Source organism: Rhea pennata, chromosome 3 (genome assembly GCF_028389875.1).
Source record: "Rhea pennata isolate bPtePen1 chromosome 3, bPtePen1.pri, whole genome shotgun sequence".
Lineage (NCBI taxonomy): Eukaryota > Metazoa > Chordata > Aves > Rheiformes > Rheidae > Rhea > Rhea pennata.
The window spans coordinates 119,115,010-119,247,132 of NC_084665.1; the positions used below are offsets into that span (position 1 = coordinate 119,115,010).

A 132,123-nucleotide genomic window follows, 5' to 3' on the forward strand; every position below is an offset into this window, starting at 1 on the left:
TTGTTAGAACCTCAGCCTGGCTTATCTTCAGGATGATATAAGCAATAGTCAATGTAGAAAAGGAGTGGTTTGAAATTTGATTTAGGAATTTTTGAGGGTGATGTTTGCAGAGAAGTATAATTCAGGATTTTTAACAATAGACAGATAGGGGAAGACCTAGTTCACGTTTTGCCCTAACATCACAGCTGCTGACTTGTCTAGTCTGGTCTCTTAAAAGAGGTGGTTTTCCAAATGCCTCCATCTGGAAATGTGGCTTAGCTGGTCTTTTCTCATCTCATAGCAATGTGGCTCAAAAGACTGAGATCTTGATCTAAGAGGTTATGTTAGGGGAGAAAAACAGAAGAAGAGGGGAAGGATTTCTAACTAGTCTTTATAGGCATAGAATATTGGCTGAAAGAGACCTCCTTGTGGCTCAAGAACTTTTCATATAATATTATCCCTGAACATAAAACTTAGTTTTAAACCAATTTTGATCTTTTGCCCCTGCTATTAATGGAAGGGTTCTCAAGATTTTTAATTGCTTCAGAATTTATACTTGCCACTTTCTGATTTTTTTCTTGTTCTCATGTTATGCTATAGCCCAAATTGCTCATCTCCATCCTTTGTGTCATCCCATACCATGACAAACGACATAGATGGCAACTATAGCACTTGTCAATCTTTGTTTTTCCAAGCCAGCCAAATCAAATAGTTAGTTTACAGTAGAAAAAGACTATGAGCTCCCCCATCATTTTATTGGCTTTTCTCTGCCCCTTCCCAGCATTAATTAATTCTAGAGCGTGTACAGAATGTAAGCAAAGATCTCAACAGATTCTTTGTACAATGATCTCCATAAGGCTGAAAATTTCCTCTATCTACTGGAAATGCTTTGGCTAATGCATCCTGCTGTCACTTTTACCTTTATTTTTACAGCTCCATCAGAGAGATAATTATTCTAAAACTGACTAATTCTCCTAGACCTTTCCTCCCATCTTTTATTTCTAAGAGAGCTCTCAGGTCAGAGCAGAAATTCCTGTTGCTAGCCCTCCAAAATGCCTGACCTTGTCCTGTTGAAGTTAATGTTTGTTACTTGTCAAAACATTCAAATATTTCGCTCTAATATTCCATATTGGTGAGGCCTCCCAGACTCCCAACAGCAAATGTAATTTCATGAACTCCCTTCTATGCCAGCTTAAAGAAAATATTTAAAGAGAAGTCCCAAAGAAGGGGTTGTGTCATCAGCTTTCTTCCTTGCTAACTCCCCTTCCTGCACAGCCCGCTGCAGGCTCCTCCTTCGCCTGTTCCCTGCCACCTTACCTAACGCCCAGCTTCCTCCTTTGCGTTATTCATTTTCTGTGCGCCACGGAGGAGTTGCTTTATTGAAGTCCGATTAGATTAGATTGCCTTTGAGTGAAAACCTGTTATCAAAAAAGCAAGAGCTCAGATTAGTCTGACATGATCTACTTTTGGTAAATCTATGTTACATTTTATCCCATGTCTCACCAACCACTGCTATTTTTATTTTTTTTTCCTCTTTCCGCCAGACTCTGAGGTTTGACAGCAATATTGCTGCGGCCAGACCTCTTCTCTGCTCTTTCCTTTCTGTGGGTACTACAATTGGTATTCTGCAGTAAAACTGCTGTCCTCTAACCTGACAAGATTTTTAAAAAATATTAAAAATTCTTTTGGTCAGGTGTCCCATTTAATGTGCTAAATACTGCTGCAAAAATGCCAAACTGACCCTGCATCTCTCATCTCTGGCATATTTTAAATTTTTTGAGTTTTATTTCTACCTCAGATATAAAGGAAATTTCACTCTGCACCTTCATTGTATTAGGTGTTTTCATGAATGTATTTTACATCCTACTCCTCATTAAAACTCAGATAAGACATTTATGTAGTTTGTGGGCTACGCCTAAAATAGTTTTTCTTCCCAGTATGCCCACATACTAGGAAGAAAAATTGTTTCTTTTTCCGTATTTTGATTACAGGTCTACGCAGCCTTTTAGATTTGCTTCAGTTTCCTTTATAGGGCCTAATACAACCTGACAAAGTCGGAATTGTGAAAAGTCCTCCTTTTCTCATCGTGTGCCTTCCTTGACATTCAGTGTGTTTACACCCTCCAGCTCGTTTTCCAGCACAACAAAGAGGTCAGAGTTTCTGCCAGCCACGTTCTTTGAATCTCACTCATGAACAAGAACAAATGTGGTAATTGCTCCAGTATGGGTGAAGAAGAGAGCCAGGAAGTGCAGTGAACGCGACTCGGAAAACCCGGGATACCCAACGTCAGAATACAGAGGTAGGGTATTTTTTTGTACAGATTATTCTCTCTCAACACAGTGAAGTTTCTCTCAAGTGCACCCTGATGCTTAAACACGGGGTTTCATTTGTGAGTTCTGGCATAAAAATTTCCTCTTTTCCTCAACGATTCATTTTTTGCCCCTTCCTGCCACGCTAACTTCCCATATTATCGCTAACTAGGAAAGTGGAAACAGAGGTCTTAGAAATCCCCAAGGAAGGGAATGCATCCTAGCACAGCACTCCTACACAGTATGGTCAACCGACCTTCCACAGATCAGTCTTTTACCCCGTTCAAGGAACTGGTGAAGTTGCCATGCAGTTAGAAAGCACTTCCCAGCTTTGTTCTGCTACAGAAGCAGTCTTTTAAACTCAGTATATACCTGAAAACACAGCACGCTGATCACACTAGTAAATTCATCTTTAATATTCAGTGTGGCGAGGGGCTTGAATCCAAGTAGTTTCAGTGCAATCAAGAAGAGATTAGAAACCAAGAAAACTGTGGCAGTTAATAAATAATTAAAAAAAAAAAAAAAAAATCGAGCCTTGTAAATGAAAATAATTACGTGGGCTGCAATAAAAGCTGCCTGATAGGCAGGAGCCTTTGCCTTCCCTATTTTGTGAGGGACATTCCTCTAAACTTTGTTTCCTCTCGTCGCACACAGGCTGTGGCCCTCAGGAGTAACTGGTGTTTAGCAGCAGACTGTTTAGGACAAGCCTTGCTATTCTCCCTCCACTGGGGTACGATCTCCTAAGAGCGTTGCTTTAGGAAGCACATTTTCATAGAACAAGCTGATGCTGCCCATCCTGCAGCCCTTCCTGCTCCCAAATCTCTCGAGGCAGAAGCCAGGTTGGCTAGTACGAGGGTGCCCTGCGGAAGGTGTACAGCCTTTTCCGTCCTTTTGAGGATAGGGCAAGAGTGAAGCAGGCCATACTCATACCTTTCAACCTCCTTAGGTTTAGCAGCAAACTCCAGATTTCATACTTGCAATCTGAAATCCTTAAAAACTTGAGCAGTCTTAATAACCACTTCTACACTTTGGGAAGTATTATACAGGGCCAGTGTTCACAAATCAGACACGTTCTCGCCAAAATGCCATTTATTGCAGTACCTTTACAGGGCATACAGATAACCAAATGTTGCAAATTCTGTTAGACTCGTATTTCATTTGTAGCACTTAAATAACACAGAATGTCATGTTTGTTTCACAAACTGTCAGTTTAGACCACCAAAATATACAGTTTTTTTTTCTTTCCCCCTACCAAGGTTGTGAGGTACAACTGAAGTTTACCACTTTATCTTTCTGTGCTTTACAAGATTTTTTTCATAGATAGTCCTATCAAACAACATTTCTACATTCCTATACAAAGCAAAGAATTACAGCTGAAATTAACACCATCTGGTTGTTGCATTAACCTACAAAAATTCATTCAGTTAAAAAAAAGAAAGAAATAATGGACTTCATAGTTTTACTTACAAATAGCCAGCTACATATATGCACAAGTTTTCCTTGAGCATAAAAAATTTTTTGAATCAAAAAAGTGTTTTTTTCTTGGGTTTGTAGAGAAGGCACCAATTTTAGCTGCGTAGCAGCACAAGAACATTTTTATACTTCATTTAAATTACTCAAATATTTAAATTCCACTGTTAATGTGCAACATTTGTATCAACTGTTGCAATATTCTCCAATCATTCCCTCTGGCTCAAGAATACAAATATTTCTATCAGTTGTAAAAACTCCTCCAGCCCCCCAAGCCTTCTGCTCCAGGTGATAAGGAACTGAACTTGCAAGAAGTTAACTGAAGGCAGAGCAGACGTAAGGCCTGTGCAGAACACACTTTTCTTCTAACCAATTTTGAGACACTCTGGAGAACTGCAGACCCTCAGTGAGGCCTCAGTGCCTTGCATCTGAGAATACATTGACCATGAACAGCTTCAGGCAGCCAGACTTTCCTCTGGAGGTGCTTCTCAACCTCTTCTAGTCTGACATCCCTAGAGCTGCTTGTCTCCTAAGTGCAGGAACAACTGAAGAGGGCATTCTAGAGACACGGAAGTCAAGCGTGCCAACTGCTGTATGTATTTAAGGCCATCTACGCTCAGCCTTCATCAAACTTGTCTCAGATGCTACGTCTCCCTACTCCTTAGCTGCGAAGTCATGATATGCTGTTTTCTACCTTTTACCCCTGTACGCCAAGGTATCGTGTAGTACAGATGACAGACCACGTTCTGAGGCAACCACTGTAAACAGTGCACAGAGAGGTAGGTGCTAGAACAAGTCATTAGTTAGCTGGTGACTGCACAGTAGCACGGCATAATAGAATATATAACACAACAGCCAAGCCTAGATTTGGCATCTAAGAAGAGGGAAGGTTTGGGATGGGACTGTTTAGAAAAAAATATCCCTTTCTTATTTAAGCTCAGAAGGAGCAACAGGGGACAAGGATAGTCCAATGCTATTGGTAAAATGCATTCTCCACTTAGTTTTGGAATCTTGCAAATACTAATACAAAACAAAAAAAATGAATCAGCTGTTTAGGAGCTAGTTCTGAGTACGGAACAATATAATGTGATCTTCCAAAATATAAGTTATTTTAAACCACGTGACAGTCATTTGCTTACCCTGCCCCTCGATACTTCCTTTCACTGGAAGTCCTGTTTGTCTTGACGTTTATAACCATTAAGTGCTCCAAATATGGCAGCTAGAAAGAGCTAGAGAATTGCAATGTACCAAACTTCTGCCTAGAGCAGAGATTTGTTACACTTACGAACACATCTATGAGTTAAATAAGAAGGATCCCTGCTATATGGAATTTGAGCACTGTTAATGATTTATTCTTGGCAGCCCTTTCCCTAAGTATCAAGAAATTTATACATACAGTGCTCCCTTATCTTCTTCCCACCGCCTGCCCCACCAGTCTTTAGATAAACCAATGCAAGTTGAGGAGCTTGCAGTCCCACTTCTGTTTAAAAAAAAAATCAAATGAAAACAAAAAGTTGTGCAAGAAAGCAGGGAATGTTCAGTGTATCCAGATCTACTTTGTAGTTAAAAAATTTCCAATGGCAAGGTGGTTAAGGGTAATACCCAATGATCATATGGCTTAAGTTTAATGCAAAGCGCACAGAGAGGTCCACGTGCAGGGAGAGAAGAGTCCAAGAAAGATGGAGTTAGAAGTGTCCTAAAGATCTGTGTTTATGCATAGAATTCTTCTTGTTTATGTGGTTTTTGGTATCCTCCATTTGACTGTTTTGGTTCATCCAGTGAATAGCTTCCTTCGTCTTTCTTCTTCATTCTGTACAGCATAAATACAACTAGAAAGACTGCGAACACCAGACCTACTACTCCTCCAGCAATAACACCTAAAAAGAGGGAAAGGCCACAAATTACTCTAGATATCATGCCAGATAATACTAGTATGATTCTATGCTTCCATGTTATTCCTGACAGCATGGTCCACGGCTTTAAGACTTTCAAAAATGAATTTATCCTTCTGTGCCACAAACCTGTCATTCCTCCATTACCACGAGCTTTCTTATCTATACAAGGCAAACTTATACAAATAGATCTGTCACTATGCCATGCCAAAGCATGATGGATGGAACAAGGCTATGCTGTCCGGCATTATTTTTCTTTGACTCAGGCAGCATCAGAATAGTTTTACAGTAATTTGAATTGAGTGAAAGAATAGGTTTAAACGAAAAATTCCAGATAGCCTAGAGGTGGCCACTTTGCTATTAGCACATTAGTATTTGCTTCTACAACACAGAATTATGAATCATCACCCTCATTTCAGAGGTCTGATGTAAAAGTCTTGCCTTCATGCTCAGGGACCTACTTGCAGAATCAAAGCTTCTGCTTCCTGGAAAGACTCCTACAAGAGCCTGCCTTTACTACCAAAAATCTAGAATATCAAGTACCTCCAAGAACTTCTTTTTTGTCCATTATTCCTGAAGCTCCTGCTGCTTTGGCATTCCTCTCAGAGTCAGCTGGCACTTCAGAGTTCTGGGTGGGGACCAAATCCTCATCTTTAATCAAGATGAAATCTCCCTGTTGGGACATACACAGCAGGTTATTCGTGTTTCTCATGTCTGTTACTGGAGACTTTCCACAGCTTTGCATTTTTTCAGCTAAAACCCTCCACAAAGGTAACATATTAAGGTGATCATTAGTTCTGACATATTACCATCCCTTCCTGCAGGCCCAATTTACTATCCGTTACTACAGCTATCTCCCTGAAAAGGGTGTCAAAGTTCTTAATCCTCACCGGATCTCCAGAGCCATCTTCAGAAACCTCCCCATGTACAAGAACTGCATCGTCAGGAGCCATCGTTGTGGGGGCTGCAGTAAAGTCTCCCTCATGATGGATGGGGGAGTGGGGTTCAAGCACATCTTTAGTGTCCAGCACATCAGAGAGAGGGGTATTAGGTTCCACGCCATGGACTGTGCTTGAGGCTTCTGAAGGAGTTACATGAACTACCAAAGGAAAATGAGTAGTGAGACTTCTCATTGTTGTTATAACAGTGTCATTTATTGGTTTCTCAGCAGGTGAGTCCAGGTTGGATACTTCATCCTTCACAGCTACAACTGGCTCCTCTGTCACTACACTACTGGTTGCAGATGGAGATACTACTTCCTTTTCAGTTCGGCTCTCAGTCCCAGGAAAGAGCTGTTCATTGAAATCCATTGGTATTGCCAGTAACGAGGAATTAGTTGGTTCTGATGGGATATTCCAAGTGGGTGACCGGTCTGTCAGGGGACCTGGAAAACCAAAATATTATGTTTGACCAGTGTAGAGACCTAGCAATAGTGTATTCAGGACATCTGTCTAAGTGAGGAAGCCTAACTGGTGAAGCCAATTTTAGGAATAATAGTTCATTTTGTAATTCCTTATCCTTTTCAGTGGCGTAAGGAAGGGACAGACCAATGTACTATTTAGTAATACTTCATTAGTCATCTGTTTTCCTCCAAGGCATAAGCACTAGTCTGTCTGTAGACAGGCCTACAAGGACATCTGTTATTCAGTATGCTGGCTGGTCAGGATGGTTATCTGAGTCTCACCCCACAGATCTTTTTACGTGATTTAGAGTGGTCACCCATATTCTCAACACCTTTAGCCATTGATGCATTTGGCATTGATTTCATGGTCTTACTCCTGGAGAATTTCAGCTACAGTACAAACACACGGCTGAAGGCAAGCAGAAGGATACCACGTTTAGTTTTCAATAGCTTGCTATATCCCCAGTAATGTCTCCTAAACTGCAGGGTTTTACATTCAACATTGCATGCCAAAGGTGTCTCTCATGCAGTTTAGTAATCATTCTGACAGACTTTTTCTCCACCCTAAAAAATTTTTATTCTGCTTTTAAAAAATTATGGCCCTTGGGAACTTGCACATCTGATGACAGATAAAACTCGCACTGGATGTACGTTGGCAGCTAGTGGTTTTACACACCCTCAAATGGTATCTCCTAATAACTCATAAGTGAGGCAAAAGGCCCTCATGTTTTCTCAGTCCCATGAGTGCAGAACCACTGTAATTTCATAACATTCTGCAAGTGATTTCTCATATTAGTAGCAACATGCAGTAGAAAATGTTTCTGTTCCCTTTCAAATCTCCTACAACTCATGTTATCATTTTCTGCTCATAGCTGAAGCAGCACAAGAAGAATAGATTAGGCTCCTTCTCTGTTCTCAGTTTTCATATTCGTTAAAGGGGGGTATTTTTCTTTTGGTCAGGATGTACATCAAAATCCAGGGTGCCACATTCTAGAAAAATATCAAGCACGATCAAGTACAAGTGCTAACAACTCACCTGCACCTGAGCCTGAAAAAGCATCATCGTCATCACCAGATGAATCAAGATCTTCAGGAGGAAGGTTCAGATTTGTAGTTTGCTTTAAAGAGGGGAGGAAAAAGCCATGTTATTGATGAGATTACTTAAAGTAATCGTGTCGCTGATGCAGAGAGTCCTCTAAGGGCTCCTGAACGTTACATCAACTTTCTTTGCTCAGATTGCATTTTCTTATCTTTCTTCACTCCATCCTCCCCTTCCCCAAAACAGTAGTTCTGATTAGTCTAATTTGTATTGGGAAGGTCAGTCTTACTGTCCACCTAAAGTGCTTCCAGGATACACTTGCTTTGGGAAAGAAGAAAGCAGAGAGATGCATCTTGGTAACAGCCAATGGTTGCATTGTGAGAGGACTGAGCACTCTGGCTCAAGTTCTGACTGCTCACACCTTCAGTATCTGTCAATGTCTTCATCTGTGAATTACCTCATTATTTCTAAGGAAAAGACAAGAAGGGGAGACAAAGTGTTTGTTTTTGGCTTCTCTGCTTTTTTGTGCCCCTAAAACAGTGTTCCCATCTCTGAAACCACAGCATCTAACTGGAAGTAGAATCAGATTCCCTTTTTTAAATGTTGACTTTCAGATTAAGTCCTAAGATAGAAGTCTGCCCTTCCTGTGGAAGTATATTGCCCTGAGCTTTTTCCATTTAAGCTTCAAGCAGAACACTAACAAGTACAGAAGCTGAACTGCTGAAATAAGAGGCTGAACTCGTGTTCTACAGCATCACTTTTTCATAACACACTGCTCAGAGCTGTTCAGGATATCCAAAGAAGAGAAAACTAAATAAAGCAGAGGTGTTGGCTACTTTATATAGTTACCTTTCACATCAGTATAATACTCTTGGTTCATGACTAATGCCAGATTTATTTCTGCAGGATTATCATTATCTAACCAGTAGTTCCCCATTCTCAGATTTTAAAGCGTAACCCTGCAGTTGTTTCTTCGGAATTTCACCTTTCCTCAACCAACAGCATTGCCAATTTTCCAGAATTTTGACTTCCACACCATCCTCAAAATGCTACAACCACTGGTTTCCAGCACTGTCCAATTTGCAAGTTTAGTAGATACTGTATTGTCATCCAGCCTGGGTCAGGTTCTGATCCTGGATTTATCAGAATTATGAAGTCTCACTTTACCAAATAAAAAGAGCATACACTCTAACCAGTTTGCACTCAATGAGCTCTCTCATTGTCAACTTAATTGCTTAAATAGCTGTATTTATTAACCTTATATCCTTTGCATTTTTTTAAGGTATCGGGTTTGTTCAGTTTTATCTTCTCTTCTTAATAGCTTATCCATCCCCCACATTTCTGGAGAACAACTAGTTTCTGAGGTAATTGACATGTCCATCACACCTTGACAAGGCTTGATCTTTTTGAAGACATATGCTAGTTTCTGCCTGCTTGTTCATATCCAGAATCTTACCTGTTCTATGAAATGTGCCTTATCAGCCTGGGGAAGAGAAGACTGAGGGGGGATCTGATCAATGTGGATAAGTACCTGAAGGGAGGGTGTCAAGGGGACGGGGACAAACTCTTTTCTGTTGCCCCATGTGACAGGACAAGAGGCAATGGGCAGAAATTGAAGCACAGGAAGTTCCGCCTGACCGTGAGGGGGAATTTCTTCCCTGGGAGAGTGACGGAGCACTGGAACAGGTTGCCCAGAGAGGTTGTGGAGTCTCCTTCTCTGGAGATCTTCAACGTCCACCTGGATGCAACCCTGTCTCCCATGCTGTAGGTGACCCTGCTTGAGCAGGGAGGTTGGACTAGATGATCTCCAGAGGTCCCTTCCAACCTTACTGATTCTATGGTTCTATGAAATCATTGCAGTTAGATGATTAAAAAATAGTTAAACATTGCAGGACTCTGGTTGCTGCTTTCCTTATTCACTGTGATTGTGGCAGGGGGAGAGGGGAGCAGGGGAACATACTTCCCCAGGTTTCTGCAAGCATTTTTCCAGAGTAATTTCTTCTTGCCCTTGAACCTTTTGTTTAGTGGTCTGTCATGAGGTAATCTGGATTTTTAGATTTGTCCCTGCTTGTCTGCACTGTGCTTTTGCACTCACCCATGGAAACTAGGTCAGACAAGTACTTCCTGTATGGTTTCCTTTCGGTGTCTAAGGTCAGTGAAGAGCTTCTGACTCATACAGGCTGATCTCACTACACTTTCCATATTCTTTCTTCACCGAGAGTTTGTACTCCTAACTTCAGCTATAAAAGACTGCCAGGCTTCCCAAACTCTTCTCCCTTAAGCTTCCGTCCCAATAAGTTCATAACTGAAGCCAGACCTCAAAAACAGCACCATTTTCTCCCCCCCCCTTTTTTTGCCATTTTCTCCCTTTCTTTCATAAGCAGTTTGAATGTGAAGAGGGATGCATTTTCCTCTCAATGGGAAGATACCATCTTGAAGCAGACAGAAAGCAATTTCTCCACTTCTTATTAAAGAAAGACACTGCCAGTAGAGTCTAAAAACTAACACCACACTCCCTTAGTTAGGATCTCTTGGTACTGGGAGAGGAGATTAATTTACATCCAAATCTGAATCCTTGGGGGTAGCTCATACAGGAGCTCATAGGCTTGAAAGGACTGCAAATTGTCAGGAGATTAAATATCAACTCTTGATCTTGACGAGCAAGCCAGCACCTGTCCTCCTTTCAATATTAACGAATGAGGCTTGTTCAGTCATGCCACACTTCCTTCCTCATTATCCAGTGAGTTCAGCAAGCTTACTTACCTCCTTGCATTCCCTCTCACTCCTCAGTTTTGAACCTCCTCCCAGGCTGCTGCATGTTATGCTTCTCTATGGCCTTTGTCAACTACCCGTCTGAATTGTAGTTTAAAACCTATACTTTATCAAAAATAGCTTCAACACATGGAGGTGCTCCTCACATGGAGGTACTCCTCAGAGAGGCAAGCTAAGTGTAGTACAATCTAAATAAGCAGAGATCTGTTCCGTTCCAGAATAGAGTTGCCTGCTGTTTCTGTCCCTTTAGGATGGCTACTGTAGTCCAAGAGGGCAACTGAAACATGTTTCACAATTAATAAAGTATGCTTTCCATAGCACTGTATAAGAACTTAGTAAAAGTTTCATTAAAGGTGTACATTTACTAGTTTTCCCAAAGAGTTTGTGCCCAGGCGCTCCTTTGGGAGTTGCCTGATCTCCCTTTGGCCAGGCACTTTGAGGTCTGCGATCCGACAGAAAGGGACTTGCTTAGCCTCAAACACTTGTCAGACAGTATAGAACTAGCCACATGTGTTTTAACAGCCAGAAGATCCACAGTGATCTAACTTTAAGACATCACTTAATTTCATGATAGAGAAGCGCTATGGAATACTTGCCTAATTTATTCAATGATACAGTTCACAGAATCATAGAATGGTTGAGGTTGAAAGGGACCTCTGGGAATCATCTATTCCAACCCCCCGGTCAGGCAGGGTCACCTAGAGCACACTACACAGCATTGTGTCCAGATGGCTTTTGAATATCTCCTAGAAAGGAGGCTCCAAAACCTCTATGGGCAACCTGATCCAGTGCTTTGTCACCCTCACAGTAAAGAAATTTTTCCTCATGTTCAGTTGGAACTTCCTGTATTTCAGTTTGTGCCCATTGTCCCTTGTCCTGTCGCTAGACAACACTAAAAAGAGTCTGAGTATGTCCTCTCTACATTCTTCCTTCAGGTACTTATAGACATCGATAAGATCTCCTGTTAGTTTTCTCTTCTCTAGGCTGAACAGGCCCAGCTCTTGCAGCCCTTCCTCATGTAAAAAAATGCTCCAGTCCTTTAATCATCCTAATAGCCCTCTGTTGGACTTGCTCCAGTAGTTCCATGTCTCTCTTGTACTGAAGAGCCCAGAACGGGACACAGGACTCCCGATGAAGCCTCACCAGGATTGAATAGAGAGGGACAATCACCTCCCTTAACCTGCTGGCAATAGTCTTCCCAATGCACCCCAGGATACCATTGGCCTTCCTGGCCACAAGGGCACATTGTTGGCTTATGGTGAACTTGTCCACAAGAACTCCGAGGTCCTTCTCTGCAGAGCTGCTTTCCAGCTGGTCAGCCCCCAGCTTGTACTGGTGCATGGGGCTATTCCTCCCCAGGTGAAGGACCCTGCACTTCCCTTTGTTGAACTTCATGAGGTTCCTCTCTGCCTATCTCTCCAGCCTGTTGAGGTCCCTCTGAATGGCAGCATAGCTTTCTGGTGTACCAGCCACTCCTCTCAGTTTTGTATCATCACCAAACTTGCTGAGGAGGCTCTCTGTCCCACCATTCAAATCACTGATGAGTAAGCTGAACACGACTGAACCCACTACTGAGCTCTGGGGACACTGCTAGCTACAGGCCTCCAGCTGGACTCTGCACTGCTGATCACAACTCTCTGAGCTCTGCCTTTCAGCCAGTTCTCAATCCATCTCACTGTCCACTGATCTAGCCTGCACTTCCTGAGCTTGCCTATGAAGATGTTATCGGAGACAATGTCAAATGCCTTACTGAAGCCAAGGTAGACACTGCTAGTCATCCCATTGTAGAAGGCTATTGGTTAAGTAGGATTTTCCCCTTGATGAATCCATGCTGACTGCTCCTCATGACCTTCTTATTCTTCACATGCTTAGAGATGACATCCAGGATGAACAGCTCCATCACCTTTCCAGGGATGGAGGTAAGACTGACTGGTCTGTAATTTCCTCAGTCCTCCTTCTTGCCTTTTTTGAATACTGGAGTGACATTAGACTTCTAGTCTTCAGGCACCTCTCCTGTTCTCCACATCCTTTCAAAGATGATTGAGAGTGGCCTAGTAGTGACATCTGCTAGCTCCCTCAGCACTCGTGCTGCATCCCATCAAGGACCATGGACTTGTGGATGTCAGGTTTTCCTAACTGATCTCTAACCAGATCCTCCTCAACCAAAGGAAAGTCATCCTTTCTCCAGACTTTCTCTCTTGTCTGTAGCATCTAGGATTCTGGAGGGCTGGCCTTAGCAGTAAAGACTGAAGCAAAGGCAACATTCAGCATCTCTGTCTTCTCTATCATTCATCACCAGGGCCCCTGCTCCATTCAGTAGTGGGCACACATTTTCCCTATTGATGTTACTGATGTATTTGAAAAAGCCCTTCTTGCTTGATATCCCTGACATCGCTTGCCTCATTCAATTCCAAATGGGTCTTGGTCTTCCTAGTCATATCCGTATACACTCTGACAACATTCCTATCATGCTCCCACGTGGCCTGTCCCTGCTTGAATCTTCTGTGCATTTTCTTATTCTGTTTGAGTTTTGCCAGGAGCTCCTTGTTCATTCATGCAGTTACATAAAGACTACACTTCTTGCACCATAGACCACAACTTCTGTATAAGGATGTAGGGATGAAAGGCAGTAAGCTTTCCTTTTGACACCACAAAATATGAGCAGTGAGGAAAGTTCATATTTCTATAATGATCTGCTGCTGAAGGATTTCAGATAGCAAGGTTAACACAAGATAATGACTCAGGAGAGCATCAGAAGGGTTTGAACCAAGAGGGACCATACTGTTCAGATAACAAACACCTACCTTATGGTCAGAGCTTTTCCATGACCTTTTATTGCAGCTAAATTTCACCAGTGAGATTAGTCAAGAGGATTAGGGGTGACAGAACACAGACTGAATCACCAGTACTTCTATCATACATGAGAGCTAAAAATAAACTCTAGCTTAAACTAAGGTTGTTCTACAGACAACTCTGAAATATTTTAGCTCAAAATATTATTCTCAGGCTGTTAGATGTAATCAGCTACTGTGGACATGCCCTTAGAAGTCAACTCCATCATCATCCAGTTTATTTTTCAGTGTACTAGGACTATTTATGAATGAGTTGCACTATAATTTATGCCAGAAAGGTTGAATGAACACTTAGAAGTTCAGGATGTGGGTCCTTTGAAGGATTATCTTTGTCAGAAGCCTGATGGCATCTTATGTATTCCAGTCAAAAAGCTTTCGATTTTGATGTTGAATCCTCACTATGTTGCTTTTTTACAATTTAACAAGATCATAGTCTTTTAGCTATTTGTTAAAGGCACAGCTCAAATAACTGATTAAAAGTACTTGCTTTACCCAGGGAAACCCTGTCGCTTTGCACAGTAACATTTTAAACAATATGTTTCGTATACATTGACCAGTTCCCACTAACTGGTGGAGACCCTCTTCCCCAAGTATCAAAGCAGCCTGTTGAGGGGAAACCTTCTGTAGATTGCTAGCCTCTGCTCTGTTACAGAACGATAGCTATTCATTTCTGCTGGGATAACTAGAAAACTGTTTAGTAGGATCTTCAATTTAATCAAGAGTTGGCCAAGTCTTCAAAACTCATTAGTGATATTATTGGCTCCAGAAGTCTGACACACTCTGGATTTTTTTTTTTAAGGCATCTTTTCTAACCATTCTTTATTCTTCCTCTTGGTCCTAATCCTGATACATGAGTTATTCTGTTCTTATTCCAGTGAGCTGCCAAGGAGTTCCCTTCCACTAGAGCACATAGCTGAAGTACTGTCTCATGATGAAGGGGAGATTTATTAGACGATCTCACCCCACCCAAACTGGGAACTACATTTCTTTAATTTAAAGTCATGATACATGTAAAAGGAAGCAGCTTGTTTCAAACTGTTCTTTGAGGTAAGCAAAAAACATTGGCTTTGCCACAAGCTGGTACAAGCCCTAAACTAGATTAAGGATGATTTGTATCCCACTCTTACTAATCCCTATTAGTGATCAGTCTATTACAGGTATCAAAAATACTTGAAATCCTCCTTTATCTGAATAATGCTGTTAAATTTGCACATTTATTTCTACAAGTAGCAAATTCTTCTCATTCAGCTGAAGAAGAATGAGTTGCAACGAGCTCTCCTGTCCCTGACACCTCCCTGGGTACCCTGCAAGATTCTTCCAATATTATGGGAAGCAAGAGTAGTGATTTCCTGTCTTGTTTAACAAGACAGATAAGAGACAAGCATTCACTCTTTAGTTTGCCTGTTGAATATTACACTGGTGTGTCTGGAAAAGATTTGCACGGGGATTTGTAGAGTTCCAAAACAAACCTAAATAAATGTTTGTCATTCACCGTTTTCTATATACTGAAGAACAGAGCTAGTCACTAACAGAATTGCTATCTGAAGCAGAGCAGCATGAGGAATCTCTAATATCAAAATATTAGTGTTACTTGTGGGAAGACAAAGCTGCCTGCTCAGAGAAATTTTAGCTTAGTTAAACCTTGATATTCTCCAGTTAATATCTCAGACATGATTAACTTCAGTGTCAGCTGTCCATGGTCTCTAGGCAACTTAGTTGGTTAAAGAAGGAGGGAGGGAGGGAGAGTCAGACAGAGAGAGGCAGAGAGAGAGAGAGAAAGAGAGATTAATGAAGTAGTTATCTACCTAACCTACCTGCAGTTATCTGCTAAAGAAGCAGACTAACAGCACAGGCCAAGGAACAGAAACACAGCTAAAGAACTGCTAAGAACTGCCCACAGGCTGGGACTAGGCTCAGGTAGTACTTTTATCCCCTCAACCCTTCTGATAAAGGCTGTTCAAAGCATTACAACAACTATACACCTTCTCTATTTCAGATGTTGCCCTCCTGCTGCCCCCAAAGGAGCTACTGCTCTGCACCAACAGGCTTCAGCATCCCCATCCATTCAAGTATCAGCTTATGTCAACTGGGATAAGACTGGTCAGTGGCTCTCAGGGTGTTCTTCTCAAAGGGAAGGGATCAAACAGGGCTCTCAAGTGGAAAGTAAAGGATGCTCTTTTGCTCAGTAAGGCGAACATTATTAAAGCAGGACAAGGTAAGTATGATAGTTAATCTGGATGCTGCTTCACCATGCCATCCTTAAGATAAGGAAATCTAGAAAACCTTGGTTGAATTGAGTTCTTATGGGTTTCCTATTTTTGGCTAGTGCCCCAAGAAGGGGACCATGTTTGAGGGAGAGATCCTAGCTGCAACAGCAGTTGTTCTGGTTTGAAGCATGAACCACCATCACACAGTAGCTACTTCTGAGCACTCAGCTTTCCAGGCAGCAAAATATGTACTCAACACCTACCCAAAACAGGACTAGAGCTTTTATGATTTATTCCACTATGGGTAGAACAGACCAAACCATAAACTATGCCCACTACCTGTTAGGCTTTGATCTCCCCTTTTTGTGAAGTTTCGTAGCCACATCTGTAAAAACATTTGCTGATCCTTTAAACAAAATGCAATGGCCAAGGAAGAACATCAAGTGGGTTTGCCCTTTCTCTGGCAATGGATGCTACAACTTGGGACTAAGGCACTATCTAGATGCTATTCTGTACCCCCAGCAGCTACAGCGCTAATAGTTTGAGCCTCACTCGACATGTACGACAGTCTTGCCCAATCAACATTATATTTTCTCCTTACTGTGACAGGGCAACTTTTTAATTAAGCAAAGCTGAAACACAGTAATCAACATGCCAAGACTGAAAGTGAACCAGCTTGTCACCATCATGTTGGGTTTCACATTCTGCAATGGGGCCCTTTAAACTGTTGTTCACCCTGCCTCCTTCCACAAGGACATGTACCTTCATGCCTTCTGTACCATCCCCTGCGTAGCTGTTTGTGCAGTCTCATGGTGAACCAGACCAAGGAACAGGTCTAATTGAAAAAAAAAAAAAGAAAAAAAAAAAAAAAAAAGAAAGAAAAACAGAACCAGAAAAAGAACCCAACATGCAAAGAATTTTCCAGCAGGACCAGTTCTCCAGTACTGTTTGGCGCATGAATGCACAAGTGTTTGTCTTGGCACAGGGCAGAGCACAGCAGCCGGGGCTGCTTAGGCACTTTATACAGAATCATAGCCTAGGTTCTTTGGATGCTGACACACAGTCACCTACCCCACAGCACAGGGGCAGTAATATTTCCCCTGCCACAGCCATGCATTATGGAAATGGGCACCATCACCCTCAGGCTGCAGGCAACATGCAAATTGGAGGCTGACTCAAAGGGCTGTGCAGGTTTACACAAAAGGAGCAAGGAGAGAGGTTTCAGGGAGAGTTCTCTTCTGCAAAGAATTTGTTCATGATGGATGAGGTTTGTTTCTAAGTCAGACAACGGTGCTTTAAGTTGTCCCTGGCTTCCTAGACACAGTTGCTTAGTCACAGCAGCAGAGGCTAGATGGAAGCCTTATGCAGAAAGACAATAGTACTTCTCGTGTCTTGGGCCACCTAAACTTTCCCAGAGGTCTGACATCATTGCAGTTTTAGATTGGACAAGGAACATGCTGCAAGCATTGTACTTCCTTCAGCAGAAAGGGCTGAGCACTGCTGGGACAGTAGGGCTATTGACACCACAGCCGGGGAAACTTGTGGCCACTCAGCACACACAGCATCCACAGCAATGCATCACTTGAAGGATGAGTCCTTCACCTCAACTCTGACGCAGAACAGCTGAGCTACTTCCCTATTCTCTGTCGGCAAACTCCAGCAATGTCTCATCAGTCCTTCAGCAATATAAAGAAGCTGAGTGAGAATCTGTGCTCCTGCTGTTTCATCAGGAGGCTGTGTCAGACAGGTATGTTACTACACGCTGCTTCACTCATGCCAGCCTGTTATTTCTAGTCAAGCCATACAGCCCATGCTAGTGACTGAACCTCAGTGACAGGTCAACACATCCACAAATATGGTGCACACAAGCTTAATTTAACTCTGTATCAATGGCAGGTGGGGGTTGTTGAAATACGGTCAAGAGTGGGATATCTTTTGTCTCCCAGGTTCAAAAAGCCTATGTTTTGAAGATGTACTCTAATGAGAAGCTCTTTTCCCTGCAGCTAGTCTCACGAGAAGCAGCCAGTTCAGTTTTGTGCCACAAGAGCTTTTGCTTAAAAAGCTTTCACTGCAGCTCTTTAGCATACTTGTTAGTTCAGTCATTCATTTGTTCAGATAGCATAAGAAAGCCACAGTCAATGGATAATCTTAAAGAGTTGTACAAAGCAGGTGTAGCTCAATGAGACCACACAACTAACAGCACCAGTTCATTCTGAAGAATTAGTTCTAATCTATTTCAGCTAGCTTGAGAAACATGTAGTGAGCCAACTATGCCAAGACTGGACAAATCTAACTTGTCTTAAAACTCAGTGACTTCAAGTCACTAGCACTAGTGACAAGAGTCACCTTAATTTAAGGTCCCTGACCCCGCTTCCTCCTCCTGCACTAGTTAGTCACATACCCTCTGGCTAACACATATTCCGATATTGCCAGCTCACAGGCACGAACAGTGTCTGCAGAATACGTGCAGCCCCTGCTATGGGGTTCAAGCACCCCGAGACAAATGTTCAGCAATTGCAGACACTTAAATGGAGACTGAACTTTGTAACGTTGCTCTTCAACACCTGTAAACACAGTGACCTTAAGTCTTCAGTAGTAGTCCCTGTCAGCCACTTATGTGGCTCAGCCTCAGCCACTTGTTCCCACTCCTGCATTGATCTTTGTTGCCATAAGCAAACAGACTGGCCTGCATCTGCTTGCAAAATCTTTCCCTTGCCCCACCTCCATCCACCCACTCACTCTGTTTTACAACACTGAGGACTGTCACTAGAGTGAGGCTTGCTACAGATTCCAAGACTTCCTGGCAAGTGCAACAATCTGCTTCGATGTGTTACCCTTAGACTGCCTAACTGACATTTGACTGAACATATGGGTTACAGAAGCTAGCCCCAACAAAGCTAAGAAATAACACAGCTCCCAGTGAGGCAGATCACTTAGTATATCAGCTCTTCCTTCAAATTTGGTCTCTAGCTATATTTACCAGAGAGCAGTGGACGTTGTGTACCTTGACTTCAGCAAGGCTTTTGACACTGTCTCCCATAACATCCTCCTAGGGAAGCTCTGGAAGTGTGGGTTAGACGAGTGGACAGTGAGGTGGATTGAGAACTGGCTGAAAGGCAGAGCTCAGAGGGTCGTCATCAGTGGCGTGGAGTCTAGGTGGAGTCCTGTGGCTAGTGGCATCCCCCAGGGCTCAGTACTGGGTCCCATCTTGTTCAACTTCTTCATCAATGACCTGGATGAGGGGGCAGACTGCCTCCTCAGCAAGTTGGCAGATGATACCAAGCTGGGAGGAGTGGATATACACCTGAGGGCTATGCTGTCATTGAGAGAGACCTCAACAGGCTGGAGAGCTGGGCAGAGAGGAACCTCCTGAGGTTCAATAAGGGCAAGTGCAGAGTCCTGCACCTAGGGAAGAATAACCCCAGGCACCTGTACAAGCTGGGGGCTGACCTGCTGGAGAGCAGCTCTGCAGAGAAGGACCTGGGAGTGCTGGTGGATGACAGGTTGACCACGAGCCAGCAATGTGACCTTGTGGCCAAGAAGGCCAATGGTCTCCTGGGCTGCATTAGGAAGAGTGTTGCCAGCAGGTGGAGGGAGGTGATCCTGCCCCTCTACTCAGCACTGGGGAGGACTCATCTCGAGTCCTGTGTCCAGTTCTGGGCTCCCCAGAACAAGAGAGACATGGAGCTACTGCAGAGAGTCTAGTGCAGGGCTACAAAGATGATCAGAGGGCTGGAGCACCTGCCCTATGAGGAACGGCTGCGAGAGCTGGGCTTGTTTAGCCTGGGGAAGAGAAGGCTGAGGGGGTTCTTATCGATGTGTACAAGTACCTGAAGGGAGGGTGTCAAGGGGATGGGGACAAACTCTTTTCAGTTGTCCCATGTGACAGGAGAAGAGGCAATGGGCAGAAACTGAAGCACAGGAAGTTCTGCCTGAACGTGAGGGGGAATTTCTTCCCTGTGAGAGTGATGGAGCACTGGCACAGGTTGCCCAGAGAGGTTGTGGAGTCTCCTTCTCTGGAGATCTTCAAGGCCTGTCCGGACGCAACCCTGTCTGACATGCTCTAGGTGACCCTGCTGAGCAGGGAGGCTGGACTAGATGATCTCCAGAGGTCCCTTCCAACGTTACTGATTCTATGACGCTAGTCTCAGAACTTGTAAATCAGCCAGTATCTTTATTTTTCCCATTTGATTCTGTCTGCTTCCAGTAGGCCTCTAGCTTAGACTGAGTAATGTAGTCTATGTGCCTGCATCTCAAGTGGCTCAGTACCTTCCAGCTTCTCCTGCTGCTGCTGTCACTGCAGAAAAGAATACAAGCCATCAACATTGTGGGCACAGGAGAGGCAATTCAAGCACTTTGATTCTACAAGAGCACAACCCGCTTTTTTCAGCAACTCCTTTCAGGAAGTCTCTGCTCATAAATCCAAAATGTGTCTGTAGGAAAGTGTGGCATGTTTTGTGGTCAGTGTTCAGATTAGGCTACTGGCATGCTCATAATCACCCTACTCTTCCCTAAACTACAACCTACATATTCCTCCCAATGCTGCCTCTGAGCAGCACCAGGAAAACATGTGCCTCTGGTCCTAGGGAAGCCTGTTTCCTGGAGGCATATGCCACCTTGAATTTGGCTGGTGAAACCACTACACATTTCAAATGAGCTCCATGCTAGTTCTTGTGATCACTGAACTACTAGGAACAACACTACAGCTGGGTGAATGCTCTAAACTAAGCACTTCTGGAAATCACTTCTGACCAGCTGTCACACTGCATGGTATGAGTATGGGGAGAAGTTTGATCTACTTCACCTGAGGAAGGGAAGCCAAAAATGCAACCAAGAATACTTCCCACCTCCAGGGGTTATCAGGCAAGAGCAAGTATAACAGCCTTTGGCATCTGGACACATAACTGGGAGAAGATCCAGGGTTCTCATCCTAATCCTGGGAGTTTCCCCCTTCCCTTCTTGAACTCTAGCAATCACCTCATGCAAGACACTCTATGGAGCAGAGAGACAAAGCTGTAAGATCTTCTTGAAGTACCACAGAAGCATTTTCACTCTACTAGCTATATACCTCTACCTTTCTGATTTGAGCAAACTGCTTGCAGTTAGGCTAGTTCACTGAAATTCAAGTTTCAGATGAAAACCCCTAGTGTATCAGACTAAGGGTTTACTGGCAGTAATTTTGGCTCCTACCACCTAAAAAGGTATTTCAGCAGAATGACGACCTCACAGTTCTGAAGTCACTAGAGCTTTCAGCTAAAGTAGGTTAGTTGATAAACTTACATAGACTTCGTAAATCTGCACTCAGTTTTACAACAACACAGCAGCTGACAGGATATTCTGATTGCTTACATAAAGTTAGAGCGGAACATCTCAGACTTAAGGTTTTCTAGGAGGACATACCCTAGAGCAACAGCCTGTGTGCACGACAAAGGTTACTTTGTATTTACTGACACTTCAGTGGCTGGCACATCTGCCAGGTGCAAGGCCTGCTGCTCTGTAGCTCTGCTTTAGCTTCCTAGCTGATCAGCTTTTAGGTCACCCTACAGGATATATATCAAGTTCTTCGTATCATGGTGATTAACTTCAGACTCAAAAACCCAGGGTTCTACTTTCTTTACTGCTTTTGTAAACTCCACATTTGTCTCCAGGGGGGACACAGTGAAGTCTCCAATGCTTGCAAAACAACTTTTTTGTTGTTTCTAACAATCTGCATCTTCCACACATACAGTCCAGACATCTGTGGCTTTTAATGCTGTATTTGATTATAAATCTCATATCCAGCTCCTTAGTTACAGCAGCACTACCACTTCTTTTCAGGCACATCTTCATTGAAGTGCTGATTGATAAGGGAACGGGAAGCATCCAGAAAGAGCTGCCTGGCTCGGACAGACATTATCCCAGTCTCCATTTCACATGTGCATGCCAGATGGCAGAGCCATTCACACTGCACTACCTGGATCCCTTGGTGTTGTTATTGGCCAGTCTGCTACTGCTTGACTATTTGCAAGGGAGTCATAGAAGTAAATTAGACTTCAGTAACAAAATGAGCCAACAGCTGTCATTCAGCAACTCTCTTCTGACTGGGGCACACTTACTATACCAAAGTTTTGGCCTGTACTAAGAAACCATGTTCTTGCACAGCAAGATTCACATCAGTCAGCCACAGACCTGTTGGGAAGAATCTTGCAAGCTCAGTCATCAGCCAACACTGGACATCATGCAAGCAGCTTTGGATTTTGTCTTCAGTCCAATGGAGGAAGTTTCTGCACCTTGGCAGGTCTTACACTCACACAGCACAGTTAAGTGTACATTTTTCATTTGCTCTATGCCTCACCATTTCCAGTTCACTTGAAAAAGTTTAATATGCGTTACAGGATGGAGTCAGCATTGACATGAAAATGACTTAACCCTTTCTCTATGCCCCGGGGCATGCCACCAGGTCTGTTTTAGTCACAGGATCTTAGAAGCATTGACTAAGTCTAGATTGTTTAACGTAGAAGTCATCTGTGCCACACAGAGGCAGTCACACCAGCATGACTAAGCCATACACAACAGGACTGAAACATCTCCACTAGATGCATGAGCCACATCTTAGGTTGAGAATACCCCGTGCCATCCCGAGACTCTTCCAAAGATGCACTTTCAGCATCATGCTGTCCTTCCACATAATCTTAGCACCCCCTGAGTGCAGGCGCCCATGTCAAAGAAAAACAGCATGCAAATGCTTCAGCTACTACTAGTATCCTTGGGATGAAAAGCAGGTTCAGTCAGCTGATCTTGGGGCACAGGCTACACATTTCATTGAATTATTCTAATGCAGAACATAATGCGGACTGCATGAACTCCCTTTGAGAAATATGCATGCACACAATCACTGGAACATATAGAAAGTGATCTACCCCTGCAAAATTGTAGTGTTATCAACTCCTCCTTGCCTCTTCTTGGGACTTCAGTGCTCACTGTGTTCAGGTTTACAGAGTTGATAATCCTGCACATAAGATAGAGTTTGCTTGTTTGCTTACTAGGTGTTGCTAAATTTAACTGTAAATCAGACAATAAAGCAGATTATGGAAGCTGGTTGGTGTACTTCCAAACTGAGTCATTAGGGTGTTGAAGTATTGTTCCAAAGCTGAAGCATCTGATGAAACCCTCCCATCAGAAATAGTCTTTAAAACTCTGCTGCTGCAATTATGCTCTAGTCACTATAGCTTTACTCTAAGAAATGACCATTAGATATTTCTTGACTAAATGCCTAGTGGATTAAACTAATTGACTCTGATCTAGATCCACTCAGCTGAACTGTTTAGTATTGTATCTGTAGAACAGAGCCCTGAACAAGAGATTGTTACAAAGGCAGGACCAACAGAAGAGCTTCTCTGTGATACATCGTACCAGATACTGTGTTCAGCCACCTCATGCCTTCATTTTGGGGTGTGGGGCTTTTTGCCCCTTCTTCTCCATGGCCTAGCTTCAGAGCAGTCACCAAATCCTTTGTGGTAACTGGAGTCCAGGGGGAAATGTTACTGCATTTGTAAAGTCCAAATGCTTTCCTGCCTCTAATGGGCAACTGTGAGGCTTAATAAGCTGTGATTTGGGCATCCTTTCATTTTACACATCTGTTTTGTGGAGAAAACAGACATCACTAAAGCCACCTCTGCTAGAGCACCAGGCATGAAGACAACTCATTAGAGTAGCATTAAAAAAATTACAATTCAAAGTGAAGTACTTCAGCGCCAAGTCACTCCTAGCACACGTACTTTAGCCCAAACCAGTTTCTGGTGGGAATAACTTCAGAATACCTTAGATGCTCCCTCACAATAGATAAAATTAACTCATAAGACACTGCTCAAACATCACTTTTAGTTAAAGATATTTCATACAGAAATAACTTTTGAGTCTACTCAGCGACTATAACTCTAGTTAGCACAACAGAACTCTAAAGAAAATAGAGTACAAAACACTGGAGAATCAACTTATGGACTAATACCAATACTATGTTTGCAGTGTAACATCAGAGGCCTCAGCTGATTTTACACAGGATTTCTCATGCAACTGTAACTGGTTGTCCTATGTAGAGCCCCAAAAGGTTCAGTTTTCAGTGGGAGAGTTATGATCTTTTATTGTGAGCTTTCACTTTCTTTTACTGCATACTGCAGTCTTTACAATTTCATAATATTCAGGATCTGGTGCCAGAGACCCACTGGCTACATACACACTAGTAAATTAAACAGTATCAGGGAACATCCCCGGGCACTGGAAAACCATAATCTAAACCATCAAATTGTCAGAATGATCCCCGGCACAGTTTCAGGTCTTGCCAACCAGTACGCCCTCAAATAATGTGCAGGAACATTTCCCAGTAGGTGATTTGGATGCAGAAGGTGGTGAGGATGGAGGGTGTTAAAGGATGTGGGGTGTTAAGTGATGGGTAAGACAATAAGTTCTGTTGTATGGTTGCAACCCTGTGACATTTTGGTTGGCCTCAGGACAGAACAGTTCCCAGCCTGTTGTACTTACTGGAATAGGTATAATAGTGAGTCCTTAGATCCTTTTTACTCTGTTTGGCTGACCACTCGGGAGGAGGAGACATACTGAGCATTTAGCATCTTTTCAGTTTCAGCTGTAACAACTTTAATTATTCAGGATCACATCTTCCAGCTTCTGCAGCAAGAAGCTCATGTATCAGCGTGACTACAGACTGCAGACTGAGGAACTTTTAACAGGTTATTCAAACACACTTCACAGCAGAGGTGATGCTGCTGGAGGATTAAGCTAGCAGCTTTCCTGTTCAAGGCCATGAGTCAGTTGATGTAAGAGCACGATAGCAGAGCACTCCTTTGCCACTGCCCAGACATGCCAGAGTCAGCCTCTTTTGTTCGGTGCTTTGTTCACTGATGGGAAAATAGTCACAATCTAGATGATTCCTCCAATAGGACAGAAAAGAGATTTAGAATTCAAAGCTGTCTAGCTGCAGGCTGTTTGGCAAGTTTCGGTGCAAGCCTCACTACCACTTTTCTACTGCACGTAGGTGCCACTTACACCCTGTTCAAGCTGGTGAAGTGGACAAATCTCATTTGGCCATCAGATCTGCCAGTGCAAAAGTCTCCTGCAGTTGCAAAAGCACAGAGTTGGGAGGAAAAATTTCACCTATATTATTACTATTTGTGTCAGACATGAATTTAAGTAAGTTCTGCAGTTCCTCTAATTGGGGCTTTTACTTCTCTCTACCTCAACTTTTTGACGAGAGCAAGTCTGGACTCTGTCACTAAACTAGGTTACCTATTTGTATCAGCTGCTCAACAGGGTCTTCTCTTCCACAGAGATGCTCTTACTCAGACTGACATCCTGGTAGACAGAAAGGCTGCTCCGAGCTCCTGCAGTCATGCAGATGCAGGCATGTAAAGCTCCTAGATCACTCATTCTAGGTGATGGCACATGTTAGGGCACATAGTCTCCAAATCCTGCTGTAAGCCAACACCCAGAGAGATCCATATTGGTCTCAAAGCATACAACCAGGTAATACAAGCCACAAAATATCTGCTTCCAGCCTATGCTATCTAGATTTTAAAAGGTACATAACTCACCTTTCCTTTGAGGCATTTCAGAGCCTTACCCTGCCAGTCCCCAATGAATTACAGATTCACTGCTGCTGCTTATTTTACCTAACGGGTAAAGGTTGCAATCTACAGAGCAATGTCAAGACTACAAAAGGCTACAATGAAGTGGTCAACAAGATGAGCGACCTGTTTAATATCTGTCATTTGCTGCAGAAGTTTTCAGTATGGATAGGTTTCTGTTTTGGGACAGGAAAGAGTCAGGTAGTTTCTTCCTGCAACACTGTAGCTGCTGGTTCTGATCCCCAGGGAGCATGCCAAGGCTCCTTACCAACATAGCCACAGCAGTAGCACCACAACACAGCTTCACAAGAGCTCTCATCTGGAAATTGTTACACTAATCACTGCTTGCTCTCCAGATGGTAGACTGGCTCCACTCTCCCCTGCCCACCTCTGGTCTCAACACACAGTCCACTTTTCTAGTAATCCCTAGATGCAAGGAGCTGGGTGGGAGCTGCTGACTGGCTCTGTGAGGGTATGTACTGCCACCAACATTATAAACTAATTAGTAGAGCTTTCCTCTGTTTGGTGTGGGACAGTCAGGGTCTGCAGTGCAGGCCAAAAAGCATTTGGCATTCCCTCCTTAAAACTTGAATGGAATTCAAGTTTCCTTCCATTTAAGGTGCCATAAGGTCCTCATCATGTGGCATAGGTAGACAAAAGGGCAACCCATTCTCTCACTATGGCTTGTGTCCACCCAGGTGATGGAGCCAAGGCACTCAGAAGCTGCTGCATGAGCTAGGCAGTATTTTGCAGAAGGCTGACAGGAGCCAGTGCTTAGGACTGCCTACAACCAAAGTCAAGTCTGTCAGCATGTGTTGCCATAACAGGCATATAGCACATTGCCATCACAGCATAACAAACCAAGAACATGCAAACAAAATCCTGTAATTCATGCACACACAAACAGCTGTTTCCTTCAGTAAGCCCTAACGTTACAGGCTGGAGCATGACAACAGAACAAAGCCTCCATGAAAAGCAAGATTTGTATAAGTATTTAAAGTTGGTTGGCAGGCAGTTTCCCATCTTTTATTAGTGTCCCTTACAGAAGGAGGAGGAAAAAAAACAAAACCAAAAAAAACAAGCAAAAAAACCCTACATGATTAGCCCTACTTCTTTTGCATAATTTGGTCTAGTCAGGAGTCATTCTGTGATAGCAACCCTGAAGAGCATCCAATCATGAGAAAAAGCTGGAACATTACAAAGCAAAATGAAAGGACACTAAAGTGAACCACTTGCAAAAATAAAGGCTACAGAGAAAATGGTACCACCACACAGCATGGCAGCCAGATCTCTAAACGAAGTATCAAGAGCTCTTCAACTGATCAATACCCTGAAAAAGTTGCAAACTAGAAACCTAATGAGAAAACCCATGAGTTACAACACCTCCATGACTCAGTTGTAACTACAGCTTCAGTGACTCAACAGGAAGTTCGGTTACCAACTTCATCCAAATCCCACCAACACACTGGTTCCCAACCAGTAAAGCTGGCCTCACTGGTGAGACAGGTCTCAGCAGTGACATACAAAAATTACAGTCAAGCATGGCAAGGAGCCCAAGCTAACAGACTCCGTTGGACCCATGCCGGTTCCATAAGACCCAGAACATATTGACTGCAGCCAAGCACTGCTTGAGAAACTGAGCGGTTGGGAAACCACTGCATTAGCAGATGTTGCTCCACAAGAGTTGCTTGTAGGAGGTCCAAATGTTATCTCACCTTTCTGTACTGTGAAGCCTCACCTCAACTTTTCCACTGGCAGCTCCACAGCAGAAAGTGCACTGTCCCAGGTTTCTAGCCAGACCAGATAAAGCTTGTTGCTGCAGTACACCAACAGCCTAGAAGAGCAGCTAACATAGACACCTGTTAACAAAACTGACACTTAGCACTGGAAAGGAGACAAACCTCTCCAATCTTTACCTTTTAGAGTATCTTCTTAACTTAGAAGAGAAAGGAACCTAAAAGAAACATCAGAACTCCTTGTAACATTGGTCATGCAACTTCCACTTTTCAAGTCCACTGCCAGTATCAAAGTCTAGGAAGGAATAAAGATGCCTCACTTCTAATCTCCAAGTAAATAATGTCTTTAAATACTATAATGTTCTGATTCCATCTTCACAGCTCATGATTAAAAAAGAAAAAAACATCTATCTATGCTTCTGCTTATATTTCTCAATTCAGATTGCTGATACAGGACCCAACTATTCTCTCTGCTACAGCCTTTAGCAGAGCAAGGCTATGGTATTGTTTAAAGGCACTGATCCAGATATACTAGAATAGGAGATAATTCTTGTTCTAGCTGAAAGTTGGTGTTTCCCACTGCTTAGTTAATTCTCTTGGCACTGAAACTGTCTAATTTGTTCATTTCTGGAGACAGTTACCAAAAAGTTTCACACAATAAAATGGCTATCACCTCAAGTTAAATCACTCTCAAGCAATTAAGACACTAAAATTAAGGCATTCCCTTATAGTCAAAACAGGATGTAGTGAGAGCCTGGACATATCAACTCACCTTGAGGTAGACATAGCAGGGCTGGTCAAATAATTGCTATCTTCAACTTCCCTGATTACACCTCCATGAATATGAGATGTGGTAAGAGCTTAGGCACTAGCACACATGTAGAAGACACCTACATTAGATGTCTTAACATCAGCTGAACATTGTTCTAAGAGTTGTAGTGCCAACTGAAGCACCGTATGTCTCAGCAACCACATCAAGCTCCAGGTGCCTTGGAATCCTGCATTAATAGCTCTGAGTTCATGAAGAGAAGACAACATCTAAGACAAAAATATCAAGCAGCAACAATACTGAAGCACTGTAGTTCTACCATTGAAAACAGCTCCTCAGGAAAGAAGTCCTGTCTTTCCTTTCCCAAGAAGCTCCATCTTCCATCCACTCCTATAGCAGGCCCTACTAAAATTGAAGATCCTTAGATGCCAGATGACATAAACAATTGTGGAACATCCCTGTCAAGCACTGAGATGTTTCAGCTGGACACAAAAGCCATATCAAAAAAGGTTAGGACAAAGTGCTACACAGGCCACCTGGAGACATCTAAGCACTAGCAATGCCAAATACATACTTAAAATGCACCAATTTTGCTGCTAAAACAGCAGCCTACATTTCAGGTTAGTGTACTAGCTTAATTTTAGAAGGCTTACAGGTTTCTTGCACGTGCTGCAACTTGTCTCAGGTTGTTAGAGAGGATTGTTTGGTTTCCAGAAGTTTCATAGTTCTGCCATTAGAAATGTTAGTTCTTCTAACTCTTCTATAACTGAAAGAAATTTGGAATAAAAGACTGCAAACTTGCATCAAAGTCTCCTTATATAACAGAAATGGCAGCTTATTTGTCTCTGCTCCAGTCAGAGTTGACCAGACATGATAGATTCTCTATTCTACTGACAAGTAGCTATCAGCAAGCGAGTGTTCACATGGACAAGTGCTGTTTATAGTGCTTGCTAAATAGAACTAATGTGATGTTGTACTGTATGTACTATAGAAGAAAGTGGTTCCTCCTTATCCACTGCCTACATGTTTAATAAGCAAGCTGGACTACCTAGCTTCTACTAATTAGTTTACATTCAGATAGGAATGACATCACCTTTGGAATAGGGTTCTGCCTGCCCTCCTAAGCTTGTGTTAGCAGCCAGCACACACTTCAACAGATGAAACAATCACAACTCTGTTTTCCTCAAGATACCGGCTAGATTGTCCACTGCCCTCCTGCAACAGGCCTATGTATCTTGGCTCAGCTAAGCAAGGACATAATGGGCACCAGTTTGCAGATGTTTCCATTTGAGAGTATAACCATATTAATCCATTATGATGCATCAACCTTCCCATTTCAAAGAAGAAAATGTGGGTGCCCACTAAAGCCACTGGTTCTTTTACATACAGGAGAGTAATGGTAAAAAACTTGGGCAGGGACTTGTGTACAGTTGGGCAGGGTAAAGATTATGCTGAGAGACAAGCACCACATTAGGGAGTTTGGTGACAGCAAGTATCCTCCTGTGCTCCCAAGTTGAGCACAGAGATATTACCACATTTGTCCTATTGTTATCATCAGACCTGACACTCCACTGAAGCAGGGCTCCAGACTGGAGGTGGAAAAGCAAACATCCCTACTGCATACCTTTTAAGTCCCTATTCCTGCCCCCACCATTTCAAAAAGGGCAATTAGTTTCATACAAGATGTTTTGAGCAATAAAGTGCTATCTTGAAGAAGATTAGAAATTCCTTTAACTGTTCTTGCAGATAAGACTAGTTGGAAAGAAAAAAAGATGTTGCTTGGTCACTTGTTTTTGCTCATTACTTCTGTGACAATATACATAGACAACTTATGCAGCAATAGCCAAGGGTCAAGTGATGTGCAAGAGGCAGTGACACAATTTCCAATAATCAGACCACCAACAACTAAGCACAATCACATCAATGCTCCTAACACCGATCTTGTGCACGCAGAAGACTGTGCAACATCATTCTACTTTCTGTGCCCAATGCTGAGTTCTGCCACTTGATATAAATGCATAATTACTCCAGACTGGTGGGAAAGGTAGTTATGTCTGTGTCACTGACATTTCAACATGGGAAAAAAGGCCACGTGATCCACAGAAGGGAAACAACCTCAGCGCTGAGTCACACAGAGGGCCTCAAGGACTTCTGTTCCTCCATGAGTTCACCCAGAACTTCCCAGGATCTAAGCGTTATCCAGGCCTGTGTGCCTCTTCCACAGAAGAAAATTTCAGACCAGCATTCACCCTGTCTCTAATGAGAAACATTTATCATGGGGGGATTTCACTCAAATGCGCTACAGGGGCTGCAGGCAAATTGTTTTTTATTTATTTATTTTATTTAGTAGAAAGCCTAGAGTTTTCAGAATCGTAAGTGTTGAGCAGAACTGTTCCCACGAAGCAGGACTGCTTACACTCACATGCTTGTCATTTTTAGCCATCTCATGGGCTAACTACTCACTGTCACATGGTCCAGAAGGGTACATATCCAGATCTGCACCTAAAGTTCAGATACTGAATGGTACAGCAAAACTACAGGTATTTTGAGCTTAAATCCTCCTGCATACTTTGTTCTGCTGCTCTTTATTCAGCTATTTCTATAGTTCACATCCCCACAAGTTTCAGACCATTCCTTTTCAGGAAAAATAGATGCCTGTTTGATCCTGCCTACTTAAATGAAACCTCATGTTCCACTTTTTAGCTCATCCAAAGCACAAAAGTCTCCACAAGCAATGCATGCAGAAGCCTAGCATGCGCATAGGAAATGGGGAAGAGCCCTTCAACACAGAAAAACAGCACGGCGAGTTCGGCTTCATGCTCCTCATGAGGTGGAAGCAGGACTCTTATCCCACATAGGCTAACCCTGCACAAAGGGGATTAAACTCAGCCCAGGCCCTCAGCACAGACCCAGAGAACCAAGCAAGCACTTCTGCAAGTGTGAAGTGCCAGATTTCTGCAGAAAGGCCCTTGGCAGGCAGAGCAGACTGGGGGAGCAGTGGAAGAGGCATCCTCTATTCATGGATGACATCTTGCGGCTGCTGCTGCACGGAAGCAGAGCTTTCTGAGGCTGAAACACCGCCTGCAGGGCAATTCCCCAGCAAAGCTGCTCCTGAAAGACTTTTGAGAAGAGCAAGCCTTATTAACACACGTTATTAACTATGCTCAGAAAGAGCAGATTAAATCAACGAGAGCAGAGGTGGGGAAGTCAGTGAAGGGTGAGAAAGCGAATCGTGCCAAAGCCCGGGCTGGCTGGCTGGGTTTGATGCTTTTGCCGTAAGGACTGAGGAGCAGGCTGCACGCCACCCGTGCGGGAGTCCGGGGCTCATTTTTACACGGGGCTACTGGAAAGCAGAAACATCAGGGAAGCAAAGATATTTATGTGCCAGGCCAGCCTCCCGGAATTTTTTATTTAGTGGGCAGAAATTAAAAACATCCGGGCATACCCTCGGCAGGCAAAGGGCTCTCTGGGCACAATGGAGGCTGCAGACTAGCCGACTTCCCGAGGTCCCTGCCAAGCCGAACTGTCCCACGAACAAGGCAGGAGCAACTGTGCCTCGGGAGCTGCCCGTGCCACTCCAGCGTGGCTGCGCAGTCCCCGGCCACAGGTTGCCCACGGAGGGCTACATGCATGGCCCGAACTCAGGGCGGAGCCGCCGGCAGGTCGGCGGCGGCAGCAGCGGGTCTGGTTTGAATTAAGGCTCCCGGGGCAGCCTTGGCCAGCACAAAAGCCCGCTGCAGCCCTCCTCTCTCGGCGCGCCGCCGCCGAGCGACGGGCTGCGGGCGGGCAGCCCGGCGCGCCCCGCCGCCGCCCCACGTGCGCCGCCGCCCGCGCCCGCGCCCGCCGCGGCTCACCGAGACAGCAGCCTGGAAGCAAAGGGCCACCAACGCCACGGCCACCGCCTTTAGCATCCTTCCTCCTCGCCGGGCTTCGGGGGTGCACAGCCTGCCCGTTCTTCTTCCACGCCCCTTCGCCCTTCTGCTTTTATTCTTTTCTTTTGTTTATTTGTCAAATATATGCAGTTTTTCTCTTTCCAGTTTTCCCTTTTTCTTCTTTTTATTTTCTCCTTCTCAAGCCGCCAAACCAGGCTCCCAGCAGCGCTCTGCAGCGGCGAGGAGTTGAACTCTGTCTTTTAATGAACCCACTGCAACAACCTTCACCTACCGCCACCCCCCGGCCGGCCCCGCCTCCCTTCCCTTCCCTTCCCCTCCTCTGCCTGGGCTCCGCTCGGTTCCCCGCGCCGGCCCCGGCCCCGCCGCCCGCCCCCGCTTCCTGCCGCCGCGCTACCTGCGCCGCCGGGCCCAGGCCCCGGCCCCGGCCCCCTCCCGGCGGCCGCCGCTGCCGCTCCCCCCCGCGCCAAGCTCATTGCATTCCCAGATTTCCTCCGCGGCGGCGGCCTTCCTTCCTCCTCGCTAAAAATAATAGCGACTTTAAAAGCCCTCCCTCCCCTTTCCAGGGTGGGGGAGCTCCCGGTGTGTGTGTGTGTGAGGGGGGTGGGTGGAGGGAGGTGAGGGGGTGCTGCCTGCGGGGTTGTGCGCGGTGGCAGCGGCGGCTCCGCGCTCCTGGCGAGCGGGATCTCTTCTCTCGAAAAGCAAAAAAGAGGGGGAAAAACAAAAAAAACCCAAAGGGGGCTGCCAGCAGCTGTGCTGCTGTGTTGGGGGAAGGTGGTCTGCCGGCAGCAGAGCCCCCGTCCTGCACCCTGCCCCGGCACGTGCTCTGTTTTCCTTAGGTTTTGTGGTTCGGTGCTGCTGCTCAAAACTGGTCTCTGGAAGCGTGCTTCAGTAGCGCTTCCTAAAGCTGGTGATGAAGAGGATGGTTGGGCAAAACGTCTGCATTCAAACAATGCTTCCTGCTAACTACCAGAGTTAAAAGCAACTTTCGTTCACTTCCATGCCTCTTCGGTAGTTTGCTCTGCGTTGTTCTTTGCCCCTCTCGACGCAGATAGTGAAAATAAAGCAGGCAACATTCCTGCAAAAATTTACCACAGGCTCAATTTTATTGCCCTATTTACACAGTCAAGGCTGCAGTTCCTGTTTGGTTCCAGTCAATTTAGTTGATGCTTTTTTTTTTTTCCTGAGCCAGCACACATTGAAGTGTTGCCTATAAACAATGTGACTGAATGTGTGCATGCACTTTAAAAAAATGCCATTTTTTAGAAGCAATATCAGCTGGGAACCTCCGAGAAGTGCACGTCGGGGGGCGCAGCTGGGAAGTGCACCAAGTCAACACGTGCCCTGGACTAGCGCGGGGCGGCCAAGGACAGGCCTGTCCTTGGAAAGGAGGATATTCCTCGAAACAGAAATAATCTGGGATTCCTGATCGTTTGCTGATTTTTGGACGGGGAGCGCTGAAAGACTGAAGTGCCGTCTCCGCAGTTGTAGCCCAAAGGCTTAATAGCCCTAGCTAGATATTGAATGTGGCTAAGTCTCGTGACTTTATCATGTCTTTCACAAACTTTCTTTCTTTCCTTCTCTCTTGGATTACTCGCGCAGGCTGCTTTGGAGCGGCTCCCATCGCGGCATCCCCACAGAGCGCACCCGCTGCCGCCATGTTCTGCTCGCCGCCCAGCGGGCTGCGGGGACAAGATGGCTGCCGGAGGGCCTGCCGCGCTCTGCCAAAATGGCCGCCGGCACTGGCGTGGTCGTCTTCCGTGTGAAGAGCGGTGGCAAGCCTGGAGAGGGAAGGCGAAATAAAAGTTATCAGGGCGCTTGGGTGCTCGGCGGGATGCGTGAGCAGGTGGCCTGGCGCCAGGAGCAGCCGCTCCCTGGTGGGCATGAGGGCGGTGGCAGATCAAATGCCGGATTTGCTAGGAAGCATGGAAAGCGCCATGGGGATGCGCTGGTCAGGGTCTGCGGGTGGGGTAAGTGGAAGAACAATGGCGTGTTTGGAAGCCAAGTGCTTCCAGTGACATTCCCGTGCCCTCTGCTTGGTCACTGAAGCATGCTAAGTGTTGTGGTTTTTGTCAAAAGAGCTCCCCGCTGCAAAGCCAGATGAGGCTTGTGGGGAAAGGAGTTTCCTGGCAGCCCGGAGCTCGGGGGACGGCACGAGTCGGTTGTCTCTGCCCAGCCCAGCAGAGCTGTGGGGATTTCCTGGGGTTGGATCAAGGGTTTCCAGCACTGAACGTGGCCTCCACAAGGCTAAGGGGCTGGCTTGAGCCGTGTCCTGCCACGAGAAGGGGGGAAGCGCAGCGGAGGGAGGAATCCAGCTGCTGCTTCCAGCACCACCAGAGGGGAGGGGGGAGCAGGGATGGCGACTGCTGCTTTTGGGCAGCTGCCACCATTCTTCATTGCCCTCTGCGGCCGAAGTCGCCATCCCTCATGCTCTAATGCACGCGGGTATCATGCAGTAGCGAGAGCTCCCTGTTGGGAGGTGTTGGACCTGCCCACAGTAGTATGGGGGGCCGTGGCCACTGTTCCTGTGTGTCATCTCCTTGCATTTGCCAGCCAGCAGCAGTGGAGCCTGCAGAGCAGATGACTGCCTGTTCTGCTGAAGTCTGGTGCGGTCTGTCCTTAGATGGTTTATTAATGGGCAGATGGGGCTGGGTTTGAAGTGAGCTAATTGTATTCAGAGTGCCTTCACTGGGGCTGAGTAGGACCGATGGATTCAAGCAGGGTATGTTCTCATGTAAAATCACAGTGACTTGATCTGGACAGAAGCTTGTCTGAGAGTGCTAAAGCCTGGCACCCCGGGATGAAGGAGGTGAGTATACTCCCTAATACGCAGGGAGAAGTTAAGAGTGTCTACGAAAACTGATACTGGCTCAAACGTGCATGCTGTTGTCACCCTGTTGGGGTAGTGGAGTTGTCAGGCAGCTCACCGCTGATGGGTGCCATCCCTGCTTACCTTGAGATACTTGGCTTCCCTGCTGATGATCTGCTTCTTTCTTAGTTGCAGCATGCTTCAATGACCAAGCAGAGGGCACGGGAATGTCACTGGAAGCACTTGGCTTCCAAACATGCCATTGTTCTTCCACTTACCCCACCCGCAGACCCTGACCAGCGCATCCCCATGGCGCTTTCCATTTTTCCTAGCAAATCTGGCATTTGATCTGCCACCGCCCTCATGCCCACCAGGGAGCGGCTGCTCCTGGCGCCAGGCCACCTGCTCACGCATCCTGCTGAGCACCCAGGTAAACTGTATAGGTAAAACTGATCTTTTCTTTTTCTTCTATTCAGTAGCTTAGTTAACTGAACGGCGGTATAAGAATGGTCAACCTGCAGCTCCTACTGCGTTCTATTTCTCTCAGCTATGAGGTATAGCTCAAGCTTTGAGCACAAGACTTGAGCCTGTGTGGAGACTGCTGAACTGAATAGAGAGGTGAGAGGGTCTGAAAGGAGTTACCTCTGGGGCAGTTACCAGAAACCAAGAGAGAGTTAAAAGTGAGAGTTAAAAGTGCTTTCAGAGAGGAGCCTGTCTCAGAAACTGGTTGGAGTGAGATGGGAAAGGCATCCAAGACAATCGATGGTGTCTTGGGGAAGTAGGGGCCTCAAGGACTGTCATGGACTGGGCATTCCTCTGCAGTGTCTATCTTTTTTTCTGTGGATGTTATCTCAGAATGGTGAGCTGGCAATAAGTGACCTCTGACTGGGGGCCTAAAACCTAGGGATGGAAAATGAAAGGTTGGTTGTCCAGGCCAGGAGGAGGTTAGGACAGTATTGCTGGTGATCTGTTCAGAGACTGGGGAAACAAGGAGGGTTTGAAAAGTTTAATTCCTTACTAGCCTCTTCTTCCCCTTTAAGCCCTTGTAGCCAGTGCTTTCATTATCCATGGCTCATACCACATCCTTCTCTTTCTAACTTCATGCAACAACAAAAGAGCAATCCGCCCATTCCTTAAATCAATACCAAGTGTAAGAACAAGTCTGCAAAGGAAGCAGCCTGGCCCTTCAACTTTGTGTTACCAAACTTGTTTGCCAGCATACAGCATTTAGCATCTAGTCAGCCTGCTGGCTTATTTTCCAGGAGCCAAGGCACTGTGGTCCCCAGTTCCCAATGTTGTCCCAAGACTGACAGTCTTGGTATTGTGACTTGTTGTTCAGGGTATTGGTACAAGATTCATAAAACTCTCTTCCTGTATCCTCTGATGCCTTGGTTAAGCCTTGTGCGGTTTGTTTTGGATTTCCTTTTGCACTGATGTGGAAATAACTGGGTTTGACCCTTTCAAATGCAGACTGTGATTTATAGCAGGATCACCTGAACCCACCCAGTACGCTTTCACAGTGATATCTGATTTTGCTTGTTCTGTCCAGCCTTCTTTGCAATGAGTCAGATATCTGAGCAGTTCCATCTGCATCCTGGCTTTCACTCCCAGGAAGTGAGAGACCAAAGGAGGCTCCCCCTCAGCTCACCTCAAGGCTTTGAGTGTGAACTTAGCCTAAGTGAATGTCTGTTCTGGTCTCTTTTCTTCTCCTTCATGTAATATACTGAAAGCATATTGCTTATTTAGACAGGAATAAGTCTTATTGCAAAGTCAGTTTTATTCAGCTTAAACAATGCAATGTTTAATGGCCCTTGAATGGTCCAAGTGTCAGCTCTGTGGTATTGCCAGCTTTACAGATACCAACTGAATGAAGCCAGCTACCTCTCCAAGGATTTGGTGGCTTTTTTTCTTCTCTCCCATTCCCTTTTCCTGAGTCCTACTAATGAGAACTTCTCAGTGGATGCTGAAACTATATATAAAAGTGTCTGTGCCACTAACCAAGTATTTCTCGATCTAATTTAGTAGAGCTTCCTTTGGCAAAGCTCAGATGACAGTTGCATGCTTCTTTTTTGATAGCTTTCGTGAACAGTTGTAATGAAAACAACTGCATTTCTTTGATGCTGCATGTAAGAGCCTTGTGGGATCCTGCACATTCATTATAGAGAGCCTCAGAATTGGATTTCAGGTACTGGCACATAAAAATCTATGGAAGCGTTTCCCATTAGCCTCTGCAAGGCTTGGCTGAAGTTACATGGAGGTTGCCCACAAGAAAAGACCCACTCTCCCTCTCTCTTAGTGAGGCCTTTTGCTGTAATACCGACTGGTGCTTTCACTGTTGGCCTGCCAATCTCAGGGCTTGTGGGCTGGGCAGGTATTTCTCAAGCATTCACTTAAAAAAACACTTACTTTTTTTTCTCTTCCTTGCCAGAGAGTCTCTTTAGTCTCCTCTATACTTCTGATTCACTTACCCGTGCGGTTAACTCAGGACAGCTCACTTGTGACTAACACTGTTCTGCAGTGTGAGATCTCTAAAGCTTTGTGACCCTAAGTCATTTGAGCACAGAGTGAGGTTTACCCTACCATCAAAATAAGTATCGAGAGAAGGGTATCACAGGAGCGTAAAGAGGGAGGCTGCTGTTGGGAGCTTCAGAGAAGGGGAGGAGGGACAGGGATGTTAGACGGGCACAGGGATGTTAGAGTGCACTATATCTGTGCACCCACTGCTTAGATAAAGCAGTATTTACTGACTGTCTATGTAGCCGCCAGCCTGGCTCTTCCAGGTGGATATTTCTGCTGATTCTTTAGGCCTGCAAGTGGCAGAGGCTTTTTTTTCTGTGTCTCTGCAGGGGAAATGATGAGACCAAGATGTGCACGCTGGGTTCCTGAGGTGCAGTCCCTCTGGCTGCAGATGAGAAGCTGGATGCTTCTTAACTGTCTGCTATCCTATAAAATAGGGATTATGGTTTTTAGTGCCGTTTTAGTGCTCTGATGACTTAGGAGAAAATGAATATATATAACTGGCTCTTACAGTGCAACAGACATACATTATTTGCCTAGGAGAGGTGGGGAGTTCAGGTCAAATGAGGTATTGCCCTTGTTTATGACAGGGGCTCTTACAGGCTAGAATAACTTGCATAAAACTTCTATTAAAGTTCTTCCATTGAGATACAGTGCCTGTCTGTCTCTCTGACTGTACCAAATATATAAAATACGAAGTTAGCTATTGGGATTTGTATAAATCTGTGCTGTACTGCTGGTTAAAAACTTGCAAATGAAGGAGAATGTGCAAGACCTTTAACCAAAATTAGACGCACTCAGCCCACAATCTCAGAAACATGGTAGTTGTATGCTTTCACACTGTTGCTTTTAAACAAACGGCTTGGGTTGGGTGTTTCCACTACACGAGGAATTTGAGTACGCACATATAGTTAAAGGAATTCTGCCAAAGCAGGTTTAATACTCCTACGTATGCAAAAACACTGTGGTCTTGGAAGAAGCAGATGCTAGAGCAGAGCGGTTATGAGAGCAAGGTTAGGTTTCATCAGAGGTTTTAGTTCAATTTCAGTAACTAGAGCAGACATAACATTTGCATCATTGTGCAAAATACTGTTTTTTCAGCAAGCGGATGTGATCTGAATACTGGACTCACTGCAGGTCTCTGAGGAATGCTGCTGTTGGGCTAACTCAAGGTTTTGTCATTTGCTTCTGGCACCAATCACAACTATGCCAAGAATGTGGTATGACATAATATACAGGGTGTCTTCTTGATTAACCAAAAGGATGTATCTTGCTGTAATTATCCTGCTTCATTTAGCATTTAGAGGCCACTTACACATTTCCACAGGTATTGGCTGTCTCAGCTCTGTCTTCAGTCACTCCACTGCCGTATCCCTCCAGGCAGTGCGACTGTCTCTCAGCTCTTACTGTCATAGCGTTGATTCACCCATTGATTCCCCACCCATCTTGTCTCTTTCTTCACCCTGAACCTTCTCACACATTCATTAGGAGAATGCCTGTGCCTGGATTCTGGCATAATCCCACTCCCCTGCCTTAGGGCCACCAGAAGAAGTAAAAAGTCCATGTCAAGGGAGTGTTTGTGCTCCTATCTGTGCCATGGAGATGGAGCAAGTAAGTGCCTCTCTGAGGGAAAGGCTGCAGCAAAGATGTAACACATCTCAGCTCTACCTGGCCTGCCTGTCAGCGTGCTTACTGGTGACTAACCCCACCACCATGGGAACATCGGCCCCCTGTGGTCACAGGGCATAAGGCAAGAGGGAGGAGAGCTAGGGGAAAGGGGACATGGGAAGTGATGGGGAACTGGAGGAAAGGAGGAGAGCAACCCCTAGTTGGGCTGTGGGGCAGGTTTATGTGGTGTTCATCTGTGTGTGGAGACAAAGTTATGTTCATCAATGGGAAGAGAGAGCTGGGGTTTTGCCTCAGGCTTAACCAAGTTTGCAGGCTTTCTGCCCTGTTCTGACAAACACTAGGTAGCACTACCTCTGTCAGGGCAAACAGATATTTCTATCACTTCATTTTATTGCTTTTTTATTTATTGTTTAAGATTTGATTTCTTTTTAGGTGATTGTGAAGTTAGCTATTGTTCACAGGGAGGCCTGGAATGAAGTTTGAGTTTGTGTTGGGAGAGATGTGTACATTTTGCTTCTCCATCTCTCATCTCATCCTATTCTGCAATATAAAGTTGTTCTCTCACTCCCACCCCAATAAACCCTTCCAGCCTATTGCTACTTTCTACCTCCTCCCTCCCCATTTCACCACTAATTTATAAAAAGCTGCTTACTGGTTTCTGATGCTTTCTAGGGGAAGTGGCCCATTGCCTACACAATGGTGTCTAGTGCCGTCTTAGATGTCCTCTTGGAGCGGAACGTGGAGGCTAGGCAGAGGCAAGATCCTGTGGGATGTCTTGTCTGCCCTGGTCAAGTGTCTCAGATGCATCAAAGTGTCTCGAATGGCACCAGCCGCCTACATAGGCAGCGGCATCTATCTCCAGTGTACGTGTTTACATGCAAGTCTCTACACCTGATGGAGTCTCACCCACAGCCTTGCTGAGTGAGCATAGCAGTGTGACTCTTGGGGGAGTATCCCTTCTTTAAGTGACTAGTAGGAGCCATGCACCACTTCACGTAACTGTACTGTGAATGACTTCTAATGTCCTGTTCAGATCTCTGGGCTTCTTGTTCCCCACATGTGCAAGGGCATGGGACACAGGTTAGAGCTGACTGTCCTATAGAGCTTCTTTCTCAGAATGATGTGAGCTCCTGTCCTATATTAGCACAGCTAATCAAACCCCATGTTCTCACGGGGCACATGACATATCAAGGAAATAGGAGAAATCATGTGAATTTTGCAGTACTAAGTCAGTCTTCAAACAAAAAGGCTTTCAAAGAGTCAAATAGTCCAGCTGAATGAGGTCAGTAGCCTGGAGCTCTGACAGGGGTGAACTCTGCTCCATTCATCCCACCTCTCAATGCACGGGGTGAATTGATTCTGTGGCTTGCATTGAATTTGTCCGTTCTCAGCTCTTCAGCCAAGCTTCAGCCCTCCATGGCGCTTGTTTTCTGAATGTTTGCTCTGATTATTTTATTAACTTCTGGAAGCCAGCTTATATATAAGGGTGAGAAGCAGGGAATGGCACTGAGGAAGACCTACCAGAGGTGAGCACAACAGAGAGGAATTTGGGCTAGACCTTTCCCCAAGATCTTATCATCTATGAGCTAATAGGTTTCCTAGATTGTATTTTCCTAAATCTGTACAGTGTATAGGAGCACTGAGCATACTTTCTGGTAAAGTATTTCAGCTCTCACGGGCTACAAAGGGAGTGAGGGTGGAGAAGAACCTCATGAGGTTCAACAAGGGCAAGTGCAGAGTCCTGCACCTAGGGAAAAATAACCCCAGGCACCTGTACAAGCTGGGGGCTGACCTGCTGGAGAGCAGCTCTGCAGAGAAGGACCTGGGAGTGCTGGTGGATGACAGGTTGACCACGAGCCAGCAATGTGCCTTTGTGGCCAAGAAGGCCAATGGTCTCCTGGGGTGCATTAGGAAGAGTGTTGCCAGCAGGTGGAGGGAGGTGATCCTGCCCCTCTACTCAGCCCTCGGGAGGCCTCATCTCAAGTCCTGTGTCCAGTTCTGGGCTCCGCAGTACAAGGGAGACATGGAGCTACTGGAGAGAGTCCAGCGTAGGGCTACAAAGATGATCAGAGGGCTGGAGCATCTGCTCTGTGAGGAACGGCTGCAAAAGCTGGGCCTGTTTAGGCTGGGGAAGAGAAGCCTGAGGGGGGATCTGATCAATGTGTACAAGTACCTGAAGGGAGGGTGTCAAGGGGACGGGGATAAACTCTTTTCTGTTGTCACAGAACAAGAGGCAACGGGCAGAAAATGAAGCACAGGAAGTTCTGCCTGAACGTGGGGGGGAATTTCTTCCCTGTGAGAGTGACGGAGCACTGGACCAGGTTGCCCAGAGAGGTTGTGGAGTCTCCCTCTCTGGAGATCTTCAAGGCCCGCCTGGATGCAACCCTGTCTGACATGCTCTAGGTGACCCTGCTGAGCAGGGAGGTTGGACTAGATGATCTCCAGAGCCCCCCCCCCCTTCCAACCTTACTGATTCTATGATTCTAAGGATTATATGGGGGAGGAAAGAAAGATGTTCATCCCTGACAGAAGAATCTCTAACTTCTGGTTCTCTTGAGGTAGGACAAGGAATAGGGTGCTTATACTTTGCACGAATGGAAGAAGAAAATAATGCTGTGAATGTGATTTTTTGTCATAATCTCCCTTGCTGGCCAGCCTGTCTGGTACTTTCTACATAACACCTTCCTATATGTTGCCCTTGCCATAACACTCCCCTTCCTGCAATAACCATTTGCACTGAGCAAGCAGTTAGTATCTTTAGGAATTTTAGTTTCTTTTGGGACCTACTTGAAGTAACATCTGAAATGCCTGTGTTTCTGTGATACCGTGAAAAGCACCTTAATGGGAGCTGGCTGTAGACACTTTGAAGCCTAGGGAGCAGAGAGCAAATTTGGCCTGTAAAGAGGAGGACCTCAGCAAGCTTGGCCAACTCCTTGCCAGTTGCCACAGTGACTTTACTCTGGAGTAGTGGAGTAACACTGAGGCTCCATGCTGCTGTGGGTATGATCTGTAGCCAGCAACTGAAGCTAGCGTTTGTGAAACCATAGTGTGTGTGAACGTGCCTTGCGATCAGGAGCCAAGCACACTCTGTTCGCTAAATAGCCTCCACCACTTGAGCACGGTTGTGCCGATGAAGGGTTGTCTCGCTCCCTGCCTGCCTTAGGCTTGGCTGGGAAAAAATATGGCAACAGAGATGGGGGAGGGCTGCGGTACTGTGCGGCTGCCAGGAAATCTGAACCCTCCAGGCAGGTCTTAGCTCAAACCAACCCTGCTGTGGATGCTCCATCTCAGCCTACTACCAGCTTTCTCCTCATCATGTGGTCTAGTATATCAGCTGTATCACCTGCAGTATGATCCAGAATCTTCCTTGGATATCAAGATACTCCAGGGCTGGGTAAATAGCGTGCATGCAGGAAAAGGAGGTAGAAGGCCTCTGGCACCTAGAGCGCTGATGCCAGTGTGGGGGGGAGTGTTTTATTTCTCTGTTTTCTTAGTAATGAAATGGGAAAGGGTCTTCAGGAATAGGTCTACTTCCTGCTTTTTTTGCTCGCTCAAAAAAAAAATCATGCTAATGATGGCAGTTGATCATGTTAATGATGGAGGTACCTGCTCCCCATATACATTTTACATTGAGTAAGTCTCAGAGAAAGGAGTTGGGAACAACCCAATTTAGGAGAACCTAACCGCTCCCACCCGCATGCTCCATCTCATGCTGCTTGTGGTGCAAGGAATAGTTCAAGATGTGCTAAAAGCCTAGCCCAAATTCAGCAGAAAATAAACCTTGCCCAGCTCCTTGCGATTAGGACCTGGTCTTGTGAAGTGCGGTGGGTTTGAAATCCTGAGGAAAGAAACTAATTCAGGCATCTCATTTGCTGGTAAGTGTCCTAAGTAAAGGGCTAGCATGCAAAAGGAGAGGCTCTGTCTGAGAAGGCTGGTGAAAAGAGGACTCTGGTACTCCCTCACTGAGGAATACCAGCAGTCTGGATAAACTCATGTACTTGGCCTCCTGCTCCTGATGCTAGGTGGTAGCTTTTTAATATGCTCTACATTATGAAACTTAACACATAACACTGGGTTTTAGTTCACACTCTTGGATGAAGCAGCTGTTTCCGTTCCTTAATGCAGTTACTGCACTAAAAATCAGGGAACTCCCAGTGCTGTACTGGATCGGGCCTGTGCCACTGAACTTCTTCTGTGCTGTCACTCAAAATGACTCCTACGTGTTGACAGGATCTAGACCACTGCTAAGTTCTCCCAACTCTCTCTAGCCCAGTTCTACACATTATCCCTAGAGGAAGCACCCCCCTTCCCCCAAGCACTTGAATCACCACAAGCGTTGCTTATAGGTCCTTCTGACATTGCTTACAAATCATAGGAAATACTTCAAATTGAAAGTCTTCAGGCAGAGTGAAACACTATTGCATATAGCATACACATTGCATCACCATGTTGCGCATGGACTAATGAAAGTTTGGTATCATCTCTAGCATTACCAGTATCTAGTAACATGAATCTTTGTGCTAACAAACTAACAAAAGCCACTATGCTGATATAGCCTGGGAACCAGCAATGAAAGATTAGATATGGTAAGTGTATGTGTAGAAAAACAAAGACATTTTCAGTTTACTGGCAATTTTGGTTTTTCTTTCTTTCCTCAAGCAGCAGGTTTCCTCAAGAGCTACAAAAACCACACAACAAAGCTACAAAGCATTATCTGCTGCTGTCAGGTTACATGGTGAACAGTCATTGCTCTGTGTGAAGTTCAGCATTTTGGAAAAGAAGTTAAAAGATGGGGCTCTAAACTGACTGCAACCAAAGCAAAATTACCTTTTTGTAGAGTATTCAGTTTTCTCCCCAGATGCATGACTTAAATGTAACCTGTGATTTTAATCTGAAATACTGAATCTTAAAAAGCTTTTGCAATTTTTCTTTTTACTTCCCTATTTCCCTAGTTATCAGTATGTTGAACATCAAATGTCCTAGTAAAACAAAACTGATGGACAGATCAGCTCAATTACCAAGCTACTAGATTCAAAATGCCTGTTTATTAATAATGAACAGAGGGCAAGGGGAAGAAGAGTGACAAATCAGTCTCAGCACTGTAAAACACTTGTTTCTCCCACCAGAAGCTTCCATCTTTCCCATTTGTCTGATAAAAGAGTATCAATGGATCTAACAGGTAGTAATAGAGGCAATAATATTGCTGCTGTCCATCCATAAGGAGACACTTAGTTGGGTCAGTTTAACACCAGAAGCACAGCCTCTCTGCATGCTGGTAGAGACCACTTCTGTGCATACCTTAAGCTAAAGATGGTCCTTTGAAGTAAACCCCGGTGGATGCAATGACAACATGGGCAACTAACAGTTCTAGCCCTCTCAAACACACAAAAACTCATTCTGGTCCCAGCTGTGTAGAGAGACACAACAGTGAAGCTAAAGCCTTTTAACAATCGGCTTGTACACATTTTTAGTAGTCAATATGAAAATTTAGCTGCTCAGAAATGGCCTCTAGAAACTTAAGTGACCTAATATAATCATCCGATTCTCACCTGAACACTGAAGTAGAAAGAAGTGCCTTTTCAAAATTGACCTCCAAAAGCAGACACAGTCATGTAACCAAGAATATAAAAAATAAATCGCTGGTATCCTACAGGAAAAACACAAGACCAGATATATTTCACACAGTGTTATTCACACATTTTCTTTTTTTGTTGTTGCTTTTTTACAGTATATACATGTGAACATTACATTATTCAGTATTAGCCACCTGGAGTCAAACCTAATCAAACTGGTCCATAAACAATTTATATCAAAAAGCGATACTTGAGCAAAAAGTCTAGTGGTTCTACCCAAACCCTAAAATAGCTGGAAGGAAAAAAAAAAACAGTGATTTTTGTTTTTATACATTATTTGTGCAGAATGATTTTAGGAAAGTGAGTGGAAGATTATGTTCAAGGTACTGAGAGCAAAAAGGATGGTAAGTTACAGGACTGTTTAATCCAACCACGGCATGTGTGCTACTGGAACAAAGTACTGGGACATTACCAGTTTCTGCTTGGACATGCAGAAGTCAAATTTAATATATTACACATTGCAAAGAATGCCAGCTTTGTGGATTAATATCACACAGCACTTGTACACAGGATAAAAATATTGAGAAGAATTACCATTTTCAAGAAAGTGCCTCAAAAGTCATCTTATGTGTGACTATGGGAAAACTATTGTTCCAGTGACAAGGCTTGTACCTCTATGGAGGGGAATTTTGTGAACTGCCATGCAAAAAATATTTGGCAATTAGAATTGTGCTTACTAAAAATAATTAGGCCTACTACATCACTATGCAGCTATTAAATGACAGATTCAGAAACTAAAGTGGGTCAGAAAAAAACTTGCCCATTTGCCTTTCTGTTAATGAGTTAACACTATCATAAAAGAGTAGTAGCAATTAACATGTATGCCTTAAAAAGGCTTAATGTAAATCTGATATAAACAGTCAACATGACAGAATCCCTTATACAAGTTTATACCACTACCAGTTCTCCTTGTCATCAGAGCCCTATCATAACAGCCTTTTATTTGATCAATACTCAAGACACTGCATTCAATGTATCTTGCTGATCAAAACTTTAGGTTATGCCATCAAAATGAACGTTTTACACAAAATACTTACTTCAACAACATACAAAGCACTTCCTTTATCTTTCAGAAACTGAATATACAAAGTAAGCTTTTTCCAAAATATTTCCATAGGCAAAGAATTAAAAAGGATTTTAATTATACACATATGGTCACAATTCTGCCTTAAAAAGATCATTGGGAAATGTACATAAGGCCGCTTGTAAATGTACATCATCTTTATGTTACTGTTACAATGTCATATGTCCAGAGAAAAAAATTGACAGTATCATACATATTTGCTTTACGCTGGGAGTAGGCTATTCAAAAATACAGTACTCTTCTGTACAAAAAAAATCATGCCACATTTATTAAGATGGAAGAAGCATTGGTTTCTGTGATAACCAAGTATTTCAGTCCATTTCTTACTATGCTTATTATCCCGACTTAAAATTTGAACAGATTCATTTCCCAAAGTGTCCATATTAACAGAATCAACAGCTATGTTATAAACAAAACATAATGTTTCTCACAATAGATAAAAAGAAAGCCGGTTCGTATTTCTGAAACCATATAAAGATAGAATTTAAAAAAATCACTCGATTTGCTGAAATAAATTTACATTATACAACACTATATGCCAGGAGGAGAAAAGGGAATGGGGATATGAATATACACTAAAATGCAAATTTTTGTCCCAAAAAGGGGTAAAACAAATTACATTTACAGCATGAAGGTTTACAAATGTACATCTGTACAACCAAGGTAAGCATCACTACTAAATTAGCAAGGCTTGTAATAAACATCGAAACAAGAGATTTGTTTTCAAACTGTAAACTTACACCTATTAACTACACGTATACAATGCATATATTTATAGGAAGCAAAAAAGCTATCTGAATATTTAATCAATCATGCTTAAATGTTGAGCTATCAAGTTTACTTTTCAGTGGCCCCTTTTCTCTTCATCAATATCTATTTTTCGCATCTACAGTGAGAAAGCAAAATAAATGCTCAACACTTTCAAATCCTTACAATTCTATATGCAAAATAAAAAAATACAAATCTCTACTCTTCCTGCATTGTAAAACTGATGTAAATTTAATACAGGGTTCACTTCTTTTCCAACAGTGTACTTAACTGAGTGGAAGTACCACCATGATTTTATTCCTCTACCTTGTACAACAATTAAATATATAAGTATATACAGCACTTATTTTTAATACATTGCTAGAGAAAACCTTAGGGCACCATTAAAAAAAAAAGTGTCCACAGCAAGTGATGAAAGCTACTCTCTCCATTTCCATTGTTTTGTTACTCCCTATTTTAATTTGCTGTGCCCTGTTTTACTATTTGGGTAGTATGTTGTGAACCACCAAAATACAACTTAACTTTTCAACATGTTAAATAATGTTTATGCAGCTGATCAATTTTAATCTGGTATAAAAGACTTCACACAAAAGGGAAAAGTAAGGATTAATTCTATATACAACTCTATAAACCTGTTGTGCTATGATGTTGGATAGACCTACCAGATTGCAAGCCAGTGTATTAAAAGAATACTGTACTTTTTCCCTTTAAAAACTATTTCAGTGACTTTACAAGGTAAAAATTTACAAAATATGTGACAGCTATTTTGATACAATTACATCATATACAGGCATTCTGTGCTTTGCCAGCCATCCAATCTGATAGGTCTCCGGATCAGGGCTGGAGATACTTTATAATTCACTCCTCAAAAATATACACAATAAAAATCTTACAAATGGATGAACAAAGTCAATAAATAGATTTAAAAAAATCAGAACATTTATAGTTAAGTTGTATGTTTTGATCATTCACAATAAAATTTTTCTTCCATTTCTGTTTCTGCTCATCTTCTAGAGCATTCCATTTGGTGGTCCACCAATTGGCCCCAGATCAGCACTGTTCTTCAGGTAGTACTTCTCCAACTTTGCCAGAATGTGTTTGCCATAGGTATATTTACGCAGAGTTGTGATGTGGGGTCGAATCTGTAAGAAGAAATCCATTATTTTTTTTGACAAAAACTGCACGTTTATACCTGTAAACAATGGTATCCAAAAAATGATGACAGCTTCTATTTCCAGATTTTGGAAGTTTTTGGAAAGATTTAGAATATGATTTTGAACTATCAATGCACTTTTCACATTGTTAGCATCTTGCTTCAAATGTTTGCTTTCAACTTTCATTTTTATACTGTTACATTTCTCTTGTAAAACAGATTTTGACCATTACGTTCCTTTAACAAACATCAGCAAATGACAAAAACTGTATTACGTGACGTAACCATGTCAGGTAAGAACCATTAAAAATGACACTTTCACATTTGACCTGATCTACCAAAGCAGGGGAGATCCTGCTGTCCAACTCCTGCTGTCTTCCATGAATCTGAGCTAGTGCTTCCATATAGTTGCAGGGCACAGTAGTTCCGCAAACATGTGCAGTGGAAAGCCAAACCCCAAAATCAAGTTTTCCCACTGGAGCAGCCTGCTAAGTTTGCTCAGCCAGAAATACTCTCTGCTAGACCTAGGGGCAGGGAGGCAGCCCCTTGTGCGAGTGCCCTGTGGGTGACTGGAGAAGCAGAGCTCTTCTAGAAATACACTGAGCCCTACATTAAACAGCATAGGGCAGTAACATTTTTACCTATCTCTGGATATTCTCAACTAGAAAATATGCTCATATGTTAGCAAGTATGGAAATCTTTTGAGAACTGCATAAAGGATTTATACCATCAGCTAGCAAATAAACAAACCTGTATTTCTTCTGCTGTTTTAATGACACATACATTTTTTTATATTAAAAGTATATTCACAGAAAAGCTGGCACAAAAAAATACAAGACAGGTTAAGACTTCCCTGCACATTTGCATTTTTAGTTTACCAGACAATTCCCAGACTCTCGAATATACTCCGCTTGATAAAGTTTCAATGAAACTAAGGAACAAGAAGTGTTTATACATCAATTCAGTATTACAGAACTAGTGAATTTTAAGTCTACAGGGAAAGGGATTTTAATAGACTAATTAAAAAAGAGAAAAGAGAGAGAAAAGATTTCTCCAAGTCAATAAAAACATACCTTATGCATTATTATCTTCCGCTGAGCAGGTTCAGCCATATCAATCATCTTCTGAACAACATAGTTGGCATACTGGTCCTTCATCATGGTGTATAAGGCACTGTGAGGACCATCATTCTGGCAACAGACCTCATCAATAAGTAAAGCTCTTTCAGCACGAGAAGCATGAGTTACACATTTTTCTACCACGTTACTGAAAAATGAGACAAATGCATTGTGACTTAAGATGCAACATTCTTCTAAAGTAGCAATTTTAAATTTATCTGAACAGTGCAAGTGTCTTAATACCACTGAATAATGCACTGTAAATGCATGAAGTCCTGATTTCCAAACTTTTGTCTGTAATGACTGAGATGCAAGAAAGTTAAAAGGATTATCTCCCCCTACTCACATCAAAAAACAAAACAAAAACACATCTGCTGATACTTATCTTACAGGAGAAATTCTCCACTGGACCTATAATAGATATACTGGACCTTGGGCTGCATATGTATTCTAGTACATCAGTTTTGGTTATGGGCCTGTTTCAGACTGCAAGCTGCAACCAAGCAAAATAGAGAAAGCCAGATACGAGGCTTCCTATTTGGATAATGGGACTTTCCTAGATCAGAAAAACAATCAATTTGTAGACAAAATCTCTGACCTTCTAGACTCTCAAAAATCAGAAAGGTAATTATTATAGCTCAGCCACCAAGTGATTCTGGTCCTGAGTCTGTTTGGAAGTTAAGCAAGTTCCAAGGAGAGGAATATGAATAGTTTTATATAGGCATAGAAAAATAAAATCCAGGTAAACTTTGTTTTTTAAGATATATGGACACTAACAAACAAACAAAAAAAAACAACAAAAAAAAAGCTGCCCCCAAAAATGTCACAGTGCATTTCTACTTAATGTTGATGACAAGGGTAGTTTAAGTTATCCAGCACCAACCCTGAAGTATATTTTCATTAGAAACTAAGCTCAATAATCTACTTTTTAGCAAAGTGTATTTGAAGACCAAGTTTTAGGTCTTAATCTTAGTATAACTAAGGATTTCTACAGTAGTCCTTCAGTGTCTTCATAGTGCATAAAATATCTGTCAGGCTGAAGCCCCACTTTTTGAAGCTATCCTTTTCATGTTTGAAAACTGGTTCAGCTGATAGCCAGTAAGTCCTAGCTCACCAACAGCAGTACATTGAGCAAGTTCTAGGAGAGCTTTTCACTTGACTCTCAGAATCCTTCACATGCCTCTCCTTGGAGACTTGAAGCCAGTTCCCTGCAGACAGGGCCTGCATTTATACAGAGTGAAGAGAAAGAACCATTCCATAAACCAACAGAATATTGGTTGTTCTACTACAGAACGGCATTTCCACTTTCCCTTCCAAGTCTAGTATTTCACAGATGATAAAATATCACTACTGTTCATTTCTACAAAAATATGAAACTACAGAAAGCAAGCTATACAAAGGAAAAAAGTACTGTATCCGTTTTGTAGCATAATAAATAAATTCAATACTGCAACTTTAAAAGGTTAGTGAACCTTTAACATACGAAGGCTGTGCAATACCTGGCAAATTTGTGCTGACTCAGAGCTAGAACTTTTCCTCTGATTTCTGAAACTATTTTACTCTTGTCTTCAGGACGACCATGCTCCAGTACATGTTGAATAACGTAATTTCCATATTGATCCTGAAAATAAGATGACTTCAATTTTCTTTTGTGTTCATACCAAGTAATCCATACAGCTTTTGTATATTTGTATAAACCTTTAAAATACTACTTCCATGGATGTAAGGAAAAATACAATCATGTCAGCATTACAGAAACAAAGGGATGCAAGAAATAATGCATCAAGCATTACTTAATGGACTACAAAATTTAAGTCCAAAATGTAAATGATCTTTAAAAATAGTATTTTTCCAAAGAATTCCTTTTATGCTTTTAAACTACTCAAAAATAAATTAGACCTTGAAGATAAAAAGGCAAGAATTACACCGTGCTTTTTGTGTGGAAATTCCTATTAAACACTAAGAATCCCTTTCTGTACTTTCGATTGATTTGATTTCAAAGGCACTTCTCTGTAGCACTCATTTTGTTCATTCCAGACCAAAATACAAAATCATGTTGCATAAGGTCTTTGGCCTTCATTTTGAAAAGACAACTTTTCTTTAGTGAGAATATGCAACATGTATATTTTGAACAATGTATGTGTGTTTAGACATTGTTAGAAGTTATTAAAGGAGAACAGAGCGAGTCAAGATAAATTGCAAAAAGGCAGCCTTTGCAATAAGAAACATTTACTAATTCTGTGTTTAAAATGCATGTTCTAAGCCACAACCAAAGGAATACAAAAAAGGCTTTTTGTATCTTCTTTACCTTCCAATTTCCAAATTTATTTTAATTAAAACTATAAGAGTGGAATGAAGAGACAAATGCATAAGAATTATTTCACAGAACAAGAAATAGGAACAATAAAAATAACATAAAGTTCTACAATACATAGAAAAATGAATTTACCCACTAACCTGCACTAGCTGTTCTGTGTGTTGATGCAGTTCTTCTAAGATTGGCAAAGTCTGCTCAGCAGTACAGTGTTCCAGAATACGCTGAATTACTCTACAACCATATGGATGAGTCGAAAGTACAAATACCTTAAAATAGGATTGCAAACAGAAGTTAAACCAACTGAAATTTACAGGTGTACTAGTAATTACCACATTCAAAATAGAACTGAATGTGTTAGAACTACTTTTATTAAAAAATAAAAATGTCTTTCAAGTTCAATCTTCCTTAAAATTCAGGAAAAGATTACGATGGAAAATTTTCAGCTCCAGTAATCACACAACTGTCTAAGAATCCAAGTTCTCTCCTTTCATTTCTAGCCTTTTTTGCTGCCAAAAAAAGCCTGAAAGTTTGATCAACTGCGACACCAGTCACACACAGCCTGAAATTATGTACAAGTTTTGGTTGGTTTAGTTAAGCACTGTTCACATTTCAAGCTTTCCTTAAAATTATAGTTCATTTTAAAGTTAAGTTTTAACTCTAGATTGACTTCTATAAAAAGGAGTTTAATTATTGCAGATTTCCACTAATTTCACATTCCAACATACTGCAACAGAGAACCTGTTGCAGAGATAAAGCTTGTAAATAACTATTCAAAACATACAATCAAGATTTAATTCCTCTTGCTTACTTCCCCAGAAAACAGATTTGTCTTTCAGAGTTTAATTCAGAAGATTAATACTTGCTACTGGTCAGACTGGACCACAAAAGAATCTTGACTGATTAGGTAACAGATCCAAATGATGCAGACAGAAAATGAAGACAGGTTGTTACGCAATAGCGCAAAAAAGTACTATTTCTCATTTATCACTTTATATTAGTTTATATTTTATAAATACACATATAGACAATTAATTGAAGCCATGGACAGATGTCTAGTCAATAAACAGTTACATTTTAGTCAAGGGGTTCTGTTTATACACCTTTTAAACATTGGCCCCATACATATTTTTTGCTGTGAAAAGGAGCCCTGACCCTAGACATCTTGGTATGCCATTTGCTGCTGTACAGAACAATAATTCTGGTATTGCTATTGTGTAAAATGTGGGAAAACTATATTGTAGATTTAAGAAACACATGTGGCTAGCCATTGAAGTAGAATGTAGTAACAGCCAAGTTAAAAAGAATTATAAAAATCTTACTAAGACTATAAAGTATATATTTGTCACAGAATATTAAAATCTTATTTAACTGCAGTATATTTTCTAGCCTATGGCACAATATTAACCTTATATTATAGTTCGGGAGGGGAGAAGCAACCTTAAATAAACAATGAAACAGGACATGCACTTAACACCAGCCCAAATACAGAGAACAGATGAATGCATTTCTTCAAAGTATTTCACTAATAATAGAAATTAATAGGAAACACTGAAAGACAGACTTGCAAGATAAGCAATGAAAGAAAACAACAGCTTGACAAAAATACACATTAGGGATCAGATACAACCTAGTTAATATATCAAAAGTAACAATAGTGAAGTTGTAAATAAAATCTGAAATAGCATATCAAAATTCAAACAAAGCCTGGCCCTAAGCTAAACACTTGTTATTGATATTCACAGCATATCCAGACAGGCTTTCCAGAGCCTCATCTTCAACATACTCATCTTTTTACAGCACATTAACTGTCTATTCAACAGTTTTACTACTGTATTCCTATTTTTATCTTGCTGAATACAAGCTGACAGGGAAGTGCTAAATGTGATCATCTTTTTAACAAAAAATATAAAAAATGTCTACAAGTCAAAACAACTCTACAGAAAATAAAATGAACTGTTAGCATTACCTGTCCTTTGAATGCATCAATGATGAACTGGAGCGACTGTGGCTGAACACACTCAATACATTTTTGTACAACATGGTTTCCATTTTGATCTTTCACACATTTCAGAACATGACCATCCAACTCTTTCACCATTTCATTCTGGAAAAAAGATCATCCTTGTCTTTATAATGATTTTTGCCTCAAAAAATACCCCTTTTTGGCACAACTGTCCAATCATAACATTCACTAGTGGTCTACATATGTACCTTATGTATATTTAAATTTAAAGATCTATTTTGTCCCCCAGAGTAATGAAGGGAAAGATCAACAACCTAAGCAAGTGGAAAGGTAGATGCAATGAAAAAAATAAAATAAAAAAAAATAATGTTCTAACTTACAATTACCTGCTGGTCAGGTGAGATAGACTCAAGTGCTTTCTGAATAACACGACAACCATACATCTGTAGGGCTAATGGCAGAACATGACCACGTATGCGTGTTGCTAGGGCTAACTTTTGATCCAGGCTTCCAAACTAAAAGAAAATAAATATGCTGTTAACAATGAAGACATATTGCAACATATTGGGATTTATGACTAAGAACTTCCATAATCTATTACAAATTTACAATGCCTTGCACATGATTTTCCATTTTTAATTTTGGTGGGTATATTTGCCAGAAACTTTTGTTCTCTAAATACAGTATTATATAGTGCATACACACTCCACATTCCAGTAAAATGCCTGCTATCAAATATATCACCTTTAGAAGACAACAGAAAAATTGAAGTAGTTTATATTTGACTGTAAAAATATTCTGCAAGAGCACAGTCTGTAAGAGCATGTAGTATTAAAAAACCCAATAATCTACCTATTTAGGCAAATGATAGCAGACAAATTAATTACATCAGGTTATCTCAACATGCCTATTCAAATTTATATTTTAATACATCAAATTTGTACTAGTCATTGTACCCTATTTGTTATATACAGTAAGCAACCTATAACAGGAAAAAAATTTCAACCCCTGAAGCTGCTTCCTAGTAACTTCAAGTGACTTGAAGGATCATTCCTTACCATAAGCACGTTGGGAAATCTAGAAATACCTGGACTCTGCAGAGCAAAATCAAGGTGGTTTTCTACACCAGCTGGACTAGGGTACCATTCAACTAACCGGTTTTCAGCAACAGCTAATAGCTGCCCATGAAGGCAGGGTTAGGGTTAGGGAGGGTGTCAAGGGGACGAGGACAAACTCTTTTCAGTTGCCCCATGTGACAGGACAAGAGGCAATGGGCAGAAATTGAAGCACAGGAAGTTCCGCCTGAACGCAAGGGGGAATTTCTTCCCTGTGAGAGTAACGGAGCACTGGACCAGGTTGCCCAGAGAGGTTGTGGAGTCTCCTTCTCTGGAGATCTTCAAGGCCTGCCTGGATGCAACCCCATCAACCATGCTCTAGGTGACCTTGCTGAGCAGGAAGGTTGGACTAGATGATCTCCAGAGCCCCCCCCTTTCCAACTTTACTGATTCTATGATTCTATGATATTACACCCTTCACTGTGCTAGCACCTGTGATACTAGCAGTACCTAGTATGTGTGCTGGTCCATGCTCTAGAAGCCAATCTGATTTAATTACAAATATAATCCTGTCAGAGAATTAGTTTCCAGCCTGATCAGTTCCCAGATCCTGTTCACGACATCATGTAAGCACCTGTGCTGGCACAATACAAGATGCAATACAAAAATGAGCAGCTGGACATCAGCTTGGTGGCATCAGCAACTCTTACACAGCACTGCTGAGAGCTGTAAAACTCCAAAGCCTTCCTCACTGAAGGCTCTAAACCAAGTTATCCTTCCTACTTAAAAAATGAACGAAGTCCATCCTTACTATATCTAAGGGCTAATGTGTTTTTTCTTGGAAACTCTTCTGCAAAATTAAGATGAAACACACCTGATTGTCAACAGCTATCTATCCTGCAGTTATGCAAAACAAACAAAAACAAAAAACAGTAATAGATGAGTAAGGTCAAGAACTTATATACTGTAAATAAGTTTTTTTTAATCACATATTCTGGTTTTGTAAAAGAATGCCAAGTTGGGGAGGCAGGGAGAAATCAAGCATGTTGTTTAATAGATTGCTCAATAAAAACTCCATTTTTATATATCAACAAGCATCTTATTTCTTACTGGGTATTTTTCCAGCTGCACCTTGTATCCTACCAAATATTATGATTCTATCTTTGATAGAAAGTATACTGTGTTAGGTATCTTTTCTAGGTACAAATTTTACAAGACACAGGCGCTGCTTTTTCTTCTCTTCGCAACTTAGAATCTTAGAGCTCTTTAATAAGGGTCTTTTTACCCCACCATTTTCAAGAAAAGCAAAGCTGTTTTAAATACTAGTCTTACTAATACTAGATGTGGAAGTATCTCATGACACTCCTTCCCTAAAATTCTTCTGTCTGAATACATATATTAAGTTTTATTTGAGTCTCTTCATTTACAGCACTGAACAAAGTTCACAGCTATCTATCTGACTACACGAGCATTTTCAAGATGCATTGTTTGTCAAGATGTAGTGATCAATAAATACAAGTATCCTTCAAATCTTTGTGTCATCATCTGCTGAAAAGTCTCCATAAATTAACCTGCAAGGCTCATAAAGCCTGAGTATGCACCATGCACAGACTTAAGGAGTCTATTTTCAGAACAGACTACAAATGTATCATGCTATCCTTTTAAAATGTGCTGTATTTAAGGATGAAATATTAAATCTAAAATTACTTTACAAATTCTGTCCAGTCATTTTTTTGCAAATGATCTGAAAACTCCCATTAAAATAAGAAGCTGTGTGTTGCTGTTTTCTGAAACAGTTTAAGCTCACACATACAGAAACCTAATTATCAATATGGAAAGATCAGCCTATGCTGTTCACCAACATATGCATCACCAGTGCAAAGAGAAAACCATGCCTATCATCTTCTGGCCTCTTATGAGCAAAGCTGGAGACAGAACAGGGAATGTGTGTGCAGTGTTAAATACTTGGGTTCTATGGTAAAAGTCCTGGAGAGTTCTGCTACAATGTTAAGAAAAAACATTTAAATTAGATCAGATTTTATAGGTTTGCATTTGAATTTCTGTTCATGCACTTTAAGTGTAATGCTTACCTCAAAGAACTTCTGTATTACGTAGTTTCCAAACACATCAGTCATCAGTTGATATGCTGCTTGCAGTATCTCATTAAATACCATCTGGCGCTCAGCTGGAGTAGCTCGTTCTAGCTTTTGCTGTATAAATCTAAGTGCAAAAAAAAGTACATTATACTTCACATAAACAAAAGAAAAACCTCTTAGAGTTTCAATGAGTCACCTCAATAGTCTAAAAATAAATGCTGAGTATTTATAAAAACTTAATAAAATTGAAGTAGTGCTTTTACATATAAAAGGATGCATTTGAGAATAAAGATAAATGTTTTATTTGAAAAGGATTAAATATGTAAACAACAACATATAGCTGAAAAATAATTTTACTTTCCAGATATCAGATTGTATTCAGTTTTCTTAATCAATGCCTTTTTAATACTTTCTAGAGTTTAGAAGTTTAATTATGAAACTATTCTGACACTAAAAACTTCTACAAGGAGCTAATAAATTTCTACTACTTCTATAATGAATTCTTTCTAGGAAAGGAAAAATAACAGTGCAAGAGCATTTGTCCCAATTAATGGTATGTGTCATATTAAGATGATGACCAACTCATTAAAATGTTTTATATTAATACAACAATAACCAAGCAGTAAAACATTATCATTAACTTCACCATAATAATTACCTAGAACCATGCTGGTCTTGGGAAAATTCAACAATATGTCCAACAAGGTCTCTTAGTTGAAGATTAGGGAAACGGTTATTTCTGAAATCTTCAAGTAATCTACTACGTCCAGAAGGCATAATATCAGACCTACTGTAACGAAGACGTGAAGGAGGGAAGAGCTGACTGGTGGAGCTAAAAAGACTGGAGGTACTTGCTGCACTGCGATACTTCGCTTCTGCTCCGGGTGCTGCAGAAATATAGCGACCACTACCATTTGTCAATCCTCCTACAAGGAAGCAGTTCTGTCAGTAAGAGCCATCAGAAAAATAAACAACAATAAAATAAAAATGTACTAGAACTATGGATACTCTGGAGCCAAAGAGAAAGAACAGCATTGTCTTGTTATTTATATTTACCTCATTTTGGTTGGAGGAGGTAGATAGCTTTATCTTCAAAGAAATAAACCCACTCTCCCCCTCATTTTTATTTTATGTGAAGGAGAACCAGGAGAAGGAAGCTCATTAGAACAATATAAAGGTACAGGTAAGGTGACCACCCATTCAGACCTAGAGAAATTTTAGAATTAGGTGGTCCTCAGTTTAGTGGGCAGATTTCCACTTCACAAGCACAACTGACTCATTTCCTTATTAGTAGTCTTGAAATTAGCCAATTGTTTCAAAATAGACCATGAAGTCTGAACTACCCTTCAGTCCCTACTGAGGTACCCTTCGGTTGATTTAAAACGTAATAAGGCATTTTTGGGGAGGCATGTGTTGTGCCTCTAATCATGCTGTACCTGTTCTGCAGGAAATTAAATGACTTCAGCATCCCAGGCTTTCAATCTGGTACCTCTTGTAAGCACTAAATATGTTAAATTTCAAAACGGAAACTAAGAATGCACTAATTTCTAAAACAACAAAAGATACTTTAAACTAAAGTTCCTTTTAGAAACATACAGACCTTTCCTTGATGCAAAACGTTCACTCTCATAATGCTTTGTCTTTCCTTATTTCTATGAACAAAATTATCTTGCTTTGTTTAGGTCCTGCTCCTTTTGCTAGTGATCCTACCTATAACTATCATCTCACAGCCCCATGAATTTCTTCTTACATACTACTCCCTAATCAGTTTATGTCATTCTGAACTTGACCCCAAAGCCTCTCCCCACCACTTCACAACAGGCAGTAATGATTATTATAAACAAGCAACTATGTATCTTTCTAATTAAATGATTTTTAGAAGAAATACTGCTATAATAACACAAGCAGAAACATTCAAAGGCACATTTCCACCTGAAAAAACTCAAGTCTACTTCTACAACAAGAATTGACTCAGAATTATTAGGGTATAAATTGGAAAAGGAAACATTTTCCTTCAAATTATCTAGAATGTCACATACTAGCTGGAAGCCCTTTCAAGGTCAGTAAAAGAAATGTCTAAATTCAAATTTTTAAAACAAAATGCAGTATGTGCTGTTTGAATGGTGCTCTGTTACAAAATTGATTTAAAAAACAGCTGACAGTGCCCTAGCCAAGCCTTCTTTTGTTCCAAGTATTTATAAGGCCAGGCAACAACAGTGTTACAGAGGGCTGGTAATATATTAATGGTCAAGTATCAAAAGGTCAATCTGAAATATCAGAATCTGAGAGATGTTAGTATTCTGCAAGACATATCAAGCATTATATTTATTGCATGGTATAGGATTATGCCTTAAAATTAAAAATAATTAGTATTTATTTTATAATTAGTTTTGCAGAAATTCAGTGGTAAGAATCAGTAAAGAATCAGTAAATACTTTTAAGTCTCATAATACCTTTAAAAAATCTGTTTTCTTTTTAAAGCCTCTTAATTCTTCATAGCCAGAAAATTCAGGTTTCTTTAGCTAGTTTTTAATTTTCATTGACAATCACTATTCCCAGAAAAAGACTGACAGTGACAGAACAGACAAAAAAATTCCAATATTCTGCAGGTGAAGCAGGATGCAGAGACTTTGGTTCTGTAGTGATTTTTCTTCTAGGAACAATCTTCCGAACAACAGAAGAACTATGCCTCTGAAAACTGATCTAAATTTTGATGCATGAAAGAAATCTTATCTTCCCTGTAAATGCAGTGGAATAACAATTATTGCCAGAAGAGGGCAGCAAAGCCCATTAAAAAAATAAAATAAAATAATAGGCTGTCTTCAAGTTATAATATTTGTGTATTACTTATCACATGGCTCAGTTCTGTGCCCAACACAAACAGGGTAGTTTTGATAATCTCACAAACTGCCTAGGTCTAATTAGCATAAAATATCATGGAATTGCACACATGAATCAGGAATTCTTTAAGCATGATTTTTTTTAAAAAAACAGCTTCCATGTCAGATTCAGATAAATGCAACAATTACTGGATGAAGAAACTTGCTAGCCTTTAGCAAAAACATTAAACATATCTAATAAAACTGCATGTATATGCTTCACACACAAGAGTCTAAAGTCTTTCTTCAGTTCAGTTTGGCAACTATCCTTTTTAAGGCTTGCAAAAAAATTATGCTACAACTGGGAGCCTCCTGTTTAACCCGTGAAACTATTTAAGTTGATCACATTAAGCTTGATCATAATATGTGACTGCTGAAAATGAATCTGTTGTGCCTAGAACCATTTTTTCACACTTCAAAACCACATACAAAGCTTAAGCTTGTATAAGGCTGGCTAGTATAAAAACAGTTATTTGATAGGTACCTAGCTTTTCTTCTGGGATAAAATTTTATTATAGCAGTAGTATGATAATTCAATGATAACTTAGAAGATTAAAAATATATTCCCAAAATAAAAGCATGTTTGTTGTCATAGATACTTATTAAATATAGATATATTCTTGTATATCATAATGGGCTATTTTCTTAAATATTATACTCCCACAAAATTCTCAGTCCCTAAACATAAAAGCATTATTACGGACATTAAGAACATCTGGTCTCCTCCCTTCTGAAAACTTTTACTGTTAATGGCTTAGAAATGAACAACTGAGATCTTAACTGCAGTTTTTAAAATTCTCCTGGTTAGCCTACCACATCAGCTGTGTTTCTCAAGAACTCAGAAAACTTTTACAGATTCTGATTCCAAATCAGAAAGGCAACAGATCAGTTCTTACAAGTGATGTGGGCAAGCAATTCATACCACTGTTTTATTCAGTAAAGTGTTTATTCATTAATGCATCTAGTCTAGAATTTCCTGCAAAAACTCAAATTTTAGAAGACTGCTATAATGCATCAGTACAATCACAATTTCAAACCATTGCAGACTGAAAGTTTATCTAGCCACTGCAGTGAAGAATGATCATAGTTACCACTTCTGATCTCATAAAAGGGCGATCTCCAAAGCAATGGATAATATTGAGTTGTTTTACAGTTTAATTCAACCTGACACCCTGCGGCTAGGCCATAGGGAAGAAAACGCAGAGGTGTAAAGGTGATACAGGCCACCTACAACAGTGCTGTAGCAAGTTTGAAGGAGACAGCACGCATTAAATTACTAACTCCTTAACTTGGATAACAGATGTATTTAACAAAGGAGAATGTGACAAAATTAAAAATCAGATCAAGGCAAATTAATTTTTATAGCATTAGTCTATTAGTACTTATTACCCAAGTATTTGTTCAGGACTTTGAGACATAAAATAGATTTACTGCAAAATAACTTGTTTAAAATCAGTTAGCAACCTTATTTTCTAGTAAAATACATAAATGTAGTGTTAAACCATCTATTTGTACAAAATGTTAGTACATTTATACAAAAACAACTCCATCTCATCCTCAGATAAAACAAGCTTTTCGTCTTCACAAGAGAAATACAAAAGGACTTGATACACATACGTGTGTATATATATATACACATACATATATGTATGCGCACACACATATGTATGTATGAATGTATAAAATGAATTAATTCAAGTGCTTATTATGCCTGGTTTACAGAAGTCCTACAGAGTAGGTACCCACAGCAGAGGCAACACAAGGTTCCCCATATTGCCTTGCCAAGGGGCCTTAAGACTCTTAAGAATTGGTCATTCTGGGTAAAATAATAGTTCAGATTGCTGTTGTTTTAACAAGTTTTGCTTGGAAACCACAGACAGACAATAATCACCCCCCCAAAAGTCCAGATTTCAAAATCCTATTCTAGAACAAACACTTAACAAGCTACAATGTACCATCCAACCAAGAAGCAAGCACTGCCAATCTAAAAAGGATTTTTTTCTAACACAGGAAAAATGCTTTTATTTCATCTTTTTATTCCTGGGAGTGAAAGGGTAGTTCAAATTCATGACCTTGCTGCTCCAGCTGACTACAGTAAAGGAGCGGTTACAAACAACAGACAAATCCCTTCAGGCACACTAGGATACAAAGTAATTAGTGCTTTTCTATTATAGGATGTTGGAGAAGAATTTTTGAGAATATATTAAAAACAGTAAGAGATCATGAATTTCTTGTAGAAGAGAAATTGGTCTTTTAAGTTATAAATTGCAGCAGTGTCTGACAAAGGGGTTATAAAACCATGCACCCTTCCCTATTACTGTGCTCTACTATTCAGGTGGCTGAAACAGGAGCAACTGAATTTGATGCTCATTTTTAAAACAGGAGATAAACTTAGCTGAACCTGTTGATTTGTATCAGGCAGGCAGAACAGTAACAGCTTTGAAGGTGGAAGGAAAGCTGCATTTGACAGGCATTATCATAATATCAATGGAAACTACACACAGACATGAACTTCGAAGTGTTGCTCTACTCTGAAAAGTGACTATATAAGAATCATACCTTTCTTAAAATATACTCCCTGTTTATATTCAGTTGTATATTAAATGGCAAGGAAGCTTTGCGGTTTCTAATTTTTTTGTGTCTGAGAAAAAAAATAAAACCTTGCAATAGCAGTTAATGAATATACCAGAATAAGCTTAATTGAACAAGCGATTCAATGCAGAAATATGTTCTTCAGTTTGCAACAGTGTACATTACACATTTGTGCAAAAATATAAAAGGGCAAAATGTAGGAGATGTTAAAAGAAACCCCGTATTTTTGTGAAGGCCAAAATACAAAAAGCTTCAGTTTCCAGGTCAATTTTGTACATTTACCAGCAAATGGAGTCCACTTCATGTGGAAGATCAAGCAGCAGTCAGCACGAAAGCCAACAGCACTGTGTCATTTTTCAGAGTACAACTGTCCATTCTGGTCTTCACACACTGATTTAGCAGAGCATTTTTAACAAATTATTATACTTAGTTCACACTGCCGAACAGTCTAGAGTAGATTAAAATCAATATTTAACAATTTCTGCTGATAGGGGTAATCCTTTATACTGATCACAGCTTATTTTCTCAGAATTGGAAAGCCTTTTATTTAGCATTTAATTGAATGTAACACAACACAAAACTTTGGGACTTTTTTTGATAATGCCTTCCAAAATTTGGTTTAAGTATAGTTTTCAATAATATGAAAACTATTATGAAAGTACTTTGAAAAGAAAGAAAGAAAAAGATTTCCATGATAACCCCATTGTCAGATGTTCAGAACTTTCTCAAAAGTCTCCATTTGGGCTGAAACTTTCCATGCTTGGTCTCAGCCCAAAGGTGCACTTTGCAGACCTGAAAAAGGAAAAAAGGTAAGTAAAAAAAATAAAACGTGCTGAAACATCCCCTTGCCCAGTTTTACTTCGGGTATTCAGCACATAACCATGACGGGGATACTGAACTGTAAATGTAATATATTTGAATTACTTTTAACATTGTTATATACATCACTCACACATTTTTCACTTTCAAAACGTGCATTTAGGTAGACTTTCAGTCTACTTGTTCTGCTTTATTTGTACTAAACAAAAGTATGGGGGATTAGGTTGCCTATTACATGCACAAAGTGTGCACTGAAAAATTACTTAAGCAACAGGCAACTCAATCTCATAATTACATCCAGTTTCATTGTATAACTTTAGTATCCAAATTTAACAACCACAAATATTTTCAGTGAAAAGGGAAAGTTTATCAAGTAACCTCAGATTAGAGGCATTCTCCTCTAAAATAAACTGTAGGCTGTGGTACATTTTCCTTTTTTATTTTTTTTTTTTTAGAAAAAGATTGAGCTACCATGTCATCCAACCACCCAACTGGTTCAAAAATATCTAAAATATTACTACCAATATGCCTTAAAAGTATACCTGATAATAGAGAATCACCACTGAAAAAGCCATTGCTACTACTTTCATAAATGTGTTTTCTTCCACCAACCTGGTGGTTAATCTTGTCATCTTGGCAAAGCATCTGGGCCAGGTTTACTGATTCAAAAATCACCCTTCAACATACTGTACTGAAAGCTTTGCTCACTCTTCTACTTCTGTCATAGTAAGGGGCTGTAGTGAGAGTTACTCCACTGTTAAAACAAAATTTCATCTTAAAATATCCTTAATAGAAGTGATAATATGCTAAAGTACAAACAAAAATAATGTACCTTTGCTTGTCACATAACAGAAAGTAACATAACACAAAAAGGAGCAATAAATCTTACTGGGCTCTCTATCGGGCCCTTTCAGGGAAGAAAAATCAATTGCTGGCCCGATACTGCAAAATGCTGAGTGCCCTCCACTGTCAAATCAAAGAGAATTTTAGTGTGCTCTCCAGCTTTCAGAAATTGGACCATTTACTCACAAAACTGGTTAACAGCAAAGGTAGTGTGACATCTCTTATGCAACATATATTTTACACATAGAAATACATACAGACATACAAACAAAAAGTGGTTTTTTGTTTTTTTTTTTTTTGTTTTGTTTTTTTTTACCTAAATGCAAACTGGATGAGGATCCATGTGATGAAAGTGATGGCGGTGGCGTAAGTGAATGTCCTGGCGTTTGGCTTGGCAGAGGCATGCCTATTGGACTTGGAGAGGAGGAAAATCCCAGACTATTGTAAAATGGCTGCCCTATGGGTGCTAGGCTGCTACTAGATCTTTTGTACAAGTCAGAGCTAGTAGATAGAGAATCTCTCCTTGTGGCACTACTACTTGCAGAACTGCCAACTGAAGAAGAAATAAAAAGACCCTAATTACACACAGTGTCAACTGAATAAAACCTATCCCCAACTACAGCTGGGCAATAACAGATGCGATCACAATAATTACAGCAATCGTTATGACAAAGACAATTACTGTGATAACCACACATGCTTTTAAGTAAATCGAAGTGGGTATAAACATACCACTAATAAGTGATTTAATCAATGTCCATATCTTTCAACATTTCATTCTAGACTTCTCACTGTAATATCATTGTACTCTTGTTTTAATAGCCTGACTTCAGGCTTTGGAACAAATAAGAATCTTACCAAATTATACATTACACTGTCACTTTATATAATAAATGGTTCTAAAAATATTCCCACTGAACTCTTCAAAAAAAAAAAAAAAAAAAAAAAAAAACACGTTTTCCATCAGAAATTATTAGTCAGGCAGTGATACATGATTTCAGGTAATAGGCTAGAGACAACATATATATTTTTGGCTTAAGAGTTCAGAAAAAAATCTATGTTACTGTTCAGCTGTTTCTGAACTTCCTCTTGTTTGTGCATCCCTCATCCGTAGGAAAAACAAACGACTACTTAAAATTCCTTGATAATTATGGTTTTCAAAGAAATGTTTAGGAAGATGTTATAAAGTGGGAGTAGGATAAGAGGATGAAGAGCAGAACAGAGCAAGGAAAATTAAGTGGAAAACCAGAGATGTAACTTTACTACCACCAGTATTTTCTGAAAAACAAATAAAAGACTAGAAGCCTAAACTAACAGAGTATTAATGAAGGACTGGTTATGCTGCACAGCATCATTCAGCAGGGTGATGAACAGTCTAGGATAAATCAGGAGAACAAAGTTTTTAGAAGTGGTAATTCTAGTATCTGTTGCATACTAGTGAAGTACTAAACTAGATTGCCTATTTTAACACTGGAACATTTTTATTATACTCATGAACACACCTAAGATTATGAGTATTTTGATAACATAAAGCTTCTTTTTAAGCTGAATTTGGAATTTGGAACATCAAAAGGTAAAAATTTGTACTTCCATAACCTTTATCCTTCTCAAGTACCTTCCTACTACAGCGGACAGCATGGCCCAATATAAAGGTTGCCTGTTCCTTCCCATTTTAAGATCTTAGTTTGTTTTCTCATAACATTAGCGAACTGACTAACGTTTTTCAAGGCAGACACCTCCTCAGAACATGTTTTTGGGGAACAACAAGTTCAGCCAAAACAATACAGCCGTTTCACAGAACCGGGCAAGTAAAGATGCTTTACCCTTACCAAAATAAGCCAGAAACCTATTATTTGGAGAAATAAATGCTGTTATGTACTCAGAATACTGTACTAGCAATAGAGGACTTCTATTTCAGGTATCCTCATGCTGTCTATTTGGTTGAGCTAGAAATCTTAGCAAAATCATAGTACATACAAATTCAGAGACCTGCTACAGATTCACAGCTAAAAACTCTGAAACTTCTGTCCATACATGAAATGTCTTGAGATGGCTGGAAAAGCTGTTCCCTGCAACTGCACTTCCAGGTTTCTGCATATCTTTCCAAAAGCAGACTCTAAAACTGCTGCCCAAGATCCCATCTTGTGCTGTGGATGTCCATCAGGCAGCGTAGCAAGGAAGCTATCCGTGAGTGCAGAGGGCACAATAGCCAAACACAAGAAATAGACCAAAAAAAGGAAACCAGAACTGGGTGGAGAATAAAAGACAAAGGAGCCAACAAGGAGACTGCAAGAGAACTGACAGGGAATTTGAAAACCAGTGGGACTGAGGATGAAAAAGAAAGCAGATCTGATGAAATGCTGCAGAAGGTATACGCAACAGTGGGGCAAAGAGACTAGAATAGTAAGCTGATGATGGTAGTATCACACTGCATAAGCCAGAAATGGAAACAAATGCGGGGAGGGGGGGGGGAAGATAGACAGATGTTGCCTGGAACTGAGAAGGAGGACATGCAAGAGGAAAAGCCAGGAGGAAAGATACTGGACTAACTAGGCAAGGAAATTAAGAAATAAGAAGAGCAAATTAAGGCAACAGTTAAAAGGAAGTCTCAGTCTTTTACAGGTTCTAGCTCAGCTGATGAAACACATGAACATTAGTTAATACAATACTACTTATGAATTGTTATTTTTCCAGCTGATTTAAGCTAAACAAACTTTAGCTTTCTTTAGGGTTTCTTATTCAATTGAATTTCTGCAGCTTAACAAGTTACCACAAACCAGCTGAGCTGCATTTTCACTAAGCTCACCAAAAATCCACAGAAGATAACTGAGCTAGCTTATCCCTCTTCACCATTCTTTAAGCTAATGCAATTGCTTTACATTTGTCACAAGCCAAAAGTTGGTTTGTAAAGCTGCTGTAGTTCATATAATTCTCAGTTACCTGTTAAGCTGAGTAACCTATTATGCACCTAAATCTTCAAGCAGAGTCTATTTAACTTCATAGTAAGATCGCAAAGGACTGTAAAATGCATACAGTCATTTATACTGTGTGTTTACCTGTTTGTTTTCTGCTTTGTTATTCATCCTTGCAGCTAGAACATGCTAACTTTTGTATTTTCTGCAAAGCTATTTTTTATTTCCCTGCAGCAAATAAAAACATTAGCAACGTTTAAGGGCAAGATCTGTACTTCCATCTACCAGCTTTCATGGATGTATTTTAATTGAAATTCAACCCTTACATCATACCGAGGAGACTCACAAAGCAGTTGAAACTTTGGCAAATTAAATCAAACTTACTTTTAATTTGTCTCAGTGTGTACTAACATCATTTTGTAGGTACTCATCTGTGTAATGAAGTTCATATATATGTACAGTTCACAAGCTTAGCTTTTTTTTAAAACCAGGAAGTATAAATTTTAATGGCTATTACGGCAAGTACGGTTTATACTTGGCAGAAGGGCACTTTCAATATACTTGTACTCCAATAATACTACTAAAAATACTTAGTTTTAGATAGCACCTTTCATCAGCACTTCTGAAACTGCAAAAGCACAGGCTTCCTGCTTCCCTGTGGAAACTGCCATGCTAATTATATCACCTAGGATACTGCTCTAACATTTCAGCATTTGCTGTCTAGGCTGAGGGCTTTGGGTGAAGCTCTGGATCTGACTTTTGCTACAAAAAAAAGGCTTAATCTCCCAACTACAGAAGTGTGCCAGAAAGGACTAATCTGCTTCTCAGTAAATAGACACACAGCTAAAATTTGTATTGTTTGGATGCCTTTCTGATAACACTGAATTAATAAGGAGTTGTATGTTTTAAAAGTTCTCTAGAGATTTGAATGGGTGTATATATACTTATGATCACTATTTGTCAATTAAATGAAACTGTATCTAGAGCAAAACCGCTGCTAACAGTTCACTGAGATCCTATAAGCAGTTTGAGACTAACCTATATTACAAAATACAGCACCTGGAAAGCACAATTATTTGTATATAAAATTTACCTGCTGCAGTGCTATGGGAAATTATTAGGACTCCCCTACACAACTGAGCAGCCTCTACTTCTATTTCTTTTTTAAACTAAAGATATGTTTAGAATCTCCTAATCCACTCCAAATATGGATATTACAGAAGATCACTGTAAAACTTGGTTCTGGACTTCCTTGCATTAATTTTGTTAAAGTAAAACATTTTTCCAGATTATTTTATGAAAAACAATACTGAGAAAAAATCTTTGTTGGTATGCAGTTTTTCTGATGCCACTATTCACCTCCACTTGGTAACTAAGTGAAAGGTATTATACTTTAACACTGAAGGGCATTTTCCCCCCGCCTTTTCCATATACTAAGCTGCCTTGCAATAATCTCCACTTGGAGGAAATTTCCCTCAACATTTACTTCCTGTGGGGCATTTTACTTTAAAGATACTGTTACAATACATAACATTCCCCCCAATTTCTATCCATCTGCAAGATGCATAAGATTGTAAATATGCTCCACTGATCCTATTTCAAAAAAATTAATAAGCAATTCAGTGCTTTAACTTGTGGATTAATAGTCAACATTTTCAGAAAAGATTACTTCCCTTACTAACACCTGACCTGCAATACAGGAAAACCAACTCTGGGTATTTAAAAATGGTGAGAGCAGGAAATAATGTTATGAAAAAAATTTCTAGTGTAAACCAGAAACATGAAGGCAACATACTGTTTGATGTTTTTTTAAAAAAACTAACAACAAGTTGATAAAATTTGGGAGCATCTGTAGCAATAATTTAAGGCCCCAAGCCTGTATAGAATTGGTTATGCTTAACTGTATCTCAAGACTAAACCTACAGAAATAAACAAGGACAATTCCTTGGTATTAAGTCTGTCCAGGGTCACAGCCTGTCCTTAAAAAAAAAAAAAAAATATGGAAGAAAAACTACAATATTAGATATTTAGTTTGTCACAAATTATTTCTTTTTTTTTTTTTAACATCTTTTAAGTTTTCCTGATATGGAAAGTACAAAAACATATGCATATATCAAAAGTAATCAATGGTTTTAACACAAAATGCCCCCCAAAAGTACACTTATAAAAAAAAATAAATCAAAGTCTGAGGGCAAAGTAAAGTGCTCAGTATGGAAAAATATTTTGGAGATATTTATTACTACAGGGTATTCTTTATAGATTTGTCTTTTATGCAAAGGCCAAGTGAATTTAAAAAGCCTTTTATTCAAGTATACAGGAGAAAGAATCATCTGTTATCATATTCTTTTTGAAAATACATATGTCTATAATGTGTCTGGATACAGATACATTTTTCTGCTTAGCATACCAGTTTCTCAGAATTTCCTCACTATATTAGCAACCTACCTGATGAGCCAAATCCACCAAGTGCAGAGCCGATAGCTGCTCCTAGAGAGCTGCTACTTCCAAAGCCAAGAGATGTGCTTCCTGGTTGGCCAGGACCATGTGAAAAAAGGGAACTGCTCTGGGAGTTATTGGTCAAAGAGTTACTGCCGTAAAATGAATTGGACTGTAGGCTATTATTTGTTTGCTGCTGCTGTTGTTGTGGCTGGGCACCAAGTGGCCGAAACAGACCGTTCGTGGCTCCCGCGAGATTGTTTGCTGTTCCTCCAGCTGAAGCAGCTGCAGCTGTAAAACACGTTTTCAATCATCATAATCACTCTCAAATATTTCTGACTGAAAATGGGCTATTCAGATCTAAATCTTATTTTCATGAATCCCTCTTAAACAAGTAGAAACGCACATATTAAAATACTAAGAGACTTTGTAATACTACATAGTCTTAATTATCCAAGGAAAAAAAACAGAGACAACATATGTTGTAGGCTAATCAAGGCTATAGAATAGTTTACACTGAAAATTCCCTCAATTGCATAAACTAAGTTTTCCAAACTGCTTAATACCAGATCCCATAACTAAAAAAAGGGAGGAGCTATAAGTTTTTTTTTTATATAGCTATTTCTCCACTTCTGTTATCTACTCTGTATTTCTCTCCTTGCCATACTTTTCATGACAAAATAATTTAATGAGAAAAGCATAGCAAAACTTCAGAGCACTCCATCTTCTGCCAGACAAAGCAACAAAATGCTGCTTCCTAAATGACACCGTTTGGGGGACTAATGGGAAGTGCAGGTATATGCAGGGGGAGAGAAAAGAGGAAAATGCTAATATGTGACAAGCAACAGCTTTTGCTGAAACACATCTTTATGTATATGGAGGGGGAGCACAGTAAATCTGAATTAAAGGAAAACTGCATCTTTGAAAAACAACAGCGTCACTCAGAAGAAAGAAGGCAAGAGAATAAGGAAGTAGTATGGTATATCCTTTAAAAATGGAAATCTTCACAGGACGAGCAAAAAAATCAGTATGAATAATAAATTAATCTACTAAGATTAGTGTTAAGGACTATATAGAAGTGAAAAACTCTCCAAGAAAGATAAAATACTTACCTGCTTGTGCTGCTGCAGAACTGATTATAACAGGAGTGGAGGCCACCAATCTGACTGGTGCTCCAAGGCCAGTTCTTGCTCCAGGGCCTACTACTAAGGCACCAGTCTGATCATAATAGGCAGTGGGAGCTAGTACTTGATAGCCTACGGAACACAAAATACAAGAGTTAGTAGAATAAATAATCTTAAGTAGTAAGCATTTCTTCTCTTCTTGAAATATTATGACAATGAGCTACAAGGCAAAAAAAAGTTTCTGCTATAGTGCCTTAGAATGTCACCTGGACATCAAAAGGGAAAAAAAAATCTTAAAATAGCACCACAAAGTCTGATTTAGGAATGCTCCAGTTGGGGGGGGAGGGGAAGTATACATACATACATACATACAAGAAAATTCAACTTCAGACTTACAAGTTAAAGCAAATTTCCAATATCAAAATTTAAAAAGTAACAGAACACCACAATTGGTCATATCTGGATTATCAAATCAGCTTCATCCATTAATTTAAAATATTTTACATTTATTCTCTTGTGTTCCTTTGTATGAAATAAGTGTTGAAATCTATATAATTAAATGCATTAAATGCGATGTTTGGCTATTCCACATATTCTCTGGCTAAATTGCATTTAAAACCAGTCACAGTTTAATACATTAAGAAAGAAGTGCTGTGTGTCTACTTGGGAATACTTGGACCAGAACAAAAATGATCAAGTCCCAGTCAGTTTCACAGAAAATACTGTAATCCAAGTATAGCTTCAATCAATTTTGACAATTAAGTATTAGAACTGTGGCGGGGGGGGAAGGTGGGGAAGAGGAAGAAGAATTGAAAAAGGAAGAAAAGCAAGCAGAGGGAAGGAAAATAGGCCACAAGACATGAATGAACAAGTTACAGAAAGAGCAAAATAAATGTATTTATATAGGAAAAGGGCTAAAGAAGTAATTGTAAGACTTTATAATGACATGGAAGAATCAGAATATTTAGAGGAGAAGAGCTGGAATCTATGAATGGAAAAGCAGCTCCCTTCCTAAGAAAGGGAGCTGACAATAATAAGATAAAAAACTATAATGTTTAGGTTGACTATTGCTAGACTAATAGCACAATTTCAATGTTCCTCCCATGTTCTAATATGGAATAATGCTATTCAAAAAAAAAAAAAAAAAGCCAAAGTTGCAAAAAAAAAAAAAAAAAAAAAAAAAAAAAAAAAACTATTTTAGCAAACATAAGAATCAAATTTTGCATCAGTTTCCATGTATGTTCATCACTAGGTCCACTAGAAAACAAAACTGTTCCAGTTCTCTTTGATCTGGATATAAATCTAGACACAAAAGCAATGTGCTGTAATTTCAGGTGAGTACCTTAATCATCAGGTTCCCAAGTCATTCTCTGCTTTTTAATTTCTACTACAAGCTGTGAAATCTCTTCTGCCCAGGTAACTTGCTTCAAAAATGAAGCTGGTAGAACCAGCAGCCTACAGCCTGGTGGGTATGGTACTCTGCAATGCAGCTGGAGATGCAGGCCAAAATTCTCACAGTAAGAAAAAACAGAAGATATGAAGGAGGAGACTAAGATATGAACCAAACAGGAGAGGAACGATGGAAATCTAGAACCTTCTGTTTAATTCCAGGTTCTGGAGATGAATGGATTTGTCCTGGTTATGACAACTTGTCATTACTATAATTTCCAATCTAGTCTCACCACTCACTATTTATTTTGCATCTACCTTCTCCTTCCCAACATCGCCACAAGAGTCTTTCTATAAAAAGTTCATCTAAAGGTTTGGCTAGTTAGAACAATCAGAAAAGGGTCTTATGACAAAATTGATTAAGAAACCTTCGCTATAGGTGGCACTGCCAGTTCCACCTATAAATTGTGCTGTGCTGCTCCACTACCTTCACCACTAAGACTGCTACTTTCACAAGCTAGGAAAAGGTGAGGCTGACTGCTCTCTGCTTTACTGAAGTTCTGTAAAGAATACAGAATACAGTATTAGAAGATAATGTGATACAGTAGGAAAACTCTTTAAAATACCACATACATTAGCAATGTTTAATTACTAGTACCTGTATCATCTCTAATGTTACTCATAGCTCATCCAAATGACAACATCTTGGTGATCTTTTCATTTGTTACTGTTATATTATAACAAACCACTTTCTCAGAACTGAGAAGTGTTTAATACTTACCAGTAATTGCTCTGTCCAACTACCTTCTTCAGGTATTCAAACACATGGATAATGCTATAGCTATATATGAACATGTATTTGCACCCTTGTGCTCACCTGAAACTAATACACAACATTTTATATAAAATTCAGGCCCATGTAACGTAAACAGGCCTATTTTTCAATGCCAAATACTGGGGAAAAAAATCAAAAAGAATTTACACAGCACTGCAATAAATTTACTGGGATTAGCATTAATTGGAAAGCTAAGATTAATGTATTAAATTATTAAAATTGAATAGTGTGATTCAGGAGTCAAAAACAGAAGCGATTTGCACTTGCCCTCTGGATTACAAAACGTCAAATTCTGTTGCGATAATCTGAGATACTATGCTCAAACTGGCAGTTTAAGATAAGTAATAGTAAAAAAGGAAAGATGGAAGATTGAAAATTGAATACAGTTTTCAAATCTATATGCAGAGGGAAATAGGCAGGTCTTGGAATGTTGAGAGGGAAGTAGCAGCAAGTTTTCTATATAGGGAGGCACTTCACAGACTCGGAGATTATGTTCCTGAGTGGAGACAGAGGGATCAGGATGGTAGTGTTAAAAGCAGCAGAGGTCTGGTAATAACCACCTAGGTTATTAGTATCAAGATATCATCAGTTACAGAAGGCCCAAGTAAGGTATAAAAACTGAGTGCTTGCATATTCCTGATCTTATTCTGAAAAGGAAATAGCAGATTAACAGTTTTCTACTGAAACTACTAAACAAAACTGATGTTGGGCTACTTGCTAAATTTCTGAGACCTGGTTAAGTACATCTGGAACATCGAGGTATAAAAATCATTGAAATAGAATTTTTGGTGTCACAGAGACCATTTCCAATTAGATTAAATAATTGAAGAGCAGTCCTCAGAGCAAAATTTAAGTTTTCTGCTTTTCCTTTCTTCATATGATGTCCTAGAAAATTCTGCTTCCTCCCACCTCAGAAAAAGGAAACAGAAGGACAAAAGTTGGAAAATAACATCTATTATCAAAAATACTATAGTGACTTGCCAGATGATCTTCCCCCTAATTCCCACTCTCCTCCTGTGCCTATTCAATTTCTTGCTCAAATTAACCCCATCAAACCTCATTTAAGTGCCTTCACATTCAAGCTTACTGTCGTCTTCCCACTGAGAATAAGAAATAAAGCATACTCTTTGCTTCCTAATCATATCCTAATCATTTTTTTCCCTAAAACTCAGTTACTCTATCTACATTTACTGTCTCAAGATCAGTGAGGAATACAAAAATAAACAATCTGGTTTACCAGCACCGTGCTTGCTGAAACTATTTCCCAATGTCTCCAAAAACCACACTTTGAAAATTTTCTGGATTCTTTTCACACAAACCTTCAATACTCTTCGAGAATAGGAGAAGGAAAAGAATTCTGTTCTCTTGGCTCTTACAGACCATTATTAATGCTCTTTTAATCCATACAGTAATTTCTTCAGTATCTTTCACTGGATATTTCACACTTTTCTCATTTTTACACGGAGTAACACAGAGCTCTGTCAGATCTCTACTCCCTTCCCTCTACGCAACTTCCCTAGATAATGACAGTTTTAAGCCAAACATGTCAGTTTGTCATGTCTATTAAATTTAACAACTGTGACAGTTCTTACTGCCTACTATTCAATCATTATGCCCCTAACACCATCATCCTGACACCTCTCCCAAAACCTGTAAGTCTCTGAAGTTCCCTCTCCCTATATAGAAAATATAGGGATTCTTCCTTCTCAGCATTCCCAAGATGCAACTTTTTTCCTCTGTACACAAATTTGAAAATTGCATTCAGTTCTCAAACCTTCATCTTTCCTTAACTGCTGCAACGTTCTCTTCAGTCTCCCAAGCTCACTGAAAATCAAACTGCCGTAACTTTTCGTTCTGACCGTAACATAAATGGCTTTATCTTTGCACCTGTCCTTTCACAGATCAGATTCAGGACTTCTTGTTCTAGCAGTGTATCATTTCTACTCACTATTACCACTGTAAATTTGCCAATACTATAACTCACTGTGTACGTCTGCCCCAATTAAGTTTAATTTCTATTTCATATTACCTAGAGGCACAGAATGCACAATCCAATACAATCTCACACTTCAAATTCCTCTAGATAATAATAAAAACCACACAGCAATAATAGAGACTGTCGATTCTTATGTTTTATACATTCAATTCAGACAATTCAATATACATGTCCACCTGCATGCTAGCTGCATCACTGTACTTAATGCTACCACTATATTTGTGTGAATTTAATACAACTAAGCTGCATCTGAGATAGCAAATACACTCAATGAAGCCTCCAGAGCAATTCAGCTGACCAACCATTGGGCACCTGTTTTAGGGTAAGCTCAGCGGCTCTTTAGTCTCTGTACAGCGATGGCACTTGCTGTATCTCCCCTGGGCATAATGGCTCCTTAGACAATTGAGGTTGTATCTGCATGTAGGAATCCACATATGTCAATTTGGAGGATGCAACCGAGTCCAGCCCTTGCCTGTGATGAGGGTGGCTTTATTGGTAGAAGTGAATGTGTACTGATCATATGAAATTGGGAATATTCTCTGACTTTGCCTGGCACATCCAATCAGAAACCATCCAATTCTCTAAGAATTCCTGAAACGGAAGGACTTGCTATATTAGAAGGATTGGATAAGAACATAACTACATAACTCAAATGCAAAATCACTCTTGATGATTTTAAAGAAGAGTCAGAGCTTTCCTGCAAATAGATTTACTCCAAAAATTACCAAAAAAAGTAACTGGACTATTTCTCTTTGCATTTAATGAGTTATGGCCTCATTAAGTGCTACAAAACCCCCATGTTCCTAATACAAAAATTCCTAAAGTAAAAATATCCCACAGTTGAGATTCATTAATTTCATTCAACATGAAGGCTGTTGTAGGGGGAAAAAAAAACACTCGGCTGAAACATACATTTAAAAGAAAACATTACGGAATAGGCGAATAATTTACTCATTTGTTAGTTTGCACTGAAGCCAAACTACAAATCTCTCTCCAAAACAGAACACTCAGAAGTTTGAAACTCAATCTGAACCTACATCTTGCCTTGCAAAACATCCACTTTTCTTCCTTTAAGATTAATTTTAGCTTGAAATTAGTACTTAATAAATTTAGAACAGATTCTCACAGAAGCCAAAATGGCACTGGCTCACTAACTCGCAGGGTCAGTTTTTTCAAATAAAGTGCATGCAAAGTGTTCATCTCACATTTCAAAAAGTGCAGCTAAGTAATGGTCCACAAATTAGGTGTCACTGCATGTACAGTCCTAGCTCAAAGTTCTGGATTTGTGTTTTTGAAGGTATCCACAGACATACAGAATTATCCACAAGCAATTCTGCAGGACCTCACTAACATATACTTGCCAGGATAAGCTTCTGCCTGAAAACAGAGATTAAAACTTTGTTATAGCTCTCCCTGTTTTTGTCACTAGTTATGGAGTATCCCTGCCAGACAATTTAAAGACAGACTATACTATTTTATGCCCCAGGCAGAGACACAGGCTTGTTACAAGACACAATCAACTCCACACTCTTCAAACTCCATGTCCAAATCAAGAACTGATGGGTAGCTCTAAACAGAACAAAAAGTACAGCAGAACACAGCTCACCTTTTGAGGCTTTTGCAAAGATGCCTACAGCATCTTTGATATGCCTCAGTGCTTGCAGGCCTTCTCTGCTACTTTGGTAAGGTGCAGAGAAATCACTTGTAAAGAAATAAAAATTGTGATCATAAATCAGACAGGAAAAGCACAAGAACCAGCCTGTTCTGTAGCCAGAGGTGTAAAATCTGATTGCATGAGGTGAAATGCAGAACATAGTCTTGGAGCATCTAGTACCAAACCACCTCTGATTTCTATAGGTAGAGAGGCATTTTCAAAGCAATGCTGATGGAGGAGAGAATCTGTACAAGACAAACCCATTTGCAGCTACCATCAACTTTACCTTAATTATGTTAAAATTAGAGAGGCAAAATTTAACACTCACACTGAGGAGGGGCCAAGAAGCATGCTTACGCTGTTCTTGTTCAAGTGTACCAAATACTTAGAAATGATGCTAAACTCCTACTGAACACATTGTGCACTTATACAGATACTGAGATTCAGAATAACATTTTAAGAACTATCCATTCCCTAGAGAAGTTAGAAGCCCTATGCACTAAAAGAATCTTGGGCTCCAAGCTCTGAGTACTTTTATGTAAAAGCTCATCGTGATCTTCAGTAATTAAGCAATAATTTCCTTTTAAATGTCCTAATTTTGTGTTTTGAATTCTAGATTTAATGATATCATTAAATGCCAAGACAAAATACTTTAGAAAGATAAATTAATACTTTAAGTTGTCTAAATTGTTACTCTGATGCAACAGAAAATGTTTTAAGATAGTAGGTGATTGCTTTGTTATGTATGAAGTTATCTGTATCTGTAAGGGATATTGCAGATATTTTACATTTGTAACAACAAAGAAAATACTACAAATCAAGCCCAAGAAATTATTCTAGCCTTCTTGAAGAACCTCATGCCAGTATTTTAACCCAACTGAACAACTTAAACTCTACAGAACTTTACAGACTAAGCAGTCCACCATGAACAAAGCAGGATTTTGATAGCAAACTTGGTAGCTATCTGATAAAAATCACTTTTAAGAGAGATCGGTGTTAATTCTTGTAATCCAATGATAACATACCTGGCATGCCTGTAGCAAGACCCTGACCAAAAGCCAAAGCTGGATTTGCTGCTGCAGCTGCTGCAAGTGACTCTGCCTGTTGCCCTTGCTGACTCTGATTGGGAGTAAGCGGGCGCTGAGTTGCTCCAGCACGTAAAACCTACAAAAGATCAATGTGACACTCTTATCACAAGGTGAGAAAAAAAAATCCACTATTTGCTACAAAAGGTCTAGAACAATCGCTTTTTACATACTTGATGTCATTTCACTCTAAATTTAATTTCGCAAACACATTTTTCTTACTGGTTTCAAAGATACATACATATAAAAAGTAACAAAAAAACTAGCTTGCTAGCAAATGTGACAATAAAATACCTGCCCTACTCTGGACAACAACTCTCATGTATGTTTCCTCAATGCCAATGAGTATAAAATAATGAAAAAAATCTGCAAAAATGAATTTAAAAATACATCATCCAGATTAACACTTGTTCTTCCCTGACAAATGTTTTGTTTATACCTCTCTTCAGCCAGTTGAACTGAAGCCCGAATGCTTCACAACTTGTAATAACTTATCTAAACAACTGATACTACATTGCCAAAAAATGCTGTAAAAATTCATCCACTAAGCTCTAAAAAGTCACCTAACACTCCAACACCAGGGAACGCAAGTTTATTTTATGTTCTGATAGGAAATCTTCGGGAATTATTTGGCTTGAAGAGCAATATAAATCTTACCAAATTAAAGGATTTATATAAACGAAGGTCTGAAAAAATAGGAAAATTTACATTTACAAATGTACAAATTTCTACAAAATATAATTTTATATGTGATACTTTTTAATCAATTGGATATAAATTTGAAAGCAAAAAATGCACAGAAAAAAGGATACACATTCAGTTATCAGAACAATTCACCGAAACAAAATCAGTAGGAGGGAAGCTCCCAGTATAACAGTAAAATGGCAATGGAGTGACTCTGGAACTTCTTCATGGTAACCTAAGATCACTTCCTATATGTTGAAGTCATTAAAATAGCACTGAATTAAATATATGTCTAGTGAAAAACATTCAAAAATGTTTCTTTGAGGATCTGCCCAATGTTAGATTATTTTAAGATCTAGGTTTTTCCTTTGGGAAAAAGGCCATCCAATTATACTGTAATATCATAGTGGTTCAAAAATTGCATCTAGAGTAACAACAGGTAAGTATTGTCTAAAAAAAAGATCATTTAAGAGAAAATAAAATTTCAACAAGTTCTCTTTATTGCCTACTCTTGATTTGGATGATGTACTACTTGATGTACTATTTTGATACTGTACTACATTATTCTGTTACCGAAAAATTTTTCAAGGCAGTCCTCTCCCATGAAACAACAAATTTACTGACAACAACTTCATATTATTTTGCTACTTTTAAAGACATGGAGAAATGTATAATAGTGCTAAATTATTGCTAAATGCAAGTAATTATTAGAAGTGCAGAAAAACAATTCTCTCATACTTTTAAAGAAAATTCCTCCTGAAATTACTACTCAATCTCTCCCCTACATTAGCTTCTTAGGTTAGTTTCCAGCTTTACATTAACTTTTAAATAACTGTACAGGCAGAATGAGCTAGACAGATTTAAACAAAACACAAAACCAGTTCCTTGAATCTGCTTGCTATGTACTTTTTTTTTTTAAAAAAAAGTTGAGATTGTAAAATAAGCCAGATATACTTACTGTGTAATAAATGAATTTTAAAATATACAATAATTAGTAATTTAATGAAATTGAGAAATAAAAAGAAAATCAATCAGTAAACTCTTTAACATTCACTTTTTACATAATTTAAATGTTGTGTTCCACCAAATATTATATTTTCTAAATGTTAATCTTCTATAGATTGATATATAAAATTTAAAGGTAAGACTTTAAACACACATCTCCTTTATCTGAAGGACGTACCGGTTGCTGTCCCTGTTGTGCCTGTGATGCCGCTTGCTGATTTGCTGTGGTATTTGCTGCTGCAGCTTGCTGCTGAAATAAATTGGCTGGATACACCCCCCATGGAACACCGTAATACTGAGGAGGAACCACAGCAGGACCTAAACCCAGAAAACATTATTCTATTTATTGAAGTTAGTTAAAATAATTGCTTGTATTGTTTATAGTATCACTCACTGATCTATCTTCTGAGCATCAAAATTGATAGTATTAAAAAATACAGAAATTCTTATGCTACTCTAAGAGACAGATAAACACGAATGGGAAAAATTTAAAGCATTCATAAAACCATACTTTCCTTATGTAAAAATAAGTATCTGTGGAGACTCAGGTGATAAAGGAAAACTTATGCAAGTCCTGTCAGTAACCAGAACTCATGTATCATTCAAAGTCAATTTTTATACGTGGAAAAAGATCAGTTCAGAGAAGGAAATGAATAAATAAATAAATAAATCATAGAACGAAGCAAATCCATCCTCCTGGTAGTTAAAATACTGAAGCTTTAGACCACGAATACTCCTCCATCTTGTATACTTCTTCCGCATATAAACAGAACTACTCCTTCTGCCTCCTCTTCCCGCTAGGTCACGCTCTTCAGAACGGGCTTAATCTTGTACATTTATCTCATTCAGTCTATTGATAAAAACAAGCCCTAGAAGGCCAAGTTCTGTATAACATTGTATTGTACACATCATGTACTGTGTATACATAACTTGTCATTATTTCTACTGTCTTTCCTGTGAAACAGTCAACTAGAAATCTAATATTTTTCAAAATATTAAACAAACATGAACACTAAGCTGGGACTTGAATACTCATATATTGCTGTTTTACAGCAATATTTGTTTACTTTATAAAAGATTCTCATGGGTTTGGGGTTTCTCTGTTGCTAGCTTGACTCTTTTTGAAAATAATACATATTCCTAACATCAGACCCAACCTTAATAAGGAAAAACTTTTATAACAGAAGAAAACTGACTGCTGCATGTAAAATACTCATTTTGAATATTTCTTTAAGAATTTTAAGAAGATCAGCACTCCTTTAGGCTTTACAACAAAAAAATTCAAAACTGCAAATATTGGTTTGCCTACAAATACCTCCCTCCTAGAAATATATTTACATCAAGAATAAAGAGAACAAACAGGATGGATTTCAACTTTTTTTCTAATTCTAATTTCTAATTCTAGTCAGTAAAATCATCACGATAGACACTAGAAAATGGATTATTTACCTGCTAGGGTGGCTGCTGCAGCTAATCCAGCTGCAGTATACGGGTCAGTACCTGGAGGAGCAGCACTGATAATGTATGGGTTTGGCACAAAAGCAGCTGGAGCCAAGCCTGCTGAGAATACGCCTGCTATATTAATAAACAGAGTTCAGTTATAGCTAACACACTTAGCAAGCTGTATCACAGTAAAGTCAACCAGATCACAAAGCACATCTATTAAACAAGAAATGTTTATACTTTGGAACTAAGAGCAGACACAGGACTGCAGAAGTTGGTACTTGCCTCTCTTCTCACCAACCCCTTCTTACTGCTCCCAAAGCCTAACAGCTTTGAGTTGCTGGCCTACAGACTCCATGTCCGTTTTTACCATGTATGTACTATCCACCTGTGTGTAGAACCAATTACTCAAAGCGGAGTTTACCTCAGTCAACTATAGCCACCTACATATTGTACAAGTCTTACAACTAAATCCGTATCAGGCATCTAGTGTCTTAAGTGCAAACAGAATGAATCACTTGCTAGAGATACCAATCTGTTCCAGTGACAATCAAAAAAACCCAAGCAGATAGTTTATGTGGCCCTTGCTTAAATAGTCAGTGACCTCAGTGCTGTGAAAACTACATAAACCTGGCTAAAGGGAAACTGGACAGCAATGCTCTATTTCATGACTGAGCTCTGCTAGTTGTCTTTTCTCACTGTGCACCTTTTGGCAAGTTCAGATGCTTGAAAGTGGGATCTTGTAACTTGCTGTTTGAAAGCCAATTAATGCATTTAAGCTATGTTCCTCCTTACAGTAAGGAGTTTCTCACTGAATTTCTATTAACATGTATAGTAGATACTGCATTTCAAAGAGGCAAAATGTAACTGATTAGCTCAATCAACTTTAAAAACAAACGAACCCACCCAAGCCCACAAGGTAAGGGCTGCTTTGCAGTTTGGAAGTCAAAGAAAGCATAAGACAAGACTGAGGTCTCACAGAAATCCCTCTGTCTGCCACACTCCCAGCTCGAAACCTATATTAGTCAGCTATCTAGCACTGAAGAGCTACCTCTCTATCACTTTTAAACCCAAGCTACAGGCTGCCAATCCCTGTCTGAATAGGCCAGATAAAATCTGGCTAAATAAGCTCATAGAGAAACTTAACCTTCATCTTATCATAGAGCACAAGACAGGTCCCTTTTGAGATTCTGGTTTTTATTTCTTTCTGTCATCTTGACAACTTGCTTTCCTCACAGCAAAAGTACACAGATGCACACACCTCAGCAGTCAAGTGCTGAAAATGTCTGAGGGAGAGTCATAAGAGCAGGAATTTTAAAATCTGCTCTAAGGTGCCAGAATTTGAGAAGCTCTCTTCCCTAAATGAGTAATTACTACTGTGCTCCACCCCTTCCAAAAATACATGGCCTCCCTATGCTGGCTCAAGCTCTGGAGAAAACCGATTACACTGTTACTGAAATACAGTCTGTGTTGAGCACCAAGAACTTCATGCACTTAATTCATTCACTGGACTATTTAGAAAGGACAGCAAAAATTCTTGCTAAAAAATAATTCCACCACAGTGCAGGGTATGCCCAGGAATAATGTACTATCTGTTTGAAAGATACTATTAACAAGTAAGAAACAACTCCTTAATGCAAACAATAAAACTGACATAAAATTCTTACTATACAATAGTTTTAACTGGATTATCATAAATATTAAATTGTGCAATATAACAGAATCACATTTGTTATTATTTGTAGATAAAGCTACTGTTTCTACTTTCTATAGCAGAAAAGCTTTGATAGAAGAAACGTCAAACAATATTCTCTCATCAGTAATCGTACATAAGCAAAAGTAATTTCCATTTCTTTGCATACGACAGGTCAAAGTAGGCAAAAAAATTACATAAAACAAAATCTGAAAACATCTGACATTCTCTAAAGATAGAACAGTTTTATGTAGCCATTCTTAGTAGCTTTAAAAAACACCACTAAAAACGTGCCAATTGATCAATACCTATTTGAATTAGAATAGATGACAAAAGTTAGTATGTTACTTTAGTATGACTTCAATTTTGCCATCAATACCTACCACATTTTACAAAATCCTCACCTATGTGTGGCTGCTGAGCTGCAGCCAGTGCGTATTGCTGCTGCTGGGCTGCTGTTAACTGTTGAACAGTCAGAGCATTAGTCCTCTGGAAAAGCTATTAGAAAAAAAGGAAGCATTTAAGTTCTCAAGTCAGTGTTATAATTTACTGGGATTTACTTAGAGAAAGAGATTTTAAAACCAAATTTCTATCTGAAAAAATTACTCACCTGGAAAACTTAAAATAGTGGTATGTAATTTATATATAAATTTATTTGCCTTTGACTAAATCACAGATATTTAACCAAATGAAATATATTAAGAATTATAGGTGTAAGTCAGTGATTATAAAAGAGGAGAAAACACAACTTCAAGGACCAATTAGGGATGTTGTCAAGTCCAGTACTAACCTGCTGTTGAGAATTGTAGTCAAAAAGTCCTACAGTAGCTCCTGAAGAGTCCATTTGTACCTGATTGCCAGGATAATCAAATTGTAGAGAATCAAGACCAACTTGTTCCATGGCATCCAGATTCTGATTTTCTGGGTTTGAAAATTCTTCTACAAGAGGCTTGTGGGTTGCAGGATTGGGAAGTGGACCTAATCCCTCTGTGGTGCTAGGATTGGGACACAAGCGCTCAGCTACTTCTGTTGGGGAAGCTTGTCGACTTCCAGGGGTACGACTGTATAGAAGAAATTCAAGACAGACTCTTACAGCCTTTCAATTAAAAAAAAAAAAAAGTCTACAGAAACAGTATTCCTATTTAAAAAAGACTTCTGAACTCAAGACTTTACAAATGCAAACAAGACAGACTGATTTCAGTAATTCTAACCAACATGCACTGATTGCTCAAGATAAAGGATGTGTTTTGTTTCAGAGTATTTAAAACAAAAATAAACCCCAAAAATTTCAGACCATAGAGACACCATAAGGAAAAAACTCCATCTTTCAGGCTATTCTGAGTGAAATTGAATGAACAGTGGTTACCTTTAACTTTTGTGAAGGCTCTTTATTGCCTTTTGGGAATGACATGAATTATAAAATACATTGAGGAAAAATAGAAAAAAATAGCTAAGCAGATCGCATACAAAAGGAGAGGAAAAGAAACAAAACACTAACTGCAAAAAGACAAACAAAATACAATGAACATCTTTCAAATTCCAAAAGCAAGCAGAAAACTTCTCATATTTCTATCTAAAATGAACTAATCGTCTTTCATATAGTAGTTGACTAAAGTATTTCATGTTCTGCTCAGCTTGTTTAGTAGACATCAGATTTATGCTCAGAAAAAAAAGCGTTCCTAATACAATCCCATCAATTCTCTCTCAGCTTGTCTAAGAATAAAGATAGCCTGCTTTTACAGAGGAAAACCTTTAAGATAGAAGAAATCAACGCGTACCTCTTGCTCTGACAGGTAGGAACACAAATGTACTCAGCTAGAAATCATTTATTATGCTAAAAATCTGAATTATTTTTGATTTTTCAGAATTAAAGGGTCTATACCAGGAGCACATTGCCAGATTAGTGTAGTGCACTATTCATTCTAGGACAAACATAGCTTAAGTACTATCTGTTCTCTTCCTACAGGACTCCAGAGCTGAATTCGCTTTTACTGAATCAAGCATTAAGAACAACGCAGAGAAATCTGCTAGTACATATGTATTTTTATAGTATCAACTCCAAATACAGTACAGTTAGAAAGCAGGCTTCTAGTAAGCTCAGTAAACAATACTGTATGCTTTATTACTTTGAAAGAGTTTCAATGCAAAACAGTGTTTTGAGTTTAGCAAAGAACTAGTTTGCAACAGTCATCTAGGCTATAATCTAAGATGCCTAGCTAGAAACCAAATCTTGTCCAAAAGTATAATTCAGATGTTAAAAATCATTAAACATTCCTCATTTGTCCCCCATAACACACAGTATTCAACAAAATCAAGAACAAAAGGAAAAAGGCAGTTATTTCATTACACGCTTGGGAGGGGAGGAACCCCACACCTGTAAATAAGTACAATAAAATACATGGAGAAGGACAGGACAACTTTTTTCTTAATAGCTATGTTTACCTAATATATATCGCTTCTTATATTGGTGCTGTTCTGTTGCTATAGTTAAAGTTGTGTTAATACTTCAATTATAAACCTCTGTTTGGAGGGAGTTATCACACCACTTCATATGGGCCATTTAAGTTAGATGGCCTTGCTTTTTGAAACACTGATTGACTTTGGATGCTTTTTTGCACTTGTATTAAAGGGAGTAATTACTAAACTTTACGAAAGTACTTTAGCAAGCAACTATTTTAAAATTGAAATTTCCGGTAAAGAAAATTAGGACAAAAAAGTATTCTACATTTTCAACATGCAATACTGAAATTATGGAAATCAACTGCATTTATTTTTAATATTGTAGCATGCATCTGAAAAACTATTTTAAGCTCTGTAATAAGCTTAGTATTATATTCTTGTCAATAACATGTCTCGAAAAATAGACCTTAAGAATCCCTCCTTAGCCATAGGTAATGACATTTGTTTAAAAGGGTAGGAAATACATGTGGGATGCAAACATGCATTTTTGATATACTGGCTCAATCATAAACTAATGAAACCACAACTATTCAGTTATGATCATCACATTAATATGTTTTTATGAGCAACAATGATTTTCTAGTTTTGTAAATTTTTCTATATGACAGTTATAAATGCATCACATTTAAAAATCAGAAAGATCAGTCCTTTAAAAATACTCAATTTAAAATCCAGTTTAGTATTAGGAAAACAGGCTGGCTCTGCACAAGTTCACAGTTCAAAATCAAGTTTGGTCCAAATTCTTTCAAAGAAAACAACCAAACCACAACACCATTCTACACTGTGGATAGATGACAGTTAACTGTGTGAATAGGTAAACAGATCATTTCTTCTTAATCAAGTAACTAGTTTCTACAAAGATTTTTTTGGAGAAATAATTGTGTTAGGGAATACTACCCACTAGCGAAGTTAGAAAGTAGATTAAAATTCAGCAGGACTAATTCCCTATAACAACAGTCCATTGCAAAAGTTAAAGTATTAAAAAGAAGCAGAGAGAAAGGAATTTATAAGTGTGAAGATTTTCATTCCTCTTTTAATTCACCCCATTTTGTAGGTGATTGTTTACTTTGAAGAATTACTAAGATGAATTTATCTCACAAAAGGTAACACACACGCTAATGACATCTTAAGAAACATGTGGCACAGCAGGAAAGGGAGACGTGAGATAAGAAGACTCAATCTGCAGCTGGATGATGTTTAAAGCTGACACACAAACCAGAACTGTAATAATGCCTTAAGAGACATGCTTGTCTTCTTGAGAAACAGTTAAAAGCTTACTTAAAATCTTTGCAATCGGCCTCCATTCCATTTGGCAAACCTCTGCCATTTATTTTAGTAACATCCTCATCATCTCCTTGTTTAAGATCTCTGTTTTTGTCCTCCTCAAATGGAGAAGCCTTGCCTTTCTGATCTCCTTTCTCAGGTCCATCTGTTTCAGCATCTCTAGTGCCCTGAGGAAAAAGAATCTGTTTGATTCTGAATATTGAACAGAACACAATAGGAGCACCACAAGGTGACCTAATTCTACACTATAGTGCACGTAAACAATACAACATTTTATTTTCAAATAAATTGCATTTGGTGGGTAACTTGGTCATCAAGTTTCAACCACATGCAATTAATAACTGCCAAAAGGTGAAAAGGAATGCCAGGATTTATAATGGAAGAGCTAACTCAACCTTAACTATAGCGGTGCTGTTAAAGCAGTAACACCTCAAATTAGATTAATTTTTTTATACAGTTAAAATTTCCAGTACAAAACCCCCTTATTAGAATAACAGAAAGACCTAAAATAAAGGCCATCATACACTTAATTAAATGATTTGCATTCTTTCTCCTACCTTGATTTAATGGTATTAGTTAAGTATTATTTTTAAGACAGCTATTTACTCAAGATTCCCAAACCATTTCCCTCTGATCTCTTCACATTACACCCCTCCAACCAAGGAAGGCAGGCAGATACCAACTACATACTTCCTTAGCTAAGGAGAAAAGATAAGCAATAAAAACGGACAAGTAAAGTAGAAACTATAAGCATGTAAAACAGTAAGGCTGTAGCAGGCAACTATACAAGCTTAACACACTATATTACTTACAAAAGCTCCTTTCCTAAACCGGGAATCCAATTTATCAGCTGGAGAGGAACTTAACACATATTCTACCATGCTCACTCCAAGGCCACCACTTTCTGATCGTGGAGACAATACAGCATTTACTTCACTGTTTCCATGAAAACCCTGTCCAGGCTTTCTCTGTACCATAATAGGTTGGGACATAGAATGGTCTGTCAAAAAAAAATTAAAATTAAAAAAATACATATATACGCATCTATACACACACACACACACACTCTGTTTATTTTACTTTTGAATAAAACTTGTATTTCTTTCACATTACAGAGGCAATATTAAATACCACCAAAATTAAATTAAAACATTCTAATTCCAGTTTCAAGAAGTGTCAGCGGCATGAAACAATCAATTCCAAGTACACATTTTCAGAATTAAAATGAAAGGAAATCCAAGTTTAATACAAAATTTTGTAACACTAATATTTACAACAATATTTTATTTTGAAACAAAATTTTGTGAGCAGAAATGACTCATTCAGTCACTTACGAGGAGTTCCCCATGCAGTCTCTCTCCACTCATCACCAAGGAATATGCCTTTTTGCCCATCTTTTGCTGAATCATCAGGTTCCCAAAACTTTTTGGCAGGTAAAAGCTATTTAAAAAGGAAAATTTGTTTAAAATGTGCATATAAAAATAGCAAAAAAATCAATGTAATTAAAAGGGTAATTATGTTAGAAACACTATTAATCAGCTGCACATAAAGAAGCACATTATAGTTAAGTAATAATTGGAAAAACCCAGAAGTCAAGTTCTGCTACTGAAGCAGAAGCTGCATGAAGCAACTGCTCAAAATGATCCCTACAAGACTGAAATTCTGAAGTTATCAAAAAAGATGTATAATATAGAAGCAGCTAAGAAAGCTAATCAAATTAATCCCAGTATTAAACCAAGCCAATTCTCTCAGAAAAGTTATCATTTCTAAATGTAAAACTGTCTTCTTTATATTTCGACTCAAAAACTTGACTTTAACCAATACTATGATGATAATCAGAAACAGAAGATCACTATGGATATGCTCATTACAAACCAGTGACCTCCACATTTGAGTTCCATGTGCCAAACAATTCATTCAGCTTCATGATTTTCTTGTTACTTTTTTTCCTTTAAAATATTGGTATCAGAATCACTATTTGTACAGTACTTGGGAGCAAAAGGCTTAGCATGATATTATAGAAGTATCACAAAAAAAAACTATAGTCAGCATTCTTACCGTTCTTACTCTTCTACTTTACTATTTTTATTTCTCTAACTTTTAACGTCAACAGCAGTATAACTAGATATGTAACTGAAACATTGTATTCTCAGGTTGGATGTTATGCACTATACAGGACCTATCAACAGAATTTACAATGAAAACAGTAACTTGCAAAAAATACAGAAAAGCTTTGAGGAAAGCACCTTAACCTATTGTACTTGGCAATACGTAACATTTTATTTAAAATTTTAGATTTTGTGCATATAGAAAAAAATGCAATCTGAGAGAATTTTCTGAAGTTTGTAGACAGTAAAAGCATACATTTTTGTCTTCCCGTTAATTGAAATCACAATTAACAGAACTGTTCTCAACTTCATAGCTGCTTTATAATATGAGCCCTGATGAAACCACTAACAAGACTCACAGTCTTTTCAATAGATATTGCTTAATCTTGCATTGAAACAGTTTGTGAAAAGGGCTTAAAGAAAATAAGATTGCCATTAGCAGTCACAACGCTAACAATGAAACAAACCCGCTCGAGGGAGCTCCTCTTTTATAATCCCAGGACTGACAATTCAAGTTTTCCGTTTCCCAAAAGGCTTATCAGGAACAAAATATTTGTAACCAGTTAAGCTACATACTTAAAATTCCTGTGTTTCTTACAGCAAAATTTCTTTACCACAAAAGGATGGGTGAAAACCAACAGTCAAAGCTCAAAAAAACTCCTTAGAGGAGAGTACTATGCTTGTAGCAGCATTACAATATCATGACACATGCTGACAAAGACATCGATCTCTTAATTCACATGTCAGAATCCCCACCAGATGCAAACATATTCAGGAAACACCAGGTCATAAGTTTTCTGTGAATTTAAAAATGGATGTAGCTAGCCGTCAGAATTTAGAAATACATCCATGGAGTCATACAACAACAACTCAACCAAAAAGCAATAGGTTATAAATATGAAATCAAATCTAGACAATCTAGCAATTCTTTCTAGGCTTACATTGTACTGAGTTTGCATTACTACTTATTTTAATTTTACAGGCTAGTGGTAGGAAAAAAGCAAACATTTCATGACATCTATGAAACTTCAGGTTTGAGAAAGGGAAACAGAATGACATTATTTTAAATGTGCTCCAACAAAATTCAGGTGTTTCCAGCAAAGATTAGAGCTACGAAAAATGCAAATGTGAAGGTCAGAGCAAAACAGATGAAGTATCTTTGGTCATAAAGTTAACTGCACTTTCTAGTATGTTTACCTGATACTGGACCGCAATTTTTAAATGCCGTTATCTGACAGATGTTCAGATAATAAGAGCAATAAGCAAATTTAAATAGAATACATCTCAATACTGTTTTTTATTCCAAAACTCATTTGTAGGATTTCTGTCAACAGACTGCTTGCTGCTAGAAAAGTGTAATAATTTTCCCAGGCAAAAGTATAATGAAAACCCCTTTTAAAATTTAGAATTTTAAATCTGCTTAATCTAAAATTCCAAATAGATATATTCAGTTGCCTAAGATAATACACACTCAGGTACACAAGCATCTTTAATAAGATATAACGAATCATCTGGACTTTAAGAGGCTGTAATTAAACTGTATGCAATTTAAGATCAGATAGCTTCATAAGGAAAGGGTTAAGTTTCACACAATCAAGAAGTCCTTCAAACATATGAACAGATTGAATTTGACTAAGTTTGCAGATCTGAATCTCCCAGAAGGCTACCAGGCTGACCTGGATCTTTTTTGACAGCTGACAGGTATGGCATATACCTCTTTTTAAGGGATGATCTACTCTGACTTGCCACACAAATGAATAGCCCTAAGAGTTGTCGAGTATCTTGCAGAACTCAAAAACTTGGAGGAAAAATAAGTATGTTCACAGACAAAAACAATTTATTTGGTTAGTTGTAGTGGACAGAATCAAGATCCCAAGCCTTCAAAAGTTATATAAAACAAACCTGTGATCATCTTGCTTTATCTTTAGTGATACACCTTTTGTTCAGTATTTCCTGTACGTAATCTAATAATTTGTAGTTGAAGAGAAGTGTTACAAAAATACATCCAAACTTGATTCAAAATAATGGAAAAAATTGCCATCTTTCCTACTACACTCTTTCAATAGAAGATCGTTTCTTCCAATAGAACAGTCATTTTCAATATTGGCATCAATTCCTGTTACGTGTCTGCTAGAACAAAGCCTTTTTTAAGTACAGATAATAATTATACTAAAGCTGCCTCTTAATTGGCTCTCCAATAAGCAACTACATAGTCTCGACTACTGGGTCTTAAATTAAGGTGGGTTTTGGGGGAGGGGGGTTATTTTTATTATTATTTTTTTTTTTAATATCAGAAGTCATTGCTATGAAGTTCTGACACCAGAAATGGACACAGTGTTCCTAAAATGAAATTTGTATATGCGTTGAGCCTCCTTTTAAGGTTTCTCTAAGAGTAGGCATTATTAAAAGATTAAGTTTTACATTCTGTTTGGCAATTAATTTTATGTATGCCTGCAGTATGTCAGCATAGAGGTCCCAAAGCCCATTATGCCGGCTTTGATGACAAAGCCAGTAGATGCCTAGAGAAGGAGCAGCAACATTCATCCGCATTTCCTCAGAATATCATCCTGACAGCTCAGATGGACAGTTTAGCTAGATTTCTGTTACATATTATTTCCAGTACTTGTTATGGTATCACAAAAACAAATTCCTTACTATTTTCCTTCACATTACCACATGGCAGAGAAACTAGCTTAAGTAGCTTCAGCTTTAACAATAATGTGAAAAATACGACTTAACAGTCTTTTAATGTCTAGAAATACTGAACCCCAATTACAACAGCAATAGAGACCAAGAAGCATTAGAATTATGAACAAGAAATGAAGTTCAGTTCAGAGAAAAGTTTATCTAGACAGAAATTGAGGAAGGAAACAACCATTCAATAGCTAGAAGTGTATCTCTTGAAATCACCTCCCTTTCAAATCTTTCAAAGTAGGCAGAAGACAGCACCTAAGAATGTACCAGTTCTTTTTCACATGGGTATATATGAGGCTATTTCCTTTAATATTGTGAACGGTTATAAAGTAACCAAAAGGCAGCCATAACTGCCATGGAATCTGTTCCCTAACGTCATTATTGCCTTGCAATACATTAAGAAAATTGAGGAGATCAGCCCAGCTATCTGAACTATCAGATAGCTACCAGCTATCTGACTGTATTAAAATCAAGATGCTTGGAAGACACTGTTAAAACAAAGACAAATCTGTTAAGTGCAGGGCCACAACATGTCATATTCAAGTTCTGATACTATTCTATTGAACTAGAACTCTGCTTTGTTTCCAACATCTTCACAGATCTGCAAAATACCAAGAAAAGACATGAACAAATTATAATCAGTACAGAAACATCTCCTTCTGTCTCAGGTAACCCAAAACCAGAAAATTTGCTCAATTTAATCATCAGGTATTTCTGCCATTCTTCACCTCCACTACTACCAATCCTTCAGAGTACTTTGTGGATAGCAAGAGAACAAACTCCAGACAATCTTACTTATTCACTCTATCACAATGGTGGTACTATGGTAGCACCCTTGCCTTTCAAAATGATTTCTCCCTTATTTCTGGAGAAGTGAGAAACATATCCAGTGTGGCTGCTCATAATGGGGCTAAAGAATGGGGTTACATCTGTTACTGCTATTTCAAATGAGCGATAATTCAATAGAGTCAATATGGGACCTTGGATGAAGCAAAATTTGCTGTCAAGTCAACTGACCGGTTGAATACTTCATGAAAAGTCAGAAAAAAAACATGCGAACAGCTCAAGTAACATGTGCGAGGCTAGATAAGTTCAGCAACAACAACATGACATTTGTTTTTCATCAATAAATTATGCATTCCATAAAGATCACAATCCTATATTTTTTTAAAGAAAATTAAGGTAAAATATTGTTACTGATTTGATTATGAAAAAGCTTTATTTAATGCCCTGCAAAGCAACTGGATCAGTATTTGAAATCTTCACATGTATGGATCAGTATTTGAAAACTTCACGTGTATTTATCTCATTATCATGTCTTGTCATGACAAGCGGATCCTCAATACATGTGGATTACTTTCTAAACTTTTCAGGTCCTTCAAAGGCAGACTTAGAAAAATCAAACAAACAAACAAAAAAACAAAACAAAACAAAACAAAAAAAAAAAAAAAAAAAACAACCCCCCCACCTTCTTCTACCTAGCTATACTACACAATAAAATCATTCATGATGGTTAAGGTCTTCTTTTAAGGAAGCACCAGCACTAAAGGTATAGTAAGTTATCATACATCTCTGCTCCTTTTCTGGAATCAATATGCTTCACATACTCCAGTCCCCTTGGCTGGTCAGGTGGTAATTGTTTCACTAGCACAGATACAGTGGCACTGAAAATATGCCTCATTTCATAGAATTGCACTAAACTTCAAAGAAATAATAGCAGTATCTCTCCACCTCTATCAGGTATCTAAGAAGCCTGACACGGTAACACAGGAGCTCCACTCACAAATCATCCTAGTACTCTTGGCAAGCTAGTCATTTAATCTTCACCTTGCACAGAAGTCTTCAGTTGTCTGACCATCTTAAGAAGAGTTCTTTACTAAATAAGTATCATTTATGATTTCTTACATCATATCAAAATTTCCAAATCAACTAGATCTTCTGTGTTATACAAATAATTACCTCTCCCATTCCCCGAGATTCTAGGGCAAGAGCTTGAAACTCATGATTCATCTCATCCACAGAACAAACCTGCAAGAAAAAAGTTAACAATCTGTTATATAGGCAAATATATTTTCTAAAGTTAAGCACTTACTCTGAAAAATTTTACCAGATTTTTAACAATTCAGAGCACACAAAATTTGTTGCCCAATCTAGGCTGAACATGAGCTTAGACTTCACAAATGAGTACAGACAGTGACCAATTTTAATGAATCATGGTAATATAGTAACACATAAGACAATTTCAAAGAAAGATTTAAAAATTATAAGCTGTATGAATTAGAGTGGACAGCCACCACAGGAAAAAAATACAGTATTATATTTGCAGCAAGTGCAAACAAGTGAAATTGAAGATTTGTGCCTATAAGTACTTTGGAAATGAAATGACCTCTTGCACACAATGTTACCGAGTACACTTAGCAGCATATGTAAAGAAAAGCTCACAAAAGCTATTAGTAACTGACTGCAGTATCACACCTTCTCTTCCTTTCTTCCAGGAAATAGCACTCTTCCTCTACGCATGTCTCTTTTTTTAAATAGAAAAGGTATATTACTACAGCAAGACTTCCTACTATGACAAACAACCTCCTTCTCCATAGCACACATACAGTGCACTAGGTATATCCTTTCCTGAGGAAACAATCTCTATAAGGAACTTTCAAAACCATGATGAATTTAGAAAAAAAAACCAAAACAAAAATAGGAAATCTAAAGCTATTCTTCCTCTGGCCTCTCAACAGTAAGCTGCAGCAGAACAAAATAATGCAAAATTAAAAAAAACCAATGCCTTAAGTTTGAAAAAACATGAAAATTTTAGATTACTCTTACAAAGTCAGTCTCTCCCAAGGGGCTAGTTCCATCTCCAACAAATTTTACATGGGTATTTTTTCCAAGTACATTAATACTGCATATAAGTTGCATTCTCTATACAACATTTATTTGACATGGTATACAACTGCAGTTTTTACTTCGTATCTTTCATTTCTTCTGATTCCTATGCTTGACTATAATATATCAAAAAAAGTAAATCCACCTCTGTGTTAGCAATTGTAACAAGAGAAAGCAACCCATACAGCCAATACCAAGTTAAGACCACTTTGTGGAAAATACTCAAAATCAGGCCAAGAAACAATTGTTTTGGTAGAAATAGTTTTTATATCTATTATCTACAGATACCTAGACATAAGATAGACAGATATAAAGTCCCAATTTTTCACTTAATTTTGGAAAAACTATTAATTACGAGGCAGTAGGCTTTTTTCTTATCAAAATTCAATCTTCTCAAAATATTATTGCCCTAAATGGTGATAAACTATTAACTTTAAGGTTGAGCGTCACTGTACTTTTGAAGAAGAAATTTCACAGTTCAAAGATGTAATATTCCCTCAGAAAGAACATTTTCGTTAAGATGGAATTTTAAAACAATCCAATACACCTGCATATAGTGAGAAATGAAACACGTATTTAGTTTCACAGCAAAAAAATTAGCACCTTTACTTTTTTGAGACATACTGATATTTAAGTCAATTAGGCTGATTTTACTCTTAAAAAAACAGATTGTCATACATCTTTTAAAATGCAGAAGACATTGTTTATTTTTTCAAATAGAATAAAATAAGATCAGTAATCTACGCAAAATAAGCTTTTATTTGATTAGCACAGAGAAATAATCAAATCTTTGTGCATGCTTGTGAGTAAGTTAACAGTAGGAAGACAAGGATTTTTAGAAAGAAAAAAAGGAAATTTAAATTTGGAAGGCATTCTAAATCACGTAATTATAATTTCTAACTATAGAATTTGCTGTATAGATGACAGATCCAATTATCATTCTATAAGCCACTCCTTAAGCTTAAGTCATACACATTACAGTATCAATTACAATTAAATCTAATGACTTAGACACATCTCAAAAAAAGTGATTTAGCCTAATAGTATGTCTAACCTCAATTTGTAACTAATGTTTGCCAAACTACATCCACTATAACTGCGGATCATAGAAACAATAAGGTTGGAAGGGACCTCTGGAGATCACCTAGCCCAACCCCCCTGCTCAAGCAGGGTCACCTAGAGCATAGTAGACAGGGTTGCATCCAGGCGGGCTTGAAGATCTCCAGAGAAGGAGACTCCACAACCTCTCTGGGCAACCTGTGCCAGAGCTCCATCACTCTCACAGGGAAGAAATTCCCCCTCACGGTCAGGCAGAGCTTCCTGTGCTTCAATTTCTGCCCGTTGCCTCTTGTCCTGTCACACGGACAACTGAAAAGAGTTTGTCCCCGTCCCCTTGACACCCTCCCTTCAAGTACTTGTACACATTGATAAGATCCCCCCTCAGGCTTCTCTTCCCCAGGCTGAAGAGGCCCAGCTCTCGCAGCTGTTCCTCCTAGGGCAGGTGCTCCAGCCCTCTGATCATCTTTGTAGCCCTGCGCTGGACTCTCTCCAGTAGCTCCCTGTCTCCCTTGTCCTGGGGAGCCCAGAACTGGACACAGGACTCGAGATGAGGCCTCCCGAGGGCTGAGGAGAGGGGCAGGATCACCTCCCTCCACCTGCTGGCAATACTCTTCCTGATGCACCCCAGGTGTCCATTGGCTTTCTTGGTCACAAGGGCATATTGCTGGCTCGTGGTCAACTTGTCATCCACCAGCACTCCCAGGTCTTTCTCTGCAGAGCTGCTTTCCAGGAGGCCAGCCCACAGCTTGTGCTGGTGCCTAGGGTTATTCCTCCCTAGGTGCAGGACTCTGCACTTGCAACAAGGGTTGATTCTCATGAGGTTCCTCTCTGCCCAGTTCTCCAGCCTGGCCAGGTCTCTCTGAATGGCAGCACAGCCCTCAGGTGTGTCAGACACTCCTCCCAGCTTGGGATCATCAGCAAACTTGCTGAGGAGGCATTCCATCACAGGCAGCTATCGATTGGTTAAGCAGGATTTCCCCTTGCTGAATCCATGCTGGCTACTCCTGATCACCTTCTCCTCCACATGCCTGGAGATGACATCCAGAATGAGCTGTTCCATCACCTTTACAGGGATGGAGGTGAGGCTGACCGGCCTAGAGTTGCCTGGGTCCTCCTTCTTGCCCTTTTTGAAGACTGGAGTGACATTGGCTTTCTTCCAGTCCTCAGGCACCTCTCCAGTTCTCCAGGACCTTTCAAAGATGACAGAGAGCAGCTTGGCAACAACATCCACCAGCTCCCTCAGTACCCGTGGGTGCATCCATCCAGGCCCATGGATTTGTGGATGTCTGGCCTGCCCAGAAGGTCTCTAATCCTATCCTCCTCCACCAAAGGAAAGTCTTCCCTTCTCCAGACTCTCCCTCACGTCCAGTCTGCAGGATTCCTAGGGGCTGCCCGTAGCAGTGAAGACTGAAGCATAGGCAGCATTCAGTAATTCTGCCTTCTCTGCATCTCTTGTCACTAGGGTCCCCAACCCATTCAGGAGCGGGCCCATATTTTCCCTAGTCCTCCTCTTGCTGCTGATGTATTTGAAGAAACCCTTCCTGTTGTCCTTGACATCCCTTGCCAGACTCAAGTCCAGCTGGGCCTTAGCCTTCCTCGCAGCATCTCTACATACTCTGGCTGCATTCCTACAATTCTCCCAAGTAGCCTGTCCCCTCCTTCCATAGTCTGTGTACTTTCTCCTTCTGTCTGAATTTGGCCAAGATCTCCTTGCTCACCCGTGCAGGTCTCCTGCCCCTTTTGCTGCACTTCTTACTCATAGGGATGCACCACTCTTGACCCGGGAGGAAGTGATGTTTGAATATTAGCCAGCTTTCCTGGACCCTCCTTGCTTCTAGGGCCTTAACCCATGAGGTTCCTCCAAGTAGGTCTCTGAAGAGCCCAAAGTCCTCTCTCCTGAAGTCCAGGGTTGCAATCCTGCTTGTTGCCTTGCTTCTTTCCTGCAGGATCCTGAACTCCACTATCTCGTGGTCACTGCAGCCAAGGCTGCCCTCAACCTTTACATCTCTAACCAGTCTGTCTCTGTTGGTAAGGACAAGATCCAGCAGGACACCCTTCCTCGTAGGCCCCTCCACCATTTGTGACAAGAAGTTGTCATCAATGCATTGCAGGAGCCTCCAGGACTCCAGGTGCCTTGCTGTGTAGTCCTTCCAGCAGATGTCAGGCTGGTTGAAGTCCCCCAGGAGAACCAGGGCCTGTGATCTTGAGGCTACTTCCAGGTGTCTGTAGAAGGCCTCCTCAACCTTCTCTTCCTGGTAAGGTGGCCTAGAGTAGACACCCACAACAGTGTCCCCCATGCTAGCCTGCCCTTTGATCTTTATCCATAAGCTCTCAACTGCCTCCTCCTCCTCCACCCCTAGGCAGAGCTCGATGCATTCCAGCTGCTCTCTCACATGAAGAGCAACTCCACCACCTTGCCTTCCTGGCCTGTCTCTCCTAAAAAGCACATAGCCATCCATGGCATATTCCAGTCATGTGAGCTATACCAACCAAGTCTGTAAGTGGTGGAAGTGTTATACGTCTTTTTCTGGGGAAGAAGGTCCACAAGATCTTATAGCAAATGCTCATTTTTCAAAATAAATTTTAACTTCAAAAGCATGGTCAGTCACTCTTCAAAATTCCTGCAAAAAAAAAGGTAACCCAAAATCAGGGTAACAGCATAGCTAACACTTTTCCTTCCTGAGCTGCCTGAAGTAAATCCAAATAAACTGAAGTTTCCTGAAACTGTAAGTAAATCTCAGTATACTGAACTTTCATTTTGCTCACTTGTGCCTTTCTCATGAGCATATTTATGCTATGGTTATTTATTACTATTAGCTACTACTATTACTACTATTTATTACTAATACTTTAGTATTTTTATTGCTTCTATTTTCTGTAACAATAGCAAGAGGGTCTTCATTTGTATTTCCATCAAAACCAGCAACCCACAAAATACCACCAGATTATTGCATCTTTCATGGATCTTTCTGGAGAAAACATAGGCAGCTCGGATATGTGTAAAGACCTGAATTCTTCAGCGCTACCCTGATCTCTGCAACAGCAGATGACTTCCAGAATGACAGCCAAGCTAGACTCTACCACATGCAAAACATAATCCCTCTCTCCAAAGCAAAAGCATCAGTTAAAATCAGTATTACCAAGAAGTTTCAATTTTCTCTAATTCAATGCCAATATTCATAATAGTCATCTAATTCATGTTACAGAAATATGCATTTTAAATAGATGCATTTCTTTCACAAAAAGTAAGTTTTTACTTCAACCAATTCAGAATATTCAAAACTTTGAAATGAACTTTTATTAATTCCCAAGCACCTGGAGTAATTCATAGATGAAAAATAAAAAGGCCTTTGAATGTATTTTGCCTTTTAAATTAAACTTATTCCTCAACATTTAGAAGTTTTCATACAACTTTTTCTTGGGTTTGATTGGTTATCTCCTCTTGTTTTTTCTCCTTGAAAATCCCTCTGAAGACTACTCTTCTCCATTCATCAACCAATTACTTTGGGGATTAGTTGCTAGTTCTAATTTTAGTTTTCAGTAGTTTAAGCTGACAAACATTTCCAATGAAGAAAAGCTGGCAACTGCTTCACATTTCTTATACACATCAGATCCTTCCAAGAGCCTCCAAAATTATGTACAATTTAGTACTACATACTAAAAAAAAAAACAAAAAAAAAAAAAAACAAGCAAACAAAAAAAACAACAACAAAAAAACTTTAAGTGCAACAATTCCCTAGGAGTTAAAATTATAAATGAAAACTACCAGTACCCAAAAGAAGAAAATGAACAGTTTGTACATCTATACACAAACTTTTCCCCATTTCACAGAAACTGATGATACAACATACCAACATATATTAGTCAGTTTTCCATCACGGCAATAGGTATGAGATTCTTTGACAGTCTCTTTCTAAAAAATCTACAAAATAATGCATCCTGAAATCTAACGGTCTCTGCAAAAACCTTTACTCTTCTCAAAGCTCCTGATAAGAATAGGTTTTTCTCATTCTTACTCTGTATATCACTGCCACCTTACAGTATTTACACAAGATGCAACCCTCAATCTTGAATGCTGCAATGTTCAGTCAATAAACTCAGGCCACACTAAAGCTAAGAAAATCTAGTTAGATGCTTGTGAACAGGATACTCCTTCTGCCCTTTCTCCTAACAGTTTTTACCACTGCCCTTGCAATGAACTTGGTAATCATGAAGTAAAAGGCTTAACTTTTGATTCAAAAGTTTTATCCTTTTTAGGTACATTAGATTTTCACCCGATGAGTCAATTGAAATCGCTAATATACCACCGCTGCATTTCCTGTGTCAGGCTTGTGGTCATGCAACAAGGAAAAACTGGTTCAGAGCAAGGCAGAATAACAGTGCCCACGTTAGCTACAGCTAGCTGATAAATCGGTAACAAGAAACTGTGTCCTTACATAAACTGGGATAGAATTCAAGAGGCAGACTGTGGACTGTAGCCATCTAAGATTACCAGCAACAAATACTACTTAAAACACTATCCATTTCTGGAGTCTAGGCACAGATCTAGCAAGAAGTATTCTCTCCAACAACCCTGAATCCTCCTAGAATTAAGCTCTTAAACAGCTGGGGGAGGAGGGAGAGAGAACAACACAACAACAAAAAACCAAGATACAACGACTTTTTTTTTCTTTTTTTTTTAATGTATAAGAAGTGGGTAAACCAACAGTCCCAGAAGCAGGAAATGTTCAACCTCACCTCTCACCTTCCAAGCGAATACCCTAACTGCCATGGTGAAGGCTACTCAGACACTGGGGATAAAAAAGGAATGGTGCAGTCTGCAGCTGAAGCTGTGGTAATAGGCCAAAAGCTCAAAACCAAACACCCAGTTCTCACCCAGTGATTACGGTACAGCAACTGAAAAAGAGAGGAAAGCCAGTGTTCTCACTGTAAATGCTTGAGGCTTCTGTACTGGGCTAAATGATTTTAATTCAAATTACCTTTTTTACTTCTTTTTCTATGGGGTGCTTCTTTGGAAACATTTTTTTTTTTAATGTATGGCATATACTTATGGCAGGGATTTTACATTATTAGCAAGCTGAACTCATTTTAAGAGCGCAAAAATGGTTATCTTTTAAAATGCAAGAAGCAGCAATTCTGCTAGCCCTTCATTAAGATAAATACTATGTATTACATAGTTATGTCAGGGATTTGATAGATATAAAAAACTAATTTAGCACTTCAGATGGGTAGCCAGCTTGAAATGAATAAAGGAAAATATCTTAATACAAATTAAAACAGAACTAGACACACAGATCTAGCAGAGATTTGTAACAAGAGAATACAGAGGAAAAATTATGTAGCAAGCCTAAATTGGAAATCAAAAAGCCCCTATTATCAAGTGTTGTAGTTCTGAGTTGAATAGAGATTTCTACTCCAGAGTATTTTGCCGAATTTCTTAAAATATCCTTATTCTGGTCTAACTTGCCTCCTGATAATAAAAGCTATTCAGCAGCTGAATAGGCAACTACTAGAACCCTAACTGAGTTGAATTTTTTTTTTTAATTAAATTTAAAAAATATTTAAAATTTTGTGTAATATTTTTAACAAAACAATACACTGATCTGACTAAAACTCCTTCTGGCTAGCTGCATCTTTTCATATTTCTTTCAGACGTCAAAAATCACAGAATCACCAAAATCAACCACAGATCACCAAAAGATCTCACTTACTACCAAACAGCCTAAGAAAAGTTGCTGCTTCTGAATAATAATACAGAGCATGCTGTCTTCTGCAAATAATTTGTACTTTTTGAGCAAAACAGAAGAAATTTAACTGCAAACTTAACTACTCAAATGAGTTACAAAGCTGCTTAAAGAAACAGTCTGAACAAGCAAGCATGTCAGGCATTTCTGATAGAACACTCACACAACCAATTTTATAACCATAGAAATGTGTATTGAACTTAATCTCAAAAAATGTTACTTCCCATTAAGTATTTAACAATTTTCACCAGGTTAAAAACAAGGGTTGTAAAAAACAATTTAAACTTTTGACACATCAATCAGTAATTCATTAATCCCTACATTTTAGGTCTCTGAACTAGAACTCAGAGGTCTGGAGTTACACTTTTGCACTAGATGCCCCTTAATGCATTAAAATACTCTAACAAAAGCAAATTCAGCGTGTTTCATTGACCAGATCAGCAATCACTCTAGATCTCAACCTTCTTGTGCCTTATTTCCTTAAGGACTGTGTATTTTAAATTCGAGATGCCCTCTTATCAGTGATGAGGACAGCAACAAAAAGAGAAAACTAATGGATTTTGAAGTAGCGTTTCAATAGCATAAAACAAGAGACAAATGCTTAGCAAAAGCACCGTCCAATCTGCTGAAAAGAGTAGGTCACAAAAAGGTGAAGTGACCACACAAGCTGACACTGTATCTCAAGGTATACACACATCTGACTAAATTGTTTTCTTTCCATTCTTTTGAACAAGAACTTCAGTAACCTGAGAGCATGCATCCTGAATAAATTATTTTTTTAGGTTCTTTAAGCAGAAAAAAAATATATACAGATACATAACACACATATACATATGTATATATTTTAATCTGCTGAGTAACCTCAAGTCCTGGCCAGGGTTGGAAACTACAGATCTAATTGTAGCTCTACTGCTAAACCTTACAGAGCAAGTGTAAAAGGATACCACCCCCTGTGAAAAGAGGAGGAAAATGAAACACATCATGTCACCTATTTCAGAAGTAAGTGATTAGTACAGAGGCCTAGTAAAACCAAAGAAATCTTGTGTTCCTGCCTATGGAAGGAATATGCTTTAAGAAAGGTGTAATTGCAGCCATTTACAACACACACGTACTCTTCCAGCACATAAATTTATCTCTTCTTAACACAGGCTTTCATGCTTGTCTTCCCACCCAACAACTTCAAGCTTTGCCCTGAGAGTGGCAGAACTGTTTAGCAGAAATTTTTCAAAGATACTGTCAGGTGACTTCAAGCTTGGTATTTTAACCCCTACAGTTAAACACAGGCAGAACTACAAGCCTCATACATAAATTAATAATAAACTGTCTGTATTGAAACCAGATTTTATAACTATTTATAATAGCTGCACTGCTCCATTCAAGAAGTTGCAGTGATATATTCCAACATAAGCAGGCATAATTTATATGAAATAACTTAGCAATTTCTCAACCAAATCTTTTTACCATGTTAGAAATTATCCATTCAAAAGAGCATCTAAAGAAAACACAGAACAGGAAGTCAGGAATGACAGATGTCACTGAACTTAGATTATAACTTAGTTCTGACAATAATGAAACAACAAGCAAATACATGTTAGAAAGAAATACTCAAGTATCTGAAACAACAACAACATGTATTTCCACATCTGAAAGTATTTCACACACTTTTTCACCTAATGCATCTAAGAGAAGCTTTGAATTTCAGATGACCTTCTACATCTGTAAAACAAATGGATTTAGGAAAGCCAAAGTGTAGTTTTAGCGTTTAAATGAGCTGCAAAAAAGACTCTTACTGCTTGCAAATCTAACTGCAAAACCATCTTTCATACAGAAAGATGTGCAGGCTTAATTTCAATGTGGAATAGTTCAGGTATAATCTGTTCTAGTTTGGTGCAACTCTTATCCCTTCTCTTACATCTACATACGTTATTCTGCATCTCTACCTCCACTGTAACTGCATAAAAACATCATAAATGTATTCAGAAGTTTGAAAACAAAGTTGTAAAAATAAATTTGAATCAGTTCTGTCTAAGCATGTTTATTTTTTAACTGATGCTGACTGCTTAATATATTCACGTATGCACAAATTTTTGATTTTACAAATCTACGTTTTTCTTGTTAAGCTAGTTAGCATCATCTCTCTACAGCAGAGTAAGGAGTACTACCAGTGGCATAAGAGAAGTTACAGGGAATTCATGAGACAAACCATTACTACTAACCATTACAGAGTTTTACTCTCTAATGAAAGGCTTTGTTAGTGAGCATAAACACTAACAGCTACTTCTGTAAAGAAAGATGACATTAATTCACTGCATTACTATTGAGATATCATCCACAGTTTATCCATAATCAACTCAAATTATTCAAAAATTATACTAAGTTTAAAAAGTTAAGAACTCAATTGCTCTCTAGGCAATATGCTATAAAAATGCTCAAAAAGCTGCTTTTTCTGAATATGAAAACTCAATATAAAAACATACTATGTTTATATACTCTGACATGGTAGAGTGTGTAACCAGCAATAATTTATTCTATCACATATAGTAGCAATTCATGGAATCTATGACTAATTCAGTCTAATGAAGTTAACAGACATTAAATGCAATGATACAGTTCATAAGGAATGAGAACAATTAAAATGTACAAGCTTTGAACCAAGTAAAAAAATCTATATAGATTCTTTCTACATTATAATCAAGTTTTTTTTGCTCGTTTTCTTTAGATAGCAATCAGAAAACTGAATATCACATACAAAAAAAATAAAAAACAAGCTTTAACTACTTGTAATTTTTTATATTTTTTAAAGAATTTCGTAAGAAGGCAGTAATTATAAAGAATTCCATAAAGCATAACTGATTCAAAAACAATTATAATTTAGGACCAAGAACAAAGGGATTTTTGTCTGTTTTTTAATCTAGCCCACTAAAAGTGTGCCTAAGGAAATGACAAAAAGTCTGGTAGAATTTACAGAAAACAGTATTTGTGCTATTGCAGCACTGACACAACCTATCAGAAAGGTTCCCCACTGCCCCCAACAACTCTGGGCATAAAATACTCCCATTCTTCAGAGCTTTTACTCTCATCTTCTTTACTCCTATGGCAGATGCATTCACTACAATGTACATTTTTCAAGGATACAGTTCTCCAAAATTATAGATACAAACATTTAAATTCAACTCTCACTTCCCTGGTAATTTCCAGCATCATGACTTTCTCCTTCACTGCCCTGTACCCTTTGAATAAGCTACAAAATGTTTTCTCAAGAGGTAAGAAGAAACCAATGCAATCTGATCTTCTCAGAGTGGTTACTAAAACCACAGATGAAAAAATGGAACTGTCTAACCCTTAGCAGTGATTTTGATCATGCCTACTAGAAAAGAGAAATTAGGAATTTTTAAGATTCCTCTCTCCACTATGAAAGCATAAATACTAGCTGTTTGAAAGAAAATTGTTAACAGAACATTTAACTCTTCCACATGATGAAGACAAAACGACAACAAAAAATGAAATTTCAAATACATACTAAGTTTTCCCCCCCCCCAAAAAAAATCTACCTTTATTCTTCAAGTCTTTGCTTTCTGTGCATAACCCTGAAGACAGTCAGAAAACACTTAACACATGCTTCTTCCTACTGTATTTAAGAGCTACTACTATACAGAAGAGTATGTGTTTGCTACTTTATCTGTCTACAGCAGGGGAATGGATGCTTAAAGTAATTGCTGTTATCAACGTTTTCAGCTGTCTAAGGATGTACTCTTTGGACAATATGCTTGCTCACACTAACCATATATTTCTATAATTGCCTAAAAGTTTGGGGGGGGGGGCGGGAAACAACCAAAAACCTAAGAAGTGAATACTTTTAATTCAATAAGCCTCATTTCTAATTCATTAAGAGCAGCAGCTTAGTCTTGGACATTAATATCTCATTAAATGTTGGCCAGCAGAGTCTTTCAAAAGAATTTAGAAAGTATTTGTCTAAAATAAGACTGAAGACATTATACTGATGACAATTAACCTACTGAAAATAAAGTAGGCTATTTACAAATAAAATTAAACTAATTAAAGGTACGTAACAAAAATTAGTTCAATAACTGTTATTAATATATCGGTGTTAAAATGGATTTAAAGCCAAATTCTCTAACCTTCCACTGAGTAAGCCAAAAATTTAAGAGGTAGGTATTAGTACATAAATAGCAGAACTTTAGTAAGCAGAAGCAGTAGTAACTGCGGACAAAAGGAGACCAATGTTTGAATTGCCATCTAACAAACTAAAGGTGGTGATTTTAGGCATAATTTCTGACTAGAAGTCTAAATTCCAAGTTATTCATTTTCCTCTGAAATACTCCCTAAATCCATTTAACTTGTTATGCACTCTCTGCTTCCCTTCACATACTGACCTACTGCTTTGCTTTGCTCCCTGTGAATTCCAGTCTCCACTGTTTTCACTAAAGAGAAAAACTTCCAGAAAGCTCTTGTTATCTTCATATATAAGCTATATCATCCCTGACCAACCCAGCTTTAACATAAACTGTACCAAATCAATGTAGTTCAGAAATCTAAATGTAGTTCACCCATATAATAAAGCATTATCATAAATTTTCACAAGCCCCATTACACTAAAAAAGAATGAAAATGACATTGTATATCCATAGAGAAGAACATAGATTAAGCAAAACAATTAACACTGACTCAAATTTAAGATACTTACTTGATACCCTGAACAGAACTTGAGTAAGAAAGTATGAATAAAATACAACGCAAGTACAAATATCTGAATGACTACGTGCAGCTAGTTTTACCAGAACTATCTGGCTCTTACCACCTTGTATTGGATACCTATGCAACACTCTTAGAATGCCAAAAACACTTAACAGATTTGGGACAAAACTGCAAAATCCCATAATAATCTGGTCTGGAATGAGGCCTTAGATGCAAGCCCACCTAAAATCTGGAGCAAACAGGAATAAAAACGCAACAAAATTTCGAGTGGCTAAGTAAGCAGCTAGCTCACATCTAGGGTCTGTACTGTGTCAGGCTCCAGGCTGTATCAACACGGGTGTACTACTTCCAGCTCACATTATCTCTAGAAGCAGTAGTATCAGATTTATGCTAGCATCAATATTTTTTTCACTGACGTTTACTGATTCTGCACAGAGCTATTGTTGCACAGCTATAACTGATTATTTGTCTGTAGGTAAATCAAACATAAGAGTTGACTGCATGCCATTTGTTTTCCTGCAATATCAAATCAAAGTCCCACTATGCTAATTATTGAATTACTAAAGCATGAAGAACTCTGCTTCAAAGACCTTTCAGTAAGTGTAAGACAAATGACAAAGGTGAATACAACAATGAGTAACTGAATTCATAAAGAAAGAATAAAGTAGCATTAAGACACTCAACAATGCACCAGAGTCAGGTATTTGGGAGTATCAGGGCAGAATAAACTTTTAAGACTAAGTGAAGGAATATATGTAACAAAGCAAAAGCAATCTGAAAAACACATAGGCATGCTTGTGAATATACTTAAGAGACAACTAATACCTCAGTCAACACAAAAGGCAGCAGCAACCTGAGAGCATCTGAGATAGTATGCAATGTGTATGCAACTGGCCACGTATTCCAGGAGCTGAAACAATCACCTGTGGTTTGAAATGGTGGTGAAAAGGGTATGAAGCATGTCGATGCACTGAGAACATCAACATAATTGGAATGAGTGATTAAGGGAAAAATAGTGTTTTGAAGAATAGAAGTTACACGGGTATAAGGCTTGTTTGTGCACATTAGAAACGCGACTGCAATTACTTACCTTGTCCTGACAGCAGTTAAGCTAAAATGTCTATTCCATGCAACTATGTACTTGAAACTGCTAAAAAAATTCAAATACTTGCAAAATTCAACACCATCTTTCCTCTCTCTAGCTAGGGAATTGAAGTATATCACAGACAACTTCAATGCTTTTCTTTCTACCAAAATGCAAAGCTACACCCTTGCAGTATGCCATAAATTTCAAAACAAAGAAAGGGAAAAGACAGATGAAAGTTACTTCAGCTAAGAACTAAATTTCAAGTTGAATGCCTCCACTACCAGAACCTTGCCAGTCACCAACAGCTAGTAAGGTGATATCTCAAACAGGCATGTTGCAAGACATGCAATTTATACTCAAACAGATACCACCTCAAAATCCACTAGAAAAACAAGTCACTTGCTGCAAATTATATAGCACTAGCACAATGCAAAATGAAACATCTCACCAAAATTTTATTATTCAAGTTTCTTATAATAGGGTGCACAACATTTCCCAAACCAGGAATCAAATACTTTCCACTTCTCCCCTAACTAAAAAGAAAAATCCTCCCAGCCTAAGATTTCTTCTAGTTCGTGAGGTTTGAAAAAGTATTATTGGCTTGTAAATTTGACAAGCTGTTTAAAGTATAAATGTGACAATCACAATCCAGGTTTCCACTCAAGTGGAGCCAAATGCTACTGTAATTAACTGAAGAAAGCAGTGAAATAATAATAATAAAAAAAACGTAAAAGTTAAAACAGAGAAGGGCAATACTTTGTAACACCTTAGAACCCCTTGACCACATACATAGAAATAAATCATTTCAAGAATAGTTTAAAACTGATGTTAAATTTACAGGGAGAGGGAGTCACAAATTAGCTAACCTAAAACTTCAGGTTTAATGTAATAGACTACTACTACTACTACTAATAATAATAATAATAATAAAAAAACAGTATTGATGTGTTTTGTGGTCTTCTAGTGTTTAAAGTCTGAAAGCTTCCATTGAAGAAAGTTATTCTGAAAAAAGAAAAAAAAAACTTTAATATTGATGCATTTCACAATTTAAGTTCTTCAAACTTAGAGTGTTTCAAGAAGTTGCAGGTTGAAAAAGAATCCCAAGATAAGGACTGCAAGCTTGCTTAGATTTCTAGGAATGACTTTAAGTGGAATCTATAAAAGGAGAAACTAGTGATTCAGGAAATGTAACTCCCACTGTAAGGTCAGGAAACAGATTTTGCTGTTCCCAGTTTGAACGAAGAGCTTATGTTCATTGTTCCAAGGAACATGACTATGAGGTCTCATACAGGAAAATGATTTTCCAAATTCCACTGCATAAACATATTAGCATATCTTATTTGAACAATGTCAAACTAAAACAACTTTATTGTTTAAAAGCAAGGCAAACTAGAAATGGTCCATTTTATCCTGGAGGCAACAATGTCAAACATTTGTACATTTTATTAGTTTAACAACATCCATGCATTTTCTTGTAGCTAAATCAATTTTAATAGATTCTCATCGAAGTCATGCTGAGTACTTGCAAAAAAAGGATGAAGTTTCTTCTCCACATCACAGAAATGCTAGAGTTCTTCAAACATAAGAAGATTTTCTTTTGTTCTATTCCCCCAAAAAAGACTCTTCTTCATTTCAACAGTTATTTGCAAAACTCCAGAAGTTTGCAAATTCTAACAGAAACGAGTTACAGCAACTGAAGCCTAAGTGAAGCTCTGTACAATTTATATTGTTTCTAGCACCAGTATTCCTAGGAATCTTCTAAAATGCTGCCAAAAATGCAGCATTTTTCTCAAGTTTATCAATTCCTGTTTCTCTAGGCTCTGACAAAGCAGCTTTGTGAGACACAGGTGCAGGACTGGAATTATTTTATTTGCAGTTCCTATCCTTTCCCTCTACTGGAAGCAGTCATGGAACAGGAGCAATGAACAACATTTTCACTCAAATTAATAATCAATATATTAAGTTAAAGTGCTGAACTGCTTAAATCCCTTTGCTATGAAGGAAGGCAGAATAAATTAGGAAAGAAGATAGGGGAAATACCAGGGGCAATATCAAACTGCTGTAGCTCTGCCTCAGCCTACAGTACTTACAAGTACTGGATCATTCCAGGTAATATATCCTGAACTTCCCAAATCCTCATCTCCTATCTGTAACTCCAAATACTGTTCACTGCTGATCACTGAACTTCTATATGACTCTTCACACAGAATTGACGTAAATTAGCAATGAATGGATCCCTAATTTATTTGCAGCCACAACGCGAATGTTAACGCAAGGATGATGCCACAGTGGATGGTGGTCTTCCTCAGACTGCTGTGCTATCAGAGCCTAAAGTGGGTTTTTTGGTCTTGAAAGAGGGAGGAAGAAAAGAAAAGTCAAACCAAGAGAGAGATTTTTTAGCTGTTTCCAGTGTTAAGTATTTTAAAGGAAGACAGATAAGACTGAGTTGGTTAGTTCTAGATTAAGAAATGGGAAAATTATACTTAATTCTGTCAGTCAGTGATTACACACTCCCTGCTCCACATACCCTATCATGGGTGACAAGGAAGGTTTCTTGACTCAGAGTAAGCTTTTGGCTTTGACACCTCTTATCAGAGTTCTGTGTGCACAGCCATTCTCCCAGTTTCTCACACATTACCTTTCAGCTATTTGAATATCCAAATATTTTGGGATATTGTCTCTCCTGCAAAGGAGTGCTTCTCTATCCGTGACCTCACTTATGCTGCCTATTCTGTACAAGCAAAGTACTCTTTTCAAATAAAATGTTTGCCATGCCAGTAACTTGTCTATCGCTTTAATTTTCTGTTGCTATATTTGAAACAACCTTAGAAGAGCACAAAACTTAAACATTAACAGTATCACATATATTTCTGTGACTGAGACTGTCACTCTGGTATGTTCTATAAGCCATAAACAATGCTGATTTTGTGTCAGAGTGGCTAGTTAATTTAGAGGCCAACAAGTCATGCAAGCATGCATTTATCAAAAAGAATTTTCCATCTCCACAGAGTTGAATTCCATTCAACTGTTGTGTCTCTGAAGTTCCTTAATCTTCTCTTAAATATCTGTGGCTCCTGAATCCATCACATCTTCATAGTTTTTAGGTCAGCATACATTAAACATCAGTACTATTATGGAACTCTAGAACAATGCACTAGAATGATCCTGGTACTAGAATGGTCTTTAATGCCACAGTTTATAAATATGAATTGCCTTCCAACTGCTGACACTTGACTGATGATCCCACAACCCCTTATAAGGGACACAGAAGGGAAACAATTCTTCAGTCTTTAAATTGCAGGAAAATCAAGTATATTTATGACTTTTTATGCTGATTTATTTAGAACTAAACTACACAACTCTTCTAGTAGCTCAAATAATTTCAAAATTCTTCAAACCTTATCAAGTCTTCCATTCAAATTGATCTATCCTTCTTGAAAAAAAATGAATTCCTCAAAACAACAACAGGTCTTCTGACTCACTTTTAAGTACTACCTCAAAGAATGAGTCAAAAGAATAAGGTTATTTTCTGGTATGGAGGTGAATATAAGGTTTTTTCACACCCTGTGTTTAATTTATTCTCCTGTTAATACCTCAGTTCATGACAGCTTCTTGCAAAAAAACTGCCAGGTTTTACAATGTAACTTATGCAACCATCATTTCCAACACGTGAAAAATTCTTACTTTTTGTATATGTGATTATTTTTGCTTCAAGACCTGCAAATTCCTGTTTGTATTCACTTCCTATAGAATTTAAATGCCTACTGGAATCAGTAGAACCAGAGCTCCACTGTCTTAAGGAAGAAATGATTCAAGTTATGCTATTTTTATCTGAACTGCTTGTTTGTTGTTTTGGCACTTTCACATTCTGCAACTTTGCTAGACACACTAGAAATTTATCTCAAATTCAGTTTTCAGATATGCTTAGATAAGGTATGCTGAATTCAAAGACTTTAGTATCTTAATTTCTACTTATAATAAATTACAATTATTTTCTATTAGTGTTCTTTGTAATATCTCTCTAAATACATCAAAATATTCTACCTTTTATATATTTGACATCTATAATAGAGACTCTCTACCCAATGCCTAAAGACTAGAATAGCAGTTGGTTTATTCCCTTATACAGACTGAATAAATTTAGTTATTTGAAGATCTCTCTACCTAATACTAACTCAAGAGTTGTCCTTGCTTTAAAAAAAAATGGTAAAATATCTTCTATCTTAACAAAATCCCCCCAAAGTGGTCCACAGAGAACATGCAAATCACAGAACAGAAACAGAAGTATCCTGATCTGTACTTAAACTCTTTTAGTTTATACTGCTAATGAAGAACAAGAGAGCAGTGAAAAACAACAGAACATAAAAGGCTATACTGATTATATTAAGTTGGAAAAATACTATTTTGATATAGTTAAGAACAACCAACAAAGTTTCTCCTTCTCCAAGTCTTAAAAATGCGTAAAACTACTGAAGTACTTAAAAAAAATATACATTAAAAAGCTGTTCCTTCCCCCATACAAGTTACTACAACAAACATTTACCTGCTGGAGGAAATCAGAAATATTTTGTAGGACTTAAGTGATTATTAAACAAGGCTACTGGTTAAGATTTGACTCTGACTCCCACTGGAAATGGAAAGCAGGTGACAGAAGGGAGACACAACTGTTACTCATCAGTTACTTGCCTGTGAATAATTTTATATACACAGTGTATCAGCCCTATGAAACTGTAATGAAAAATCAGTACAGGCATAAGCATCCAGTTGTCCGTATTTCACGGACTGAATGCTGACAGAAAAAAAAACACAACATTTTTACACATCCAGGAAGTGTGTGTCCAAGTGGACAAGTAGAATATTGCAGAATTTTGTATTTCCAGAACTGTATTAAAGAATAAACATAATGTAACATTAAGTAGTACGTAAAGGCAAAAGATTTATTTTTCTCTGCAGTTCAACAGAGCAGGAAGAAAAAAGTCTAAGAGTAAACAGAAAAAAATGCCAAAAGAAATAAATAGGAGAAAATACAGATTTAAAAAAACAATAGATTTTCCCGCTTTTAAAATTAGCAAATTTCCCTTTATTCACATTTGCTCCTGTTTTAACTACATTTTGGGGCTTGAAAAGGTACAAAGCTGCTGATGGAACTAAGTGTGACGTATTACAGAAGTCACAGGGAAAAGCCATTATCTTCTAAAATTCAAAATTAAATCTTTACACAAAAATTTGCAAGCCATTCCAAATAATATTTGGAGTGGGGAGGGTAAACCTTAAAACTGGAATTTTTCTAGGTTACAATCTATACTAAAGTAAAATAGAAGTAGTATAATTTAACACAAATTTTCTACCTGGAAGTGTAACAAGTAAGATTGTGTGCAAAATCCATACAATTTCTCATTAAGTCTATTGTAAGCTAGTCTCTTTTCAAATTAAAACACTTGTTTGGCATAAATTCAAGCTTAACGATTTGAGAGTATTCTGATGAAAACTAGGTACTGCCAGAAATATGAAATGCTCGTACACTTATAAACTTAGAAGTTTCAAACAGTTTCATTTATAACTGCTTTAATAAAATTAACCATATGTTTTAGACACTAGGTTACTATAGGCTTTGAAAAACTAACTTAACTCAGACATATCTTTCTGAAAGATGTGGATTCAATACAAAATGTAAGAACTGTTTCAATTAAAAAAATAAGCTACCTACCGAATGATCTACATGAATGCTATCTCCTGTGGGCCAGTGGTGTTTGCTGGAGTAGCCATTCAACTGCTCATCAGCCTGTCTCTGGAAAAAATATCCAACTGTGGCATCATCCTGAGAACGTCCACTGAGGGGTACCTGGACATTGGAAGCACCTGACACTGCAGCTGCAGGGATAGTGTGAGGATTGTTTCCACCTGAATTGGGCCCTGATGTTGTTCCAACTACTGTTCCAGCTGGGGCAACCCCCACTCCAACCCCACCGGCTTCCTGACCAATGTTCGCATGCATCATTCCTCTGGTCTCCCGCCATGCCACTTCATTCATGCCTAGGAGGACACATGGAATGCTCATTCCACGTAGAAACCTAAAAGGAAAAAGTCTTGATAACATAAAAAGCTTTCCCACATATTTTTAAATATGCAGTTCTTATAATCAGGATTTTTAAAAATGCTATGTAAGAACAATATTAACATTGCTAAAATGTTTATTTAAATTTTAAATATTGTTATCAAACTAAGCCTCTAAGATAAGCATATAAATCACCACTGAGTTTTACAAGGCAATATATTTATATGGTGCAGTTCCATATATTATGAATGCTTCCCTGCATATTTTCTAGCTAAACTCAACAAAAATTTGATCTCAGATCATAATGGCAGTGGTTTCTTTTACATTATTACTCAGCATAGTATGTAAAAACATCTGTCATACTGCTATTTCTGATTTTGTACATATGCAGACTACAAAATAAAATACCATTGAAAACTAACTTCCATGTTTGAACTACATCTCATTCTTACATGAATTACCTCAGTTTTCCTTTCCAAGTTATTAAGCTACATAAGAGTCCAACAAAGCAGTTGACATTAAACATCTCTAACCCATGACAGTAAGTTTGAGGATTTTCAAGAAACAGATTTTGTGCTTAGACTAAAATAGATGTTCAGAAGTGAGTTAGCAAACTTCAGCTCTTAGCTTGAAACAAGTATAAATGGCCACAGCAAAAATCTCTCCCTAATACTGACAAAATCCCTGCAGGAAAAATACCCTACACCTCTCTACTCCTGCACACATATACGCACACTTAATGTTCTACACATATTCTCATCTACCATAACTGATGTATTGTCAATATTTTGGTACATAAAAGGTCCCAAGTAATGTTTAAGGTATTTTTTTATTCAAATTTATATTGAAATATCAAAATATTTTAATTTTCAACTCTAAGAAATGTCTCATTTTTCACTCTAAACAAGAAAGAATTTAAAACTAAACAGGAAAAACTCATATATAGAAAGATATTTAACCATAACAGAATGCTTAGATCTGAATAGGTACACAAAAGGAAGCCACAGTCCTCTAACCCCTTAATACATGCATATATTTCAAATCTAGCCTTAATGACTCTATGTCCAATCAACCAGGGGAAATGTGTAAGATATAAGGCAGGATGACTTTATTTTATAATCCTGAACAATCTCAGTTTTGTGAGTAATATTTAACATCTAAAGCTAGTTTGATTAATTTGTATTGTTATGGTAGATATTAGCCTTATTGTCATAATATGCCACTATTATCAATTTTGCAACTTCTTTAGGTTACAAGACTGCCATCACTGTAACAGTCACAGAACTAAAGTTTAAGGAATATGTCACATTGGATATTAACAGCAACCTACTTAAAAATTATGAATCAAAACAATAAGACTCTTTAGTGTTACATGAGCTACACAAAGTAATTTCCACTAAGTGTAGCTTTGTATTTAAACAATGTAGTATGCATTTTACAAATTGATGGAACTAACTACATCAACTCAGCTTGTTTAAATTCATTTCTCTTTTAAAAAGATTTATGAACAAATGCCATTTAAAACTGCATAACACAGCAAAAAATGTATACAACTAGTTCAATACATCAGTCTTAAAATTCTTCCTTAAAGTACAGTGGATAGATGAACTCAAAAGAATAGAGTTCACGAACAGAGGTCTGAGACAACTTTTATTTCTCCATTAGATTTATATATGGAGAACCAAGAGCTTTTAATAGAGAGAAAGACAATCACATCTGTTACCCGTAACCAAGCATTTTTCCAATATCTCAATAGGACTGATGAAGCAGAAGGTAACCTATCTCAGAATTACACAAAGTCAAAAATAATTAATGAAATTTAGGAGATGTACATCAGATTACTCTTACCACTCTACAGATATATATATATATATATGTTGTAAAAATCTGTCTGTAAAAAGGCTGCAAATGTGGTATTAGTATAACTTGTAAAAGATAGAGGATCACATTGCCATTCCAAAGTTTAGTTTGGGACTTGCACATTGGAATAGGTACCTACTAGACCACTAGCAAAAATTTCAAATACAAATTAGTATAGAGATACTTTTCCTGAATTTTAGTTTTATGTTCTTCTTTCAACTCCTAAGATGATTGTTCATAACTTCTGCAAATATGTTCTTTCTGTATGTATACAACTGTTCTTAAATAGTCATGGTTAGGGGGAAAAAAAAATCAGCTAACCAATAATGAAGTAGAATCTTTAAAGAGATTTCTAGAAATGACACCTGGTTTTGATTTGTAAGCTAAACATTTTACATACCAGCTTGAAAAGTATATGCTTGCTATTCTAAAAGCCACAGCAGGTATTCTGAGTGGGGTTTGAACTAAACCTTGCTATAAAGTTTCAGGAGTATACAGCCCATTACTGTAAAATGTATTTTATTCGACTCGCTTGAGAGTACACACCAGTAGTTAGAACTGAACCCATTTAAATGATCTGATGTTACTCAAAACTCTTCTACTCTAGGATTGTAAAATGCCTTGGACTTCATTCTTAGATGCACTTCACAGCTGCTATTTGTTGCTATAAGAAGAGAAAACGAGCTTTTAAGCGAAAGACTTCTTGTCTCATTTCTGTGACAAGAGCCTGGACACTGTTTTTTGACAACACTGGAATGGTCTCATTGTATGGGTGGAGAAAGTTCACATTAGATGAGGTAAGCATTTTCAACTAAATTTATTGAAGAGAACAGAAGAAAGATTGACAACTTTCACATACCTATACTGATAACAATATTTTATAAAGCATGCCTACTCTACAGCTTTATGCGGTTTCCTCTGTAGCATTTCTATTAGAAACTGTCATAAGAAAATACAATGTATTAATGCTTGTTTCACAGGAGATCCCAATATAGAAAGGATTTAACATTCAAGGCAGAAATTTGGTTCATTTCTTTTTCCTTCAACAGATAGTGAGTTTTTAATACAGTTCCACATTCAAAAAAGACACATGAAGGCAAATAAGAATTCAAACCATTTACTGGATTACTTGCCTCTGTGTACAAGAACTCGATCTAATCATTTGAGGCTTTTAGAAACCACCGTACAGAGAAGAGAGATAAAATTATCAATAAGAATGCTTTTAGACAATTTTAAACATGCAGATTATTCAAAACACATGTAGAAATCATTAAATTAAGTGGAAAAATCTAAAAATAAACTACAAAATATTGTTAAAAAACAGATCTAGTTCAAAGGATTCAACAAACACCCTGTTAACATACTTGGACAAATCATCCATAATATATAGCCCAATGAAAACACTGCAAAAATACTCTCCAAACAGCATATCATGAAGAAAACACAAACAAAGCTTTTAATGTGTATTACAATTCTATATAAAATTTAAACAATAGACAGAATATATTACAAGATAGGCAAGTCCAACTTTTTCAGCCAACCATCTTTTCCACTATTAACTCAAAAATGACCTAGGTTTCTCACTTTATAGTAATTATAATTATCTCATCATTGTGCCAATATCCCCAGCATATATGAAAAAAATGTTAGGAAAATGCTATACAGTGAAACTGTGGAAAAATACTTCTCTATTAATGTAGAAAAAATACTATTCAAATACTTTTCTACATGTAAGATCCATATAACAACTGTAAAATCTACATTATCATGCAGTTTCTCTCATTGATTTGCCTACTAACCATCCTGTCAGGACAAATTCCAAATTTTCAACTTTCTAAACACTTCAGACAACTGTCAGGTGATTTAGTGTTGCTGCTACACACACAACCCAAACTACACCACCACAGAATTATCGTCTTCCTATTTATTCTAGTTTCCTTCTCCCACCTACCTAACATATTTATACTCACACTAGCACAAACGGAGCTGCAGACCATAGGAGGGTATGAAATAATTCTCTCAGCCTCTCAACAAAACTGCAACTACTGGCAACATTTGCTTTTAAACCAAGACATGGCTAAATATAACAAAGTCTTCAAAATGCTAGGTTTTATGTGTAAAAACGGTAACACGGAGGAGTAATTATATTTCAAATGCATTCATATTCCACATAGCCCAAGATCTGTACCATTGACTCATAGTAACTAAAAAACCCTGACCTCTCAGTTGAGAGGGAACAAAGACCATCAATAAAAGTGAAAGTAAAATCTAAAAATATTTTGTTAATATGTGGCATATAAATAAGAAACAACTAGGTGGTATAAGAAGTTTTACTGAATCTCATTTCCAATGACCTATATAGCTTATGCATGGCTTCACTATCAGAAGCATCCCAAAGTCAGCTGATAAAACCTTCTTTATCACATCATGTATAAAACATACTACGTATTTTGGTGTTAAGCCATCTTGCTTCAAGCGCTGAGCCAGAAGAATACAAAAAGTGTCCCGACTATATTAACCCTCTTTCAATAAATTAGAGTCTGAGGTTATGAAATACAGAGAACAAAGCCAAAAAAAATAAACTGTAAAACGACTATCAAGGAGATAAAAAGTTAAGAAAAACGCCATCTGTCCTGAGTGGATCATGCTCATAAACAACAACCCAGTTGTTCTGTTATCATTGTCTGTGCAGACACATTTGAGGAAAAAATAAAACCCAACAGTTCAGTGTGTGGCATCAACCATACCGAAAACACTCGGCCTTCTCGTTCCACCCTCAAACAGTCTTTATCCTTAAAAACCATTAAAAACGCCGCAAGTTTTCACGCTTTCGGTCACCTTTAAGCGACAGCCCGCGGGATCCAAGTTCCACACGCCCGTCTTTGCCCGCGGGGCTGCCTCAGCGCCCCCCACCCCCGCCGAAGCTCGCAGCAACACCCACCGCTGGGCTCCCCGCTCCCCGCCGCAGGGATGCGCCCCTCAACCCCGCTCCCCGCCGCGTGCGGGGGGATGGGGGGTCCCCGCCGCCCCCCCCCCCCCCGGCGCCGCACCACCTCCAGGCAGCAACTCGCCCCCCCCAGCCCCGTTGCACCCTGGGATGCCAACTGCTCCCCAAGTCTCCATTTCCCTCCGCGCGCCCCGCGCACAAAGCGCCCCCCCCCCCCCCCCCCCCGCCGCCCCCCGGCGAGCCGGGAGGACACAAAGGCGCCGAGGCGCGGGCGGGCGGCGAGGCGCGGGCGGGCGCCGAGCAGGCCCCGCGCCGCCCGGTGACCTGCCACAACATGGCCCCCCCTCTCCTCCTTCCCCCCCCCTCCTTTTCTCCCTCCCTCTCCCCTCCCTCGGCGCGCAGCCGAGGCCGGAGACAAAAGGGGGCTGGAGAAAGGGGGGCCCGCCCGCCCGCCCGCCCGCGGCCCAGGCGGTGCGGCCGCGGCCCCCGCGGATACTCACGGGCTGGCTGGCGGCGCTGCTCGCTGCGATGGAGCCGGAGCGGGCCCTGGGACACCCCTGCCTGCCCGCCGCCGTCCTCCTCCTCCTCTCCGCGTCTCGCCTGCCTGCCTCCCCTCCCCCCCCCGGACGCGAGGGGCTCACAACAACATGGCGGGAGGGCGAGCCCGGCACGCACGGAGGGAGAGGAGGGCGAGGGAGAGCGAGAGCGCGGCAAACCTCCCCCTGCCGCCGCCGCCGCTCGCCCCAGCCGCCGCCACAGCGCATGCGCGCCCCAGCACGGGCGGGAGGCGGCAGCCGGAGGGAGGGAGGCGGCAGCGGGGCCCCCCGGCCCCTTCCGCCGCGCGGCCGCGCACTGCGCCTGCGCCGCCAGCCAGCCAGCCCGCCGCGCCCCGCCCGCCGCCGCCGCCGCCGCCCTCTCCTCCCCTTTCCTCCGCTCCCCTCAGCGCAGCCCGCGGCGGCCGTGGGGCCCTTTAGGGCGCCTCCACTCCAGCGGCAGAACCACAGCTCCGAGGCGGCGGGGGGAGAAGGGGCGTTTATTATTTTTTCACCTCCAGGGTGTGGAGAGGAAGAACGAGGGGTGGCGGGGGAGAGAGCGGCGCCCTCCTGGAGGCCGCGGGTGAGGAGACAAAGGGAGAAGCGAGGCCGTTGGCGGGGGCGCCCGGCGGCCTGCGAGGCCTCGGCTCCAGGGCTGCCGGGACTGCGTTGTTTTTACCTTAAGCAGCAGCGCGTCCCTGGAGTTATTAATTAACTAATGTGCCAGTAGTTGCTACGTGATGATTTTGGAAAGATTCAATTATTTCCTTCCCTTGAGAGAGTTAAATATAGGATCCTAGCTACAGCTGGGTGATTACTGTTAGTCAATGCGTTATTGAATGCTAGTAAACACTGTTAGTGATGCTTTTTAATAGCCTCACTGAATACAAGCATAAATTCTACTCATTTAGCAGTCCATGAGAAAGAAAGGGAGCTCTGTCTGTAAATACAGACTTCATAACGCCTATTTTGCCTTCTTACCAGTGTTTAAATGAGTCCTGATAATGAATAGTCCATTTTGGGAAATAACACCACACAGATGTGATCCATAGATCAGATCAAACCTTCAGACAAAAAAAACTCAATAGCACAACAGTTGTTCAAAACAATACCATCCATTTTTTCTATGCAAAAAAGGCAACATGCGTTTTCAGCCTAAATGACTAATTCAGGATATGATAGCCCAAGACCAAATGACTTAGGGTATAGGAATACCCTAATAAATAAGGAGATGTCTTACAGAATGAAAAAATGTCTTCAATGTTTATAGACATGATTAAAATAATAGAAATTCCCAGCTCCTAATAAAGCTGAAAACATTTTCCCAAGAAATACTTTCTTTGGCTTAACAGGAGCTAAGTACCCAGATGTCTGCAGTCTGCTGCTGTTCATGTGGTTAATCCCTGTGATCTCCATGTCCTGTCCCACTGCCACCTTTGGGCTGCCCCAAGGCATGCTGTATGGCTGAAAAGCCAGTTTATTTGCTAACTTCATGAGAAAAGACCTCCAAGTCACAGCCTTCCTTTCGTGCAGATGGGCTGAAACTACCAAAAATCTTGTTACTGCTCTTGCTATCCTCAACAGTTAAAGCAGTTTTGGTAGTCTGCAAATAGCCTGGCCTATGTTTCACCAGTTCCCCAGCTCAACCTCCTTTGAGGATCCAGTTTGGGTGATTCTGATCAGTGTCAAACTGAGCTGAACTTTAGTTCACTAAAGTGTTCAGAAGGAGTTCAGTATGTATTTGATCAGCATAAAATTGAAGGGCTTCTACCTCAATCTGCTTCTCAGTACTGAAAAATCCACAGGAATGGAGAAAAAAGGGAAGGAACAGAAAAATTTTTAAGTGCAATCCAGGATTTGTTCTGAAAAATAAAATTACTTGGTTACTGTGTGACTGAAACATTTTTCTAAAAGAAAGTAACACCACATATATACCAATTTAATAGTAGCACTCAAGTTTTTGGCTCACACTAAAAAAGTTTGAGAAAGCCCTTTCTGTCTTATCTTTCTCCTGAGTGGAAACTTTGAAAGTATTTACGATAAGTTAACTGGGTATCATTCCATCACAAAATGTGTTTCTTAACTATTCCTTTTTTTTAAAGGAGGTATTAACAATTGACAGTACTGTACTCTAGTCACTCTCCAGACATTTTGGATAAGCTCTGTTAACCTAGTTTTGCTCTACTTGTTCTGTGAATAAGCAGCATCAAAGAAAACTATTAACCATAAATACAGTCCAGAGATTAGGACAGTAGCCAAGGATATGGAAGACCTGGATGCTGTTACCTTCCTCTGCAATCCTCCTGTGTGACTTTGGGCAAGTTATTTAACTGAAAATCACCCACTAAAATGTAAAGCTGCAGCCCTAACCACCCCTTTCAGCTAGTGTCTAATCCGGTAGGTCTACATACTCTAAAGCTACAAACTTCAGGACCTAAAACTCCCCACATGAGCAGTCTCCTGCTGTGGCAGGAAGCCCCCAGTTTTGACATACCTCACTTAGATCTAGCATGGTAGCACATGCCTAACCTGAATTATTTCAAAACTGAGACATTCCTTTATGTAAATGAAGCAACTTGATATGGTAGACTTTCTCAAAGCATTTCCAGAAAATATTTGGTTTGCTATGAAAGGTTGCACTCTTTTAAAACAAAGTCTGCAACTCTAACTCCTTTACTTCCAGAATGGGGGGACATCCAGATTTGATTCTTGAACTCAATATCCACAGTTCTGACTTCCTTAGGGAAAGCAGATTACTCTGGGCTGCTTTTGCTTCGACTGGGTCACTGTGCAGAGAAGACTTCAAGATCCTTTGTCTCAGATCCTTGCAGTCTCAACTGGTACCTTCCTGCTGTATAAGAGGAACAGGTGTAAAAGGGTGAGCCTTGCTCCTTTCTTTGAAATAACAGCTCCAGTTAACTGCCTACCACCTTCACAGATATCTGAAGTGATTAGAGCTATCTGTCTGCGTTCCTAAGTACGGCACTGGAATGGTGATACATACCCTTAGCATATCCCTTGTTACTTGCAACTCTATAGCATATGCTGACACAGACAACAGTACACTTCATGCATTCACAGCAGTGGATCCTGTTCTAAAGTTATTAATTTGCACAGACATTGCCTAACAGATCTAAGCACCTGATACACAATTCTGAATTCCACTTTGTGAGCAGATGTGCAAAGCATTAATTAAAAAATTAAGAATGGCAAAATACTACATTAACAAAACTTGGTGATAAATGCATAGCATCAGTTGATAGTTTGAATGTTGGGCCTATAGTAAACATAATACATTTGAGGATTTATTGAGATAAGACAGTGAAAGTACTTTGGCCCAGTGGCCCAAGTGTTCACTTTAACTAGCTTCTCCCTGGGGCCTCAGGGAAGTGTGCTCTCATGTTACAGATTCTTCATATAGAGTGATTTTCCCATCCACAGTTGCTCTGCCACATTCACTGTGCTAGCTCAGGATTGATTTTCTGGCCTGTAGCTTTTGACCACAGAACCTGTTCTTAAATCTTTCTGCTGTGTCTCCTTGAATTGATTTGTTGCTTTAATTCCTAAGAAGCCTTAGAGCCCATTCACATCTCAATCCTCTCTCTTCTGATACAGAAATATTTTGCCCACTGTATACAGCTTCATCCATTGCTCAATTTTAATGTTGAAAACTGCACATATTTTAAGTATTTTTCCTTGTGTGTGGGAAGAACTCTTCCGAATTACTACAGTACTGTATCATAACTGATTGCTGTCATACGTATCATTGCTTCTGAATTACTATCATAACTCTAGCCTCCTTTAAATTCCTCATTTAGCAACACAAAAAAATACAAAAAGACCTTTTTTTGCTATGATCCCTGCAAAATAATTTGAAAGCCACTAGGCTGTCAGTGTGCTGAAAGCCCAGCCTGCTATATTCCTCAAAATTGTGTTTATTCCTCAGTTCCATTTATTTCCTTATCTATCTATGCAACTAAAAGTATCTTTGAGGAAGACCATTTTTCATTTTGTTTTTGTCTAGGTAGCAATTGGCATAAAATACCAAGTTTGTACAAATAAGAATGGTTTAGCTTATAACCAACAGAAAATTCTCAGCTGAATTATAACAATTTTTGTCACTGATCCAATTTTTGAACTTATTCATTACTGCCTTTGGCTGCCTTGGCATTCAGTTACATGGTCACTACCTCTGTGTACATTGCCAGCTTTTCCAAAGAAGCTGTTCTGCAAGACGTTTAAAGAAAATGCATGAAAGGAGAAGTCAGTGAATAAAGTGCACAGCCCTGCTGTACATATCTTCATCAACATGTTAGAAGAAAGAAGTATGTTTTGTGGAAGTGCTTTGCAGAATAGGTCTGTGCTGGAATCTCTAAGATAATATCAGCTGAACTCTTGTTTCATGAGTAAGTTAGTTTTTGTCCCTGAGTCACTCACCTCTGCATAATTGGCTGAGGTATAAACAAGCTTCATAAACATACCCTCAAACAGCCAGAGATACTTGTTGTAGCAGAAAAAGAGTAGCTAATGACATGACGTTATGTACTTGAATGTGAATAGCTGTGGAACAGAAGCGATAATGCCAGCAGTTTTTTTAAATTCATATCCGTCTTCTTCAAAGCTGAGTGGCTATCAATGCTTATCTTTAGAAAGAAAAACTTAGAAGTGTCGAAAGGACTATATTTTTCTTTCCATTAGGGAATTCCAGAAACTCTTCACGCTGAACACAAGTGGTCATGTTTAGTGTGGATGAAGAGTGAGTCGAGAGTTTATGGGTAAGGATTAAAGGGCAGGCTAACGTGGGGGACCCTGCTGTGGAAGTCTACTACAGGCCACCTGATCAAGAAGAGGAAGTTGATGAGGCCTTCTACAGACAGATGAAAGTAGTCTCATGATCACAGGCCCCGGTTCTCATGCGGGACTTCAACCACATCTGCTAGAAAGACAGCACAGCTAGACACAAATAGTACAGGAGGTTCCTACAGAGCACTGATGACAATTTTTTGACACAGGTGGTAGAGGAGGCAATGAGGAGAAGTCTGCTGCTGGACCTTATACTAACAAACAAAGAAGGATTGGTTGGAGATGTGAAGGTTGGGGACCACTTTGGCTGCAACAACCATGAGATGGTGGAGTTCAGAATCCGGCATGGAGGAAGCAGGGCAATAAGTAGGATTAGAACCCTGGACTTCAGGAGAGCAAATTTTGGCCTCTTCAAAGACCTACTTGGAGGAATCCTGTGGGTTAGGGCTCTAAAAAGAAGTGTGTGTAGGGGGGGTGGAGGGCCAGGAGAGATGGTTAATATTCAAGCATCACTTCCTCCAAGCTCAAGATCAGTGAATCCCTATGAGTAAGAAGACAAGCAAAGGGGGCAGGAGACTTGCATGTATGAGCAAGGAGCTCCTGCCAAAACTCAAACAGAAGAAGGAAGTATCTAGAATGTGGAAAAAGGAACAGGCCATTTGGGAGGAATATAGAAACATTGTCAGAGTATGCAGGGATCTGACGAGGAAGGCCAAGGCCCATTTGGAATTAAATCTGGCAAGGGATGTCAAGGACAACAAGAAGGGCTTTTTCAAATATATTGGTAGCAAAAGGAAGATTAGGGAAAGTGTGAGTCTGCTGCTGAATGGGGTGGGTGCCCTGGTGATGAAGGATAGAGAGAAGGCAGAGTTACTGAATGCCCTTTTTGCTTCAGTCCTTACTGTTAAGATCAGCCCTCAGGAATCTCAGACCCTGAAGACAAGAAAGTCTGATGGTACAAAACTGCGAAGAGTGGCTGATACACCAGAGTGCCATGCAGAGAGACCTGGACAGGCTGGAGAGATGGGAAGAGGAACCTCATGAAGTTCAGCAAAGGCAAGTGCAGAGTCCTGCATCTGGGGAGGAGTAACCTCATGCACCAATAGAGGTTGGAAGATGATCTGGGGATTTCCTTCTGGAAAACAGCTTTGTGGAAAAGGACCTGGGAATCCTGATGGACAACAAGTTAACCATGAGCCAGCAATGTGCTCTTGTGGCCAAGAAGGCCAATGGTATCCTGGGGTGCAGTGGAAGCGTGTCATCAGCAGGTGGAGGAAGGTGATCCTGTCCCTCTACTCAGCCTTGGTGAGGCCTCATCTTGACTGCTGTGTCCAGTTCTGGGCTCCCCAGGACAAGAGAGACGTGGAACTACCACTGGAGTAAGTCCAGTGTAGGGCTACAAAGATGATTAGAGGACTGGAGCATCTCTGTTCTATGAGGAAAGGCTGCGAGAACTGGGCCTGTTTAGCCTGAAGAAGAGAAGACTGAGAGGGGATCTTATCAATGTCTACAAATACCTTAAGGGAGAGTGTCAAGAAGATGGATGGGGCCAAACTCTTTTCAGTGGTGCCAAGGGATAGGACAAGAGACAACGGGCACAAACTGAAACAAAGGAAATTCCATCTGAACATGAGGAAAAACTTCTTTCCTGTGAGGGTGACAGAGCACTGGAGCAGGTTGCCCAGAGATATTGTGGAGTCTCCTTCCTGGGGGATACTCAAAACCTGCCTGGACACGATCCCATCTAATGTGCTCTAGGTGACCCTGCTTGAGCAGGAGGGTTGGACTAGGTGATCTCCAGAGGTCCCTTCTAACCTCAACTATCCTGTGATTCTGTAACTGAGGATCATATACTATACTTAGAACAAAGGATGAAATCTCAAAGATTAGTATCAGATTGATTCTCACTTCATATCTAAAATAATAATGAGTAAACACTCCCATTCTTAATAGAAGGGGAAAAAGTTCAAAGAAATGTCCCAGGCAAAGGAAGTAATAGCATGATAACAAGAGCTCTGAGTAAGAGACAATATTTTGTTTTGCTCATTTAGAAGGGGAAGATGATAGGTTAGGCATATCAGAACACAGAAGAATGAGAAAGATAGAGATTTTTTTTTTCTTTCCTAAGAGAAACCATTCTAGAGATTCTAAAAGCATATGCATAAGTCTTAATTTTCTTGCATAAACAGTCTCACTGACTATACTTGCAGGAACTGGAGATTTTCTATAAATCTTCAGAAATTAGGAACGAGCAATAATACAGTGTAGACTAACACAAAAACCTGCAACAATGCTTTGTGCTTTCCTCACTTCCCTCATCTTAGGTGCACCAGCACCCTCCTTGTCAGTACAGCCATATCCGGTATTGATCCTCCTAACTGTTGCAGGTACTTCTGATATGGAACCACAGGAAGAAGCTCAGCACCAACTGGACTTTGCTTACGGTAACACAGGACATCTGTAATCATCTTTGTTTTCATGGTGTAATCACTAGACTGTTTTTTTTCTTTTATCTTTACCATACGGGAGCATCCCCAGAATTTCCTGTTCTTGCAGCTAAGATAGGAACTCTCATTTAGCACAGTGTCAAGGGGGATGACCACAGGCAACGTGATATATCTACATGACTCAACATGCTGTTGGTATACCAGAATGCAGCACAGGCATATTAACACAGTCTCAGAGCTAGTTCAGGCATCCCTTTTGGCTTGCCATTATACCATGAGGACATACTCACTGCCCCCCCCCCCCAGTTTGCTCATAAAGAACCACATATTCTGTGTCAAACACACCTTCAGAGCAACGAGATGTAGCACGGTGAATATATGACAAAGACAGAGATATATTCTGCCAGGAAAATCCTTGCTTGGTTCCTGAACGTAAACAAAATGGTTGAACACTTTAATATTGAAAGGTAGGTGTCAATGTTATGCATGTATTGCACAAAGCGTTACATGAATAGTGATAATATGTTCATACATACATGGGCTTGCCTTTAATTACATCTGCAGGTTTTACAGACTTCTAAAGTACCTTTTCCATTTCCAATGGAAAATCCCTCTTCCTAGGCAGCTAGTTAAATGCAAAGCAAAACAAAAAAGTCATTAATATGATGAATTAATGTATTTTTTAATATTGTAAAATTCAAGCTTTGTTTTTTTATTGGTTTTTTTGTTTTTGTTTTTTTTAATAAACTCTCCTTCCCTAGCAGTACAGGACCCCTGCCTTCAGCTAATCTCCTATCTGAGCCCAACAGCCGTTCCTGCACCCACACCTCCCTAGCGCAGGGGTGGGGGCCCACAGGACAGCCTGCATCTGTAGCAGGAAGGGAAAAGGCAGGGCTAGAAGGAAAAGCAGCACTTTCTGCTGTTGGGGGAGGAACCCACGACCTACTTAGCTATACCTTTACCATTCCTGTAGCAACAGGAGCAAAGAGCTTTGTAAATGGGAAGTGGAGATTAGCTGTTCAAACTGGAATAATCAATTCCCTGGCACAGGCCAAATAAATAGGCACCGGACCACACCACACAGCCTGCAGCTTGCTTTGCCTACTGGTTTGAGCTGGCTCCAGATAGAAATCCAATTCAGCTGGAAAATGTTTTCTTCTTTCCTGCAAAACAGGAAGTTTGTAAGAGTGCCTTTCCACTTGTTTTGGCCAGGTGCTAAAAATTGGAAGACAACATCTCTAGATTCATGCGGTTTGCATTCAAGGGGACGTACTACTTCAGAGTGATTCTTGGGCATCATCATGATGTCATGAATTTTATCAGCTGACTGCATCACTGACAAGGGCAATTAAGAAGCTGTTACGTGGAACCAGAAAGAATCCCTCAAGCTTTTTAGCACTGTCATTTTCCTCATACAATCTCATATAAAAAATGAAAGATTAAAATTTGGTAGGATTCCTTCTTCCCTCTCCAAACATACTTCCAGTGGAATATTGGGGGAATACCCCCAAGAATAGAGGGGTAATCCATTTAATATTTCATTTTATTTGTATCTATTTATAACTTTAACCAAAACATACATATGGGAGTAATTAGGATCTCAACAGATCAATATCTTCCCAGCATGATTAGATTTTCTCTCAGTAAAATTGTGCAAGATGAAATACTAATCACAAAATAATATTTATTATTACCCTTTATAAAACATCATCCAGGTGTATTTTAAGAGTATTATAACCTATACAACTTTTCCAGGTAAACCTTTTTTTTTTCTCTCAAAATTTGACAAAGACAAAAGGGGATTATAATTAAATTGAGTGTTAAAATTAAAAAGGGTATTATAATTAATCCCTTTTCCTGGCTATTTGAGAAGCTAGGGGGTAAGCAGCATTGAGACAGGATGAGTCCCTTGTCCCTGACCAAACTTATCCTGAGAGATCAACTTCTCAGTACTCTAAATATGGCCCAGAGCCCATATTACAGCCACCACATACCTCAGCTGTCTAGGAGTGAGAAGACAAAAGTTGGACCTCATACTGGCCCTTGCTGCCTGCTGAAGCACATCTACCTTGTGGGGCAAGAGCTATGAAAGAGTGGTCTGCCCCACAGGCCTTGAGAGGTAAATGCGATGCAGGGTTGAACTTACCCAGTCACACCCTGTGACAAAGAGGCAGATAAACGGGCAGAAGCTATCCACAAAACTTTCATGAGTTGCTTCACGCAATATTAGCCTATTTATCTTCTGTGGACTGTGGTTCTCTGAGTGCCTTTGCTCACACGAGTCCTCAGCTCTGCTGTGCTACCAAAACAGTGCTCGCTCCCTTTTGCCTCCAGAAGACGCACTTTTGAGCGAGAAGAAGAAAAGGGGCAAGTGGGCAACCTTGGGCTGCTGGGACAAAGATGCTCTCGCAGCAGTCGTGATGAAGGCAGCGGTGGGGAGTTGCCTTCCGCCAGCCTTGCAGTGCTCCTCACACTTCCTCAGCTGCAATGGGTAGAAAGGAGCAGGCACGAGGTGCAGGGGTTGTCTCACTGAGCAAAACAAAAATGGCTGTTCATAAGGGGGTTGTAAATCATCTAACAAACTGCACCTCGACCAGTTCTTTGGCTGCTGCTCTAACAGCCAGTATAAATTTAATGTCAACTATGGCACAGAGTTTCATTAAAAAATAGAAATCAATTTTGGTGAAATCTTTGAGTTATGTAACTTCAGTTACTATATCTCCTTTATCCATATGAAAAATGGGGATATTTTTGGCCAGTAAAATTATGACGGTTTTGTTGAAAATCTTATGTACACTATATTATTATAGAATAATACTTAACATACTGAATGTAAAGTTACAGATTAAGCTCTAAACAAATGGTCTTTTAAAACAAAAAAAGTTTTAAAAATAATATACCATTTAATATTAGTGAAAGTATTATTATACATTATTCATAAATGTAGGAATATATCTCATGGATTAAACTGATTTTCAGAGTTGAAAATATAGCCAAGTAATTATTCTGTATTGATCTTGCTTAACATAACATTTTTAATGAAAATGGCTGTGTGTATTTAAAATGACAATATTAATTTGATAATGATTCTGCAAAATAGACTTCAGATAGGAAAAGCTAATCCAGTCTTGAAATAAATCTAATAAATAAATGAAAAATAAATTTCAAAATTTAAAAGAAGTTATTAAGAATACAAACAAATGCAATGAGATCATGAAGGCTAATTTAAAGCACTGCTAGGGAAAAAAGGGAAAACAGGACAGATATGGAACATTGTATGTATATATGTATGTATATATTTAGCCTAAATTCAAGAACTATGGCTCTGAACAGGAATGGAAGAAGAAATTTGTATAATATTCCCATAGTGAGACAAAGAAAATGTAACAAGAGCATTTGAAACAGTTATTATCTGCAGTCCCAAAGTAGGGAATCCAGGGGTGAGTATCAGACTGTTGTTTTTTTGTTGTTTCCTATTTTGACTGAGTTGCTACTCTACTTGTCTGGGGAAGGAACATTACATTGAGAGGCTTTCCCTTTGCTCTCCATGGGTCGCTCTGGATCTTCTGTTCAAACTCTGTTTCTGATGCTTGTGATGTCCAGTGGTAAAAGTTGCAGTAGAGTCTATTTGTTTTCTTTGTTTAGCATAAGAATAGAAGAAGCATTATCTTTTCTGGTTTTATTGTAAACATTTCTAATAAAACTATTTAGTTTTGTTTAGTGTTTGCAAAGCTAGCTTTAAGTTACATCTCCTGAGCTTTGCAAGCAGCAGTGGATGATCAATACTCATGAAAGCTGTAATCATTTTCTTTTCATCTGTAGTTCTTGTTTTGTGTTATTCCATTGCTATTCTCCATAACAATTCTTTTATTTAAGAGTACATACTTGCAATATATAAGAATGGGACTGTAATTGCCTTATGTCCAGCTCAATGAGATAGCACAGAACATACATGGTATGGCCCTATTAGCTTCCTCTTGAATATGATGACTAAATCAAATCTTCAGTATCTAATTGGCAAAATATAGTATACCAAATACTTTTTCATGCAGAATATTAAAGTAAAGCAAAATTTTCAAAGTTGACTAGTTGCAGGACCAGAATATACTGCACCCTGAGTGAGAAACACCAGAACACTTCAGCTCGTCTTTTTAAGGCCCCTGCTGCAAGCTGCCTGCAGACCCAGACAGGAAGCACTAATTCAACTTATGGTAAATTCTTGTTTTTAAATTCCCTCCTAATCCCTTGGGCTCGCATATACTCTTGTAATGTGACAGGGAAAGGTAGTTTATGTCCAAAGTTAAACAAGCTCAGTTTTAGTGATTGCCCCTGCTGTGAAGCCTATGGCTGTTGTGCCTCCTTCTCAGAAAAGACTTTTTCCATCCTACTCCTGGCAGTTCAAACAGACTTTTTGCTAGCAGCAGCTTATTCTTGCATTTTTAAAATCTGTTTGCCTGCAACAATAGGACCAGGGGCAGTTGCCCCTTTTGGGGGTAACTGAGCACTACCAGCCCCGGGTGCAGAAAGGCCGGCAGCACCACGAACAGACCTGGTGAATCCGGATCAGCTCCAGCCATGTTGGAGGCCTAAAGCTTTGCTATTTGAGGGCTCAGATGAGAGAGGAGCGAGGAGGCACTTGGCAGCGAGGGACTCAAATACTCCAGGGTGCTCTTTCCCAGCATACCCCTCTAACTGAGACCTAGTTGCTATTCCTTTTTCCAATTCCCACATAGAAATGGGCCTGTTTTCCTGTGACAAGGTTTCCCTCTGCCCCAGTTTTTCTTATGCACTCAAGACGTGCTTCTGCGTTCTTTCAGGAGCTCTACTTTTCTATCCTTTATTTCCTCTCTCTTTCAAAGCACGTATCTCTGCTTGTATCCAAGTTCAGATACAACTACTGCAACTACAGCCCCAGACCGGCATTTTGGTGGTGAGGACATTCTCCTTGGGTATTTAGGTTTCCACATTCTCAAGCAAAGGAGGCCATCAAAGCTATATCTTATGCCCTGGATGAGTTCTCAAACCTCTAGCTTATCTCATACAAATGGTTTGTTCTTGATCCCTGTGCATTTTTTTTGTAAGTGTAAATAGTGATGCCTACCTTAGAAGAAAATTACAGGCTTTGTCTTTGGCCACTCTATCCTTGGATTAGGGGTTATTTTTAATTCCCATTCTGAGATTTGTAACTTTCTTCCAGGCATGTTACAGAGAAGCTATGCCTATAACTGTTCTAGATATCACTCTAGAGCCTAAAATTAAATAAATCAAAATATTTGCCCATATGTTTTGTCTAGTTCCTACTATTGACATTGGCCTATACCTTAAATTCGATGTTCTCTAGGCCTTGTAGCTATTGCTGTGATGTGAATGGTCTCAAAGGTATTCAGGAGGATTATTTTCATTCATGAGTCCGGTATACTCTATGGGTTTGTTTTACTTAATGTTTAAGAACTAATATTCATTGTAGGGTTTCTTTTTAATCAGTAATGCCAGACATATAAACAAAATGTAGACTGACCCAAGTTTTGCTGGACAAAGCTGCCTTATTGTTTAGAGACCAGTAGATGGCAACCACCCATAACAATGTCAAAGGTAAATGAAAAGTGAGAATTGTGAAGGTAGCAGATATAATACATGACAACTTGAGCAATAAGGTTTTGCTGCTCCCAAGATGGAGAAAGCAATAGTTTATTTCTTCTCCTAAACATTTTAAAAGTGGAACAGTGAGATGCACCGAATTACCGAATCACAGGATAGTTGAGGTTAGAAGGGACCTCTGGAGATCACCTAGTCCAACCCTCCTGCTCAAGCAGGGTCACCTAGAGCACATTAGATGGGATCGTGTCCAGGCAGGTTTTGAGTATCCCCCGGGAAGGAGACTCCACAATATCTCTGGGCAACCTGCTCCAGTGCTCTGTCACCCTCACAGGAAAGAAGTTTTTCCTCATGTTCAGATGGAATTTCCTTTGTTTCAGTTTGTGCCCGTTGTCTCTTGTCCTATCCCTTGGCACCACTGAAAAGAGTTTGGCCCCATCCATCTTCTTGACACCCTCCCTTAAGGTATTTGTAGACATTGATAAGATCCCCTCTCAGTCTTCTCTTCTTCAGGCTAAACAGGCCCAGTTCTCGCAGCCTTTCCTCATAGAACAGAGATGCTCCAGTCCTCTAATCATCTTTGTAGCCCTACACTGGACTTACTCCAGTGGTAGTTCCACGTCTTTCTTGTCCTGGGGAGCCCAGAACTGGACACAGCAGTCAAGATGAGGCCTCACCAGGGCTGAGTAGAGGGGCAGGATCACCTTCCTCCACCTGCTGATGACACGCTTCCACTGCACCCCAGGATACCATTGGCCTTCTTGGCCACAAGAGCACATTGCTGGCTCATGGTTAACTTGTTGTCCACCAGCACTCCCAGGTTCTTCTCCACAGAGCTGCTTTCCAGCAGGGAGCACCTAGCCTGTACGGCTGCATAGGGTTATTTCTCCTACGCAGTTTTATATATCCAGTTTTGACAAATGCATTGATAACTGTGACAATTCATTAGACAAAAATATCTTATGGCTACTCCTTACTGCTGATAGCTGTCTAAAAACTGAACAAAGTAAACTTCAGCAGTTAGCTGAAGCAGTTAGAAGAAAGTAACAAATATCCTGGATTTGGAAATAGACCTCCCTTTTGGAGCTGACTGAGGGTATTGACATACTAGTTAATTAATCCTTATTATGTCCATGCTTTCATAGAAATCTTTTTGAAATAAGCAAGTTTGAAGTAGTTTTGATTCTTCCTACAATATTAGATTAAAAGTTCCTTTTCTTTTTCTAGGAGAAAGGACTTGAAAGGTTCAAAAAGACAGTATCTGAGCACTTGTTATTTTAGTCTTCCATTTCTTTAACATAAAAAAGGAAAAGAATTTACACTTTAAAAAAAGAAGCTCCATAATTACAACAGGAGAAAAGTTATCAAAATATATCTGTAACCCTATTAGAAAAATACTGAAATACCTGGAGTCACACTGGGTTTTTCTCTAGCATTAATATAGCCATATTTTGTGAATACACTTACAGATAGGATTGCTATACATAATATATGTATGTATGCACACAGAAGTAGAGTATCTATAGCACAGAAATAAATCAGACCTTTAGACCTCTGAAGGATTCCAGTACCGAGCGTCACCATGCTATTAGCAGATTTTGAAAGAATATGCAACAAATAACTAAACCAGCCAAAAACAAGAGTACTATCACTTAGGAACAGTAGAACAAAATTCTCCGCATGACTAAGATGCCTCCCTCGAACTTTTCTAACACTTTGGAAACCATTAACTTGAAACACATTAACTATCATCCTTGCAGTGAAGGGTGCATATGTTTATTCTCAGAGCTCACAACTTTACTCAGGAGACTGAAAGACTACTTCACACAGGCGAATTAACCTTCTGTTCTTGTTAAAGTTACAGTTTGATCCACTGTGAATTTTTAAGTGACTTGAAATTGTGAGAATTCAGCTGGGATACATTTCCCCCTGGGTGAATGCTAGTGAGTAGGTATTACGAGTAGCTTCTAGTATCCCTTAAAAAGTAGTAGTAGTAGTATTCCTAAAAAAAAAAAAAAAAAAAAAAAAAAAAAAAGGCAAAACAACCTTTTCTCATTATCTCCTATCTGTCTAATAATAAGATTTATACTTTAAAGAAAACCTACATATTAATGGAATTTGTGTTCTTTTTTGCTTCTTTGAAGAAATTAAAAACCTTTTCATGGACTAAAATTTATTCTACTTTTTATACTTTAAAATGAGAAATTGTGTGACTTGTGTACCTTCTTTTTCTTATGGGTCCATGAGTTTTATTAAGGGTCCTAGAGTTATCCACGGATTACTCCAAAACTAACCAGCTATTTTTTTAAAAAAAAGCAAAGATAAAAAGATAAATCTCCTAAATGGTTTAGAAAAATAAGAGATTTTTAGACAAACACTA

General features: G+C 39.4%; 2 protein-coding genes across 13 annotated transcripts; both read right to left on the minus strand.

The window, feature by feature from the left end:
• Positions 1–3,359: 3,359 nt before the first annotated feature.
• On the minus strand, positions 3,360–32,381 carry SDC1 (syndecan 1). Of its 2 annotated transcripts, XM_062571180.1 has the most exons (6): positions 32,332–32,381; positions 31,899–32,146; positions 8,089–8,170; positions 6,541–7,034; positions 6,194–6,323; positions 3,360–5,635 (listed from the first exon to the last, which is right to left on the minus strand). In XM_062571180.1, the coding sequence occupies exons 2-6, from the start codon at positions 31,953–31,955 to the stop codon at positions 5,469–5,471; spliced, it is 930 nt and encodes a 309-aa protein (XP_062427164.1). In that variant the 5' UTR covers positions 31,956–32,146; positions 32,332–32,381; the 3' UTR covers positions 3,360–5,468. The 2 variants fall into 2 exon arrangements, with proteins under 2 accessions (XP_062427164.1, XP_062427163.1); XM_062571179.1 differs by lacking the exon at positions 32,332–32,381 and having other exon boundaries at positions 31,899–32,180.
• Positions 32,382–43,915: 11,534 nt separating this feature from the next.
• PUM2 (pumilio RNA binding family member 2) lies at positions 43,916–117,135 on the minus strand. Of its 11 annotated transcripts, none has more exons than XM_062573174.1 (22): positions 116,866–116,953; positions 96,447–96,577; positions 91,971–92,039; positions 86,544–86,649; positions 86,022–86,209; positions 85,204–85,376; positions 82,256–82,526; positions 81,870–81,963; positions 79,779–79,904; positions 78,508–78,647; positions 76,581–76,719; positions 69,670–69,813; positions 68,567–68,848; positions 63,526–63,762; positions 56,735–57,002; positions 56,071–56,200; positions 53,306–53,440; positions 52,929–53,066; positions 51,103–51,228; positions 50,145–50,266; positions 48,601–48,793; positions 43,916–47,516 (listed from the first exon to the last, which is right to left on the minus strand). In XM_062573174.1, the coding sequence occupies exons 2-22, from the start codon at positions 96,522–96,524 to the stop codon at positions 47,385–47,387; spliced, it is 3,291 nt and encodes a 1,096-aa protein (XP_062429158.1). In that variant the 5' UTR covers positions 96,525–96,577; positions 116,866–116,953; the 3' UTR covers positions 43,916–47,384. The 11 variants fall into 11 exon arrangements, with proteins under 11 accessions (XP_062429158.1, XP_062429152.1, XP_062429150.1 ...); XM_062573168.1 differs by lacking the exon at positions 96,447–96,577 and adding an exon at positions 111,211–111,574 and having other exon boundaries at positions 53,312–53,440; positions 79,779–79,901; positions 116,866–116,914; XM_062573166.1 differs by lacking the exon at positions 96,447–96,577 and adding an exon at positions 111,211–111,574 and having other exon boundaries at positions 79,779–79,901; positions 116,866–116,914.
• Positions 117,136–132,123: the final 14,988 nt, after the last annotated feature.

What these genes read in the sequence shown, in the direction of transcription:
- SDC1 (XM_062571180.1), bottom strand. Translation starts at nt 31,955, where the DNA reads ATGCTAAAGGCGGTGGCCGTGGCGTTGGTGGCCCTTTGCTTCCAGGCT. An exon ending in GCTTCCAGGCTGCTGTCTCG is followed by an intron (nt 8,171 to 31,898) that starts GTGAGCCGCGGC and finishes CCCTCTTTAAAG; the next exon opens with CAAACTACAAATCTGAACCT. An exon ending in AAGATGGCTCTGGAGATCCG is followed by an intron (nt 6,324 to 6,540) that starts GTGAGGATTAAG and finishes ATGTCCCAACAG; the next exon opens with GGAGATTTCATCTTGATTAA.
- PUM2 (XM_062573165.1), bottom strand. Translation starts at nt 111,561, where the DNA reads ATGAGCATTCCATGTGTCCTCCTAGGCATGAATGAAGTGGCATGGCGG. An exon ending in AATCTCGGGGAATGGGAGAG is followed by an intron (nt 86,650 to 91,970) that starts GTAATTATTTGT and finishes CTTTTTAAATAG; the next exon opens with CTTTTACCTGCCAAAAAGTT. An exon ending in GGAAGATAATAATGCATAAG is followed by an intron (nt 47,517 to 48,600) that starts GTATGTTTTTAT and finishes TTCTTCTTACAG; the next exon opens with ATTCGACCCCACATCACAAC.